Source organism: Podarcis gaigeae (genome assembly GCF_964106915.1).
Source record: "Podarcis gaigeae genome assembly, chromosome: 2".
In the NCBI taxonomy this organism is placed as follows: domain Eukaryota; kingdom Metazoa; phylum Chordata; class Lepidosauria; order Squamata; family Lacertidae; genus Podarcis; species Podarcis gaigeae.
The window spans coordinates 5,680,199-5,795,481 of NC_139679.1; the positions used below are offsets into that span (position 1 = coordinate 5,680,199).

Genomic DNA, 115,283 nt, shown 5'->3' on the forward strand with positions numbered 1-115,283 from the left:
GACATCCTAAGGAAAAGTGCGACATTCTGGTGAAGGACTTCTGGGAAATGATTTATAATGAGATGAAAAAAAGTTGAAATATACATTTGTTAAAAAACCAGAAGCCCTTCTATTGGGTATTGTGGGTACAGAAATTCATAAGAATGATAAAAAACTGTTTTTATATGCAATAACTGCAGCAAGGACACTGTTAGCCCAAAGATGGAAACAAGAAGAAATGCCAACTAAAGAAGAGTGGCAAGAGAAATTGATGAACTATGCCAAGATGGCAAGACTAACTGGGAAAATTCGGAACCAGCAGGACCAGACTTTCCTAAAGGAATGGAAGAAGATTTTGACATATCTGGAAAGCAATTGTAATCAATTGATACCACTTGTAGGGTTAAAAGAAGTTTTGTAAGGAGTAATTTATAAATTATTGTGAAGAGAACTAAGAACAGATGTATTGGAAATCTGAGTTTATAGCAATAACTATAGTAACAAAATGCATAATTAGAAGGAATTTAGAAAACCATCAGTCGAGGTTGAAGGAAGTTTCAGGCTGGGATAGCCAAAAAATTCGAAAGGATGTTTAAAGGATGTTATGCTGGAAAATATGTGTAAAAACTAATAAAAAAAAATATAAAAAAGAAGAAAAAGTGGGACATTCTGGGATCAAATCAGAAATCGGAATGGCTTCTTTAAATTCAGGACTGTCCCCGGAAAAAAGGGACACTTGGAGGGTCTGTACTTATTCTCTCCTTTGTTCCTTCTTCCCCATAGAAGGGCCCTTCACTCCTAAATAATAAATGTCACTGCACCGGGCAATGCGCAGAGCTGCTGCCTCCCTGCCTCAAGGACAGGGACACAAAACAAACTCGGAGGGAGTTGCCTCTTGCAACGTACGTGAGAGACCTAAGGCTAAGGACTTAAGGGGGAAATAACCCAAATCAATGCTCTGCAGCTGGCTATTGTGCGCTATTGTGCAATTCACTTAGCCACCGGCCCCACCCTTGGGGGCCATCAGTGAGCAGCAGTGATAAGTGACATTATTAATAAGAAGCTACTGGTCCCAGGGGCTTTCAGTATCTGAGGCTGCCTCTGAATTTCAGTGGTTGGGGGAACAAGAATAGGAGAGTACAGTTGGGCTCATGTCCTGTCTTTGGGCTTCCCAGCGGCAACTGGTTGGCCAGACTAGATGTGCCATTAGTCTAATCCATGGGTAGTCAAACTAAGGCCCGGGGGCCAGATCCAGCCCAATCGCCTTCTCAATCCAGTCCAGGAATCAGCGTGTTTTTATATGAGTAGAAAGTGCCCTTTTATTTAAAATGCATCTCTGGGTTATTTGTGGGGCATAGCAATGCGTTCATTTCCCCCCCCAAAAAATATAGTCTGGCCCCCCACAAGGTCTGAGGGACAGTGGACCGGCCCCCTACTGAAAAAGTTTGCTGACCCCATCCCTGGGCACCTTTTGGAGGAAAGGCAGGATAGACATGTAATTCAGTACATTGAACAAACAAATAAACCCAGAAGGACTCTCTTTCTGTCCTTATGATCTTTGGCAACTTGATGCCCAGCACACACCCAACAGCTCCAGCTTTCCTTAGCATGCAGCTGCTAGATGGGGGTCTTGTTGTCTGGGCAGCCTTGGACCTCCATATGCACTGCCTAGCCTTGCGCCCCAGAGAGGTCACTTTGGTGCTTGTTGTTTAGTCATTTAGTCGTGTCTGACTCTTTGTGACCCCATGGACCAGAGCACGCCAGGCACTCCTGTCTTCCACTGCCTCCCACAGTTTGGTCAGACTCATGTTTGTAGCTTTGAGAACACTGTCCAACCATCGTGTCCTCTGTCATCCCCTTCTCTTTGTGCCCTCCATCTTTCCCAACATCTTTTCCAGGGAGTCTTCTCTACTAACAGCAAAAACCACTAGGGAGGCAGCAGTTACAACTTGCCGGTCTCTGCAGCCACAGAAGGTACTGTGATTCTCCAACAGCTTGACTTCACTTCTGGAGATGCATTTCATTGTCTTTCAAGACTGTTGGATGCCAACAATTGTTGTTGTTCAATAACTGATAATAACTGAATAAGATTTTGTGAGACTGGGAAGCTGACCAGACTCCTGTTGTATGTACAGTGGTACCTCGGGTTAAGTACTTAATTTGTTCCGGAGGTCCGTTCTTAACTCAAAGCTGTTCTTAAGCTGAAGCACCACTTTAGCTAATGGGGCCTCCTGCTGCCACCAGAGCACGATTTCTGTTTTCATCCTGAAGCAAAGTTCTTAACCTGAAGCACTATTTCTGGGTTAGCGGAGTGTGTACCCTGAAGCGTATGTAACCTGAGGTACCACTGTACAGGCCCAGGGCAACTGTATGTTGGTACTTATGTGTTCTTTTTGACAGGGATGTTGAAAGCAAACTCTGTATAGCTTCTCCTTCTCAGGACGGTGGATGGGACCAGATGATTTCTCCCTCTGCCATATATAAGGGAATCTCTAGTTGAAAGAATCTAGCTGCATTTTAACGCCTAGGTAAATTATTGAGATCCTAGGCATACACCAACCCTCAACTCGCACAAAACAGCTCTTTAAGTTGGGTGACATTATTGTCAAATTACTCAGTTTAGTTAGTGAGTCTCAACAGCTCAGACAGTGAGCCACTTAAGCAAACATGAGTCCAGCAAACATGACACAAATTTGGATTCCTCTCTGCTGGAACATGGGAATGTAAAAACTATCTATTAGAAATGCAACAAAGGTTACCTGCCTCTCACCGGAAAGACACTTGGTCAGTTCACAAGCATTAAGCAAGGTGAGAAGTTCACTCCAGCCAGTTCCAAACATCAGTGGCGTTGGGACCATTGACTAAAAAGTGGCAACCAAATGCCCACTATAGCCTTCAAAACTCAGCTTGGTTCAGTCCCAGTTTGTGGACAAGTGTAAGAAGGCAACATTCTTAGATCACTGCTGGGAATAGGATGAGTGTGATTCCCCCTAGATTAGAGGCAGGATCCCATTCCGGGTCTTGGTCTTATTGTTTATCCCTGCCCATTCCTGGGCAGTTACATCATCATATTTACTCTGGAGCCATTTAAGACACAAACACATCTAAAACGGTATGTTTTGCTGAGCCAACTTGGTCCTTAGAAGTTGCAAGCTTGAAAACTACATGTCTCTCCCCCCCCCCCAGGCAAATGTGTTCAAAGCAATGTGCCATCATCTGCCATGTTGTCATATTAAACTTAATATGTGTATGGTCCTCTGCTGCTGCTGCTGGGGCTCATATCCTGTTTGCCATCCAAGCCCTACATGAGTTCCCAGTAAAGTCTGTTTGCTTCTCCTGTTATTAGAGCAATCTGCTTCCATGTCTGAGAGAAAGGTGACTTTCCAGGAGTGGAATTTGCCACGGGACAGATTGTTTGTAGGGTCAAAGAATCAGGGTTTGTTTGAGGGCATTGCCTGAAAATTGTTGGTGTGACAACAGAGATGGCTCTCTTGGGCTATCATTACACACATGGCCACAATATAGTGGTGCAGCTTGGCCCTTAATCACCAGGTCATCCAGAATTTCCTTGATAGTGAAGAGGGTTAGAATGTTTGTGTTTTCTCAGTCACTGACCCAAAGTCCGGTAAAGGTGTTTCAACTGCTTCACATAAAGGTAAAGGGACCCCTGACCATTGGGTCCAGTCATGGCCAACTCTGGGGTTGCAGCGCTCATCTCGCTTTACTGGCCGAGGGAGCCGGCGTACAGCTTCCGGGTCATGTGGCCAGCATGACTAAGCCGCTTCTGGCGAACCACAGCAGCGCACAGAAACGGTGTTTACCTTCCCGCCGGAGTGGTACCTATTGATCTACTTGCACTTTGACGTGCTTTCGAACTGCTAGGTTGGCAGGAGCAGGGACCGAGCAACGGGCGCACACCCCGTTGTAGGGATTCGAACCGCTGACCTTTTGATTGGAAAGCCCTAGGCTCTGTGATTTATACCACAGCACCACTCGCATCCCTAACTGCTTCACATACTGATCCCCAAAACAAAAAAGGGTGGGACACTTAGTTATTTTAAAATACTGATCTGATTCACCATTCCTAGCCACAATCTGACCATCATTCACCAGTGACCATGAGTCTGACTCAGCATAGAGTTTCTCATGGTATATGCGCACTTGGGAACCTCAGATCCTCCAAGTGTCCCTATTTTCCACGGACGTCCCTGATTTAGAGAAGCCGTCCCAGTTTCTGATTTGATCCTGGAATGTCCTGCTTTTCCTTAGGATGTCCCTATTTTCGCTGGAGAAATGTTGAAGGTATGGAGGTATCCAACCCCTGAGCTGTCTGAAGGCAATCTTGTATAGGGAAGGGTTTTTTTTTAATGTTGAATGTGGTGTAGTGGTTAAGAGCAGCAGTCACATAATCTGGGGAACCGGGTTCGCGTCTCCGCTCCTCCACATGCAGCTGCTGGGTGACCTTGGGCCAGTCACACTTCTGTGAAGTCTCTCAGCCCCACTCACCTCACAGAGTGTTTGTTGTGGGGGAGGAAGGGAAAGGAGACTGTTAGCCGCTTTGAGACTCCTGAAGGGGAGTGAAAGGCGGGATATCAAATCCAAACTCTTCTTCTTCTTATGATGATGTTTTTATATACGTTGCAAGCTTCCCAGAGTGCTGGGGCAACCAAATAAAATGTGTGGGGTATAAATAGTAAATTTTTCATTATGGAATGGGACATCCCTATCTTCACTGGAGAAATGTTGGAGGGTATGGAACCTAAAAATTGGTTGGATGTGGGATGAGGCACATCACTCAAACTATATTTTTATTTTTAACCAAAAACAGGCATGGGCGACGTCCCCACACTCCTGATCTGGATGAGTGCCTTTGCGATATACTGCAAACAGCTCATTCAGCCACCAGGAAGAGCAATTTTTGGTGGGAAAGTGGTGCTGGGACCAATTTGATTCAGGAGGTCGGCATCAGGTTGGGCCCCACCCTCTATGACAGGAACAAGACTGGTAAAAAAAAAAGTAAAGAATAATGTAACAAGTAGGTTAGCTTGCCACAGAAACTGGTATGCATTAACCAGAGCAGCAGCAGGACAAGTCAGGACTTGATCTAATTGAGATCACGTATCAGTTTCGCTTTGTGTCACTCTGCTGTTTCTCTGTGTTTCCTACAGGGGGCGTTGTTTCCTTTTTTCCCTTAGAGCTAAAATGAAATTTTGTATAAATTTCTCAACATTTAGAGAAACAATAGAGAAAACTGAATGTCTTTCTCAAACTTATTTTATTGAACCTACAAAGATTCTTTCTTGTCTGAAATACAGACTCAGATTTTGACAGATTATTAGCTGGGAACATCTGGAGCAAAGGGGAAGACCAACCATGACTTAAAAAAAATGTTTTTCATTGAACTGTGGGTGATATTCAACTAAGTCATATTCAGAGTACACCCACTGTTGAATGGACTTAAGCCCCCTGCTCTGCTTATAGCCAGCACTGGATATTATTGCCCTGTATAATTCTATCATTAAGGTGAGATCACACAGACTCACACATGCAGACTCACCAAGTATCTCAAAGCACATATCTCAAAGACTGTACTTGAGGTTTACATCAAAAATGATAATACAAATGCAGATGTTGAGATTTCTAGATTTAGGGGTGGTTTTGAAAGAAGAAAAAGAAACAAAACATACAAAAGAGTACTCAAGACAATACGTCCCAGGAAACAATGTACATTGACAAAAGTGTGATTTGTTGTTGTACAAAGCAAGGCAGATCATCAAAGCATTCTTGACGGAGCAGGTTACAATATTGTGGGGGAACGCCTGGCTTTAAGATATCCATTGCTTCCCCATCACCTTCCTTTTCCTTCCCTTCTCATCCCACCTAATCAAATTAAATCAAGCCCAAGCCTTCTGCATGTCTGGGTTGGTATTTGCTCTGTCTCTGCCTCATCGACATACAGAATGAACCTATATCATAAAAATGGTTTGTGTTCCCAGTTCCTCTACCTGCAACATACAAAACTAGTAGGTTTTCCAGCCAGCGAAACAGCCATACCCTCTGAAAACTACCAACCAGCTGATTCTGCCGTCTGCCTCTTTCTATTGTTGAGCTATTTTTAACCTGGAAGCCGGCAGCAAATGAATTATTAACTTGCTATAAAAAAACCCAGGCCCAAATTAGGACAGATTTCGGGATCTGTGTAAATGAATTCAAAGTTGAGCATTTGAATGACACTTGTTTGGGGAGCAAGACTATTTGGCAGGATGTTGTCCATTTCCTCCTACGTGTGACACTGAAACAAAACAAAAAAAAAAACATTGTTTGGTCATTAAACCAACACACTTAGTCACTGGTTGATTAAAAAAAAAAATCCTGACAACTCCTAGGACAGCTCAGTCAATAGAGCATGAGGCTCTTAATCTCAGGATCGTGGGTTTGAGCCCCATGGTGGGCAAAAAGATTCCTGAATTGCAGAACTAGATGACCCTCGTAGTCTCTTCTAATTCTACAATTCTATGATTCCAACTCTCTTTCCAAAACCTAACCTTCAAGCCTGCTCCACCTCTAGCCACATGAAAAAGCAAACACCAAGGACCCCCTTTAAATGATTTACACTTAGAACCATAGAACCTCTAGACCTGGAAGGGAACCCCAGAGGCATCTAGTCCAACCCCCTGTAATGCAGGGATCTCAACTTCGTTTGCCCCACGGTGCCTTGAACGCTCTTCTTTTGCCGTAACCCGCCTCTCCCCCAATTGTACCCTGAGCCCGAAAGGTGAGAAATCCTTCCGGGCCCCGGAATGTATCTTTAATCTGAGGAGGAGGGAGGGAAAGAAACTCTGACTCAGCCACCTTGGTCTCTATCACTGGCCACCAGGTTGGAGCCCGGCCTCTCCTGGTTGGCTGCGCGGAGTCCCGCCTCCGCTGGTCATTGGCGTCTCCTATTATCTATAAAGGTAGCCTCCCCCGCCCCGCCGGGCTTAGTTAGAGTCCTGCAGCCGGGGAGGGAGGCAGCGCGCGCCAGCAGCCGGGAGTCGCGCAGGGATTTTCTCCGTTCCCTTTTGCGCTGCAGAGACGTTGGCCGGTGCGCCCCGCTTCGCCCCTCGACGCCGTCATGAGGGAGAGGAGAGCGCCTCAGCCGGTGGTGGCCCGCTGCAAGCTGGTTCTCGTCGGGGATGTGCACTGCGGGAAGACTGCCATGTTGCAAGTGCTGGCCAAGGACTGCTACCCGGAGGTAAGTGGACCAGCCGGGATCGGGGCCTCTGCTTGCAGGAGGCGTCGGGGGTCGGGCCTGGGGCTGGCCTGGATCGCCGGGGTGGAGACGTCGCATCGCCCAAAGCGCCCCCTCTTTCTTCGGCCCGCGCCCTGCTTTTCACTTTCGGGAAGCTCCGACGCAGCGGCTCCCGATCCGGCGGAGACCGACTTAGCTTCGACGGCGTGACGGCGTCCCGCGCCTCCAGGGACTACGATGCGACGTTGCCTCCCCGGCTTTCCAGGCCCGCTTCGGGTTCTGCCTTGGGCACCGATTCTCTTTACTGTGGAGCTGAGCGCCGGAGAGGGCTTGCTGTTTCGGAAGGGGCGCGCGCGTTGCTGTCGTATCTCATCTGCTCGCACAGCAGGCAATATGGCCTCGGCGCTCCCCCCCCCTTTCTGTGAAATGGGCTTGATGCACATAGCTGCGCACTAACCGGCTTCTGCCCATCGGCGTCTGATGATGCGTGGATGGGGTGTCCGGACACCCACAACGTCGGGGGCTGACCCCACCGCTGTTGGTACTTGAAGGTACTGACCTCCCTGCCCTTCGCATCCTTGGATATTGGTGACGTTCTCCTGGCGGAGCTTGACACTGTAGCTGACAGTTCTTCCACCAAACAAGTTATAGCTAATGCCTTTGTGTATCTTGTCTCCATTGCTAGACATACGTGCCCACGGTTTTTGAGAACTATACGGCGTGCCTGGAGACGGAGGAGCAACGGGTGGAGCTCAGTCTGTGGGACACATCTGGTGAGGCTCCCTTTCCCCTTCTGGACTATGCCCCACTGCTAAGGACCAAGCTACACCCTTCGGCTATGCTGCAGTCTAGCAGCCTTTCTAGAGGGGTTAACTTGTGGCAATAATAAGAATAATTCAACTTGTATACCGCCCTTTTAATAAGATCCCAGAAAGGTGAACAATACAAGTGAATCAGTTCTGAGAACAGATATAGATGAGGAAGTGAGGATTTCTCAAGGGCTCAGTTTGGGGTGAGGCGTGGGGAGCATCCTGTCTAGTCGATGTTTCTGTCTCTTGGTCTACCTTAGCTTTGGGTATGGGAGAATACAGTGAAAATAGTGGGTGTGGATTAAATTCTGTTCTACCCACCTAGATCTAAGGGAAGGATCTTGCTAGCCTGAGTAAATGGCTTTGAATCATGTGTGTGTTAGTTAGAAGGGGTGGGGGGTTTCTTCATAATTCAGAGCTTTGGGGGTGGGGAGAACTGTGTTATGCACTGCAGTCCTGAGCTGAAAAAAGGGGACTTCTAGCATTGGTATGCAGAGCTGATGGCTCCTGCAAAGGAGGGAGGAGTAGGTGAGGCAAAGACTTTAGACCATCTTAGAGTTGGTATCCTGGCCAAAAAAGAACCAAGACCCCGTGTTTAGGAGATGCTGCCCTAAAAAGCAACTTGTTTGTGTGTGTGCACAGCTGGACAGCTGTGTGCAATATCTTAAATCTGCCCTTCTAGCTGTTAGCATGAGAGGCTCCAGTCCCTCAGGGCTGAAGTAAAAATGCAGTAATCCTCTTTCCTGCCACCCCCACTCGGCTTCCCCAACACTCCCGTTTGTTCCCACATCTTCTGCAGCCTCCGAAAGCTGCTGAAAGGTCTGTGATCTTCCAGCTTTGCCTATTATTTCATTCCCCCCCCTCCTGTGGAATGCAGAGGGGAGGAGATTTGTCCATTGTGTGCATGTTAAGGAGGAGGGATCCCAGGGCAGAGGGGGCTTGGGGTGGACTTTGGTCGTGAAATTGGGAGGAAATGGACACTAACAATAAGGGGCTCTCAAAGGGTATTGTGCGCGTGGAGAGGGGTGCAGTGGAGTTGCCCTAGCAACCGGGGATGGGGAATGGCTGCAGCATCCCCTCTTTTGAAGGGGGCTGGAGGTGGTGGGGGTCCCTGGCTACTCGGATCCCCCTTGTTGCCATGGTGATTGTGCTGGTGCAGGGAGCCAGGGGCTGCTTGCTATTCTGGGCACGCAGCGTCTGGGCTGCAGAAGCATTTTGGATGCTGCTGCTGCTACTGCTTCGAAGAGGGGGGGTGGTGTGCGATCCTATTCCTCTTCTTCCACCCCTTTGCGTCTACGCAGCAGTTCCCCACCTCCAGTTCTTGCATCCGTAACATCACTTGCACATATGCAACCTTTTTTTTAATCTATTCTCACTGATGAGTGGGGTTGCTAAGCAACCCGTTCCTTCCTGTATGTTGCATCCCCCCCCAAAAAAAAATCCCTGGGAAAAACGGGAGCCCTGCACCCCCCCCTCCTGCCCTCAATACGGCTTGTGCAGAAGGATAGTGGAGAGATGGCCTTGGTTATATAAACCCTGGTGAAGCTATTCCTTGAGAAGGCTGAATATTAAAATGGGTGTGAGTGAGCATGCAGAGCCCTGCAATGTGGAGGGGAGGGTGGGTGGGTTCTTTTTACTTGCACCAAAAAGGCTTATTTGAATCTGGCTTTGATTTGGTGGAGGTGGGAGAGAGTGTCCTGAGCTGGTTCATGACCTTCCTCTCTGCACAGGATCCCCATACTATGACAATGTGCGCCCCCTGTGCTACAGCGACTCAGATGCGGTCCTGCTCTGCTTTGATGTCAGCCGCCCTGAGACCATGGACAGTGCACTGAAGAAGGTGAGAGAGATGTGTGCTCATCCCCATTCCCTGCCTCCCCCTTACGGCCTGAGGGTCGGATTGGGGGTACCTGCTGGCATGGAGTTTAATGCTCCACAAGCCAGACTTATATGCCTCCTGGGAAGAGAGGCATCCCTAAGGGGGTCATTGGTCCCTGACCTACATGGGAAGCATCCATGCTTCCTCTCAGGTCTTGTGAAATCTATGAGCATCCAGGCATAGTTATACAGGGGGCGGGGGGAGAGAACCTCTAATGCAGGTCCCCCAGTGTAGATTCATAGAACTGTAGAGTTGGAAGGGATGATGAGGGCAGGGCCTTGCAGAGTCAGGCAGAGGCCCAGGCCAGGTAAATAATGTGCCCCCTCTTTTTTTACCCTGGGGATAACTGAAGTCTTACAAATAAGTATATAAATAATTTTCACAAAAGTTATACTGACAAATAATTTTATTTCAAGGCTTGAACTGTATCTGCATATAAAGACAAAACAGAAAATTTAGATATACAATAGTGAATATGCTGACCGAGGCCCCCTTTGGAATTGGGGGCCCATATGGCCCCCCCACTGTCTGGGCCTGCATGAGGGTCATCTAGCCCAACCCCCTGCAATGCAGGAATCTTTTTGCCCAATTTGGTCTCGAACCCATGACCCCGAGGTTAAGAGCCTTATGCTCTACCAGCTGAGCTATCCCAGCTGTACTTGTATCTGGATCTCAGAGACCCTTTTGTCAAAGTATCTTACACAGGGGGAATTGGCTCCATGTTAATATTTCTTCCGTTTTAACTTTACATGCAGATATACACAATACTGAGAGCTATTTACACCTGGGCATACACAAGCACAATATAAATGAGGTGCCCAACTTTATTACGGAGTCTGGCCATTCTGCAAAACTCATCCCACCCCTCCCCAACCACTGTTTGAAGAAGAATGGCCTTCAAGACTACAGATGGTCTTGGAGATCCAGGTTGTCTGGGAGAATTATGGGACAATAGTTTGAAAGGCCATAAAACACAGCATGGGAAGCTGCCTCACCCAGTGTTGTCTATTTTGACTTGGCATCCGCTCTCAAGCCCTACCTAGGGCTGCCGTGGATCGAACCTGAAACCTTCTGCATGCAAAGTAGGACTGCTGAGCCCAGGGCCCTGCCTAATATCTTGTGTCCCCAGAGTTGAAAGTGACTTGCCACATCATCTAGTTATTCTCTCCTTTCAGCCACTTAAACAAATGCATGTCTGCCTCCAGCACCCACAATTTCTACATCCCATATGGACAATTGGAAATGGATAGTGCTGCTGTTTCCCTTACTTAACTTTTCCTCCCTGGTCTTCAATAAATACTCCAGCAAGGTATCCCTAAAGTCCTGGTCTCTTATCAGCCTAACATATAAATAACAGTTTCCAACTTGAATTTCTTGCCACTTTTGAGCCGTTATATTTAGAAACATCTCTGTTCACCATCCCTTCATGTTTGTACATACTTGCTGCTTTAAATCAATGTGGAAAGTATTCTAAGCTGGCACTCCTTGGGTAGTAAGGCAGCCAATGAGTCCTGTAGTTGAGTCCCATTACTTGTGAGCCATATTGGTAGCATCTAATGGATTCTTTGGTGGGTTAAAACACATTAAAAGCACAAATCCGGAGAAGTCAATTGCAAAAGGAGTATAGAATGGCTATTAAGGGGGAAATGCTATTAAGGGGGAAATGTGAGCTGATCCACTTGTTCAGGAAGCTGCAGAGTGTTCGCTGCCTGACCGCTAATCCCAAAGTTAGTGTTACTTTCATCTGTTAGAAATTGCATTTTTTTCATAGCCTGTCCTGCTCAAAGAAAGAGAGGAGGTCTTTAAAGTCTTTTGAAAGAGGTTTGGCCTAAGATATTACTATATTAACACCAAACCAACTGATCTATAAAGGATATTAGCTATTTAGGACGGTGATCCTGGTTTTTTGGGTTCTGGGGCTGCTTCTCTATTCTTATTTCCACAAAGGCTCTGTAATTCTTGTCATGCATAACTGTTCCAACTGTTGGATGGTGAGGGGGCTATAGAGATTGCTTCCAGGTGTTTATGGGAGTGTGGGGGGGGGGAGAGAGAACACGTATTTGAATTTTCCTACAGAACTCTTGACACTCTGTTTTTTTAAAAAAATCCCATGCCCACTGCAGAAATTAAGCAATGGCAACACCAAGTTAGACTTCTCCCAGTTAGCAAAACAGCTTGTTAAGTGAGCCCCAGAGGACAGGACAGCTTGTGTCACGGTGATGTGGCAATATCTCTACCTGGGACACGTTTTGAGTCTTGGAATGCTAGAGGGTTCAATTCCTCTTTGGTATGTTTTTCTAGTGGAAGACAGAAATCCTGGACTACTGTCCTAGCACCCGTGTGTTGCTGATTGGCTGCAAGATCGACCTGCGCACCGACCTCAGCACCTTGATGGAACTGTCCCACCAAAAGCAAGCCCCTGTCTCTTATGAACAGGTAAGGTCTGCATTTATAACCTGTAACGTACTCCACACCTACACACCCACCCCAGTATGAATCCCTTCCTTGAGCAGTAGATGCCTTCATTTTTTTAGTCTTCTGTGCTTAGGGTTTTACTTGCACCTGTAGATATGATGGCACACATGATTAAATTCAAGCTCAAATTCCTTCCTCAAATTGTTATTTTTTGTGTTTTGTTTTAAGTTATCCCTCAAGGAATTTGAGCTTGAATGTGCTTCCTTGCAAACTGAAATTAGCTTTGTATACAACTTAAAAAGGCATTCTGAACATACCCTCACAAAATGATTCCAACTAAGAATGATATTTTCAATCTGTAGATAAGTATAGATATATATCTATGCAGTCTTAGAAGTCCTAGGTTGGGTAAAATAACACTGCAATTGCATATACCAACTACAAACATTTCTTTTAAATCCACTGGGTATATAACCTAAAAGCCTCTCTGCAAAGGCTTACTCCAACTATAATAAAGCGGCCTTGCTGAAATACAAATATGCTGAGGAATTTGAAATTTAATAGAACTTCGATATCTTGTATGTTGGGGGTATGGCCCTTTTGTTGGAACTTTCTTAGAACAAGCCACCGTGGGAACATCCCTCCTTGAGATGGATATTGGCAGCTTCATGGCACCTGGGCTGTGTTTTGGCTGCACTGGCTATAGGACTGTTTCAAATCCAATGCCCAACTGCTCAAGTGCGATGCATTTCAGAAGGCTACATTCTGGCATCTGCATCATGGCTTTACTGTTTGTGGTTTGTTTTGGGGAAAGCAAACCATGATCCTAGTTTCAAATGACAATCCAGACTTTGGCTTGTTTCCCAGTGGGGCAGGAGCGGAGTGAGAACTTTTCATCAACATGCGCCAGTGCGCTGCATGTTCATAGTAAACCACACTGCTCCATCTAACAATGGCTTAATAATTTTATTTAGCACATTTCTATACCACCCTTCCTTGCAGGACAGTTTGCAGTATAAAAACACAAAAATATATAGCAAACAAAATCAATGATGTGCCAACCATCTCGACATGTGTGTCCTAATTTGGAGCAGTAGCTCCGCTCCCTGGCTTGGGTCCTCATGCTCTTCTTTTTTCCTTTCCCTTTTCAGGGTTGTGCTGTAGCCAAGCAGCTAGGAGCAGAAACCTACCTGGAGTGTTCGGCCTTCACATCGGAGAAAAGTATCCACAGCATCTTCCGGACAGCAGCCTCCATCTGCCTGAGCAAGCCTGGCCCCCAGCCCCCCAAGAGCCCAGCCCGAAGTTTCCCCAAGAGACTCCTCCGCTTTCCCAGCCGATCTGAGCTCATCTCTTCCACTTTCAAGAAGGAGAAAGCAAAAAGCTGCTCTGTCATGTGAAGGGGCCGCCTACTTCCGGGGAGCAGGGGGTGGCGGTGGAACCATTGCGGACACTGGGCCCTCCAGCTGGCCCTTCTGGGGTGGGGAAGGGAGAGGGCTGCCTGGCTCCCAGGGGCCAGGCCTGGAGACTCCAGAAGGATCCCATTCCCAACTTCCTCGCCGGCTTGAGCAAGCCTGCCGCCCCTTCCGCATTGCAATGCTTCCCTCCATGCAGCTGCAGTGTGCGCTTCTTCCAGACAGACGTGAAGCGGGGAGGGGGAGTTTGGCTGGACTGCAAAGGTGAAGGCTGGCCCAAGACCAACCTTGCTCCGGAAAGCCTTGGGCCTTGGCATAGCAACATCGTGGACAGCAGTGGCTCTGGTGGTCGTTCCACATAGATTTGGAAGGTTCTAAAGAATCGCCCCCTTTCTGATGCACAGTTAATATCTTTGTTTGGCCCAGATCACCTCTTCCCATCAACTGCTTGTCTCCATTGCCTGTGTGAAGCAGGCCGAGTGCAGATCACTTCTCCCTTCTCTCTCCCCCCCCCCCCAAAAAAGCCTGCCGAATATTGTGTCCTTCCTTTTACCCTCCTCCCGCTAGCAGAGAGGTGTCCGGGTACCCTCTCCTTCGCCTCTGCAATTGTAGGTGGAGGGGGGTGGAGGGCAGGAGGAGGGAGTGGTTGTTTTATAGACATTGTCTCTTTGTGTATGGGAAGGAAAGGAAATGGGGCAAATCTGTTAAATGTTCAGTGTTATTAAAAGAAAAAGCTTATTTATTAATGAAAATATAATGCAGATTAACATCCACATTTGAGGGGTTTCTTATTTGTTAGTATCATTCTTGGATTTTCCTGGTCATGGAGGGAACTGGGAGAGATTGACTTGCAGATACCAAGTCCAAACCAAAGTGAGCCTTTTAGGGAATCCTTTTCCTCATTGGCATGTCTTATGGTGCCTCTGTCCATTGCAATAGATTCTGGGGCATGTTCTCAAGTGAGCAGTCAGTTGGCCAAATCCGCCTCATTGGTGCTATGCTTCAGTGCACTCTAGAACATACCCAATGCTCTGTCACAATGTGTGTTTCAGCTTATTTCTAGGACATGTTGTCTGCTGCTACAGATCTTCTGATTAGGGAATGATACAGTTCCTGCAGCAGATTTGATTGTCTTAACTGACCAGTACAATGGACAAGTCCCCATGCAATTTCTTCATACCAAAGCCTAGCAGTACTTCTAGAGTGGAGGGGAATACAATGAATACAGCTAGAATAATATTGATTGAGGGGCATAACCTTTTGCAATCTCTCTAGCTGAAGTTAATGCAAGATGATGCTAGCACTATCCAATTAAGCTGGGATGCTGGAGGTCGTGGCTCCCTTTTAAGCATCACCTATGGAAGCGCACTTCAGTACAAAGTGGTTGCAGGTAACAATGATGTTAAATTGTATATAGCCTCCCTTCCTAGTGGTTATCTAAGTCCACACCTGGTTGTGTTCCACAGTTAACCCGCACTACAAGAAGCCTTAGCTTGAGCTGGGCTGGAATTCTGCATCCTTTCACCATGTCTAAATTGGGTTAGTGGAATATAGTATGGAAGTTTTAATCCTGTAGTTTCAAGTGGAATGGAGTGCTTTAGGTAACAGAAGCTTCTCACACGAGGCTGTCTGTACTCTTCTCTTTACCCAAAAGAGCTCACTGAGGCCTCATGACTACCTGACCTCTGCTGCTCGAAGTTAACTTGAGAATGTCTGTGGCCAGCTATTCTGCAGACAGTGGCACACCTATATAAGTTGTGATCTTGCTGTTACTGCCTGGCTGTGCTTGTGCTGCAACTGCAGCTCTCAGGAAATGGGCAGGAGTCCTACCAGAGTCTCCTGAATTCCAGCTTTGCTCATAAGGATTGAAGAGTCCTAGCCCTCCTTAGGATGTCCTACCCAATGTTTGTTAAAAGGGCTCTGCATATCTACAATTAGAGTACATTTGAATAGCTTGACACTTGCAGAGATCTGTTTCACCTGCTGATCATTATTTACTTAGTTTTTACATGTTTTATCCTGTTTGGAGCAATCTTTAAGCATTTTGCTTTCCAAGTGGTTGGTTCATGAATATGCTGTAGCAACCCAATTCTGTTACAGGGATAAAAATTATTGAAATCCAAAGCCCTAAGTAATCCCTTGGGTAGACCTGGCAGAGATCCTTCCTTCAGAGAGAGGGAGAAATGGTGGCAGAAGGAAGGATAGACATCCCACCCCAGCTCTCTTGGCCCAGGGTTCTTCCACATATCTTAGTTTTACTATGCAAGGCTGTAGCCAAGCAAGATCTCATGCTGTGCTTGGACTTTACCCTCTCAGCAAATAGAGGCCTGCTGTCACATCCGGCATACTAATTCTCTTAGTTGCAACAGCAGGAGGGAACTATGTCATGGGAAAGAGGAGTCACACCTTCCACAGGTGTGCCCTTTCTTATCTGCTGAGGTGAAAGTTCCCTGGTTTTCATTTTTGCTTTTAACAGTAATGATGGTTTTTGGTTCAATTGAAAGGACCAGCTGGTCGGTAATGGGAAAGACTGTGACCACAGGGAGTCACTGTTGGTTTGTACAGACAATACTCAGAATGCTGGACTAGCTAGGCCTTGGAGCTGATCCAGCAGGATGAGAAAACAGGCTGACCTGGGGTATGGCAAAGTTAGCTAGTCCACCACAAGTGTGTACTCAGAAGCTCAGGCTGCAACAACTGAACCTCATCCCATAAAACAGCACTCTGGGAGCCTCCCTATGCCCTGTCCCAACCACGGCATCAAGCTCTGAGTTGAGTGACTTCCTCAGGCCTCCCAAGATTCTGATATCCCTGCCTGTTCCGCTGGATGGCACTATGTAATGTGGATGTAATGGAATAAGTTTTATATGCTGGCATCACTGCCATACATTAGACTATAAGCTTTAAGCTGTGTACTGTCAACTTCACTGCAGGACCTGCATCCAACTGCCATACTTATTTCATTGACCACAGAAAACGAGGGAACCAGCTGGGCTCCACAGTGCTAGAGAAGGGATTTAGGAGCAACTGTGTAGATGACGCCTCTCCATCTTGCAATTCTGCAACAAGACTAGGGCCTTGACAGGTGTGTCAAGTCATGTCAACTGGAATCTCAGAAATGTAAAGTTGGAAGGAGTCCCAAGGGTCATCTGGTCCAACCCCATCTCAGCTAAAGCATCCATGACTGATGGTCATCCAGCCTCTGTTTGAAAACCTCCAATAAAGGAGCGTCCACCACCTTCCGAAGAAGACCATTCCACTGTCAAACAGCTTTTTGCTGTCACAAAGTTCTTCCTGGTATTTAGTCAGAATCTCTTTTTGTGTGTGTGTAACTTTAATCCATTGTTTTGGGTCCTACCTTCCAGAGAAGGAGAAACAAGTTTGCTCCAGCTTCCATGTGACAGCACTTTAGATATTTGAAAATGGCTATCTCTACCAGGCTAAACAGCCCCAGCTCCCTCACCCATTCCTCATAAGACTTTGTTTCCAAATCCCTTATCATCTTGGTCACCCTCCTTCGCACATGTCAATAATCTTAAAACTGCCCAGAACTGGACACAGCACTCCAGGTGTGGTCTGTCCAAGGCAGAATAGAGCAGTACTATTACTTCCATTGAACACACTCATCCCAAGCATTCAGGAATATTAAACGATCCCTCTAACACCACAAGAGGGAATAACAGCCACTGCAAATCCAAACCTCACCAGGAAATGATACATACATAATGGTGGGGTGACCTGTAGTCCTCACTTATTACCAGATCATTCCCAGCCCCTCCTCCAGTAGCATCTCTAGAAATGTATAGGCCTGGTGGGGGGAGAATCTTAGGGGGGAAATGTGGAATTCCCCCCCCCAGGCCTGCACATCTCTAACCACCACCAAGACTACCTGCATCAGCTCAGGAAGGAAGGCTGTTGAGCAGCAGAGCAGGCTTTACACCAACCAGATCCCTGTTCAGTCTCTGATCCGGTGTCAAGAAAAAACACCCAATTCCAGATTCCAGACACAAGGCTTCCTAGTTAGATAGAATTCCTATGAACGATGGCAACCTGCACCCAGTGATGGGCTTTGGGCTCTCAAATTTATGCTAAAATTGGTGCCCTCCCACCTCTCTCGTGCTCTGTTCTACAGCATTGTTGTGGCACACTGGTCACACTACCCTAAAACTGCCTCTGCACCCCCAGTGTTGGTGCTGCTTCAAGTATCGGGACAGAGGGACGGTGAGCAAACTGGGTCAGATCAAGCCTGCCCAGCCCATCCACACAGGTGATACATGCCAGGTGAGCCACCTCATCTACAATCAAACCGTGGGTGAGAGTTGTTTGCATTTTGGACTGACTTGGCTTCTAACAACACCAGGTGAGAGATGGCAGGTTGTCAGGTGAGGAATGGCCCTGAAGAGGCAACCGCCTTAATACATTGGATACTCCTGCCCTTCACTGACCATCTGCCATCCCCCAGCGCCATAACACCCGTGCCTCTTAGAGGCCCCCAGGTTCTGCCTCCACTCAAACACAACCTCCACAAGCAGAAATGCTTTCTAATGCCAGCCCTTCAACAAGCTGAGAAGCCAGCAAACCTCCAAGAATGAAATTAATCATGGTGGCACACAAGAGTTTGTGGTGTGCCATGTTTTTATTGCTATTTTTTTGCTCTGCTTTATGCTGACAGGCACCTTGTGAATCCTTAAGAGTTTAAAGGGGGAAATATGGGAAAACTTCCAATAAACAAAAAATAAAATAAATTTGAACCCGCCAGTGCCCGTAACTTTGATACAGGCTGGGTGCGCCCTCTAATGCCTGCTGCACCAACCTGCAGCTACAAATCAAATTGATCTCACAACCAAAGGTGGCACCTCGGGTTGGCTGGCTATTTCAAACCTTTTAACCTATCATTCCGTATAGTTAAAGCTATAAAGGTCTGTATAGTTAAAGCTATGGTTTTCCCAGTAGTGATGTATGGAAGTGAGAGCTGGACCATAAAGAAGGCTGATCACCGAATAATTTATGCTTTTGAATTCTGGTGCTGGAGGAGACTCTTGAGAGTCCCATGGACTGCAAGAAGATCAAACCTCTCCATTCTTAAGGAAATCAGCCCTGAGTGCTCACTGGAAGGACAGACCGTGAAGCTGAGGCTCCAGAACTTTGGCCACCTCATGAGAAGAGAAGACTCCCTGGAGAAGACCCTGATGTTGGGAAAGACGGAGGGCACAAGGAGAAGGGAACGACAGAGGACGAGATGGTGGGACAGTGTTCTCGAAGCTACAAACATGAGTTTGACCAAACTACGGGAGGCAGTGGAAGACAGGAGTGCCTGGCGTGCTCTGGTCCAGGGGGTCACGAAGACTCGGACACGACTAAATGACTAAACCACAACAACCTATCATTCAAGTCAATTTCAAACATAATTACGAATTCACAATAAAAATCAAATCAGCAAGTAGTCAAAGCGGTGATTCAGGTTTGTTTGGCTTTTGCACTGGCTGGTGGGGTGTTTTATTTGAGGGGGGGTAGTTGTGGTTTTGCGGGGGGGAGGAGGCAGGGTTGGCCCATTTTGGCACCTGGGGGAACCACAAAAGGAAAGCCCTTCCTTCCCACCAGGGGGAAAGGGATGAGCGAAGATCCGCATCAGGAACAACGGTGTGAACGCAGGGCGGCGGTGCCTCTGCGGGGGCCGCTCCAGCGAGTTCCTTCGCCGGAAACCCGTCTCCATCCCCTCGCGTGAAGGCAAGCCTGAGCGAAGTCCCACGGACCCGGCAGAACAACATTTCCCAGTAGCCACCATGGGGGGAAGGCGGCGTTAATCTTCCGTCAAGATGCCGAAACGCCCTCTGGGAATTGTAGTTTTCTTACTTACGTCCCGTTTAGAACGCACAGGCTTCGTACCCCGAGAAGCTTATTTGCAGGGCGAACAGAGCGCCTTCCGAGTGCGGTGCATGCTGGGATTTTTTTTCCCCTCCCTGCCTCGCGGTTTCTATGGGAAATGTAGTTCTAAGCCCGGGCACTGAGGCGGGAGGGATAGCCCGAGTGGACTTGCTTTCCCATGATGCTCCGCGGCAAACCCGCTGTTGTGACCGGAATCAGCTTTAGTAAGATGGCGGCGATGTTGGCGGCGCAGTGAGTTGCTGGTAACGTCAGGAAGGGCTACAGGTGAGGCGCACCCGCTTGTTCCCCGGCCACCGTCGGTGTTTCCAGCGACTGCAAGTAGGGAAGGCTATCCAAGAAGAAGGGCTGGAGGCAGAAGGGCTGCCGGCTTCCTCACGCCGTCGCTTCCCTCGCCTTGGTTTGTTTCCAGACGCTCAGCCCTGACGGGGATGGTGCCAGAATAAACACAGAGGTTTGTGCACCAGGGTTCGTGGGAGGAAGAGGCGTTGTTGTTGTTTGTTTGTTTAATTTGTATCCTACTTTTCCTCCCCATTTTATCCTCACAACAACCCTGTGAGGTAGGCTAGGCCGAGAGTGTGTGACTTGGCCCCAGGTCATCCAGTGAGTTTCATCACCAAGTGGGGATTTGAACTCTGGCCTCCTAGGACCCAGTCTGGCACTCTAACCCAGGCACAGGCAGACTCTGGCCCTCCAGATGTTTGGGACTACAGTTCCCATCATCCCTAGCTAATAGGACCAGTGGTCAGGGATGATGGGAATTGTAGTCCCAAACATCTGGAGGGCCGGAGTTTAACTGTGCCTGCTCTAACCACTACCCCAGATGGGCTCCCATGCATAGAGGGGCATTTCTAGCCTGACTACCCTCTACAACACCAAACCCCCTCCAGCCCAAAGATCAAGTACTGTATCTCCTTCCAGCTTTATGGAGTGAGCTGGGTGAAAGAATTTGAGAAGAGTGAAGTCTTGATTGTTCTGTTGAGGTTTTTGCCGAAATAACTGTGATTGTCGTTGTGCATAACATGCCACTTTTTCCAACATAAAATTTTATTTTATGGTCTATTTTTATGTTAAAATATGTTTTCTTTGTTACATTTTATTATATCCCACTTTTCTTCCAAAGAGCTCATAGTAGTATTTCCCCCCTTTCCCAGCTTTTATCTTCACAACCACTCTGTGCATGACTGAGGGGAGATATGATCCCGGGTCTCCCTTTTCTCTGTCAGACACTTTTGCTCCTATACCATACCTGCAGTCATAGAACCAGCATGTGGGTCATCAGCTGTAAGAACTGCATGTTCATGTGAACATGCAGCATGCACCTGATCATGAATTTTTATCATGCCTACATGCAGAAGAACTACTTGTTGTTGGACATGATGATTTTTGTGTGTGTGCGTGCATTCTTTTTTCCACTACCAGTCTACAGTATATGAATTCGGAACAAATTCTCATTGGTACACTTTAATTTATTTCAGTCTATGTGACATTTATAAATTTGTCCTGATCAATTTTTGGGCTTCCCCTCTAAAAACAGGCCAGCTGTGTTAAAACTTGTAGCAATAGCCTGTTTAATCAGTATTTATTTATTCTAAGAGGACCATGCTGAGAATGGAGTAGAAGGCAATATGCCAAGACTGCCACCTTCTCAAAATAGCCTGCCAGCAAATCCTCTTTCAGAGATGCCATCCCCTCCATGGATTCCTTTTTCGTGTCCAAATCAGTAACTGGGAGGGGTTCAGGTTGCATTTCTCTTGGGAATGAGGGGCTCCAACTGTTGGTCCCTCACCAACTTCCACACCTTGAAAACTTTCTCAGGATTTAAAGAATGACATGATATGGTGTATAATGCGAGGAGTGAGATTTCAGGTTCTTAATTAAGCTATATCCACAGACAGTTGGGGCAATTCCATACTGAAGCAGGTCTCCAATCCCCCTTCCTTTTCCCAATAACTTCTGTATATTAATACCATCGACAAAACTTTTTAAATCCAGATGGCTGGGGAAACTGTTGAAAAGAGAGAGAGAGATTCTTCACCCCTCAAGGAAGAGCGGAGACGCTCACGTTCAGCTGAACGAGAGCGAGACAGGAAAAGCTCCCCCATCACAAAGGACAGGAAAAGGCACCGTTCCCGTGAGAGGAGGAGAGGCAGTCGATCAAGATCCCGATCCAGGTCCAAATCGACTGAGAGGTAAGGCCAGATTATAGGTCAATTTGGTTTGCTGCAAGCATGGTGAAGGTTAGTCAGCCTTGAGTGTCTTAAGTAAGCAGGGAGTGCTGTTAGCTTCAGCTGTTTTTATTTGGCTATTAGTAGGATTCAACAATCCAGCACTGAACTAGATTTTGGACTCAAACCAACGATTTACCGAGGTAGCATCCAATTTCTCAGAGCAGTTCCTTTCAAATGCTTTGGGGGTGCACTTAGTAACAGAGTCACAATCCATTCCCAACTGGAATGGTGCTTACGTAAGTTCAAGGACACCCAGTGCATGTCCTTTGTGGACATACTGTTCTGCATCCCTTGTTACACTGGGGCTAGGTAGTCGGTATTGTTGGTTTTGAAATAAAAAATGGGTACAAAGTTTTCCTATACTACACTGATAGAGCTTGGTTTCCAAGACCTGCAAACATGCATGCTAAATAGATTACAGTGTATCACTTTACTTTATATAACGCATCTGCTTTCTTTGGGGAAGGGAGCTTTGTGAAACTATGCAAGTTATTGATGCCCAACCAATGAAAGTGTTGCTCTGTCCTAATTCTCTCCTGAATTTGAGCTGTGGCTAATCTTTTTTTTCTCTTTTCATTTTTAAGAAAGAAAATGGAGGTTCTTATGATGCTGAATTCAGTGCTCTGTGCCAAATTCAGCGCTTCAGAGGCACTGTTGCAGAGTTACATCCACTCAGTCTTGAGTACATTTATCGTCAATTTCTATGCCTTTCTAGGTCTGCTGTACAGATAAACCACAGCTGTACTCTTGATACAAAGGCTGAGTTGATGAGTGTGAGCAAACCATAAAGGGACTATATAGGAGGATGCTAATTTAATTTGGTGGGATTGAACAGTTCCTACAGTTGGTTGGTTGATTTCTATTGATTCAGGTTTCTACTGTCTGATGGAAGAGGTGGCTTGATCTGTGTGCATTGAAATCATTCGCATGTAAACCATTTGTTTGTAGAGAGCGGCGATATAAAGAGCGGGAGCGAGACAAAGAGCGGGAGCGCAGCAAGAAGGACCGGGATCGTGAGAAAGATGGGCACCGGAGGGACAAGGACCGTAAACGGTCCAGGTAAAACACTGTTTCCTAGACAATGAATGCAGTTACTTCTGAGGTGTTGCAGCTATTGTGGAATATAGCATTGTTTCATGGGTAGCTGGAGTGGAAACATGATGAAAAAGATACCTACAATTTCACCATTTTAGCTTTATGTTTGAATTTAAAGAGAAGTTTCATCTAAATTCTTGGGTTAACAGGTTACTATTACGGGAATTGGGCTCAAGGTACAATGCCTAGGTTGTTGTTGAAAGGGCAGTAGCATCTACAGTTACCATGAGTGACTCGTGCTGAGGATGTGTTCAATAGATTTATTTAGGTTTGGGTATATTTAAATATTTATAATCCATACTTTCATATAGTAGATCAGAATGGTGAGTAACATACAAAATATAACAAAATCAGCAAAGTAGTCCATAAAAATATGATTAAAAACAGCAGTGAAACATCAGCAGATACTAGTTGGTTAAAAAGAGAAATTCATATTTCAAAGGCCTGTCTAAATCATTGAAGACATGTAAAAGAAGGGAGGGAAAGTTCCTGCTGAACCTCTACTAATAGAGAGTTCCACAGGGCAGGGCTTGCCACACTAAAGGAATGGTCCGTCCCTGAGGCCAGCTGAACCTGAGGGACTGAACCTAGATCCACCCAGGGAAATACGGTAACCGCAACTCCTGACTGTTCTATCCCTCTGGCACAGGAGCTCCTCTCCAAGTCGGAACAAAGACTCCAAATCCAGGAAGAACAGAGATTCTCGCAGAGATGATGATGATGATTCATTGTCAAAGAAGGAGAAGGTAACTGCATGTGCCTTCTAGATGTCCAGTGCTTGTCAGAACATGTACAGTTAGGGTGGGTTTGAATTCCCCACAGCACCCTGATTCTTTTAATTTGAGACCTCTTTTTATTAAAAATTACAAGTCCATGTATATTTTTCAAAGTGTGTTTCTAGGATGGCATAGATAAGAACCTTTCGTTGGTTGAAAGGCCTTATACTATAAATCTCTGTTATGTTTCAGTTCTCTACTTCTTTATACAGTATTTCTGGAAAGTGCTTACTGTGAGATGAAAGGGCAGCTCTTCTCAATTAATCAGGCTACTTAAAAACAGTTTTTTACATTCTCTTTCAACTTTGCTACATTGGAACTTTATAGCATAGCACTTTTTCCGTACAGCCAAAAGTATAGCTTCAGTGACAGCAATTCCTACTTTTTGGGCTTCTCTCTCCCACCCCACTCACCTCCACCCCTGATTTTAACGTTCACTTATTTTGTTCACAGGCCCAGCCACTTTCTCTGGAGGAGCTTCTGGCCAAGAAGAAAGCTGAGGAAGAGGCTGAAGCCAAGGTAAGAGTATGGGGCATGCCTCCACTTTCTTTTTCCCCACCTACCAATTCCATTTTTGCCTGGGTGAGACCAGCAGGTGGGTGTATTGGATTACAGTAAGCTGTGTGTATCTAAAGCTGTGCTTTGCTTCCTGGCATCTTCAGCAATTCTTGATGCGGGAAGTACACAGGGTTTCCTTGCACGCTCATCATCTTGCTCTGATTTCTTGCAGCCGAAGTTCCTTTCCAAGGCAGAACGAGAGGCCGAGGCCTTGAAGCGACGGCAGCAGGAGGTGGAGGAGCGGCAGCGGCTCATAGAAGAGGAGAGGAAAAAGAGAAAACATTTCCAAGAAATGGGGAGGAAGATGCTAGGTAAGGATTACCTCCCAGGAGATCGTCAGGTACAGTGGTACCTCGGAAGTTGAACAGAATCCGTTCCAGAAGTCTGTTCGACTTCCAAGACGTTCGGAAACCAAGGCATGGCTTCCGATTGACTGCAGGAAGCTCCTGCAGCCAATCGGAAGCCGCGTCAGACATTCGGGTTCCAAGGAACATTCACAAACTGGAACACTTACTTCCGGGTCTGTGGCGTCCAGGAGCCAAAACGTTCGACTCGCAAGGCATTCAGGATCCAAGGTACAACTGTATTCAGCTTCAGGGGTGTGATGTGATTCAGGGGTGTGCTGCTCTGAGCATGTGTCCTGATGCCACGTTTCCTTACATTCTGCCATTTACTACAGAAGACCCCCAGGAGAGGGAGCGGCGTGAGCGGAGAGAGCGCATGGAACGAGAGACCAATGGCAATGAAGATGAGGAAGGGCGGCAAAAAATCCGGGAGGAGAAAGATAAGAGTAAGGAACTTCATGCCATCAAGGTAATGCTAGGCCATTTCATTTTCTCTCTGTAAGAAGTATGGGGAGATGAATGGGTTTGAGCTAGGGGACTGGGATAGGAGAGTGCCTTTGATGTGCATCCAAGTGGCTGAAGTTGAATTCATTGATCAATTTAATGCAATCATACCAGTTTTTTGAGTGAATCATCACAGTTTTCTATGTCCTGAAAAATATATTATTGGTGTGGGTTGATTGTCACAGTAGACCCACTCACAAAATCAACCTGACAGTGCCAACGTACTTTCATTCTCCCCAAAAGCCAGCTTTAGAAAATGGTCCGTAAAATTGTTTGATCACTTTTCATCACTCATATCTTGTCCTTTACATGACTTCATAACCCTAAGGCTAGGGTACTGTAATGACTTTTCTTTGGGGGTTCCTGAGTTTTTGAAATGTACACCTGTAGAAGAAAGCAACAGCCCAGTTCTTAACAGGAACACGTCTTCAGACACAGCTGTTTGGAGTTTTCAGCACTGGAATAAAAGGCTTTTTTCCCCCTTTGCTGCGGCAAAACTGGGCTGTGGCAAATTTATTCTTCCTGCTTTTTCCTGGGTCTTTGTTCCCAAAGTCCAATGATGATACACATGTTTTCTGGGCTGGGAATGAAAAGGATGATCTGGATATGAGCCCAAGTGAGCAAAAAGCTGATTTGGGAACCAATGCAGAGTCTGAACTGTTAGCCAGGGTGTCCCTAGTTCAAAGTGCACTTCTGTCACTACAGGGCCTTAGGGAAACTCTTGTCTTGTCAGCCTCAGGGACTTACCAGAAATATGAGGAATAATAATACTGACCCACCTTACAGGGCTGTTATATATGAAGCGTCTGGAAAACTTAGTAAGTGCAGCATACGTGTTTTTGTAACTTTGATCCAACCGATGTGTGTATTGGATTATAGCATGCTCTAAGGTATATTTTGCTCCTTAGCGTGTTCAGCAACAATCCTTGTCTCTTCACGGTCAGACTGAATTCTTGCAAAGGGATAGCATGCTCTAAGGTATATTTTGCTCCTTAGCGTGTTCAGCAACAATCCTTGTCTCTTCACGGTCAGACTGAATTCTTGCAAAGGGAGGCACCTAGAGTTTCCTTGCAAACTTCCTTTGTGTTTCATTGGGAAATGTTGCCTTGTTTTTCCTTTGGAAAAGTCTGAGAGGGTATGAACTGAATAAATACCATGTCCCCTTAGGAGCGGTACTTGGGTGGGGTCAAGAAGCGGAGACGCACTCGGCATCTGAATGACCGCAAATTTGTCTTTGAGTGGGATGCTTCCGAAGACACTTCCATTGACTACAATCCCCTGTGAGTATTGCTGTGGGAGGCGGGTTCCATATGGCAGTGTTTTTCAACCTTTTTGGGGCAAAGGCACACTTGTTTCATGAAAAAAATCACGAGGCACACCACCATTAGAAAATGTTAAAAAATTTAACTCTGTGCCTATATTGACTATATATAAAGTAATTCTCTTGAATAGGAATCAAATAAACACAAATAAAGTATTTTATAATTACTTATTATGAAATAGTAAGTAAACAGAAATATGAAAAATTATAAAATACTTTATTTTTAAATCTTTCAAATTTTTCAATTTCCCCCACGGCACACCAGGCAACATCTCGCGGCACACTAGTGTGCCGCAGAACAGTGGTTGAAAAACACTGCCGTATGGGATGCTACTTCAGAATAGAGAGACTGGTGTCCGCAGAGCCACATATCTATCCTTGCTCCTGGGAAGGATCTGAAAATCCCATTTCCTCCTTAGCCGGTATAGCTGACACAAATGAACCAGGAATATTCCCAGCCCTGTGAGAGGAAGATGACTAAAGGTCTGGGATTTGGGATTTGTAAAAAAACTACATCCTTGTACCCTAAAAATACAAATTCTCACATGGCCGTGAGTTGTGGAAATTAAGTGGGCTTGTGGAAAAAATTGAGATGGGGTTCTGGGAGTTCCTAACCAGATTCTAACCACCTACAGTTTGGAGTGTATACAGTACCATTTGACATTCTGTTCAACAGGTACAAGGAGCGACATCAGGTTCAGCTGCTGGGACGTGGCTTCATTGCTGGCATTGACTTGAAACAGCAGAAGCGGGAGCAGTCGCGTTTTTATGGAGACCTGATGGAGAAGCGGCGCACGCTGGAGGAGAAAGAGCAAGAGGAGTAAGTTACATCCAGGGAGGGAGGGAGGGAGGCAGGTGCTGGTGTTGCAAAGTTTATGATGACATTTCTTCAGCTGATGAAGGAACAGTAAACTTTTGTGGTTTGGCTGGATGTTGGTATTCAGGTGGATATGGGAAGACATTCTATGCTTTCATCCCATGTACAGTGGAACCTCAGGTTAAGTACTTAATTCGTTCTGGAGGTCCGTACTTCACCTGAAACTGTTCTTAACCTGAAGCACCACTTTAGCTAATTGGGCCTCCTGCTGCCGCCGCGCCGCTGGAACCTGATTTCTGTTCTCATCCTGAAGCAAAGTTCTTACCTGAAGCACTATTTCTGGGTTAGCAGAGTGTGTAACCTGAAGCGGATGTAACCCAAGGTACCACTGTACAAGGATTGGTGTGTTTTTTTGTTCTGTTTTTTCAATTCAACAAACCAAAACTCTCTGACAGGGAAAGTCACACTCTAAGAGTTCATTGTGAGGAGTGTAAATCATGAAAAGTGTTCAAATTATATGCATACACAATTAATAGATAAAATCCATTGTTGGGTTTTTTAGCCACACATGCCATTCAGCATCTACAGAAGTAATGAATTGGTTACTTGAGCCAGTTTGTGCTCACCAGTTTTCTTTTCTGGCTAGAGTTTTGTGCCTTTAGCAGTGGGGCTTGCAAAACCTCGCCACAGTGGCAAAAAGTGGCGGCAGTCTGCAAGTTCTCCTGGCGGTAGTAGGAGCGGTGGCAGAAGCTGCGGCAGCCTGCCTCAGTGAGGCCTTGTAGGCCGCCACTACTGCTGCTGCCACTGCAAGACCTTGCAGGCAACCATTACTGCTACTGCCATGACAAGGCCTTGCAGGCTGCCACCACTTCTGCCCCCTGGCCTTTGCTGATTCTACTTCTGCCACTGCTGCTGCCTAGCGGGCATGCTGGCAGTCTGGCACTCCCAGATTATTTGTATTCCCTATGACTCATTGCCATACTGTGGGTTGTCCTGAATACCACCATTTGGTAAGGTAAAGGTAAAGGTACCCCTGCCCGTACGGGCCAGTCGTGTCCGACTCTGGGGTTGCGGGCCCATCTCGCTTAAGAGGCCGGGGGCCAGCGCTGTCCGAAGACACTTCCGGGTCACGTAGCTAGCGTGACAAGCTGCATCTGGCGAGCCAGCGCAGCACACGGAAACGCCGTTTACCTTCCCCCTAGTAAGCGGTCCCTATATATCTACTTGCACCCGGGGGTGCTTTCGAACTGCTAGGTTGGCAGGCACTGGGACCGAGCAACGGGAGCGCACCCGCCGCGGGGATTCGAACCGCCGACCTGACGATCGGCAAGTCCTAGGCGCTGAGGTTTTACCCAAAACACCACCCGCGTCCCCTACCATTTGGGAGCCAAGCCCAAAACTAAAAATCCTGTTTGGATGCATTTTGCTTTGACCGCTGATTAAAGTGACCATGAGGTGATTGATAATATTGTCATTTATCAGTTTTAGACCCCTAAGTGGCAGCAGTTGCCAGGACATTGTCATTTTCACCTTTGCGTAGTTCCATGCTTATTTCAGACATTGTGGTAGATTGTGATGTTTTGCTGGTGATAACATTGCAATGTTTAGCTGGGGATACATTGCGAAGTTGAAAACCAGATATCGCCTAATCCTTGGACATACTGTGGTTCATTGCCAGGTAAAATATTATGAAACAGTTATCGTGATGTGAACGTCTAATCGGTTTTGGACGATATCTCAATATATCGCCCCAGTCCTATTGCTGGCATCGTTAATAGGTTGCAGTAAGCAAAGTTTTGTGCAAACGTGGGCAAATAAGAGCTGCCCTCTTCCAGTTTGCTGGGGTTTTTCTTTGCTTTTGTCTTCTACCATTTTGGCCTTCCTATTCTGATGCTGTTGGGATCTTCCTTCTTCGTAGGGCACGTCTGCGCAAGCTGCGTAAAAAGGAGGCCAAGCAACGCTGGGATGACAGGCATTGGTCTCAAAAGAAACTGGATGAGATGACAGACAGGGACTGGCGTATCTTCCGGGAGGACTACAGCATCACCACCAAAGGAGGCAAGATCCCCAACCCTATTCGTTCCTGGAAAGACTCTTCGCTGCCCCCTCACATCTTGGAGGTCATTGACAAATGCGGCTACAAGGTGAGATGCAAGTCACTTCATAAAGATGGATTGGCCCTTCTGTTAACCATTGAAACTTCAGTTTATTTTGAGAGACTGTAAAAGTGTATATTTTAAATGCTGTTTTAAAATAAAAAGTTTATATTTTAAAATGATCATTTTTTAAAAAAAATGATTATTTAGTTTATGGGGGTGGGTGTTGTTGAACAGGGACTGAGCATCATGGCATCTGGAGATCAGCTTTGTTCTTGAAAGGACATACTGTTTTGGATGTTGGGGAGGACTAAGAGTCAGGATTCCTGGTTCTGTTGCTGACTGCTTGAATTCCCTTTGATTCCTCCCAAGAAGTCTAGTGCTTTCCTGAAGGTTTTATGCCCCGTTTTCCACAGGAACCAACTCCTATTCAGCGCCAAGCCATTCCTATTGGTCTGCAGAACCGTGACATCATTGGCGTGGCAGAAACTGGCAGTGGTAAAACAGCTGCCTTCCTTATCCCATTGCTGGTGTGGATCACAACACTTCCCAAGATTGACAGGTGAGGGAGGGAGTGATGGGTGCTGCGGCAGGTTAGGCCACTTTTCCGGGGGGGGGGGGGATGAAATGGACATATGAGGGTCCTGGTTTGGGTCTGGGTCAATGCTCACATGCAAATGATTCTTCAGCCACCACGGTTTGCACTGGTGCTCTCAACAGCTAGGCATTCTTCTGCGAGGGAGTGATATTTATCTAATATCACACATCAAGTACAGTGGTACCTTGGTTCTTGAACTTAATCCTTTCTGGGAGTCCGTTCAACTCCCAAAAACGTTTGAAAACCAAGGTGTGGCTTCCAATTGGCTGCAGGAGCTTCCTGCACTCAGTTGGATGTTTGGCTTCCAAAAAAAATCCACAAACCAGAACACTTACTTCTGGGTTTGTGGCGTTTGCCAATTTGTTCGGGAACCAAGGTACCTCTGTAATCTGTTTGGGAAGCCTTTGCAACCCCCCTAATATTTCAGTAAATTTTGGTGGCAAAGCTCAGACTTGTGCTTGTCACTGCTCACCCCTGTTTTTGTGTGTATGTGAGAATGAGTGAGAGGTGGGGAGATGAGGATTTTTCTCCCATGGTAAAGCCATTGCTTCCAGGTGTGCAGCTTTGAGTGAGCAGGACCACAGTCATGGCCTGATAACAAACATAAGAATTGCTTTGCTCACATTGACAAAAAAAGGTCCAGCTTTGTCCAGCAATGCTGTTTCCATCAGTGGCTACCCAGAGACTTCTGGGAAGCTCACAAACTAACCATGCTGGAGATAAGCCAAATCACCATGGATAGAAGGCTCCCCGCCCCCGCCCCCCACTCCTGTGTACACTGCAGGGACCTCCTTGCAGCTTTTGTTGTGCTCAGGCTAAATGGCTGGTGTCAACTTATGAACATAGAAAACTGCCTTGTTCGGAGTCAAACCATTGGTCCATCTACCTCAGCATTGTCTACACTGACTGGCAGTGGCTCTCCAGGGTTTCGGGCAGGTTCCTCTCCCAGCCCTACCTGGAGATGCCAGGGATCGAACCTGGGACCTTCTGCATGCAAGGCATGTGCTGTACCACCAAGCCGGGGGTAGGCAACCTAAGGCCCATGGGCCACAAGCAGCCCACAAGGGTTGTTTAACCAGCCCATGAGCCACCCCCGAACTGAGCCGCCCACTCAGCAAGTCCCCACATGCTGCCCTAAACTAGCACGGTGCAGCGCAGGGACTCGCTTCCGCGGTGGTGAAAATTGTGTCTGTACATGTGCAGATGCCGAAAATCATGTCTGCACAGACGCAGGCACCAGAAACCTTGCTGACCCCTGCACTAAGCGATGACCCTTCCCCAGAAACTGTGGCTTCTAGGTGAGCTTGAAATAATCTGGTTCAGTTGGAACCCATTTACTTCACTGGGTTGACACTTGGGGGGAGGGGGCTTGTTTCCCCTTCTCCAAAAAAAATCACATGGCGCCCACCCTTACTTAATTTTGTTTCAGTGGTAGTCACAAATGTATACATTTCTCACAGTCCAATCTATCAGGCAGAAATCTGGGGCATTCTTTGGTTGGGATCCTGCCTTTGCTGCGAAGTCTCGTAGGCCAGAGAGGGATGGGTTCACCCTGTCTGCTTCAGCTCAGCATGTGTTTTTTGTTCCCTGCAGGATTGAGGAGTCGGATCAGGGGCCCTATGCTGTCATCCTGGCTCCCACCCGTGAGCTGGCCCAGCAGATTGAGGAAGAGACCATCAAATTTGGAAAGCCCCTGGGCATCCGCACAGTGGCTGTTATTGGTGGCATCTCGCGTGAGGATCAAGGCTTCCGCCTGCGCATGGGTTGTGAGGTGAGAGGGGCACCCTTCTGCTTTAAAGGTTAGGGTGGGTGGTCTGTAAGGGCCGCAGCCAATGCTGCAGCTCTGCTGACACAACCAATTTCTCTTTTAAAAAAAAAAAAATATTAACAGGCCAATCACATCATATTCAAATCACATTAGTTCCAAATTATACAGCCAAATTTAAAAAAAAATTGGGGGGATACCCATATATCAAGCTCCACACGAGTCCAAAATTCCGGCTAAGACCAGACTTCACTTATTTTACTGCATTAATTGTCAGTCCTATCCAGTTCAGTCCAGATAGTTCTTTATATATATTTTCTTCATCTTGTTGTTGTCATACATTCCTTTCTTTGCGATCTCTGATGATTCTCATAAGCAGACTGAAAACTGGTTTTTCTGTGTGGGTTTAGTCCAGGACAGCCCTGTTCGACACCTCCGTAAACAAAATTAATCTTCATTGTCCTTTATTTTTCCAGGCTAGCCGAATAAATCAAATAGATCAGGGCGCTCTGTCAGGTCAAACTTCAGTTTTGTTAGCACGTGCTAATCGGAATCGGCGTCAGAGAGAGCTGACCTCACCGAGGGCTCGTGCCAAGTGTTCTGCACCCCCATCTCTCGGATCAGGGGGTGCATTATGAACACCGCTGGCCAGGCAGCACCCCACCACATCCTGGTGGGGAGGGAAGGCTGCCTACTTCCCATAGCAGCCCCTAAACTACCTCATGTGGGTCAGAGAGATGTTATTGTTGGCCATCTTCCAATGCGCCCCCTGGTGGGCCCCCGACACAACCAATTTCTCATCCTGCAATGGAGCTGCTTCTTCCTCTACTGTACCCCCCTGCACACCCTCAAAATCAGCTCCAGAGGGTAGGGGGAGATGTTAGATTTTAGGGGCACACAGTGAGAGGAGAGGAAATGGAAATCCTGTTGTACCAGCAGAACACTCTTGGCATATTGTTGGCTACAACCCTAAATGTTCACTTTGTGCATTAGCACAGTGCTCCTGTGAGTGATAAATGATGACACCCAATCATAGCTTAATATTCTCTTAACTTCATGGCCTGGCTCACCTTCCTTGCCTGGATAGTACATTGGGAAATGTTGCACTGTTTCTTGAGTTCATCAGGGAAGGATGGGGAAAAGCTGTATGGACACAGGTTGCAAGGGTCATTTCCACCTCCATGTATCTGCTCTCTCTCGCTGAATGCCACAGATTGTGATTGCTACACCGGGCCGTCTGATCGACGTTTTGGAGAACCGTTACCTGGTGCTGAGCCGCTGCACCTATGTAGTACTGGATGAGGCTGACCGCATGATTGACATGGGCTTCGAGCCTGATGTGCAAAAGATCCTGGAGCACATACCTGTCACTAACCAGAAACCAGATACGGACGAGGCTGAAGACCCTGAAAAGATGTTGGCCAACTTCGAGTTGGGCAAGCACAAATACCGGCAGGTTAGTGGGGTTTGGATGCCTTGCTGTCACATCTGGTGTATTAACTTGTAGAAAGTAAAGCAAAGGGGTTCAAGGCCACCATTGAGTTCCACCCTTTGACCCAAACACCCTTCCTTTAATCTGACCTGGTTAGCAATGTTTTTAAATTCACATGAGAAATAAGGCACTTTTTTTTGAAGGGATGGAGGGTGTGGTTGGTGGCTGCTTGTGGGCAGGAAGATGCTTTTATCTGAAAGCTGTTTCTTAGGAAACCATGTTCATTCCAGAGGGTGGTAGCCCACTAAACAGCACAAAGACTTTTAGTTGTGCAATGGAGCTTCCCTGTCTGCTCTTCTCTCCCCATATGCCCCTGTGTGCCCTGTAAATTTGTTCTGGGGGTTACCTCTATCCTCCAGAGCTGATTTACAGGGTGTGTGGGACGCGGGTGGCAGTGTGGGTTAAACCACAGAGCCTAGGACTTGTTGATCGAAAGGTCGGCGGTTCGAATCCCCGCAGCGGGGTGAGCTCCTGTCTTTCGGTCCCAGCTCCTGCCCACCTAGCAGTTCGAAAGCACCCCTAAGTGCAAGTAGATAAATAGGGACCCCTTTCTAGCGGGAAGGTAAACGGCATTTCCGTGTGCGGCGCTGGTGCTGGCTCACCAGATGCAGCTTTGTCACGCTGGCCACGTGACCCAGAAGTGTCTTCGGACAGTGCCGGCTCCCGGCCTCTTGAGCGAGATGAGCGCGCAACCCCAGAGTCAGCCACGACTGGCCCATACGGGCAGGGGTACCTTTACCTTAGGGAGAGGAGAGGGCCCTGAGACCTCTGGGTATAGGGCTGTATATTATTATTATTATTATTATTATTATTATTATTATTATTTATTAATAATAGTCCTTGTGCTAATGGAACTGATCACTTGGGTTCCACCCAGAGTTCAGTTTCATAGGCACAAAAGGTGAGGCCGTGAAGAGGATGGTTGATGTTGGTGGCCATTCCCTTTTCCGTGGAACATACTGAGTGCTTGAAAGTGTGCTTTGAGAGGGAGTGAGGCAGAACAAGGAGAACATTTAAGCTTGGGCACCATTCACAGTAAAAAAAACCAACTTACCAGCCAGAAGTGGTAAAATGGTAGGATTAGATGCCCTTTGCAAGGTGAAGGGATCATTGATTTCCTTTATTTCTAGCTAAAATACCGCAAATGGGAGTGTGGAGACTTGTTTTAGCTATGATTGAAGGTAACTTTCTTAATAAAAGCGCTCTCTTTGTACATATTCCCTGCAATGTGATATTTGTGAAAATGCATCCCTCCCCTTTTCTGCTTAAATTGGAGGAGTTCCATTATGTGGGAGGAGAGGCAGACTGCCTTGCACTCATGCTCTCTCTTTTCTCCCCCCCCCCCCCCGCAGACTGTGATGTTCACAGCCACCATGCCCCCTGCTGTGGAGCGCCTGGCCCGCAGTTACCTGCGCCGCCCAGCAGTGGTCTACATTGGTTCTGCTGGCAAGCCTCATGAGCGTGTGGAGCAGAAGGTCTTCCTCATGTCAGAGTCGGAGAAGAGGTAATCGCTGGTGTGGGAGGTTGCGTCAAGGGGCTTGGTTTGTCTAGGTCAAACGAGGTCACGGAAGCCTTTGAGGTTTGGGCCCTCAGGTGTGGTAGGCATAGAAGATAGAACTGTGTTTGTTTTGATTGGCACAGGGCTCTGTGCTTAAAAAGAAAACTCTTTGCAGAGGCAATTCACATCCATTTTATGCTTTTATCTTCGCTCCTTCCAAATTGTGGCATAAGCACATTTCTGGCTATGAAGTAAAGCCTCAACCCAAACATGGGGCTTCTGCCGTAATGTAATTTCCAGAGATGGGCTACGTGGAATGTGCCAGCATTCCTCATGACTTGAACCATGAAACAGTTCCCAGATTCCTCAAGCAGAGTGGGTGGAGGTCCAAAGGAACCATGAACCCTCTTGTCGGGAAACTGAAAATACCAATGACTTGAAACGTGTGGAGAGAAACATGGTCTTGCATTTACTGTGGGGTGGGATCAGTGGGTCAGGATAACGACCAGTGCATCCTTTCCTTGGTGGGAGTGCAGAAAAGAGAACGTGGCATGTGGCTTAGAGTTGCAGAGGGACCCCAGAATATCATTCACTCCAGCCCACCCCCCATATGCTTACTGTCAGCATCGCCCTTGAGCCAGTACCACCAACTGGACTCATGCACTTCAGCCCCGACTGGGCTAGATGAGCTGGGTAGCACTTCCAGAGACCACCTTCTGCACAGGAACAGGTCAAAGTGCTGTGGACTCACAGCTTAGAGTTGTGAGCACCGGATTCACTCCAATAAGAAGACAGTCGTTGCACAGCAGAGTATAGCAGAGTATATAAATGACTCAGAGAGCAGCTCTGTAGAATATCTTCTTTATTCTATCTACAACTACTATACAACTATATACAGAGCTTAATGGGTTCTCTAAGCATAAAGAATGCTACACTACACTGAGTGTCTGCAGCTGCTCTTAGCAGCAACCTTATCTCTACACATGATCTCTAACACTCGGTCTCTCTCTCTCCAACACACACACACACACTCACTGACTGACTGACTGACTGACTGACTTGGTGCTGGAGTAGAATAAGTAGAGAGCAGAACACACCTCCTCCTCTCTGGAGAGTCAGCAGAGATCATCAGGAGATTCTTGGATATGGGAGGGGTGAAATCTCCTCACTTACTTGAATCTGGGTGCACCTTTTAGTTACGTGTTACAAGTTCCAGCCCTCCTTTCTGCCAAGGAGCTCAAGACTGTACACATGGCTATCCCTGCTCAGTGTTATTAGTGCTGTTTCTGGATGTCATGGTACTGAACTGTTCCAAATGATAATACAGAGATGAGGCATGTCTTTGGCACGGACAGTTAGAGATGTGTGCCAGAGGGCAGGGGTACAAGGTAATATTTCTGCTGAACCAATTGCATCTTCAGACCCCACCATTGTGCCTCACCTGTTTGCTTCTCCTCTCCTTTCCCCTGTACAGGAAGAAACTGCTGAACATTTTGGAGCAGGGCTTTGACCCACCCATCATCATCTTTGTGAACCAGAAGAAGGGCTGTGATGTGCTGGCTAAATCCCTGGAGAAGATGGGGGTAAGTGGCAATCTCAAGAACTGTAAGTTCAAGAACTGCAGGTCCTGTGTCAAAGTATTTGAGGCCCATGTGAGGTTAGCTAGCCCATTTTTTAGGCTCTCAGAATTGGCGTCCTTGTGTCCTTTGTCAAACTTTGGGAAGATACGTAGTTGTTTTCTCTCACACTATCAGCAAATTATCAGAATAATGTGTTGAGCTGTTGAGCTTATGGCAGCTGGTAAGACATTTTCTGGCTGACTGCTGAGCCCTGAATTGGCAGAGTTCAGTGCTCATTCTTGGTCTAGCAGTTGCCATTCCCCCCCACCCCGCAAGCCCCTTGCAAGGTAATCAACATCTCTTGGCATTCACTAGGAATGTCTGGGAATGATGGAGCACTCTGCCCCGGTGTCTCCTTTTGAAACACTTGGCTGTCTTTGTCTCTGGAGGAATTGTTGCTTGTTCATTGCCTTCTTGTTACTGTCCTCTTTGCCCAAACAAACATCTGGCTTAATGTAACCGGTTGCTCTCCCATCTCTGCAGTACAATGCCTGTACCCTTCATGGCGGCAAAGGTCAGGAGCAGCGAGAGTTTGCCCTCTCCAACTTGAAGGCTGGTGCCAAGGATATTCTGGTGGCCACAGATGTGGCTGGACGTGGTATCGACATCCATGATGTGTCCATGGTGGTGAACTACGACATGGCCAAGAACATTGAAGGTGAGCTGTCCAGTGCTCTCTGCCTTTCTATAGAGATCTTCTGGGCACTTCCTGGGTCCTAGAACAGAAACCTCTGTGCCTGTGAGGCATGGCTTCACCAATTTGGGCCACCTAACTGGAGAGGCGGGGTGGACGTGGTTGGCATGCTGTGCTGCTGAAGTCACAAAATTGATGTAGGTCCTTCTAATTTCACGTTTGGGAGTTGGCAGTGTGTAGTCACAAAGTGCACAAGTTGGAAAGTCTGGGTCAAATCTTGTCTCTGCTGCTTTGGGCAAGCCCTTCTGCCTCAGCCTCCAATGCAATATGGAGTTATTAGTGATGGCCTACCTTTTTCTAGGACTGTTGTAAGGATTAATGCGATGTATGAAGTGCTTTGAACACTGAATTTCTATACTAATACTTCATCTTCATTTTCATCTTTAATGACTTATCTGTAACTGTTAAGGGGTGATAGATTCAGGCAGGTAGTCGTGTTGATCTGATGCAGTAGAAATGTATTTTTTTAAAAATTAAAATTGTCCAGTAGCACCTTAGAGACCAGCTAAGTTTGTTCTTGGTATGAGCTGTCGTATACATATTTTCAGTTAAGGAGTGGTCAGTCTCTGTCCTTGACCCTGTAGTATGAGCCATCATTTAGATTTTCCATCCAGCACCAAAGGTTAGCCACATTTTAACACCTTCCTTCCTCCTTGCTTACAGATTATATTCACCGCATTGGCCGAACAGGGCGAGCTGGCAAGAGCGGTGTAGCCATCTCTTTTGTCACCAAGGAGGACTCTGCTGTCTTCTATGACCTTAAGCAGGCTATCCTTGAGAGTCCGGTGTCTTCATGCCCTCCAGAACTGGCCAACCACCCAGATGCACAGCACAAGCCGGGAACCATCCTTACCAAGAAGCGGCGGGAAGAGACTATCTTTGCCTGAGTCCTGTAGGGTTGCTATTCAAGAGGCCCATCTGTGATTGCAGCCAGGGGACACTCTGGGCCACTGCCTGGAGCCTGGAGCAGGCTGAGAGCCTCCTGGCGAAATGGCTCTTTCTGGCCCACTTGCCTAGACCTTAAAGAGGCAGTGGCTTTTAATGTGCTTCCCCCTCCCCTTCAAACGTAGTAGGTACACCCCTCGAGCCATTGATGTGACACCCAGCAAAGAATTCAGGACCAAACAATGAAGACTTCAATCTAAAAAGTTAAACTGTCTCCTTGGGAATCCTGAGCTAGACAATTCTCCCTCCTTCCTTTTTCCTGGAGCCTTGCTTTACATTTGAGTTGGGAGGCTGAGCTAGGCTAGGCCTGCAGACTCACCTTGCTGATTTGTGCCACTTGGTGGCTTTAAGCCTGCCACCTGCTCTACTCCATGATCAAGCGAGACTCTGAGGTTTTGTCCCGACTTTTTTTGGGAGGGGGAGTGATACAGCTTGTGGCACTCAGGCTGGGATGCTGCAGGGCCCTCCTTTCCTTCTCTGGTGAGAGCATCACCCTGTTTCCAGTACCATGTATCAGGGTGGTATTTCATGAGGAAGGGTGGGGTGAATTTCTTAAGAAAACTTGATTTATTCAGAGGTTAGTACTGGCTACTTTCAGGAGAAGGGGACAGATGATGTACAGAAAGACACTCATATTTTTCAATGATGTTTCTGTGCTTCTATAAATCCATGTGAAATGTTACTCAGGTCTGTCTCTTCCTTTACTCCTCCCTTTTCACAGATGCAAGTTCAAACTGTGTCTCCTCTGTAGAACTTGCATTCCTCTGTGTCCTGCTTCTGTGCCTTTTAAATGTAGCAATTGCCCTTACAAGCTATTTTTGAGACTATGAGCCAGAAGCAAGATAACCAGTTTTGCACTAGTGATATAGTAAATCTTGTGTGTGTGAGGGCAGTAGCAGCATTTGGAACAAAGCAGTGTTTGAAGCATGACAGCTGGAGGTCTAGAATAAAAGGGCAACTTATTTTTGTTAAAAACAAAATGTGTAGAAAGTGTTTGTTCTTTATGTCCCTAACCCAAAAAGTTGATGGCATGTTGGACTTAAAACAAACAAAATATTTCTAGCTCAATATCCTCTACACTGCTCTCCAGGGGTTTCAAACAGAAGCCTTTTCTTGTCCTATCTGAAGATGCCTGGGATAAAACCTGGCATATCTTGATGTCACTGCTGAATGTCTCAGCAAAAGTATGCACAAGTAGATGTTTGAAGAGAAGTGGGACCTTATGTGTGTTGCCATAAAAGTGAACCATTTGCAGACACCATGAGGCACATGTATTTTTGCAAGTGAGTAGCTCTATGTCTGGTGAGCTGCAGCCCTACACTCCTGTTGCAACCCAGTGGTGGTCATTTTTGGCAAGAGTGCCCCAAATGAAATTCAACATACAGTGGTATCTCTGGTTGCGAACGGGATCCGTTCCAGAGCCTCGTTCACAACCTGAGCAGAATGCAACCCGCGTGTGCGCGGGTCGCGATTCACCGCTTCTGCACATGCACATGACGTCATTTTGAGCATCTGCGTGAGCAGTGAAACCTGGAAGTAACCCATTCTGGTACTTCCGGGTTGCCGTGGGACACAACCTGAAAAGATTTAACCCGAAGCGTCTTTAACCCGAGATATGACTGTAATGTGACTGGACAGCACCCCATTCAATTTGTGTAGCCCTCCATGCTTTGGGGTGACTTTGCCTTTATTTGCTGGCCTGCTCCGGATAAGGCAAGAACTGTATGTTGAAAAGCTCTCTTACTCTGCTGCAACTGGAAAAGTGATGCAATATTGCATAATCTGAAATGTAAATTAAGTGCCCAGGGCAAAGAGTATGGATTTTCCACCAATAAATTTGCATTTCCACCAGGAATTGTGATAATGCAGAGATGAAGACATTTATGGTAGAAAGCTGCAGTGCTGAGTTCACTAACTACGGAGTCTGGTTCATTGAAAGCAGGAAGGCCTGTCTTACGGATGCTTAGGACTGTACCACATGGACTTTGAGGACAGCGTGTTATTGGACCATCTTTGTTCTCTGGGACTGGGTAGCCACTTCCACAGCTTCATTTGCATATCTGCAGACTGAATTCTTCAAATGTGCTCTTTAAAAGAGTCCCCACAGCAGGTGCTGGAGTGCAGAATCCTGAGTGTGTGCACGGGGGGCTTGCAGGGGTGGGTAGGAGAGAAGGTACTTCATGTGATAGTTTATTGTGAGGGGAACTAAATGCTTACACAAATTCCCCTTTTGCTCCTGGTATACATCTCTGAAAACCAGGACACACATACATTAGATGCAAAAGTGACATGCAGCCATTCACATACCTTGTTTTGCTTGTTTAACCCAGTAGGAGTATTAACACCTGAAATGCGAAAGGACTCTTGATATGCAGACTCAAACCTTCCTTTTGGCTGTGCTTCAGGTAGTGCTGACGGAGGGCAGGGTGTATGCTGCTGAATTGGTAGGCTCCAATTTAAGGCTCGGTGGGAAATGCACATTGAATTATCAGCACACGTGTCAAATGTCAACGGCCTCCCTCACCTGCCCAGCTTTTTCACAAGTGACAATCACTTAATGTGTGTGTGTGTGGCCTTGTCAAGTCCATCTACAGCCAACTGAACTTCTTTGGGCTGCAGCTAAGCTCTTGAGATTTTCCATTTGATTTATGTGTTTTTCTATACCACATTAACTGCCATAGATTCCCTTAAGGAATCCTTAGGAACGATGGTTTTGTGTGGCACAGCAGAGAGCCTTAGTTCCAGGGAGAGGAACACTTTTTGTCCTGAGAGCCACATGCACTTCTGTGCAGGCTTCCTGGGCAGCGTGTTGGTGGTGGGTGATGGGGCAGAAGTAAAAAATGTGTGGAGCAACAGATGCAACTTTTCCCCTTGTATGGCAGGCTATGTTCCTGCTCCACAAAAACCAACAGGTGTGTCTCTATTCAGGCAAGAGAGTGGCATCGTTGCAATTCAAAGACACATTCCAGTCTGGCAATGTCCAGCCTGGCAAAAGCATCTCGGGCTGGGTGCCTAGGGAGAGTCCTGAGGCCTGTGAAAGGCTTGCATTTGCCTCCTGGGCCTGAGGTTTCCCCCAACCCTCTCCTGTCCTAGGCTCTGCCTCAAAGAACTAAACGATGCAGCAAAGAACTGTTAAGCCTCTTTGAAGGTTTTTGCAAGAAGTATCGCGTTTGTGAGTCAACACTGAACACACCTAACCCAGTTCACAGCAGGCCCTACCCACATTGCCTTTAAGAGTGCATAAACCATACAAAACATATTAATTTCTGCTCACTGATTACCCACTGAGCATCAATGTTCTTTACCCGTCATATTCCATTTAAAAAAAGACAAACCAGCCTTGTTTTATAAACAGCAAACGCTTGTTGTTTCAAACCGCTTACAAGTTGTCAGGGAAATAAGTGCTCTCTACAAAAGAATAGTAACAAAGCTCTTGGCATGGCCGACTGACCGGCAATTGCAGGGACAGAACCCGGATATCCCTGGCCCCTGGAGCCGCCTCAGTTCCTCCGGCCAGCCCAGGGCGTAGGACACACACTCAACAACTCCTGATGGTAGCATGCAGTATTTACAGGCTGATTTCTGATAGGTGTGTACGTGGTTTTAAAGGCAGGGAGCTGCCATCCACTGCCCAGTGAAGTGCTGGAGGAGGCTGGAGCAAGGGGCGGCAGGAGGACTGAAGGCAGGTCAGCTGGGCCTTTGGGGTAGGAAGGGGGCTTGTGCATGAGATAGGAAGCAGGAAATGGTGGGGTGGGGTTGGCTCTAGCCCTATGCCTCCCTCCTCAAAACAGAATCTGTGAGTGATGCAGGTGGGCATCACTGCCAAGCAGCAACGCTGGCTGGTACTCGCCCACCCCGCCCAGACAGACTATGGAAGATCAAGGCCTCATGCAATTATAGCAGAGAACTCCAGGGAGGCTGAAGAAGAAGAATAAAAAAATTATCACATTGTGGCTTTACAACTGATTGTTATCCCACCAGCTCCTCGACAGAGGAGGGGTGGATGTGCACTGAAAGGAGAAGGAGAGTCTCTGTGAGGGGAAGAGGGGGTCCAATGCAAGCAGACGCCTGGACTGTGGCTCTAAGGGGATGCATTGCTCGTTCGTTACAGGTTTCTCTTCTCTGCCAGGGAAAAAGTTGAATATTATATCCCCTGGTCTCCGGAGGCTGCAACTTTTTCAACAACAGAAGGGTGGAAAGGAGTGCTTCATCTTTTCTCCATTGCCTGTTCCCTACTCAAAATTGTACTCTCCTCCCACCGAAAACATGCTTCCTCCACCTGCCCCCCCTCCACCCATCTCCTGTGGATCTGGAACCCCCATCACTGGAAAAGCAGCTGGGAGAGCATTTTTAGTGCAGCCAATTTGCAAATGATTGCGCAAACCTGCTGCTCTCTATCCAAAATCATACCATCCCAAATCTGCTTTAAATATATATATCTGAAGTGCAGTAGGATTGCAACTTGCACACATTTAACTTGGACGATCGCAGCTTTATGCGTTTGGCAGCTGGCCAGCTGATATCGTACAAATTAAGCGCACAAAAGGCAGAAAATGCTTTTAAGCTCTCAGACTTTCTCATTGGGTTCTGAGAAGGTCTTGTGAGATCCTGGACAGCCCCACAAGATCTCGCACAGTCTCCTGAAGGTAAAATTGCTTGCGTGATGGCGTTTCCAGGGGGTTGTTTTGACAAGACACAATTTCGGCTTTATGTGCTACCCCCTGGAAATTAACCCGTGTGCAAGACATGATTCTACTATATCAGGACCTTATTACACATGTTTGTGTAAAATGTGCAGTTTACCTCTCAGGTTCCTAGGAATAAGAAGGGCTACCACTTCACAGAAGAGAAGAAGAAGAAGAGGAGGAGGAGGAGGAGGAGTTTGGATTTGATATCCCGCCTTTCAGACTAAGGAGTCTCAAAGCGGCTAACAATCTCCTTTCCCTTCCTCCCCCACAACAAACACTCTGTGAGGTGAGTGGGGCTGAGAGACTTCAGAGAAGTGTGACTGGCCCAAGGTCACCCAGCAGCTGCATGGGGAGGAGCGGGGACACAAATCCAGTTCCCCAGATTACGAGACTACCGCTCTTAACCGCTACACCACACTGGCTCTGTGGAAGAAGGAGGAAGGAATTTGGGGCAGTTCTTACGGTTACTTTGGAGCACGACTTTGCTCATAGTGGCATCAAATCTCATGGTGCTCACAGGAGCAATGTCAGGCAAAGGCCACGTAGGGCTCCCCTATTGGTCTTAGCCATGCCTGTGAGTGATGATGCTGAAAAAACAAGCACCCCCACTTATCAGGAGAATATCTCCAGGTGGAAAAGCCGCTGTGGGGTGGCCTCTATGACCGCATGTGGATGCTGTCTGACATTTCACAACCCATCATTCACCTCTTGGATTATGCCACATTTTTCCACTGCCATGAATGGAAGGGGAGGAAAAGATGGAAGAACTGTTTCTAGACTGCTACTTTAAGCTACAGGTAAGGGAATCACATTGTTGAATACATATATCTCCCTGCATACAGAAACTAAACATGAAGAAGAAGCATCATAATCTAGCCTTCTCCACACTAATTTTCTATATGAGGGAAATTCCTTTCCGATATGTTTAACTATGCAATTCTTCTACCCCTGCAACTTGAAGTGGTTCAGCCCAGGGGACAGTTAGACCCGCCCCCCACTGCTGCATATGGCTGTGTGTGATGCATCAAAGCACCTGCACAGTCGCCTATGCCACAAAGCTCACGTCATGACTTCACCCACTGCAACTGCAAATCTGAAAATCTACTCGCAGACCACACCCATTCCCACAGGGGACATTCACGTTCCTCAGCAACCCCAATCATATTACTTCTGAACTGGCCTACAGCAAAGCATGAGAACGATGCCCGAGTCCTTTCAGCAAAAGCCCACAATCTTGTCTTTCCGCTTGTAATCCATCTACTCCGTCTTACCAGGAAAACTGATCCTGGTTTTGCTCCCTGCTAAGCCTCCTTTGTCCTAACAGTAGCCCTGCTCACTTGGAGTCAGAAAAAGAGAATCGCAGCCCTTTCTCCACCCCCTTTTGTGTGCACACACACGCAATTGCCTCTCTCCTAGAGATGCCTGAAGCCCAAATCCCTCCCCAAAAAACAATGGACCTGGGATGAGAAGCTACCAATGGAATTTACCCTGCAAGGACGTTATTGTGGCCCTCATTAACCCAAAGCAGAGGTGAGCGAGAGATTCCACCCATCCTGGGTGTAGGAATCAGGCAGCTGTGGCTGTGTCTGGGGTTCCATGGATAGCACCTGTATACCAGGGCAGGACCTGTATACTGTGGGGCTGAGCTGGGAGGGGAGGAAGAGAGGAAGGCTTGATACCAGGCAATTGACGTGACTCGGGAGGAGAAGGAGGCCCTATCCCGTTTCCCTGGCTGCCTGGCCCAGGGAGGGTTGGGAGGTGCCCGGCCAGGAGGCCTCAGTAGCTGTCCTTAGCCCAGGGCCGGTTGCGCTGCCAGTTCCTCTCGTTGTGGTTGTGCTCTGTCTCGCGCTCCAGGAGGCGGTCCTGGGAGTCGTGGCCGTTGGTGCTGTGGAGGCCGCTGTTGTGGTTGCGGTGAGGCTGGTACAGGTCAGTGTAGGCATCTGAGTATTCTTCCTCCAGGTGCCGGGAGCTGCGCTGAGAGGCTGCCGTCCAAGTCTTGCGGGAGGCATCGCTCGCCTCGTCCGACTGCATCAGGCTGTCATGCTCCACCGGGGAGCGTTCGTTGCCGCGCTCGCCCAGCGAGGCCTGGTTCTGGAGTGGGGAACCATAAAGCAGGTCACAAAAATCACCCAAGGACACAGCGCCATCTGGGGGCGCATAGTGCGTCTGGGCAGGGCCCATGAGACAGTTACAGTCACTCACACTTAAATCCCATTGAAACATTTCAAACTAAAAATGGCAAGCTTGAGCCAACATACCAGGAAGCAGTTCCCGCTGGGTATGGAATTGTGTTGCATCTCGCACAGCTAGTTCCAGTGGCACTTAAGGGTGACTTATTTTATTTGGCCTGCTATAAGGTTGAGGCTTCTGCACTAACCCCCCCCCCCCCCTCAGCAATTTTTCCCATCAGAATCAACAGTCAGAGATTATGGGACTTGCAGTCCCAACAGCCAGAGGACCACAGCTGCCCGCCCCTGCCCCAATTGTTAGGTTATTTGTACCTGCAGGCCTGGAATGGCAGTTGAAGGTGTGGCGAGGTTTTGGCCGCCGGCAGCATGCGCAGGGTGGTGAGTTGCGCGCCAGTATACTTCCAGGTAGTCTGCCAAGTGTTCGCAAGCATCCTCCAGCTGGTTCTCATCCAGGATCACATCAAATAGTTCCTTGGGGGAAAGGGAGGAGGCGCAAGGGTGAGAAGAGGGAGAGAAAGGGATCAGTTCCTCAGAGACCCAGGCACAGAGGGCAGAGAAGTAGGCAGGGTAGAAAATGAGGCTTGTAGTGTTGGGTGGAGAATGTAAGCAAGTACCGGGCGGCCTGGCATGGTGTATAGCAAGGGCACAGAAGTGCCACCTTCAGCTCCAACCTTTAAATGTTCTCCCCCAAATTTGAGGATGGTGGACTGCAATCTTAAGATTGTCTGTTAAATGAGGCGGGAGCACTTCTTAATTTCTAGACGAAAAAGCTCTGCAAAGGAATCTCTGCCACAGGAAGGATGTTCCTGAATTCTAAACACATAAGGCCAGATTCAGGTTGCTCAGGGGTGTGGGAAAGGCGCTCTGCACATGTTCAAAGGCACGTTTTCCCATATGAGACGACTTCACACCAGTTTCTTAAAAGACAGAGTGTGGCCATTGATGGCGAAAGCACTTGCCTGGGGTTCCTTCTGCCGGGTTCTGCAGAACCAGGAGGTGCCGAGGGGAGGAAGTCAAGTTACAGGAGGCACAGAAGGAAAGTGAAGAGCCAGACAGAGCCCAGGGCAAGACAGAGGCATGTCACACAGAGAGAGACAGACAGACAGACAGACAGACTCACCGGAGGACACTGCACAAGCTTGTCAGCTGCCATCATCTGCACGTTGAGATGCTTCACTTGTGACTTCCCTCTGGACTTGATAAGCCTCTGCAGCACCTTCCAGAAAAAAATAAAATTAGAAGAGGACACAGCTACAGAGCTGGAAGGCTCCCAGCAGGCCACCTAAAGTGGGAGGGAGGGTGCATTGGCTGAGATGACTGAGCTGTGAAGCAGAATTTACTATGAAACTATCACATGGTCTCTCTCTCAGCCTCCTCCCTCCACCTCTGCAGCTCCTAAAACTTATGAAGCCACCGACTGGCAGAACCATGGGGCTAGAAGAGGCAGCAGGGAAGCCCAGGCTTTGAGAGGGCCCCACTGCAGATAAATAGTACCTCCTCTTTACAGCGTTGCTTCGGAGAAGGGGGAGTGCAGGAAGCTGCCTTATATTGAGCCAGACCACTGGTCCATCTAGCTCAGTACACTGACAGGCAGCAGATCTCCAGCGTTTCAGACAGGGAGATGCGTGGAATTGAACCAGGAACCTTCTGCATGCAGAGCAGCTGCTCTCCCACTGAGCTATGATAATCCCATAATCCTAAATGGTTTATGGGAGTACCATTAATCCCACACACTCTCATGGGAAGACTGCATGCTACATGGGTCACCTGACACTGACATTTTCAATGGGAAAGTTCCCGCTGTTGCCACGGCCACCCAACAACTGAACCTCATATGGGGGGAAAAAGCAAACACCAGAAAATCCAAGTACACATTTCCCATGTACTATTGCTGCCGTCCCTCACAGCACGAAGCTCGACCTGGGCAACCAGCTTGGTTAAAGAGAAGACCTTCTGTGTATAGTAAAGGTAAAAGGGTTGTGCGCCGGTGTGGAAAGTGAGCCAACCTTGTGTTTTTCTTTGGCCCAGCAGCTGGAATTAGAGTGGCCAGGTCTTCACTCAGAGACCTCCCCTGTATCTTCGAATATCCAGAGTAAGAGAGCAGCAACTTTCTCTCCTCACCTGCCACCAGGAGTGGACTTTGGTAATATGGCGTCCTGTGTGAGAAGAAAGTGTGGTGCCCCCACCTCAAGTTTCTTATTTTCACAATTATTCCTTTTGGTACTTTGAGTAGGTACCAATATTATAAATATAGGTATATTAATGATGATGATGATAACTTTGCACCCCTCAGTTCAACACTCTGTGGGGGGGAACCAGCCACACAGCCTTAAATCAAGTGCTGCTGCCACTTCACTGCCCAGTTCCCCCACTGGCACCTGTTGGGCAGCACACCTGGATTCCTTCTCAACAACATGCAGAGTCAGAGTTGGGTTTCAAGGTAACTGGGTGCTGTGGTGATGAATCTCTGGGTTGCAATCTGGCTGCTGTCCTAGCGGAAACGAAACCCTGAGCTGAAATGCTAACTTTGCAAATTGGGGATTTCAGGGAGGGGATATATATAACTCTTTTGGTAAGGTTTTAAAACAGGACTGTGGGACCTGTCGCCCTCCAAACATTGCTGGACTTCAGCTCCCATCAGCTCCAGCCAGCATGCCCAATAGTCAGGGATGGGGGGAGCTTAATATTTGACATCTGGGGGGCCCTAAGCTCCTATCCCTGTTCTGAACATGGTCCTGCCCATTCAGGAAAACGTGGGGTGGGCATAAATTAAACTAAGCAGAAACCAGCTTACCTAGTGAGCTGGGGAACAGCCTAGAGACGGGAGGAATCCATCTCCCACTGCAAAACTAGGGGATAGCAGAAAACACAGCTAAGAGAGCTGAAAGGGGCTTCAGAAAAACAGAGAATGATTCAGAGGAATCCCATTTGTCTCCGAGGAGCCTTTTCCTCCCCTGCTTACCTTTGGGGAAGAGACCTTGACGTAGACGATGATTGGGGCCAGCGAAGTTTTGGCCAGTTGTGCTGGGTGGTTGATGGTGTCGGCATCCAACACAACCAGTTGCAGCGACTTGGCCAGTTCAAAAATTCGCTCGATCTCGCTCTGGACTTCAGCTGCGAAGGAAGCAGAAGGGCAGTTGTCTCGATGCCCCTTTGAATAGGCAGGAAAGAAGCCTCTGTCTGCCTCCTGCCTCAGGCATCTCTCTGGCATCCACACACACTTGCCTCCCTTGAGTCTCACCTCCACAGCTCCTCACCACCTTTGAAACTGCAGTTTTTACTGTAGGTTGGAAGAACTACTTGTGGTACGCTTCCTTCTTGTTTCTAAAAGGATTTATAATTGCCTGTTCAGGTCTCTAGACCCTAAGTGTCTGGGATGTAGCATTGGTGAAAGTTTCAGTTAGGATAGCAGGATGGCAGGCTAGGTTCAGAGGACACAGCTCTGTCCTCTCATCATTTGGGCATTGTCACAGCAGTATCTACTGCCTCAGCCAGCTTCCTCACTCTGCCCAATGGCAGGGCCCTTCTCTGGGCGCAGCGCAGGGACAGGAGCTTGTGGCCCTCCAGATGATGGGAGTCAATCACATGTAATCCTAGCTGGGAGTAAGTCCCATTAAACTCAGCAGGACAGTGCTTCTGAGTAGACAAGAATAGGACTGTCCTGTAAGGGACAGGGGGCTACACTCCAGTACTTCCTTATTTCAAATCCTCCAATCTGCCAAGGACTAATAGGTGACATTGGGAAGGTTTGCTACTTTCTCCCAGCCTTTATCTGCACTTCTATTGACCTATCCTACAGGGGTTTTGCAAGGATTACAAGGTAACACATCTGAAGTGTTTGGGGCATTTGAAAGCACTATATAAATGCATGGTTCATTCATTATTATATTGTCCCACTATTGCTTCTAGTCAAGCAAATTGTGCAGTGTTTTTTTATGCCATACAATGCCCTGCAAAACCTGTTTTCCAGAAATGAAAATGAGATAAATAACTATCCCACTTAGAAACCAGTTTCTAAAAGAATAATTGTCCCTTTTCAGACTTGGTGGGTCTTTGAGATTATTATTACCCTTCCCCGTAAGCTTGGGAAGTGAGCAGGAACCCATTCTGAAAATGCTGTGAGAGGTATATAAATAACAGCAGTGTGTTGTCTCCTGCAGGAAGCGATGAAATGCAAGGCACCGGGTACATTCAGGGAGAACGAGGAGGCTGCTTCAGGTGAACTGACAGGATCCAGTTTTATAGTACAATGTCAACGTAAGGAGGGGGAAAACACCTTTAATTCTGCTAATGTTACTCATTTTTACAGGGTGACACTGAGATGCAGCCACATGACGCTTTCGCACTGTGTCTGCATTCTGCGCAAGCACATTCCCACATGAGCAACTATAACTGCACAGATATCGTGCAAAAAAACAGTATTAGGGCACTTCACAGATAATCTAGCTCAGTGCCGTCTGCATTGACTGGCAATGGTTCTCCAGGGTTTCAGACAAGCAGATACCATATTTTTCACTCTATAGGAAACACTTTTCCCCCTCCAAAAATGAGGGGGAAATGTGTGTGCGTCCTATGGAGCGAATGCAGGCTCCTTGGCTTCAGCGATAGCATCACGAAGCCTCCGAAGCGCAGAGGGAGAGCTCCCCCCGCGCTCCGGAGGCTTAGCATTGCTTTCGCTGAAGCCACCTGAAGCCCCTGGAGCGCAGGGAACTCCCACTGTGCTCCGGGGGCTTCAGGCAGCTATCCGCAAGCCTTTGGAGCGCAGCAGGAGTTCCCGCTGTGCTCCGAAGGCTTGCGGATAGCCGTCTGAAGCCTGGAGAGCGAGAGGGGTTGGTGCACACCGATCGCTCTTGCTCTCTAGGCTTCGCTTCGCTGGAGAGGCGCTGCACAGTTTTCCCTCTCTGCACAGCGCCCCTTCAGCGAAGCGGGAGGAAAAATGTAAGGGGCTCCATTTCTCCTGCCGCTTCGCTGAAGGGGCGCTGAGCAGAGAGGGGGAGAATTTTTTTTCCTGTTCTCCCCCTCCTATGGTCCGGTGCATCCTATAGAGCGAAAAATACAGTAATTCTTAGCCCCACCTGGAGATGCCAGGGGTTGATGCCTGGAGCCTTCTGTGTGCAAAGCAGAGGGTCCACCACTGAGCTGCAGCCTGTTCCCAGTAGGGATGCATAGAAGGTCTGGTCTCTGCCCAGGAGATTTTTAAACTGTGTTTCCCCTGTTGTGCTCAGACGAGCAATGAGAGCATGAGAGCAACATATACACAAACCAAAATGATCTCTCCCCCCCCCCCAAAAAAAGTTTTAAAGTTAATAGTTTCTGCAGGCATTTCTGAATCCTTGTGGATTGCGGCCTTTCAAAGCAGGACCCTGAAATCTACTGATGGGTGAGCAGAAAGAAAGAGCAGGAGGTGGCTGTGAAGGAAACAGTGCTGTGAATTCTGCTTAGAAACTTGCGCAATTTGCATCCAAGAGCGTCGCTTGAGACCTACCCACACCAAGAGGAAAATCTAGACGACCTTTCTCCCTGGCACACTCATTTTCTATAAGCAGGGAATCTGGGATGCAAGACCAAGGAATGCCATGGCTATGCCAGACCAGCTGCTCGCCTGCCAACTCCCGTTGCCCTTGTGGGCCCTGCTGGGACTCACCGATACTGGACCGGGTTGTGGATCGCTCAATGATGGCCCGCTTGCCTGGGTTGTTCAGCACTGAGCGCTTGGCCAGTGACAAGTCGGCTGTGACCCGTGTGATGGAGATTCTGAAAGACAGGATGACAGGCGACAAGACCATTACCCAACACTTGCTAGCGGCACAGGAACCAGGCAACAGGTGGGGGTCGAAATTGCTCTTTCTATTGCACTATTTCAGAATAGTGCCTTACCTGCCATCGAATCTGTGCTTGAGAAAGTCAAAGAGAGCTTTCTGCATCATGTCTGTCACCTGAAAGGAAAGGACAGAGGGCAAGAGGGCAGCGGTGCTGGTCAAATGACTACCACAGCCAGGAATTTTTGTGTGACATGGGAGCTATTTTATGCTGGTACCCGCAGCACTTTTAGGAATATACGAGTACTGGCAGCTCGTCTTCCCCCCGCCCCTACCAAAAATGCACTGGCTACAGCCATATTTCAGAATGTGGGTTTGGGGCAGAGTTTTGTCCCTTCCACGTTCCCATACCTCATATCCTTTCAGGGATGGCCCCACCAGCACCACCGGCCTCATGGAGGGCACGACATCGTAAGGTGGGATGTGCTCTGTCTGTAAAAAGGAGGGTGTGTCACAAAACGGCTTTTCCCTTCCTCTGCAGCCCAGAAAGTAGGAGAAAGGAGAGCAGTAATGACAAAGTGGGGGCTCTCTCCATTTCAACCGGAAACGCATATACGCAATCCCAATGGGTGGTGAGGTATCAGATACCACCCCTATATCCCTTTTGCTTTGCTACAATATCATATCAGTATCAACAAGCTATGAACTCCTTTCAACAGGAAATGGCCTCACCTGCTCAGCCCCAGCCCCTCTTCTCTGCCCTACACTGCCACCTCCTACTGCGCCCACAGCAGCCACCCAAACCGCTACATGTGGGCATTTTTCTGGGTGGCAGGGAGTAAAACACTGAAAGGGGAGAGCAAGCTAGTTTCTTAACAAAAAATGGGAAGAATAGAACCTGTACTTCCCCCTTTTAAATGAAAGCCGGCAATCAAGGAATTATGGCTAAACTAGGGACAGCAATTGTCCCCTCCTTCCTGTGGACACCCGGCCCACCAGCCTTCCCCTCCTCTCACATTTTTATGCTAAGCATGGGGAGGAAGCCCAATCAAAACAGGTTAAAAAGCCTGCTGCCATTGCATCCTGGTCTACATGGGGCAAAATGCCCCCCAGCACACATTCAGGTCGCCCTGTAAGGGGGGAAGACCCCCATCACTGCAGGCTGCTCCAGCCAAAGGCAGCTCCACCTCGGATGCCATTCTAGCATGAAATCCACTCTGTTCAAAGTTAAGTTGCATACACAGGTATGTGCAAAGCATATTGGAAGCACATTCCGTGGGAGGCCCTCAAAGAATTCTGGGCACTGTAGTTTGTTGAGGATTGCTGGGAATTGTAACTCAGAGGTGAACTACAGTGCCCAGAATTCTCTGAGGGGGGAAATGTGTTTCGAATGTGGTTTAGAGGCATACTGGAAATGCAGCCTTGGAGAGGACGGCCTCATAGTTCACCCCGTCCTCCGCTTGTAGGACTGGCTAGCAGGGAAAAGACACAGCACAGAAGAGGGTCATCCCAGCATCGAGTCCTTACCTGCTTTTGCTTCTGTTTGGCTTGTTGGGGGGAAAAGAAAATACGGGGTTGTCAATAGTGAAGTATCAGCAAATGAACAAGACTACAAGGTAGACAAGGGGACCTGCAGTTTAAGAGCTTTAATCCCTTGAGAGTTGGAATTGGGGTGGGGGGGTGGCTGCCTTCCTGTTACCCCTTCTCCCCCGGCCTCACTCTCGCAAGGCATCTCTGGCCTCACTGTTGTGGCACCCCCTGCAGCACGGCACCAATTGTGGCGCCAGTTGTGCAACCCTAAAACAACCTCTGATTTGCCAAATCATGTGACAGGGCAGGGACAAAGTAAGCCTAGGCCAGGCATGGCCAAACTTGTCCCTCCAGCTGTTTTGGGACTACAACTCCCATCATCCCTAGCCAACAGGACCAGTGGTCAGGGATGATGGGAACTGTAGTCCCAAAAGAGCTGGAGGGCCAAGTTTGGCCATCACTGGCCTAGGCCAATTTGTCTTAAAGGGATACATTTGAAGTCAGCAGTGGCTTATGCGTGTATGACATTAAAAGCATTTAACATTTGGTGCTCAGGGCATCGCACCCAAATTTTGTGCTAAGGAAAGTGAAATCCAGACATCTCCCACTCCACCCTATTAAAAGATAGCATCAATGCAAGCTAGGGGAATCATCACACCATATAAGCCCAATTCAAAGCTAAATGTCTGCATGAAGAGGAATTTTATTTTTTTTTAATTATTAAATTTGTATACTACCCTTCATCCACAGATCTCAGGGCAGTTCACAACATAAAAATAAAATATAAAAGTAGAAAATACATGATAAAAATCAGAACAAGAACCAACCAACCAGTAAGTCTCCCTCTTTGCCTGGCACCTAAAAAGCTGGTAGTGATGTCGCCTGGTGCATCTTCTCTCTAGGGAGAACATTCTACGGACAGGGATCCACTACTGAGAAGGACCACTCTCCTGTTTCTGCCCTCTACACTTCCCTCTGAGGGAGGAGGCACACAAATAAGGGCCTAGCCAGAAGTCGGCAAAGATTTTAGCCACGGGCTGGTCCACCGTCCCTCAAACCTTGTGGTGGGCTGTAGAAGTGGCACCGGGGGGGGGAGCTGGAAGAAGAGGCGAGGGGGGCAAGTAGTCCTCCTCCCAACCCCCCAACCGCAGCCGCTGCGCTTATCTTCCCAAGGGCTGCCACCACCATTGCCCCTACTTCTCGTGGGTAGGGAGAAGGAGCTTGTCTGCTCAGCTCTCTGGCCCACAGGAGCACCAGGGCAGCGTCGGAGGGGAGATGAGCGGCACGAAAGGGCTGGCTCTGGAGAGGAGCTGCTTAAAATGGCGCTCAGCCAGCTCAGCCCAGCTCCCTTCCTCCTCTAGGCAGGGCAGGGAGAACCCAGGAGGAGGGAGGGAGGAGACGCCGCCGTCGTGGTGTGTGTGAAGGAGAGGGGGCGGGATGGAATGGCGCGGGGGGGGGAATGGTGCAGCCCGAACAAACAGAATCCCCATGCCGATCCACGGATAGTCCGTGGGCCGGATCCTGAAGGCAATTAGGCCTGATCTGGCCCCTGGGCCTTAGTTTGCCGATCCCTGGCCTAGGCTGACAAATGCAAGGTCTGGGTGGGTTCAGGCAGAGAGAGGCAGTTCTTCCCTTTTGGCCCTGCCTGTCTAACCCCCCCTCCAGCAAGATCTTTTTGGTCTCTCTCTGTTTCTCAAGTGAAACTAGCAAGGGGGAGAAAGAGCTGGCATAGGTGAAATGCCTCTTCTACTACAATTCCTTCAAAGAGTGTCTTTGAGCATATGCAAGGAGCCTTCCCCTTGCCGCACGTGAAATTCCCAAGACAATAAAAAATATTTTTGGCTCCAGCAGGTGGTGCAATTTGACACTAGCATCTGGCTTCAGAGCAGTTTATTTTGTCAGAAATTTTTCACCTGGCGAGTACCTTCACTTTTTGGTGCCTGCTAAAAACATTCATGTTTAGGCAAGTCTACCCAAATATGTAGAATGCTGATATGTGTTTTAATCTGCTTTTAGCTTATTGCTGATTTAAATTATTTTCTGAATGTTTCAAATGCCTGTTTCGAACTGTTTATATTGATGATTTTATTGCTTTCTTCTTTTTGTAAATTTCTTTGAGGGTTTTTTCCCCTTACAAACAAGCAGTATATCAAATTTAAGAAATAAATAAACCAAACCAAACCAGAATTGTTCCAAACAAAAGTGGGGGTGGGTAGTTTTGCTTTGCTTTTCTGTCAGCAAAAACATGCTAAGATTTCACCAGTCATTTTCAAGTGTATCACTGCAGCCGTAAGGGCTAGGATCTTGCTTCTGTAGTTTAATAAAATCTAAGGTTCTCAGGCGGTTGCATTCAGGGCTCCCACAGAAACACAGCAGACACCCAAACCTGTTTAAGGTTTTACCTAGTGATGGGGGAGGCGATCGCCTGTTGCTGATGGCGGGATTACCAGACTGCCTAATTGAGGGAGAAAAGAGAAAGTCAGTGTGGCAACTGGAGAGAAATGTGGAGCTCAAGCTTGTGTGGATGTGCTTTTTCCGAATAGGAAAGCAAAGTCTGGAAGATTCAGCAGCTGCCTAAAGAAAGCACACCCTCCCACAGTCCAGTTTTCTCAATGGAACAAGGACCAGTGCTGTATAGGGAAGGTGGCTCACAGGACCTAAGTTAGCATCTCACGTAGCTCTTCACTGATGCTGAAATAGCATCAGTGTCCCTGAACATGTATATTAAAAACCATGCACAGTATCACACAGCGGTTTGAGTTTAGCTACCAAAGAACTTAGATGGGGGTGGGGGGGAGGTACACAGTACTACTGCCAGTTTTACAACCTGCCTCCCACCACAGAAAACCATCACACCCCTTTCTCTTGCTGGGGGGGGGGGCTGACTGAGCCAGAGTTATGTGCCATCCCACCCACTGAAGGCCCTTTTACCTGGCTTTCTGCTCCTGCTTCAGCCGAATGGCCTCCAGCCGCTGTGGGCTGGGGATGAAAGCGATGTCTCCCCCCTCCTTCACTAGCCGCCCGATCCACCAGTCATTGCTGTATTTCTGCAGAAACATCATGGTAGAGGGTCATGAATTACTTAAGGCTTCACAGATCTGTAGGGTCAAAAACCCTTTAAAGACACCTTCCTACCATATACAGTGGTACCTCGGGTTAAGAACTTAACTCGTTTCGGAGGTCTGTTCTTAACCTGAAACTGTTCTTAACCTGAAGCACCACTTTAGCTAATGGAGCCTCCTGCTGCCGCCACGCCGCCAAAGCACAATTTCTGTTCTCATCCTGAAGCAAAGTTCTTAACCCGAGGTAATATTTCTGGGTTAGCAGAGTCTGTAACCTGAAGCATATGTAACCTGAAGCATATGTAACCCGAGGTAGCGGTATAGAAAAAGAGGGATGGAATGCGAAGTATCTCTCACTTGTTAAACTATTAATGTAAACAACTGATATATTTTTTACTATTTTTGAATCCTCAAGATGAGTAACAATATGTTAATTTTAAAAAACAAAAAACCAAGCCAACATCTATAAATCTTGCAGTAGCTAAAGATCTGACCCTTCAATACCAGAAGGCTATGACCAGATTTCACGTCACATATCAGACAGAAGAACCACTGGCTGTAGCAATCAGAGAATCGGCAGGATTTACCGTATTTTTCGCTCTGTAAGATGCACCAGACCACAAGACGCACCTAGTTTTTGGAGGAGGAAAACAAGAAAAAAAATATATTCTGAATCCCAGAAGCCAGAACAGCAAGAGGGATCGAAAGCAGCGATCCTTCTTGCTGTTCTGGCTTCTGGGATAGCTGTGCAACCTGCATTCGCTCCATAAGACGTACACACATTTCCCCTTACTTTTTAGGAGGGAAAAAGTGAGTCTTATAGAGCAAAAAATATGGTAATAGATGAGAAGCTAGCACTGTAGAGGACGTGAGGAGCAGATGGAGCTCATTCACCTGGAAAGGCATCCCATCTAGGAGAAGGAAAACTGAAATTAAACCTTTGCTGCCTTGGGGGATATCTCTGGAAGAAGAAAAATAGTACTCTCCACAAATCCAGAGTGAAGTTTGCTTTCTGTTTGGATATCACTGGGGGGGGGGGGATCCTTGTCATCTGTGCAGCCCAGGACCACCATACACCACAATATACACCAGGAAGGTCACTTCAGTGCTATTAATTTCGCCCCCCAGAGGCTCACTCCATTGTCTCCCAAGTCAGATAGATGCCAACAAAAACAGCACTAAATTCAATAATATCCAATCTGGTCCATCTGGTCCAGCATCCTGTTTTCCACAGTGGCCATGTCAACTCTGATTTTGGTGCTAGTACACAATCATCAAGACTAGTAGCCATTATGCTCCACGAATTTGTCAAATTCCTTTTTAAAGCTGTCCAATTTGACAGCCATCACTACATCCTTTGGCAGCAAATTCCATTGTTTATGCGCTGTGTGAATAGTACTGGTTTTGTCTGCCCTGAATCTCCCCCGATTCAGCACGTGGCATCGTACCTCCAGGAAAAAGAGGTACTACAATTGCAAGCTGTTGCTGAAAACTCTTCTCCCTATCCCCATCTCCACCCAGGCCCCACCTCTTTGATGTGCAAGAAGTCTTTGGCTTCAAAGTTGATGGCAGAGTCACGAACAGGACATTCCTCATCCAGAGTCCCACAGTAGCTGACATTGGTACGAACAGCAAATGCGACTGGCTTGTTCTGAGGAGGAAAAGAAATCAGAGAGGGAGCCTGTCAGCGCCAGGTCAGATGGGACCTCGTCACTTCCCTCTCAAGAACAAATGTGCAGGATCTGTCACTCTCGGGATTATGCCCAGTTCCAAAGGGTTTCGAGGGCAGTTGATGGGCCAAGGACCATAGAGCCCTCCACTGAGGAAGCCAGACAAGGAAAAGATCCCCTTAATGTGGTTTGTAGTTCTCTAGAAAATTCTCTAGACTCCACAAGGTTTGACTTGGCTGTTGGAGTCATCTGAGGAAAGGACTGATGCTCACTCAGTTTGCATATTTCCACACACCTGCTCCCACTCTCGCTGGTTAGAGAGCCCACTGATGGCCTCTCTTCTTGTAGGTGTTTAAAACACTTTATATGCAATCCTTGCAACAGCCCTATAAAGTAGATTCACACCTTGCAGGTAAGGGGAACTTAAGGAGAGGGGGTTGTCTCGTGAGTGTGGGGTGTGAAACACAGAGCAGTCACATACAGCATTCCTAGAGTGGACATGAAAAGGGGGGTGTCTGGACCAGCCAGTTGGAACTTCCTGTTTCCTCCTGGGCTGGGACAAACTTCCTCTACATGTGACCAGAGGGGGCGTGACTTCACCTGTGCAGGTAACAAAATAGCACAGGGGAGGCAGCCATCTCTCTCTCTCTCTGACTCCATTCCTCAAAGAAGCAACATCTCCTTAGCCTGAGATGCTCTCTTGGCTTCCAGCCAAGAGAGGACAAAGGAACTATCTCCTTATGGGATAGATTCCACATGTATATATCTTGTAACTTAAGTCTGCCTTCTGGGATCCATCTGTGAACAGAACGTGTGAGTAAACTCTTTTATATTTTTGTACAAGACTGTGTCATGTCTATTCTTTTTAAGAGGGAACAAAGGGGAATTACCAGGAAACTTATTTTAGAGGCTTATACAAGCCTGGCAAACCTATCCGCTGTGTAAGTTTAAAAGGGGAATGTTACTCTTCTAAATTGTAGAACTTGTTAACACAAGTTGGGAAGGATATAATAAAACAATATATTCTCTCCTGCCTCCCGGAACATTCCCACAGTGAGTTCAAGGCTTGAACCGAGAGCAACCTATATTGCCATGATATCATATATGTATCACAACTAATGTAATATGGATTATATAGAAAAGTGATTTATGAGGCCAAATCCAGTATTACATTTAACAGTCTTCAGACTCCCATGCTTCCTTTGCGCAAGTGACAAAAAGAGTTGTGGGAAGCAAATTTGAGCAAGAGAATGGCAGGAGTAGGAAGGCCAAAGCAACCCCTCCCTCCCCCACTCCTCAGATCAAACCCACAGCCTCACACAGTGCTTTTTATTTATTAAAAAAATACACAACAACCACGATCAGGAAACTATTGTCTGAATCTGCTTTGTAATATCTAGTTTGGCCCTTAGTGTAGTCATTAGCTGCAGCAACAGAACACCCAGGGCAACCCAAATGTGCTCCCTACCATACTGGATTGTAGCCCGTTTCTCTTTTATTCACTAATAAATGCCACCCCATTGGCTTGTGTGTGTTGTGTATGATGTCTTTGGAACACACGGGTGAGGATTACATCAATTGTAATCTACAGAAAGGAGAAGAAACCGCAGTCATGGAAACCAGTGAGAAGAAGGCCAAAAATTGCTCGCTCTCCTGCTCTCTGCAGTCTTCAGAAGCCAAAATGAAGGGCAGATGTGGGGCCACCAAGAAGTTGTTGAAGAGCAGCCCACCCCCGTCATCATGGATCATTTTGAGGTCACTGTTTGGGGGAGGACTGAGGCGCCGTTATCCTGAAGGCAGATTGGAAATAGTCCTTTCCAGAATGTTCATGAGAAAGCAGTATGATGTTTACATAAAACATAAAGATTATTTTCTGCTCCTTACAGTCCACTCCTCCTGGACCAGGGCAGGGCTGGGGAATCTGTGGCTCCTCAGATGTTGTCTTGGACTCCCACTCCCATCAGCCCCAGCCGGCATGGCCAGTGGCTGGAGACGATGGGACTTGTGGTACCAAAATATATGGGAGGCCACAGGTTGCCTCCCTCCGTGCATTCAGAGCCGCTGGGGAAGCTGTTTCATGGACAAAGAGGTCCTCACCCCACATCTGCTTAGCTGAAACCAAGGCTGGCGTACCCTCCCCTGCCAGTACCTTGGCTTTCTCGAGTTGTTGCTGAGCCTGGTTCTCCACTTCGCGCTTCACCCCCTCGCGCTCCTCCTCGAGCGACACGTCGGAGTCCAGCGATGGGCGGCTGGTGTACGAATCAGCGGAGCCCTGAGGAGAAGGTTCAAAGCTCAAGTGAGGTGAGGCATTTGGCCATACTGGAAGTCAGGATGCAGCCTGATTTGAGGAGGCCTGCCAGAGCTTCTCTCTGAGATGGCCGCTGAAAGGAGAGGTACCTCTCCGCACAGTTTCACACTGAATTCTGAAAATCTGTGCATTTGGACTCCATGCACTTTTAGGCTGAGAGCCTTGCAAGTTGCTAAGCTTGGCAGGGGTGGATCTGATGTGTGCCTGGATGGGATACCAGATGGGAAACCACAGGCATATGTCCTCCAATTCCATGATGGAAGAAAGAGAGGATTAAAAAACGTATTAACCTCCCCCCAGCCCCGTGATGTTTGAGGTTTCCCTGGCAGGGTCAATACAGTGGGCCAGAAGCTACAGTGCTAAACCATAGCGCCTTAAGGCACTCTTCTGTTCAAGGTGTAATATAGCCTATAGTCCAGCCTTCGCCAACATGATGCCTAGCAGATGTTTTGGACTAGGACTCCATCAGCCCCAGCCAGCGCAGCCGTGACCCCATCAGCTCCAGGATCAAATAGTGGGGCTGATGGGAGTCATAGTCCAAAAGATCTGGAAAGTAGCAGCTTGGTGGAGGCTGGTACAATTGGGAACTGCTTTACAACGCCAATGGTGGAGATGTTAAATCAGAATTCTTAAAGCTTGTTCCTCAGCTAACATTTCCTCAGAAGTATATAAGACTGCAGCCTTAATATTCAAATTAGATACCCTCCAACAGCTCTCCGGAAAAAGAGGACACTCTTGTATAATTACAGCACCCTTGTCTTTGAACTAAAAATCACTGCCAGAAGGCTACCCGCTTCTCCACAACCCAACACACACACACTATTATAAACTGCTGAAGGCTCTTAGCTGTATGCTATATTTATTTCCTGTGCAATCACCTGCTTTGTGCTGGTTTTGGATGAAAGCTTATTAGTAAAGCCAAAAAGAAAAAAAGAAATCTCCTTTTTTTAAACAGCAACCTAAACAATATTTTATAGCATTTATTTTCACAAGATATATAGTCAGACTTATGGAACAGCTGAAACTCAGATGCATTCAAGGAAATGTTCGCAGCATGGCTGAGGTGCAAAGGAAACTTGGGCACTGTGCAAGAACCCGAACATGGCTTGTGGGGAATTTCTTTAGATCCCCAAATCTCCCCAAAGGCAAAATGCAGGCAGCCAAGGTACCATGGACAAGTAAATAGGGAAAGCTGGAGCATATAAGGGGAAGTGGTAGAGCATCTGCTTTGTGGGTTCAATCCCATCATCTCCCAGTAGGGATGGCAGACAACCCTGGTGACATCTTAAAGAGCCACTGCCAGTCAGTGCAGTACTGAGTTGGTGGAATAGGGGTCTTTCTCAGCATAAGGCTGTTTCCTATGTCCCAAAGTCAGAGCAAGTTCTGTTCTAGTATAGAACAGCTCAGTGGTCCGGGTGGCAGCTGTGTTGTTTACTTTGCACCAGGACTGCTCCTATACGTTCACAAGAACTGCTGTGATAGCTCAGTCAGTAGAGCATGAGACTTAATCTCAGGATCGTGGGTCTGAGCCCCAGGTGGAGCCAAAGATTCCTTCATTGCAGAGGGTTGGACCAGATGACCCTCAGAGGTCCCGTCCAACTCAATAGGTGAACCTTTTCCCACCATGCACCTTGATCCCAGGAAACCACCAGCTCTACTGTCCTTAAAGGTACAGGAGCAGGGCCCACCACAAAAAGATGGCAAAAGTCCCTCATCCCTCAGGCCCTTCTCTCCTCAGTCACATATTCATTAAGCCAGCTTTTGCCAACCTAGCACCCTCCAGACAGGTGAAGCCTGCTCCCCCCCCCCCAATCTGCAATACGAGGACAATAATACTGGCATCCCCTACAGGGCTGTTATTGTAAGAATTTCTCAGAAAAGCCCTTAGGAACCAGACACATGCTACATAAATGCTAAATTATATAATTGGTGCTGTTGGTATTTATTGGTTTGCCTAAAATCTTATTCCTATGGCAGCCAAGCTCTCCTTTCCCATTTCTCCACTGCACTTCATACCATATATTTTATCTTCCTTCCTTCAAATCCCTCCTCAAATCCTACTTTCCCCTTAGGAAACCCAGATGAGTCCCCATTTCTAGCTTCAATCACATCAGTTGCCTTTGCCCACATCCCTTCCTTGCTCCCACTTCTCTCTGCCTTGTCTTATCTTCTCCTTGGCTGGTTTTCACCGGCAAATTCCTTGAGGGAAGGGGCCTGCCTATATCAGCTTAACAAATTCTGTGCACACAATACTGAACAAGAAAAGGCTGCCAGAGGTGCTGCTGCCCCACCATCCCGCCAAACAGCTTACAATCTAAGCAAGGTGGGAATTCAGAGAAGGAAAACAGAGGGGCTTCAGGTAAAGAAGGGATGAGGATGCAACCTGGGCGGCCACTGACAACCTGACTGCATTGTCTTTAAAGGTGGAGATGGGGTTTCTAACAAATGACACACCGACAGCAATGTCACTAGGGAAGCATCTGGGAATGCCATCCTATTAGAAGTCCAAAACAGCCACCACCATTATTAATGCCCAGTATACCTGAAGGAGCATCTCCACCCCCATCATTCTGCCCGGACACTGAGGTCCAGCACTGAGGGCTTTCTGGCAGTTCCCTCACTGCAAGAAGCAAAGCTACAGGGAACCAGACAGAGGGCCTTCTCGGTAGTGGCACCCGCCCTGTGGAACACCCTCCCACCAGATGTCAAAGAGATAAACAACTACCTGACATTTAGAAGACATCTGAAGGCAGCCCTGTTTAGGGAAGTTTTTAATGTGTGACATTTTAATGTATTTTTAATCTTTGTTGGAAGCTGCCCAGAGTGGCTGGGGAAACCCAGCCAGATGGGCGGGGTACAAATAATAAATTATTATTAATGCTGCATATTTGAAATGTCCCAACACTTTGTGTACATTATGCCAGCAATCCTCCACAACAGCCCTGTAAGGTGGGCTATAAGTGGAGCATCAGCTCTGGGTATAAAAAGATGGATCAGTTGGCAACTCTGAAAGATCCCAAGAAGGTCTCATCAGCACAGTTCAAAGGGCTACATCGGTGTAGGAAACCTGTGGCCGTCCAATTGCTGTTGGACAAGGTTCCCCATCACCTGACTAGACCAAACCTCTCTCAAGTCCCCACCGCCCTCTGCTACATTAAATGTGGTGTGTGTGAGAGAGATGTACTTCTATAACAGTTGCACCGGATAGGGAGAGTTGTGACAAAAGCAGGGAAGCTTCTAGACACAAGATCTACCCACCCAGGAAGAATGGCAGATGAAAGTGATGGACTACAGGGAACTGGCGGAAATGACTGGCAGAATCCGAGACCAGGGAGAAGAGTCGGTAGAAGAAGACCGGAAGAAATTTAAAGACTACTTACAGAAACACTGTAAAATTAAGAAATGTTAGAGGGATGCTGGAATGATGTTATGTGGTTTTAGCAGTAATGTTTTTAAGGGGTAAGTTAAAATGGATTGTTAACATGTGAAAATGTAAAGCCATAATATATTATGATAAAATATTAAGATAAAAGCAAAAAGGGTAAGGCCTTGCTGAAATAACTTTTGAACTAGAATACAAAAAAGGGAGGTGTGAGGAGGTCAAGGAAACAAGCAGATGAAAGATAAGGTATGGAAAGATTGATTTGGTTTTTCTTTTTTTTAATTGTATCTCTTTTTTTACTGTTTTTTCTTTTTTCTTTGTCTTTATTTCTGTAATCATTTGAAACCTTAATAAATATTATTTTTTAAAAAAGACAAAAGCAGGGAAGCTTCTAATAAGTGAAGCTCCATTTCCCAAAATTCTCCTTTTTGCTCAGCAATGTAAGAGATGCAGGAATTCCCCCTCCCTTAAAAAAAATGGGAATCTGAAAGTCCTGGCTGCTTCCCCCATTAACTTTAAAAGAAAAGAGGTAGTTCATCAGTGGGGTTTGCACTTTTAATCCCCCTTCCGCTTCAGTTTTCACAGATTAATAGTAGGCATGTCTACTCAGAAGCAAACCCTGTGGAATTCAATGGGGCTTACTCCCAGGAAAGTGAAACTAGGGCTGCAACCTAAGCTGCAAGGAAAACATAGCAGCAGCCTATGCCTGGTTTTGGCGCCAACTGCTTCCAGAAGGATACCTTACACCAGGGGTAGGCAACCTAAGGCCCGTGGGCCAGATCCGGCCCAATCACCTTCTCAATCTGGCCTATGGACGGTCTGGGAATCAGCATGTTTTTACATGAGCAGAATGTGTGCTTTTATTTAAAATGCACCTCTAGATTATTTGTGGGGCATAAGAATTTGTTCTTTTTTCTTCTTCCAAATATAGTCTGGCCCCCCACAAGGTCTGAGGGACAGTGGACCGGCCCACAGCTGAAAAAGGTTGCTGACCCCTGCCTTACACACATAAAATGTGTATTTATTATTTTGGTATTTTACAATATTGTAAAATACGCAACTAGACAGCATCTTAAAAAGTAGAGACATCACCTTGCCGACAAAGGTCCGTATAGTAAAAGCTATGGTTTTCCCAGTAGTGATGTATGGAAGTGAGAGCTGGACCATAAAGAAGGCAGATCGCCGAAGAATTGATGCTTTTGAATTATAGTGCTGGAGGAGACTCTTGAGAGTCCCATGGACTGCAAGAAGAACAAACCGATCCATTCTTAAGGAAATCAGCCCTGAGTGCTCACTGGAAGGACAAATCGTGAAGCTGAGGCTCCAATACTTTGGCCAGCTCATGAGAAGAGAAGACTCCCTGGAGAAGACCCTGATGTTGGGAAAGATGGAGGGCACAAGGAGAAGGGGACGACAGAGGACGAGATGGTTGGATGGTGTTCTCGAAGCTACCAGCATGAGTTTGACCAAACTGCGGGAGGCAGTGGAAGACAGGAGGGCCTGGCATGCTCTGGTCCAGGGGGTCACGAAGAGTCCGACATGACTAAACGACTAAACAACAACAAAAATATGCAATGGGTCAGTGTGTCTGGCTGGTCTGGCTGGTGGTTCCAGCCCACCCAGGGATGGCTGTGGGCAGGAATAGATGACTCTTGGATATCCTTCCAACTTTACAATTCCATAGTTCTATGAACACCTAAGTGTGATTCCAGTGGGAGGAGGAGGATGGGCACCCCCTCACCTCACCTCTCCCGAAAGCCATCTTCTCTGCCCTCCCTTCCCACGCCCAACAGCGTGGCACCAAAAATGCCAGGGAAAAAACCGCCATGCTCAACCAGCGCAGGGGCAGAACAGCAGCCTCCGATCTTCCCTCGTCTCGACTGCGGGGAAGGTGGCGTCCATCCCCGGGGAAGGAGCGACAGAGAGAGGCGGAGAGGGAGAAGGGAATTGGGAGCGAGCACCACGGCAACGCGCAACGCCACGGGGAGGTGGCAGCACGAGGGCCTGTGTGAACGCGGGAGAAGAAGCGAAGCGAGGGCGATGGAGGAGGAGTGGGGCACCGTTTTAAAAACACGCCGCGCTGGCTGGCTCAGAGCTGCGGCTGCGCGCCCAGCCCCTTTGGTAAGGATGCGCACGAATCGCCCACGCGTGTCTCTGCCTGTAGATTCCACAGGGAGCTGCCACCACCAGGCGTGTGTCCCCCGTCGCGCGTCCCCCGTCGCGCGTCCACACGGCCCAAGAGGCACGTGGCAGAAGCCGCGCGCAAGAGGGGCCCGCGACGGAGCTTAGATCTCGCGTGGAAGTGGGGGTCTCTGGTGCAAACGGGAAAGGAGCCTTTGCGTCTAGGCGCCCCCGCCTCCGGCCCCCGTGTTCAGCCTTCAGACCCTCTCCTCTTCTGCCCGCCCCACACGTGTACGACGCGTGCGTTTCTGCTGGCTGGAGCTCGGCGGCCCACGGCTCTTCCGCAACGCGGGAGTCTGGAAAGGCGCGCGTGGGTGAGAGAGAAGATGCTTCTTCGCGCATCCTCGATACCCTTCCTGTTCCTGAGCTTCGCGTTGCAGTGAACCGCCTGCGATGTAGATAAACTGGGGAGGGGAATCGGGCCTGCGAAGCACAGGGGGATCCAAAAGGGCTTCGTTTCCCAGGGTTAATTGACAAAAGGAGACACGCATCTGCCTTGAAATCTTTCCCCAAAAAGCCAAAGGGGGGGAGGGGAGGTTGAAAAGGCATTTGACATTTTGCACATGCGTGTTGGCGCTCTTCTTCCACCCCAGTCCCTACTTTGGAATGGGTTTTCATTTGCTTGCGAATAACGGTGTGGTTAGTGATGCATGGAAGTGAGAGCTGGACCATAAAGAAGGCTGATGGCCGAAGAATTGATGCTTTCGAATTCTGGTGCTGGACGAGACTCTTGAGAGTCCCATGGACTGCAAGAAGATCAAACCTCTCCATTCTGAAGGAAATCAGCCCTGAGTGCTCACTGGAAGGACAGATCCTGAAGCTGAGACTTCAATACTTTGGCCACCTCATGAGAAGAGAAGACTCCCTGGAAAAGACCCTGATGTTGGGAAAGACGGAGGGCACAAGGAGAAGGGGACGACAGAGGACGAGATGGTGAGACAGTGTTCTTGAAGCTACCAGCATGAGTTTGACTAAACTGCGGGAGGCAGTGGAAGACAGGAGTGCCTGGCGTGCTCTGGTCCAGGGGGTCACAAAGAGTCGGACACGACTAAACGACTAAACAACAACAGCAACAAAACGGTGTGGTGCAAGGACAAAAGGCTGACTTGCAACTCCAGTTGTGCCAAGTTCAGATTTCACCTCTGCTGTGAATTCACTCGGTGGCCTAAGGCAAGCCGCTTCCTCTCGGCTTGACGTCATGGGGATAGTAATCCTGGCCTACCTTACAAAGTTGTTGTGCATTGGGAAGTGAAGCATTTTAAAACACTCTGAAGTGCTCTATGCAGCTAAGCAGGAAACGCAGCACCAGACTTAGGAAACAATGTTAAATTAACATGAGAGCGTGTTGATGAAGGGAAGAAATGGAAATCAGTAATTTATGTGGGTTTTCTGAAGTACATTCAGGTCAACTACATTTTGGATTATGTTTCTTGTGTACAGTTGGCCAGTTTAAAAGGGGGACGGGGAGAGAGAAAGAGAGAGATAACACAAGGTTTTTGAGGGCCTCTTTCATATTCTTGCTTCCTATGAGTAACTTTCTTTTTTTAAAAAAAAATATTTATTAAGAGTTTAAAGATTACAGAATAAAAAGAAAAAGAATTAAACAATACAATACAGAAACAAAAAAACAAAAAGACTACATATACATAACAAAACAAAATAAAAACAATTAAAAACACCCTATGAGTAACTTTCAGAACTGGTGACTGAGTTTGCTTTTTTCATCCTCCCTCTCCCTCCCCTTTTTCTTTTGTGTCGTGTGTTTCAGATATTCAGAATATACACTGTTATTTTTTATTGCTCTAGGGACCTTTTCAGCTGAAGATCAGGGTCAAAATGCTTTAAATAAATAAATTAACACCAAATTAAATGCAAAAGCTTTGACAGCTTCAATCTGCAGAACTGGCATTGTTCTGCACTTGTAAGAAATCCATCTTGGAGTGTGGCAGCACCTGCAACTTGGAACTCCCTGCCTAAGGACACCAGGCAAGTGCCTTCACTTTTCAGCACCTGCTTAAAACGTATTTTGTTTAGGCAAGCCTATCCAGACATGTAAAAGTTACATGTGTTTTATTTCTTTTTCATTACTGTTGGATCTAATCATCTTTTGAATGTTTTAAAATACCTGTGTGTCAGGGACGCAGCGGGAACTCAAATTGCCATGCTTTATTTTATATTTTTGTAAACTGCTTCAACATTTTCTTACAGTAAGGCAGTATATAATTTTGTTAAATAAAATAAAATAAATGAAATGTCAAATGCATACTATATTGATATGTCACCCTCTGCTAGTACAGTATAATAAATGCATTTTGATTTCTCAATACAGGTTCAAATTCAAGCATCTACAGCATATTTACGACTGTCAGACTGGTGCCAGACACTGCTCATTTCAAAAACTCATGAGCAAACCCCCAGTAATCTAGCACTTATTAAACCATTATTGTTCTTTTCTTACCTTTAAGAAGACTGGTTTATGTTATGGATTTCCCTGCCTTTTTTATTACATGTCCCAAGACAATATTATTATACTGTATTCAAAAATAGTTTTAGGCCTAAACCCTGACTCAAATTAGAGGATTCAGAGTGTTTCACAGGGCTCACTTTATCACTAGATGGAATCTTTTATCACGGCAAGGAATGAGGCCTAGCATTGCATCTGGGCCATCAACAGAGAGAAATACCCTTTTCCCTTCCCAGTTATACCTTGGAACTCGTACCTTTGCCGTTCACTGGCACAAGTCAAGCAAGGCAAGGCAAGGGTGTGGCAAACTCTGTAGTCCTCCAGAAATCGCTGGGCCTCAGTTCCCATCAGCCCCAACCAGCGCGGCCAGGGGTCAGGGATGAAGGGAATTGTAGTCCAACACCATCTCTCCACTGTTGGTCCAAAGCCACGTGATGCAGCAACCTCACAGTGAAGCTAAGCAAACCTGGAGCCTGACATGTACAGTGGGCCAGTGTGTCTGGATGTTAACCAGAAGGTTGGTGGTTCAAGGCCACCCAGAGATCTAGGAACCCCACTTATGCCATCTTGAGAGCCACTCTGGGAGAAAGGTGGAACATAAGTGCAATGAATAAAATGAAGCAGGGAGTGGGCCACTTTCCAAAGTTGAGGCAGGAAAAGGTAAACAGCATTTGAATGTCCAGAGGAGAGATCTGGGCAAGATTTGTTCAAAGACAAGGATGCGATGGGGCCCATAGCTGACTAGTGGGGAGCAGGGATGCATATGGCAGGTTGTTGTGATGCTGCTGGGATACACTGCTAAGCAAGAGGAGCTCCAGAAGCGAGTGAGGGAACAGAGCGCATAGCAAATTTGCATCAGCTAGCTCGGTTAACAAAAGCAGGCCATGGCAGCAGGAACAAAAGCTGTAAATGCACCCTTTCAGATTTAACAAAGAGAGCAGGAAGTCCAAAGTGGTCAGATGCTACTGCTAGCGAAAAGGGGTTATTACAACCTGCTCTTCTTCTTGCGTTTCATCCACCCTGACACAGAACATTTTGGGCTACAGGAAGACTCCCAAGCCGTGGTCTGTGTACCCACACTGAAGCCCATAAGAGATTATCACGAGCTGAAGGAGTCTCAGATTCAAAGCCCCATTTTGCAGTGGCATCAGATCAGTGATAATAGGACACTGTAATTGCTGTTCCAAGCATCCAGAATGTGATTTTCAGCCTCCAGTAAGGGGGGGGGGGCTTCAAACTAGGACTGCCTGAGCAGGAAATGCACAATTGTGTGCAAATGGATACGATGGAGCCCTCAGAGCTTTTGTTCTGCTTCGCTAAATTAAAGCAGCTTCAGGTATACCTGAAGGAGTGTCTCCACCCTCATCGCTTAGCCCAGACACTGAGGTCCTTCTTCAAGGGTCTTCTGCTGGTTCCCTCACTGCAAGAAGTGAAGTTACAGGGAACCAGACAGAGGGGCTTCTCGGCAGTAGTGCCCTCCCTGTGGAACGCCCTCCCTTCAGATGTCAAGGAGATAAACAATTACACACCTTTTAGAAGGTGTTTTATTATGTTCTTAGATATGCTGTAAGCCACGCAGAGTGGCTGTGGAAACCCAGCCAGATGGGTGGGGTATAAATAACAAAATTATTATTATTATCATAATCATCCCCACTTTTGAGTTGCAGAAACAGTGGTGAGGGGCCGCTTAAGCTGTTCCCCATGTTCCCCTTTACTCCTGGGGGGCATGATTTTGAGCAGGAAAATGACTGGAGATGAAAGGGTTAATCAGCCCCTCCTGCTGCTGCTGTTCTCCCCCCACAAAACTGCAGCTTCCCCAAACCTCAATTCATTTATTTAAAAACTCAGGAAATTGTCACATACATCTGCATGTGCCATGTGCCTGGACAGCTAAAAACCAACAGTTTGGACAGGTATTCAAGAAATACTTTGTGGGCTTCTAGTGTGTCGATGTTTCCTTTGGGACTTTTGCCTGTGTGCTTTATAATGCTTGCTCAACCTAACCGTGCATAAATGCAGCATGATGAAGAGGCTGTTAAGTCTCCAATGCTCTCTCTCCTCCAATGCTCTCTCCTCCAAAGAAAATGAACCTTGTAAAGCCGAGTCCTCCAAATGTTGCTGGACTACAACTCCCATCAACCCCTGCCAGCACAGACAGAGATGATGGGAACTGTAGTCCAAAGCAACCCAGAGGGCCACAAATTCCCTATCCTTGTGCAAAGGTTGCTTTATGGAACTCTGACTGCCCGGGAAATGAGAGGGAGTGGGGGATGTGAAACAAGCCATGAAAAACATCTATTATGTTTCGATTCACATTCAGTAAGACTCACTGAAATTAATAACCATGAAAAAGTTGGGTCCATTAATTTCTAGTACAGTACTCTGAGGAAAACTTAGTTGAACACAACCCAAGGCGTAGAGAATCAAGCCTCCATTCTACTGATATCTGAACCTCTACATTGGCCAGGGAAAGGACAGGATGGAATACCAGAAGGAGAGGAGTGACTCTAGAGCAGCGGCTCTCAACCTGTGGGTCCCCAGATGTTGTTGGACTACAACTCCCATCATCCCTGAGCTCTGGCCTTGCTACCTAGGGGTGATGGGAGTTGTAGTCCAACAACATCTGGGGACCCAAAGGTTAAGAACCACTGCTCTAGAGTCTAGAAACAGCAGGGTGATATTTTGTGCTTCATCAATCACAGCTAAAGTGAAACAAAACAGTTGTGCTGGATCCTAGTCAGAATTCTTGCCCGTTGCCCTGGATGCCAGTCATCCCAATGTCGGGTCAAATGCATCCAAAGCGTATATTTTAATCAGTGGCGAGAGAAAGGCACATTGCATGTGGCTAAGAAACGCGTCTCCTTCATTCACCACTGCCTTAAGATCCCCTACCCTGGAGTCCTTGCCCAAAGTAATCCTTAGAGCGGAGGCTCTGAAATTGTGATCCATGGATCTCTGGTGACCTGCAAGGTCCATTCAGGCAGTCCACAAAAATATCACAAATCTCTCTACTGGCCTCGACCAGGGCCAGAGCCTTTTCAGCCCTGGCCCCAGTCTGGTGGAACGCTCTGTCCCAAGAGACCAGGGCCCTGCGGGATTTGACATCTTTCCGCAGGGCCTGCAAGACAGAGCTGTTCCGCCAGGCCTTTGATCCAGGTCCAGTCTGACCCCCTTCTTTCTATGGGACCCTGTATGTAAGTGGCCTCCATGGCTCTTTCTATTGGCCCATATGGGACCAGCACAGGTGGGCGGGCCTGATGAACTTTTAATTCCTTACCCCTATGGTTATGATTCGTGGGTTCCCACTTAATTTTATTTTGATTTTAAATGTGATCCGAATTGTATTTTAAACTAATCCTTTGATTTTGTTTTTTCAATGTATTTTATATATTTGGTGTTAGCTGCCCTGAGCCCAGTCTTGGTCGGGGAGGGTGGGGTATGCATAATTATTTTTATTTTTATTATGTTTGTTCACAATGGATTTTGCCCCTTAAAACTGACCCATAAAAGTGGCCCTCCTCAACAATCTGGCGTAAGCCAAACAATTTGTATAAAGTAGCACTGGTTCTGAAGCAGAGGCTGAATGGGGAGAAAGTTTATGAAGTGATCCAACAGTTTTGAGAACTGCTGCCTAAGAGAGCAAGGGGTGGGCAGCTTGTGCCCCCCTCAAGCTGGTGCTGCTGGGCTCCAGCTTCCAGTAGCCCCAGCCAGCATGGCCCAGTGGTCAGGGATGATGGGAGTTGTAGTCCTAAGACTTGGAGGGGCTTCCCCAAAAGATGAGCGCCTATGTACTCACATGGCATTCTCCAGACAGGCTGAAAGGAACTGGACTTGGAGGCACAAAATGGAAAATCCTTAAAATGTCACCCTCCCTGCTATGGCGGAAGAGAGAGAGAGGCTCTTTCTGGCCCAATCTGTGTTGTCACAGCTGCAACCACAGTCCCCCCCTGAGAGGAGGATGAATCTCGGCCAAAGAGCTTAAGATCCAAGCTGTCAGCGAGCAACAGTCCCTCGCTCCCTCTCCTCTCCTCTCCTCTCCTCTCCCCAACGAAAAGCTCCACCACTTCACCCAGCTCCTTTCTCAGTCTGCCTCTCCTTTTTGCAGGGGGCGAAAGACCCACCCACCCTGGGAGATCAGTACGAAGGGAGAGGGGTTTCACTGTCAACTTGCTACTCCTACACCCAGGAAGGGCACGAAAAGGCGAGAAGGAAGAGGACCAGTGCAGTGCCTTCCAGATATTGCCAGACTGCAACACCCATCGTGGGGATTATGGGAGTTGGAGTCCAACAACATCCAGAAAGTGCCACAATGACAATCCCTGGTACTCTGCCTCTCAAATACCAGAGCCTTAAACAACCCAGGCCCCCAAAATATCTGAAAGATTTCCTCTTTCCCTACAGACCCTCCCAGGTGTTAAGGTCTGCAGAGGGAACCGTCTTGGTAGTTCTCCCTCCCTTGGGAATTGGGGGGGGGGGGTGTCTGTGGCTTGGGATAACGTATTCTCTGTGACAGCCCCTAGGTCAGGGGTCAGCAACCCTTTTCAGCCGTGGGCCGGTCCACCGTCCTTCAGACCATGTGGTGGGCCAGACTATATTTTGAAAAAAAATACAGTGGTACCTCAGGTTAAGTACTTAATTCGCTCCGGAGGTCCATTCTTAACCTGAAACTGTTCTTAACCTGAAGCACCACTTTAGCTAATGGGGCCTCCTGCTGCTGCCGCGCCACTGGGGCACGATTTCTGTTCTCATCTTGAAGCAAAGTTCTTAACCTGAAGCACTATTTCTGGGTTAGCGGAGTCTGTAACCTGAAGTGTATGTAATCTGAAGCGTATGTAACCCGAGGTACCACTGTATGAACAAATTCCTATGTCCCACAAATAACCCAGAGATGCATTTTACCGTAAATAAAAACACACATTCTACTCATGTAAAAACACCAAGGCAGGCCCCACAAATAATCCAGAGATGCATTTTAAATACAAGGACACATTATACTCATGTAAAAACACGCTGATTCCCGGACCATCTGCAGGCCAGATTTAGAAGGTGATTGGGCTGCATCTGGCGCACGGGCCTTAGGTTGCCTACCCCCGGGCCCTAGGTTGTGGCATTCCCTCCCCAGCCCCAGTCTGACTTCCTCACTTTACAGCTTTCAGCGAATGCTGAGTCTGCCCCTCTTCACCCTGGCCTGCGACATCAGAAATGTGTGTTTTCACACACCTGATCCTTGTGACGGTAATTTGTTTTTAATTCTGAATTTTAAACTTGAACAATAAATTTGATGATGATGAGCTAAATAAGAAACCAGCCCATCTTTTGCTCCCTTTCCAGACCGTTGAATCAGATTACCATGACAAGGATTGGAGGATTCAGAATAGCCTGAAGACCAAAGCTGGCTATTGTCTGGACCCTACTTTCTCCTCTCCCTTTGCTGCCAATTCAGCTCCAGTTCAGCCTTGCTGTCCACCCCATTCCTACCTTGCCCTTTGAAAACCAGAGTTAGCATGTTGTGTAGTCATTAAGAGCACCAGTCTGGAACGGGAGATAAGTAAAGGTAAAGGGACCCCTGACCATTAGGTCCAGTCGTGGCCGACTCTGGGGTTGCGGCGCTCATCTCGCTTTATTGGCAGAGGGAGCTGGCGCACAGCTTCCGGGTCATGTGGCCAGCATGACTAAGCCGCTTCTGGCGAACCAGAGCAGCGCACGGAAACACCATTTACCTACCCGCCGGAGTGGTACCTATTTATCTACTTTCACTTTGATGTGCTTTCGAACTGCTAGGTTGGCAGGAGCAGGGACTGAACAACGGGAGCTCACCCCATCGCGGGGATTCTAACCGCTGACCTTCTGATCAGCAAGTCCTAGGCTCAGTGGTTTAACCTACAGCGCCACCCGTGCTCAAATCACTACTCAGCCACATTGAGATCCCCAGGAAACCTTGGGTTCAGTCACTCTCTCTTAGCCTAACTCACCTCACAGGGTGAGAACCATGTATGCCAACCTGAGCTTGAGAAAGTCAGATTACAGGAACACAGGAAGCAGCATTATACAGAGTCTCTTGGGCAGGGGCTCTCCAGGGTTTCAGACAGGAAACAGTCCTCTCAGTCCTCTCTGGAGATGCCAGGGACTGAACCCACGACCTTTTGCACGCAAAACAGATGCTCTGCCACTGAGCCAAATTTGGTCCCCCGCCCCTGCAAAAATAAATGTAAATAATCCAGCTCCCATAAACCAAGAAATAAGATTGGAGATGGTATGAACCAGGAGCGAGGATTTCTGGGCACAACTTGATTCTGGTTCCCAGGAATTCGGAATGCGAATGGAAAGTGCGAAGGCCTCTAATAACTCGCATCCCTAGGCTACCATCCGCAATTCTGCACCTTCACTCTCCTCCCCTCCCTCTGCATATGGAGTGTGATCAACAGACACTGAGAAGAAAAAAATACTTTGCAACAGTCTTTAAAAAGTGCTTTTATGACTTAGGTAAGAGGTGCTAGAAATGGAGGCGGGAGGAGAGGTGAACATCTCGCACTTACAGCATGCAGCGTCTCTCTTCTCCCCCCCCCCCCCAGCTCAGGCAGACACTAGGAAATGCCAGCCCCCTCCCCCCTCCAAAGCCCAGTTCCGTCATGTCAGCTGATCATCTACCTCCTCCTGCCGACACCCACCCACACATTTCAAAGCGCAGCAGCTGTGCCTGCTGTGGATGCCTAACCCCAACCAGGTGGGCAGGAAGCCCAAGGACTGGGCATGATAAAAATTGTGCTGGCATCACACAGGGGAGCCCCCACACCTGACTTATAATTGATGGGCTCCTACAGAGGTTGACAAAGAGGCTTGTTCCAGACCTGCAGAACTAGCCTACTGGGTGGAGATTTTCCTAGCCATGTGTCCTCTTCCCTTGTCATCTATCTAGATTATAGCCCCTGTTTGCTTACACATGTTAGGTGAAGGGCCATTGTCCAGTGGCTAGAGCATCTCTTTTGCATGCAAAAGACTCCAGGTCCCATCCTCAGCATCTCCAGCTAAGAGGAAGATCCCCGCCTGAATTCCTGGAGAGTCTCGCTGCTAGTTAGCGCAGCCAGTAATGAGCTAGGTCGACCCAATGGTCTGGCTCTGTACAAAGCAGGCTCCTTTATGCCCACATCCTCCAGCCAAAGCCCTCCACAAACTCTCCATCCAGGATTTCCGCAACTCCTCTTTCGAGCTCTAATGCCTGGGTGACAACAGCCAGGAAAAGTGCAGAAGAGAAACACCTCCTCCTCTTTCAGGAAGGAGTTATTTTTGGGATCCCACTTGAAGGGAGATGTGAGACTTTCTCCACCCCTTACCCAAGCCATGTAGGAGGACCTCCAACCAAGGATCTCCCGCAAAACAGGTGCATGGTCTGAGGGACTCTGCACTCGCTCCCGCCGCTCCTGGCTCAGGAAAGAACAAGCCCTTCCCAAGAACCAGCTGCTGACAAGGAACACCATGCCAGGGTCCGGCCAATGCCTCTCAATGTGCATCTCTAGGCATGGTTGGGAGAGAGTGAAACCCTGTGCTTGCTAGGGTAGGCAAGACTGAGCTAGATGAAGCAATGGCCTCACTAGGGATGCAAGGAAGCTTCCCATGTTCCTACGTGCTGGATTCACCCACCAGCAGGGGGAGCTGTTAGGGGAAAGAACACCACTTCCCTAGAATGCCAGGGCACCATCCTACTGCCCGCTTGCACCCGGACATATTTAGAGCACCCCATCTATCCAGAACCATTTTCCTACACTCCTTGGAGAGGACCAAGCCTCCAAGTGCCTTCCAGCCCTGAGCCAAACAGAAGCCAAGGAAAGCAACCTACCACCACCACCCCATAACTAAGGGGTACCCTTAACATGCCTTGGTCCTCCTCCACCAAAGGCGCCCAGTTAAACCCTCGTGGCATCTGTGATTATGCCCTGAGCTCAGTCGCCTACTCCACTGTCTCCCCACTCCCAGCCACAACCCCCCAGCGTCCTCATGGGTCCTCTGCCCCAACTTTCTAACACCTAGTCAATAGCCCCGGAGCTCACCCCACCTTACCCCCTGCCATCCAGCCCTGCACCCAGCGAACCAGGACGATGCCAGGTTCTTGTAAGTGGGCGGTTCCCCTGCTGAAAATAGCCCCTGGCTTCTGCCAGACTCACCACCTCGGAGTCTTCGAATCCATGGAGACAGGAGTCGTCATACATGGGGGATGAAAGAATCGTTCAGGAACCAAGACAGAGGTGGTGGTGGTGGCAGCAGGGTGAGGGGGGGTGAAAAGGGGCAGCTCTTCCAATCGGAGGGATGCCCAGCGCTGTGCCCCCTGCCCCAAGCTGGGTTGGGGGCAGCGGATGGCACGCAATGGCAGAGCTGCTGTCTGCTCCCCGAGAAAGATTCCCCACCCTGGATGCGCTCGCTCGCTCGCTCGCTCTCTCCGCTCAGCAACGACGGCAAAAACAATAGCGCCCACCCACCAGCCCTCCCCTGGGGGCAGGCATTGAGACAGGCAAGCACGGAAGGAAGTGGGGAGGTGGGGGGCGGGCAGAGAGAAAGACAGAGAGAGAAGAGAGAAGTGGGGCAGGCAGCAGCTCCTGAACTGTCCGGATGCGTCTGCACCCACCTGGGGCAAGACCAAAGCGGGGGGCCAAGGGGCGCGGTGCAGAGAGCAGAAGGGGACCATCAGGACGGGGAGAGGGAAGACACGACCGGAGGGCATGTGATGTGGGTTTTTGGGGGGCAGGGGTCGTTCTCAGTGCATTCTTAGTGCCCACCAAGCTCTGCCCTTTATTCTGCCTCCAGAGACAGGGAGGGCAGAGAAGGATGCCTTGCTGGATATTCAGCCAAACAAAAGGGAGTGGCGGGTGGGGAGACACAGCCTTCCTGCTTGGGCCAGGAGAAGTCCGGGCACCGAGGCCGGGCAAGCGAAGGAATGTGGGCAGTGAAAGGGTGAGAAGTCCAGGCCACCACCACGACACGCCGTGCCCCCCACCCGGTTCCTTGAGTGCCCCTGTTTTCCTACCCCGGCTGCCTTAACTGCCTGCAGGTCACTGGGTAACCAGGGCCAACTGGGAGCCTCTCCGCGCGACCCCTGGCAATGCCACCCTCTGCCACCCTCCAGCTTCCCTGATGCAGCGCCTCTCCCTAAGGCATCAAGGCTCTACGCTCCGGATTGCCCACCCAGACGGTCTCACAGCTCCATCCCTAAAGGGCAGATGGGGACGTTCGCCTCCCCCCCCCCCAACTTCGGGGCAGGTGCTGCTGCTGCCCGCTGATCTGGACTCGGTCCTCCGGCTCTGCCGGAAATGGGGCCCGGTGGGGTTCCCCCTGCCATTCCCCCAAGCTGCGTCTCCAGATGCCTCTCCAAGCCCGGTGCCAGGGGTGCAGGCGCCAGCTGGACCCCCACCCCGTCCCACGGAAGTTGGGCAGTCCCTGCAGAAAGAAGCCCCTCCGCCCTTTGCCAACGAGGACGCAGCACCAATCCTGAGATCCCAGCCGCGAATCTAGGAAGCGCAACGGGACTGAAGGCGCGGGAAAGAGGGAGGCGAGGAGCCCGGCGAAGGGGCGGGAGAGGCGCGCAGCCGCCCGCCCCTTCTCCCTGGCGGGCTCCCTGGATCCTCGCGGAGTTGCTGTATGGCGCGCGTGGGGGTGGGGAGGGATGTCTGGGGCGCGCGAGGAAGCTGCCGCTTGGCGCGGGAGAGGCGCGCGAGACGAGCGGGGCGGGCCTGGCGCCGGGGCTGCCACGGGGCGGGGGGCGGCGGCTGCGCGCTGCCTGGTCGGTTACCTCGTTGAGCAGGAAGGTTGCGCTGGAGTCAGAAAAAGACATAGACGGCGGGGGAGGGAGCCGGCCGGCCGGCGGGCGGGCCCGGGGTGCGCTGCCCGCTGGGGAGAAGGAAGGAGGAGGGAGGGAGGCGCCCCCCGGCCCCGCTGCGCCGCTTCCGAAGCGCCTGCCCGGCTCTGGCTGCCTGCGCTCGTCCGCTCGCCCGCGCTTTCCTCCTCCTGCCGACGAGCGCGGTGCGCGCCGCCGCGCCTCCCGCCCTCCTCCCGCCGCGCTCCCCGCGCCCTTCCCAGACTGGGCTCGGGGACGTGCCAGGCGCTATATAATCACGGTGGGGGGGGGGCGAGGATGCGCCCTGCCAAGCAAGAGCCTCTCCGATGGCGCCTTCCCCGCGCGCGCAGCTGGGGGCTTTCGGCGGGCCCCCCTCTCCTCCTCTCGCCCGGGTGGGGCGCTTCTGGGCTGAGCAAGAAGGGGGCCGAGCTGGCGTGCAGGATGCGCCTCGCTCCAGCCGTCGACAAGCTCCAGATGCTCATCCAGCAGATATCTCCAGCTTCCCGGGGTTTTAAGGCCATCGCTCCCGCTCCCCCGCCCGTCGATGGCACTGCAAATCCGAGAAGCTGGAGATGGGGGAAGCCGCTCACCCGCCGCCGTTCTCCCCTGCCCCTATACCACGCCTTTCCCCGGGGCTTCAGCCGGCCCTGGCACGGCAGAGGCTCATCCCTGGGGGAAAGGGAACAGTGGAAAGGACCCCAGAGCAAGAGCAGAGTGCCTTTCCGCGGAGTGGCTGCAAATAATTGCCACATATCAGCCCCCGCCGGAGAGTTGTGTCTGAAGGCCCTCCGGCCCTAGCATCGCTTGTGTTACAACTTAAGCTTTGCCATTTCCCGCGGACGCCACCCCCGACCGTTCAAAAGCAAAGCACATTATTCTCTCTCGGCTGCTCGAGATCCTTCCCGCCCCGTTTCCAGGGATTTCAATGTGGCTGCATCCAGCCCCTTGCCCCAGCTCCTTGGGGCGCCCCCTGGTGGAGATAAGAGGATAATCGGGGTTCGGCTTCCCTTGCTAGAGAATATTTGGTGCGGGTGGGTGTTTAAAACAGGATTAATAAAGCAGATCCCTATTTTAATCTCAGTTTGAAGCTTTTGTCATCAGGGAATACAGGCCTCGGCCAGCAAGACTCGTGTGCAAATGCCGGTCATAACTAAATAAAACCCCATCTTTGTTTACAGTATGAAAGAACAGCTGGATTTGAGAAGGGAGGAAGAGGAAAGATCAGCTATGCCACTGGACCCTCTTACTGAGGGTGGGCGATGGGACACCTAGCTCAACCTAGGCAGGACCACCACTCTTAACTTGGGGTGGGAAGGAAGCCCAGGGGGTGAGGAGGGAAAGGAGGGCAAAACAAACTTTGGTGCCACCCTGGTCAGTGCAATGGAAAATTGTTCAGAATAAGCCTGTGAAAATAACATTTTAGAATGGAGCCTTTGTAGTTCCAGCCCTGCAGGGGGCACTATGGATTGAGGGTCAATAGTTTTAGATTTTGTGGAGGGGAAGCTTCTGACTTTGCTGTGTATAGGATGAAAACTGCAGAGAGCACAGATGGAGGAGGAATATTTTAGTTACCACAGGGGTTAAAGCAGAAAATATTCAGCTGCTGGACTCTTCTGTATGGGGGGGCAGTGCTCCTGCCTTGGTGGTCTTCACTCAGCAGGGGCACTATAGGGCACAGGCCTTGAGTTCAGGGCAAGGGGGAAAGGGAAAGGGGGCAGCGGATGGCACAGCAGAGCTCAAACACACCCATGAATCGCTGCAGCGGCTGGTGCCATCTGACTACCTGGGAAAACCTAACTCTTCTTGACAGCTCTGGCGAGCCTCTCAACCCACATCTCCTGCATCTGACTCCACTTTCTTGTGCTGCGGTTCTGCCACCCAGGCGGCCCACTCACCAGGCTGCTCCCTCACCCCCTTCTCACCCGCTCCTCTTTTCCCAGCCCGCCCCCCAAGAGACAAGGATGGCGCCACTTTACCTCGTTGAGCAGGAAGACACTGGAGTTGGAGAGAGACATGCAGAGTGTCTGCTTTGCTGGACTGTAGCTGACTCTGCGTGGCTCACACACCTCCTCTACCTTCCTCTCATGAACCCAGCCCAGCTCACGGGGCAGACAGGAAGCCCTGCCCACAGGGACTCTCTCGTGGGATGGAGAGCCAGCAGCCTGCAAGCTCAGGGGCACGAGCAAATTGTGCAACGGTGCACGAGCATTACAAGTCCATCCGTCCCCCCCCCGTGCACACTGATGTCTTGTGGCGCCGTATGCAAGCATCCCATTGGCTCCCAAGCTCTTGTGGGACACTGTGGGTGTGGATGGGTGTGGGAGTGCGCATCACAAAGCCAGCTTTGGGAACCATCATCTTTTAGCACCAAGCACAAACAGCGCACCAGCTGCAGCAATGCATTTAAACATGACGCTGGCTTCAGGCATCATCTCACAGCTTCTTGTGGGTCCCAACAGGAGCAGTTTCGGTGGCAGCCCATGACTATCACGCGCCTATAGTGCAAATGGCTTTTGTGACAAAGATTCTCACAGGGTGGCGGCAGTCGCTTGGCAGGATCTCAGCGCCATGGGTCTCTGGGCTGTCAAAAGTGGCTACTGAGAAATGATGCAGTCTAATGATGACTTCTGGATCAATTGTTGAAACTGGTAAGTGAGCCCAATATGACTGCAGTGGAGACAGACCAGAGGAGGCATGACTGATGGGAGGAGCGCAGAGAGAAGAAACGCCATGGTGCATCTGCAGCAGCACAATTGGACGCCTTCACCTAGCTGCCCTAGCTGCAACAAAACATGTCTCTCTTGTATTGGTCTCCCTTCCAACAGTTTGACTTTACTCCCAAAGGAGCACTCCTCCACTGTCTCCCAAGATGCCAACAAGTGCCCAATAAAAGCCTAAACCAGGGCTTCCCAAACTTGGATCATCCTTAGCTAGCAGGACCAGTGGTCAGGGATTATGGGAACTGTAGTCCAAAAATAACTGGAGACCCAAGTTTGGGAAACCCTGGCCTAAACCTTCCTGAGAGATCTCTCTAAATTGTAAAACTGCTATAAGATGGTACGTCATCAGCAAGCCACCCAACTCAGCAGCACCCACGTTGGTCGACATTAGTTCCCCTCACCTTGCTGGAATTTCTCTTCCAGCTGTGGCTTTTACCCATCATTGGTGCAGTTTCTAGACCACGGATGGGCTCTCAAATCATCCTCAACTGGACTGATATTTATATTAAGTACATGTTCAGCATATTGGGAACCCGTCAGATAGAAGGTGAGAGCAAGAGGAGGCTCGCTTGCTCTCTCCACTGCCATTCCTTCCAGGACTTCAGGCCAGCTCCACTGAAGGCTTGCGGCCAAGGGCAGCTTCCGGACTGTTGCTGCTTTGGGCTGGTATTCAATCACACACGGGTTGTAGTGGATTGGGTGGTCTTCCACAACAAACTTGCTTCCCCCAAAAGATCAGAATTTGCAATCTGGAAAGTGAAGGTGGGAAATGCATTCTCTAACATCCCTGCAAACAAATCAGAGAGCATGCTCAGTGAACATCTGGTCATCTGGATGAGCCCAGAGTACTTATTCCCGGATACCAGCTGTTCCTTGTAACCACCCAACAGAAGATCCAAGTTGCCTTTTATGTGAAAGATGAGCAAAAGGCCTTTGGAAATATTGTGGAGAGCGTGAGGGGGAGTGCTCCTTTCACTCCTGCATCCTTTCAAGGCAACTGCTCTTCTGTGCTTTGCTGGTGAGCCAGAAGCAACTGCATGCTGGTCTGCAACTGAGACTCCCCCTTTCCCTACAGCACACGAGACCAGAAATACTGAGGGCCCCCCCCCCCGTGGCGTAGCGTGGGTTGTCAGCACCCGGGGCAAGGCAAGTAATTTGCGCCCCCTAACCCGTGGATTTTAGTAGGGGCAGAGAACTGCGAGTGCAAGCGCGCGCCCCCAGATGTTGCGCCCGGTGTGGCCAGCCCCCCCTGCACCCCCACGCTACGCCACTGCCCCCCCTCACCATATTCAACAAGCTTTATTCTGGCTGATTTTGGCCTAAGTAAAGACCCCCGCCCCATTTGGCAGATTGAGCTATTTATTTTCCCAGTGAAATGGTTTTTGAACCACTGAGGGATTGCTGGGAAGCCCTGCAGCTCTTTCATGGGATGGCACCTTACCGAGAAAACCCACGGATTCAGTAGTGCAGGCTTCCCCAACCTAGTGCCCTCCAAATGTTTTGGAATAAAACTCCCATCACTTCCCAGCTGGCACTGGAGGGCATCTAGAGGGCACTTGGTGGGTGAAGGTGGTGGTGCTCCAGGCATGAAGAACTCCACCCCAGCAGCAGAAAACTCAGGCCATCTCAGGTGCCTGAGAAAGCCCCCTCCATCTCCTCCTAAGGGACCCTTCCTCTTCTGCCCCAGTGTGACAGCATTGGAGGACTTGGGCTCAGTTATACCCTGAAGGCGTAAAAGGATAAGGAGCCTGGATCTAAATTATTTGCCCCCACACACACACACACACTGTGAGTCACTCCGCTTAGAAGAGTGGGGGAGGCAGAGCTGGAAGTGTGTGTTGTGTGTGTGTGGAGAATCCTTCCATTTGGCTGCCTCAGAGCAGCTTCATAAATAAGAAAACACAAAGCCAGGCAGGGCGGGGGAGGGGGCCCTCAGAGTGGCCTGCTAATGGATGCTCTCCTATGCCAAGTCAGGCCCTGGGGATGCAAGAAGCATCTTCACTTTCCAGGAGAAGGAGAAGAGGGGAAGGGAATGCGGAGAGGCGGGGGGGCTTCACTCCCTCCCATTGCATTTGGGGGAGGGAGGACAGATCCTGAGATCGCTTTTGTCAGGGATCCATATCGAACCGCGTACACAACCGGTGGCCCCCCAGCCCTGTTTGTGGACAACCTATACTGGCAGCCCCATTAGGGCTTGGGGTACTTGGCCAAATGGGCCCTACCAAAAATAACCTCTCTGCTGAGAAACACTCAGCCATTCTTTTTAATGTCCTAGTGCTGCCAGATCTTAAGCCAGAGATTGTGCTTATGCAGGAGGGCCATTTAGGGAGAGTATTTCCCCGCTTTTATTCCAAATTATAGGACTGTTCCTCCTAAGCAGCTGTGTCAGTATCGCCGGTCTTTCAGGACCTGCCCAACACATTTTGCTGCCTGGTACAAGATGGCGCCTTCCTGTTCTATATTATATAGAACAGGGGTAGGCAACCTAAGGCCTGGGGGCCGGATGTGGCCCAGTTGCCTTCTTAATCCAGCCTGCGGATGGTTCAGGAATCAGCGTGTTTTTACATGAATAGAATGTGTCCTTTTACAGTGGTACCTCGGGTTAAGTACTTAATTCATTCCGGAGGTCCGTTCTTAACCTGAAACTGTCCTTAACCTGAAGCACCAGTTTAGCTAATGGGGCCTCCTGCTGCTGCCGTGCCGCCAGGGCACGATTTCTGTTCTCATCCTGAAGTTCTTAACCTGAAGCACTATTTCTGGATTAGTGGAGTCTGTAACCTGAAGTGTATGTAACCTGAAGCGTATGTAACCCGAGGTACCACTGTATTTAAAATTCATCTCTGGGTTATTTGTGGGGCATAGGAATTTGTTCATCTTTTTTTCCAAAATATAGTCCAGCCCCCCACAGGGTCTGAGGGACGGTGGACCGGCCCACGGCTGAAAAAGGTTGCTGACCCCTGTTATAGAATCAGGCTGGACTGACAGATGAATGTTACTTCTACACAAGCAGTGGCGCATCACACTTGGGGACAGCAGGCTGGCCTAGGGGGAGCAGCAGGGAAGCCTAGCATACGGGACTCAAGGGAATGAGAGAGGGGCATTCCCAGTTCTACTTGGAGATGCCAGAAATTGAGCCTAGGACCTCCTGCAGGCCTACCAGATGCTGCCCCACTAAGCGACAGCCTTTCTCCAGGGTAAATTGTTGTTCTGTGAAGGTGGCCCCTTCTGGATTCAAAGGACACAGTGGTGACATGGACCACTAGAACAAGGAATTCCCAGTTGTGGGATATTGGGGCAGGGGCAGATTGTAGGCCTGTAGGATCTACTTTCCCCCCTCAATAGAGCCCTGGTGGTTCAAGAGGGCAGACGCGAGGCACTTTCAGACTGCTGTTTTGCGGGGTCTTGAACAACTCACCTGCTTCCTCAAAGGAACAGGCTTTTTGTGATCAGGGAAATGATATGGGGCAATGCCCTGGAAAGTTTGGAATGGCACTTATTGCAACAGAATGTCATCTAACCTCCCCCCAAACACTTAACCCCAAAATTAAGTTTTTGGTACCAGGACTGGAGCTTAAACACAAATCCTTTTACCTTTTATACCAATCTTCTCCTGCTTCCCACCAAGGTTTCTTGACTGCACCAGCCTAATTTAGGTGAGGGGAAAGGCTTTTTGTTCCTGCTAACAGTTAAGACATTAGGAGTCTAAAACCCTTGTTGATCTACTTCAAATTACCCAGCAGAACCCGTACACCTTCTTCTCATTCTGGGTTGTATTACAGAACAAAGCAAGGTTAATTTCCCCTGGCATCCTGGGATTTAGGGGCCCAAAAGACTTAAACCTGATGGGCTGGAGAGCTCTTGCCAGTTAGAATAAGGGGCTAACAGTGCAATCTTATGTATACCTGCACAAAAGCAGAAACACACAAAAAACGCATAAGCAAATCCCATTGATTTCAATGGGACTTACTCCCAGTAAGTGGCGTAGGGATGCAGCTTAGATGGACTGGTGTTCTGACTCAGTCCAAGGCAACTTCTGATGCGTGGTGCAAGGGAGGAAATATCGCTTTAACGTTTCACCAAATGTGCTAAAACAACCCGCAAGAACTCCACCGGTGCTCAGAAGGCACACTGTAACTAAACATTGCAACATGCTCCCCCACCATCACCATCAAATGGCGGCATTTGGATTGTTAACTCGGAGGTTCAGCCTGGGCTCCACACGCACCTCCCTCCTTTGTCTCCAGCTGGGCTGAGCGCAACTGCCCACCTTGTCACCCTGCCAGCTGGTATTTCAGAAGGCTCAGCAGCTCCGGATGCTGTCCTCTGACACAGCATTTGCTAGATATAAAAATAGCAAGACAGATCCAGGCAGCGCTATCTGGCCGGCATGCTTCCTGCTGACTCTCAGAAGCTTTGATGGATGCCACAAAAGTCCTCCGTGGCTCAGCCATGTGCTTAACAAAGTCAACGCTGGCCCCTTCCTGGCTGATATTCCAGAGGCCTCACCGTGGTCTCCTTCAGTGTCACCACCACAATGGAGTCTTCGTGGAGGAGCATATTTTGGGGGCGTTTGACTCCAAACAGCTTTAGCAAGTTAAAAAGAGATGAGTGGAGCTAAGACGTTGCTTCTGCTTTTGCAAACTCAGGGATGAGGATTCTCTAACCTTGGCAGAAGTTGCTGGATTACAGTTCCCATGATCCCTGGCTCCAGAGCCATGCTAGCTGATGGGAGTCCAAGCACAGCATCTGGAGGGTCCCCCACCCACGTCCTAGCATACTGGATATGGAGGGCAGCTGGGAATTAAAGAGTGCATGTAAGAACAGTAGGTGATGGGAGGACACCACAGAGTTTTATGCCCCTGGAGACTCCAGCAACTTCTGACGTTTCTTCATTATACTGCAGAACAAGGTTAGGAAGAAACTAGAGGCGTGGGGTTTTGTGGGGGGGGGAGAGTTGCTGCCAGTTTGGATCATGGCCCAATATTTCCCGTGATCCAAAAAGCAAGAACTACTGCAAATTCACAATGTCTACCTATTTATTTTTATTTGTTGTTGTTATTTAGTCCAGAGCACGCCAACTGCCTCCCACAGTTTAGTCAGACTCATGTTTGTAGCTTCGAGAACACTGTCCAACCATCTCGTCCTCTGTCGTCCCCTTCTCCTTGTGCCCTCAATCTTTCCCAACATCAGGGTCTTTTCCAGAGAGTCTTCTCTTCTCATGAGGTGGCCAAAGTCTTGGAGTCTCAGCTTCAGGATCTGTCCCTCCAGTGAGCACTCAGGGCTTATTTCCTCAAGAATGGATACGTTTGATCTTCTTGCAGTCCATGGGACTCTCAAGAGTCTCCTCCAGCACCAGAATTCAAAAGCATCAATTCTTTGGCGATCAGCCTTCTTTATGGTCAAGCTCTCACTTCCATACATCGCTAGTGGGAAAACCATGGCTTTAACTATACGGACCTTTGTTGGCAAGGTGATGTCTCTGCTTTTTAAGATGCTGTCTAGGTTTGCCATCGCCTTTCTCCCAAGGAGCAGGCGATTTATTTTTATAGAAAACGTTATACTGCTTTATGTACAAGGTATCCAAAGTGGTCCACAACCTTATAAAAACAAAGCAAAGCATAGCAATAAAAATAATTAAAAACTGCATTACCATTCTAGTTATAAAAGCAAGTGAATTCCAGGGTAAACAAGGCGGGCAGTGTGGTTTAGTGGTCAGAGTGTCAGACTGAGACCTAGAGACTAGGGTTCAAATCCACACTTGGCCATGAAGCTTGGGCCAGTCACTACCTCTCAGCCTAACCCACCTCACAGGGTTGTTGTGGGGACTCAGTGAGGGGAGAACCATGTATGTCTCCTTGAGTTCCTTAGAGAAAAAGGTGGGCTGTAAATGTGATAAACAGCTAAAAAAATGTGATGAAAGCACCTCCTGCAACTCCCAACAGAAGATGCTTTAGGAAAGAAAGGCGGGGGGAATCTGCTGAGAAGATGGGTTCTAGTCTGGATACTAGCATCTAAGTGGAGTAGACACAGGAATATCTGCACTAAAGATTTACTTACCCAGTTGCAATCCTAGACTCACTTGAAAGCAAATCCTGTGGAATTCAAGGAGGCTAATTTTTGAGTAGAAGAGCTATATAGGCTTGCACTGTGCATCTGGTTTTAATAGGCAACCTCTCTCTGCAAGGAACCATTGGAACTGTTTTGTGAGGGGCTTAGCTAGCAGAACATAGGAAACAACCATGTAACATCTACCTCAATACCATCCACACTGACTGGCAGCAGCGCTCCAGGGGTTTTCTCCTTGCCACACTTGGAAATGCCGGGGACTGAAGGCACAAGCTCTGCCACTAAACTACAGTCCTGACCAACAATGACCACTTGCAAAGTTGGCAGCCCTGGTTTAAACCCCTAGCTCAGCTTCAACAGGCCAATAACAGAGCTTCCTCACATCCCAAAATAAATCCCTTCTTTTGCTTTCCTTCCACTTTCAGTAGGCCACTGACTAATTGGACATCTGGGGTGAAATATATTTAATTAGACACCTTTCGCACTGTAGAGTTGTAAGGCCCATGCCATAAACAGACAATCAAGCCAATGGCAGGTCTGTCTAACTCTTGCCCCAAGGCACCAAAGCCCAGTGTAGAAATGACAAGCCGTGTGTGTGTGTGTGATCATTCTCCTTCTAGTCTCCCTAATATTTCATTGCATTCCAGTGTCTCCTGAATTCTCTCTGTTGTGGTGGGGGGGGGGGGGGAGTGGAGAGAGAGAGTGGGGAGGAGTGGGGAGGAGCAGCTCCCCAAGCCAAGACAGTCTCAAAAATTAGGACATCTTGCAAAACAGCTTCGGCAGCATATGAATTATTGAGGACTGTAGAGAAAAAGAAGTCTGCCAGGTGGTTTGGGAAGGAATGCAGGCGGAAGCAGGCTAGGGGGTTGCACAGCAGGGCGGGGGGGGGGGAGAGAGAATCTGGGCAGAATAGGATGGGTGGGGCGCGATAGGATGCAGCTGGCTGAGAAGAGCCCTAATGTGCAGGGCACTCTGCGGCCCGACCACATCAGTCTCTCTTGGTGGCAGAATTCCAGAGACTCTATATAAAAATTTTTATATATAATTTTTTATTAATTTACATCAAAAGAAAAAAAAAATATTAGTTTCACATCAAAATTTCACAACATATTCCTTTTCAGGACTTCCTCCAGCTTATCCGTAAATCATCCGTAGTTATAATTTAAATTACGCATTTCTTAATTTTATATTGACATTATTTATATATTTCTTTCTATACCCTTTAGACAATATTTCTTAGTCTTTCACAGTGCTTCTTTAAATCCCATTAGCGCTATCTGGAAAGATCAGATACTTACGTATCAGGAAAGATCAGATACTTAAGAGACCAAAAGTTCATCAAGGACTGGGGGAAATTTGTGGAATATCTGGAACATATAAGTGAGGGACAGAGACTCTAAGATAATCTGGAAAAGTTCTGTGATCTCTGCCCCGCTCCGCCCTGCTGCCACTAATCCAGGTCTCTGAAACCACCCAGTCTGAGGTGTGTAGAGACGGTTGTGAGAAAAGGCCCTCCCATTTGGAAGCATTTTTTTTCTATTTTTGATCTGAAGTTCATATACCTGTTCACTTGTTTTAATTTGCTTCTATGGATGCAGTCGGTTTAATTGACGTTATAGAGGCGATTTGTTTTGTGTGTGTTTTTATTGTGCAGTGAAATTGTTTTGCGGTGCTTCCTAAGCAGCAATTCCTAAATGAAATTATGGGAACTGCTATCAGGAAGACCCTTGTAGAAGAAACAGAATTACCTTTCCCACCTCCTCCCACCCTTTGCTAGATAAAACTAGATGTAGGTGCGGAGCAGCAATTAAAAATAAAAATCGATTTTTGCCAACGTCAGCAAAATAGCTTGAGCTAGCCCTGGCTCCAGACTGTCTGTTCTAGAGAAAGGACGGGTGGGAGCTGGTTGAGAGTGTCATAAGACGGGTATTTTGGGTAGTGGTGGAGAGAGCAAGAAGTATTTGGGAAGTACTGTAGCTGGAAAGCGGACCTGAAAAGCCAAAGTCAAGAGCAGATTAGCCCTGTGGACTAGTGGTCACACAGACTATGGCAGAAGTGACCACAGGGAGGGAAAAGAGACCCGTCTCACAGCATTTGGCTTCTCCAGCTCATTTGCCGTCAGCTTACAGAGACAGCCAATGTTGTGGTCATTGAACTACAACTCCCATCAGGCCCCACTGTGCCCTGGGCTTGTGCCAAATGCAGCAGGACGCCTGCATCTTCCCCTCTATTCTCACAGTATCATCTTGTAACACAGCAACAGCAGCTGCGAGGGGGGATGGTGATGTCATCGCACGGCGAGTTTCCCTGCAGTCAGTTGAATGAAACATGGAGCTGGGAAAGCCAGAGCAGGGTGACATCACAGTGACTTTTTGGGATATCGAGATGCCACAGAGAGACTGTAGGGGGCGCTGTGACTTTTAATGGCATGCCAGGCCTGCTCAATCCATCCAGGTGAGTTCTGTAATGTACCGTATTTTTTGCTCTATAAGACTCACTTTTTCCCTCCTAAAAAGTAAGGGGAAATGTGTGTGCGTCTTATGGAGCGAATGCAGGCTGCACAGCTATCCCAGAAGCCAGAACAGCAAGAGGGATTCCTGCTTTCACTGCGCAGTGATCCCTCTTGCTGTTCTGGCTTCTGAGATTCAGAATATTTTTTTCTTGTTTTCCTCCTCCAAAAACTAGGTGCGCCTTGTGGTCTGGTGCGTCTTATAGAGCAAAAAATACGGTAGGTTGCTTCTGGACAACCAGTTTACTGAGCATTCATTCTCACTTGCTTGTGGGTAGGGCAGAGGACGTTGAGTCAAAGCATGTGTGAGCCCACACCCTCCCGCAAATCTTTGCTGCCATTTTTCCTTATCGCAAAAAGTCAGATCTGCTGGGGAAGTGGATTTGTTGTGCATGACACCCCCCCCATCAACTCTAACCCTGCACCCTGAGTTTGTCGGCATGTGGGTGAATCTCGCCAGAAAAGAGCCACAATCTGCACACCCCCACAGATACCAAGGAAGGCTATTTGTTCCATCTAGCCGAGTGCAGCCAGTTGGCAAGTAGCAGCTTTGCAGGGTCGTGGCAGAGAAAGACTTTTCTCATCACCGGCTCCTTTGGACTTCCATGCAAAGCATGTGCTTTGCCACTGAGCTGAGGCCTTGCTGAGAAGCAGAAGCAGCTGGCCCTCAAGAAATGGAGGGAGACGAGCCGCTTGTTGGCTCGCAAGCCCAGAGGCGAATTCCAGAAGACTGGCCATGTTAGGGCCAATTTGTACAACCACTCCGCATGTTAGATCCAGATGGTCTGCTTCCTTCCTGGGCTGTGTATCCAGTCAGGATGGGATGGGAGAGAATTTCATTTCAGTTTGCAATTTAAAGGCGAATCTACTGGCTTTTCACTTTCAGAAACAATTTGCAAGCAGACACACAGCCTTCCTTTGAGATTCACATGACTGTGAATATTACAATGCAGTTCTCTGGTACAAAAACATGTCTGCTAAGGTTAAAATGTGCACAGATGCATCTATTTGTGGACATAACCTATAAGATGCATTATATTAGGGAACAGTGCTTTGTAAAAATGTGCACATTTGGCAAAATTGCATACAAAAATGTGTCCATAGAAGAAAAACCTGTACAAAAATTGCCGCCGACTTTTCACGAGGACTTTAAAAACAAACCACCACCAACTAACATGGAAAAGTGAAGAACTGAACTTAGAAATTGGAAAAATGAGAAGCGGATAGGGACAGAATCACCCACTTGGGCTTCAGCATTCACTCAAATGACACGTTCTTCACCTGCGCAGCGAAGAAAGAGCAACGGCCTTTAACATGTTGTGGCAACAGGCAAGAGGCCACAGCAGCACCCAGAGACTAGCTGGCTCCTTGCTCCATGAGCGCAAAGTCACCCTACTGCCATTGCTGTCCCCAGGGCATCAGAGCGCCAGGCTTCAACTGGCTTGTGCCTCAGGACAGCTAGAACTAATGGGGTGTCTGCTGCCTCAGACAGAGTATCGGACTAGGACTGGGGAGACCTGGGTTCAAATCTCTGCCCAGCCATGAAGTTCCTTGAGTGAATTCCTTTTTCTCTCAAAACAACCTACTTCACAAGAACCGTCACAATGATAAAATTGGATCACACATACCATGGGAAGCCAGCCTTGAGGGAAGGGGAGAAGGCGTCCGTGAAAAACAGATATTAATCACCAACAAGTGGTTTTTCACACTTTGTGTCAGGTGAACTCTGGTGTTCCTCAGGACTTTCGTAGAGGCTTCTTTGTCATCATCACTGCAAGGGCTGACACAACTTCCACTGTCGCTGTCCCTAGAATCTGTAGCTGCAGAGGAGAACTGAGAGTATTGTATCTAGGTTTCCTGTTTAAAGGAGGGTGGTCACTTATGCTTCACCCAAATTAAATAACTAAATAACTAACTAAACCTGCTTCCTTGGAGGTTTTTAAGCGGAGGTTCGATGGTCACCTGACAGGTATGATCTAGTTGAGATTCCTGCATTGTAGGGGGTTGGAATAGATGACTCTCAGGACCCCAACTCTACAATTCTATGATTCTGTGAAATAAAGGCAACACACTGCTGAAACTTGCAGATGCTAAGTGTTCTGGTCAGATGTAAATTTAGAAATAATTACTGTAGTTTAAATAGGAAGACCATGTTGTTTAGTCGTTTAGTTGTGTCCGACTCTTCGTCACCCCATGGACTAGAGCACGCCAGGCACTCCTGTCTTCCACTGCCTCCCGCAGTCTGGTCAAACTCATGTTGGTAGCTTCCAGAACACTGTCCCACCATCTCGTCCTCTGTCGTCCCCTTCTCCTTGTGCCCTCCATCTTTCCCAACATCAGGGTCTTTTCCAGGGAGTCTTCTCTTCTCCTGAGGTGGCCAAAGTCTTGGAGCCTCAGCTTCAGGATCTGTCCTTCCAGTCAGCACTCAGGGCTGATTTCCTTAAGAATGGATACATTTGATCTTCTTGCAGTCCATGGGACTCTCAAGAGTCTCCTCCAGCACCATAATTCAAAAGCATCAATTCTTTGGCGATCAGCCTTCTTTATGGTCCAGCTCTCCCTTCCATACATCACTACTGGGAAAACCATGGCTTTAGCTATACGGACCTTTGTTGGCAGGTGATGTATCTCCCCATAGGGGTGTTGGGGGTGGGAGGCTGTGACCTGGGTGACCCCCCTGGGTGAAGCTGCTCAGGCTTCTGCCTAAGCACTCACTGCTTCATGGCCCCCTTCCCTGCTCCCTCCTGCTTCTTGACCAGACATGCCTTCAAACAGAGAACTGTCCCCGGTAAAGTAGGATGTGTGGCCACCCTGATTAATAGTGGCCTTGCATTCAACCCCTGTGTGATTGTATCATGGGGTTGGGGGGCCGGCCAGTGTTTCAAATTGACTCTGATATCCAATAGCAACCTAAGGCACAGACATTAGCAGATGAAACAGCAGATAATACCGTATTTTTTGCACCATAACACTCACTTTTTTCCTCCTAGAAAGTAACGGGAAATGTCTGTGCGTGTTATGGAGCGAATGCCTGCGGGTGGCGGGGGGGGGGGATCTGCTGCAGTCGTGAGCAGAGGATCCATGGTTCCCCTTCCTTCCCTCCTCCGTGGTTACAAAGCATGGATCCACATGGATCCTAGGATTTTTGCATTGGGCTACTCCAAACTCACTGTCAGATCACATGTCTGTGGCCACAGCATGAACCACAAAAATCATATATCCACTATTTCGTTTAGAATATTTTTGTTCTTGTTTTCCTCCTCTAAAAACTACGTGCGTGTTATGGTCTGGTGCATGTTATAGAGCGAAAAATACGGTAAGTTGTGTGCTGGGAAAAGCTTCCCCTTCTGATTCCTGCAGTTCAGAACCTCTGCTAAAGAGACTGGGGGAGCAAAAATCAGTTGGCAATTTGCTGTGCAGACTAGATCTGGACTCAGATAAATGGTGGAGGATCTGCTAGAACCTCTCCAAGGACTGTTTCCCAGGGGCTCAAGCAAGGTCTGACACCCCATTAAAAGAGAGTTTAGCCAATGAATTGCACACCTGGGTTTTTACTGTTGATTCAGTTAATTAAACTCTTGATTAAATTTGCATAGGGGTAAAAACAATGGCTCTCACAGCACCAAACTTACTTTCCTCCTCCTCCAAAGCAATAATGGGGGGGGGGGGAGCAGCAGAGGGGCAGCCTCCACCCACTTACAAGGTTCAACATGGAGCTTAGGTGGCTGCCACCAGAAGACACCAGCCTTGACCCTCCTGAGGTGTGTTAGAATAGAGGCCTCATAGCCAACCCCCACTTTGAGCCATATAGGAGGGGAGTGGATGAGGGGTAGGTGGTTTTTGGGGTGGGTTGCCACCTCCTCCTCCTCCTCTACCCCACTATGTCTGAGAGAGTTCCTCCCCCCCCCCACACTGTTTGTTATATTTTTATCCTGCTTTTCAGCCAAAAATTGGCTCCCCAAGCAACTCGCAGCAATTATCCAACACAATATGCAGCTGAGGGAGGTTCTCAGCTGGAGCCGAATGCAGGAACAATGGAGGGGCACCTGGCTGCTCCTCCCCCCCCCCCCCCCGATGGCTGCAGAGCAGTTGTTGAAGTGTGTGCAGGGGGGAGAATTTGGCCCCAGATCTCCCCCTTCCGCCTTATTGTTTTTTTTCTCTGAAGGGAAGTAGGTGGAGGAAACTGCCCTTCTCTCCATTTTTCCATGCCACAATTTGCAACCGTTCACAGCAGAGGGAGCCAATGTTGTGCTCTGCATATGTTGTTAGACTCCAAGGCAAAATGGCCAATCACCAGGGATGGAGGCAGCTAGAGTACAAGCCATCTGCAGGGCACCACGTTGACTATCCCTGGTCTTATAGGGATGCTGAGGAGAGGTTGGAGGCACCAGCTGGGGAACCCCAAAAGGAATCCCCAGGAGAAGAAGGCTCAGAGCCAGGGGGCTGGTGATGGGGCGAGAATGAGTGGTCAGAGGGAGAGGAGGCAGCAGACTGGGAGGAGGAGGAGGTGTCAGAAGCTGAAGAGCTAATAGGACTTAGTGAGCAAGAAGAGACTGTGGCAGAGAGCAGTCCAGAATCAGAGACAGGAGATGGAGATGAGGCAGGCTGCGGAAGATTCTAGGGAGTCTCCTCACCCTCCAGCTCCCCTCTCCCCTGGTCTCCCCAAACATGAAGAGGGTGGAACAATGAGATATGAGGCAATGGAGTTTTAGGTTGCTGGGGAAAGACCCTGGAGGGGAGGATCCTTAGAGCATGGTGGGAAGGTGGGGACCTTCAGGCCTCCTTGCAACAGCCTCATTGGGGCAAGACCTACTGGGAAGGGTTGCTGTGATCACTAGGCCTGCACTGTTTCGGTTTCTTTCAACAAAGACACTGGTCTTCTTTATTGCTGACCTACACCTGACTCTAGGGTGGCGCTGTGGGTAAAACCTCGGTGCCTAGGACTCGCTGATCGTATGGTCGGCGGTTCGAATCCCCGCGGCGGGGTGAGCTCCCGTCATTCGGTCCCAGCTCCTGCCCTCCTAGCAGTTCGAAAGCACCCTTAAGTGCAAGTAGATAAATAGGTACCGCTTTATAGTGGGAAGGTAAACGGCGTCGGCTCACGGCCTCTTGAGCAAGATGAGCGCGCAACCCTAGAGTCAGACACGACTGGCCCGTACGGGCAGGGGTACCTTTACCTTTACCGTACACCTGACTCTGGTTCCTGACCAGGTGGCTGGTGCTTTATGCATATGTAACACCCACCTGCTTGGTTTGTAAAAACAATATAACAATATTTTCCTGTATATACAGAATTACCACCCACCCACCCTGCCTTTTGTTGTTGTTGTTTTTAGGACAGTCACCCATTTCACTGATTGACATCAGGCCACTTAGCACGCTAACAGAAGGAACTAGTGAAACCTGCAACAAAATTATTATTATTATTATTATTTGAATTTATATCTAACCCTTCCTTCTGAAGGAGCCCAAGGTGGCTGGCACAACAACAACAACAACAGTTGCAATACCACCCAGAAGTGAAGTGTCCCTACAGTTCAACAAAGCCAAACACCCTTTCTGTGATTATACTGGTTGATTATTGATTATTTAATTTAAATATGGCTTAATACATTAGAAATATCTCTAAGTGGTGTACAAAAAAGAAGCAACAACAGAGAACTGAAACAAAACATTACAAAAAAACACAGTTGCATGTAAAAATGTTACATTAATACAAAGTTATATATATATATATATATATATATATATATGCTTTCGTAGATTTTCACGGGTACAGGAATGCAGGTTTTGGTGTCCTCGGGTGTCTTCCCGTGTAAAAGTTGGGGTGTCTAGGCGACGTTTCGACGAGGTCTCACTCGTCATCTTCAGGCTGGTGCTTTCGGCTTCTTGTTACTGGAACAGAGCGGGATCTCAATGTTTGAGTTCCTATAAATACTGTAGAGGGGGTGTGGTGTCTAGCCTCCAATGTTCTGGGCAGAGAGGAAGTTCCCAGGCTAGTGTGCCTTTTCTTCTTTTGTTCCTTAATTACTTGAGAGATACCTTGAGTGATTTCTTGAGTGATATCCTGAGTACCACTTAGGTGGGTCATTAGGTGTGGATTAGTTGCTAAAGTCTTTGTGTCTTGACCTCTTGAACTTTGTGAAGAGTTTTCCTGAGAAGATGGCTGTATTGCACTTAGTTGTGCTTTGGCTTGGCTTCGTGTATAGGGGCGAGCTGTGGTTTTGTGGCTTGTGTCAGCCAGATCTGTGTAGGGATTGCAGGGGGGTGCGGCATCCGGAGGTGCCACCATGGATTGGCTACTGGATGGTGTCAGTAATTCATCTGTGGAGAGGGTCTGGGTTTGGGTCTGGTGTGGTTGATTGGTGTTGGCGTTCTGTGTGCCTCTGGATCTGGTGTCAGTTTTTGTGGGGAGGGCTAATTTCCAGATGTCTGGCAAGCGGGATGTGTCGTCACGCTTGTTCATGTTGTGAGGGTGTTTCTCTATCTCGATGGCTTCCATGATTATTCTCTTGTGGTGATGTTCCGTGTTAAAGAGCAATTTGGAATAATCATGGAAGCCATCGAGATAGAGAAACACCCTCACAACATGAACAAGCGTGACGACACATCCCGCTTGCCAGACATCTGGAAATTAGCCCTCCCCACAAAAACTGACACCAGATCCAGAGGCACACAGAACGCCAACACCAATCAACCACACCAGACCCAAACCCAGACCCTCTCCACAGATGAATTACTGACACCATCCAGTAGCCAATCCATGGTGGCACCTCCGGATGCCGCACCCCCCTGCAATCCCTACACAGATCTGGCTGACACAAGCCACAAAACCACAGCTCGCCCCTATACACGAAGCCAAGCCAAAGCACAACTAAGTGCAATACAGCCATCTTCTCAGGAAAACTCTTCACAAAGTTCAAGAGGTCAAGACACAAAGACTTTAGCAACTAATCCACACCTAATGACCCACCTAAGTGGTACTCAGGATATCACTCAAGAAATCACTCAAGGTATCTCTCAAGTAATTAAGGAACAAAAGAAGAAAAGGCACACTAGCCTGGGAACTTCCTCTCTGCCCAGAACATTGGAGGCTAGACACCACACCCCCTCTACAGTATTTATAGGAACTCAAACATTGAGATCCCGCTCTGTTCCAGTAACAAGAAGCCGAAAGCACCAGCCTGAAGATGACGAGTGAGACCTCGTCGAAACGTCGCCTAGACACCCCAACTTTTACACGGGAAGACACCCGAGGACACCAAAACCTGCATATATATATATATATATATATATACGTTTCTCTTCTGACATACCCTCCTTCTCAGCCACCATGTTCTCACCCAGGGTCCAAACCTTCAACGAACCCACAGAAGTCTCACAATAAGAAGAGCTGCTGGAAACAGCGGCGATCACCCTGGTCTCTCATTCTAGACTCACTTTTTATCGACAGGGCCAAGGTGGAGGGCAGTTCCTCAGGCTGCCCACAGCTGAACTCTGCACACCCAGTTCCAGGGGCAGCAGGTTTGTTGAGCTTCCCAGGGGGTCCAAACCATGGGGAAAGGGGGTCTCTCCACTCCCAGCTCTATCTTCACCCTCTGTCCTCTCCTACTCCAGCTCCAGGTGTACAAATACCCAAGAGAGGGGACTCCATTGGGAGCCAAACCACACAGGGTACACAAATGCACATATAACTGCAACATGACGGCCCCTTTTCAGAATGAAAAGCCTCTTAGGAGAGAGTGGAGAAACGGCAGGATAGATGTTTGGCAAAAGTTGTGCATACACAAACCAGCAGCAGGAATACTCTGGGAGTGGACAGGAGCAGACTCTCCAAGTGTCCTTATTTTCCAAGGACAGTCCTGGATTTACAGAAGCTGCCCCAGTTTCTGATTTGATCCCATAATGTCCCGTTTTTCCATAGGAAGTCCCTATTTTCATTCGAGAAATGTTGGAGGGTATGGAGTTATGGAATCCCCGAGCCAAGGAGATAAGTAACTATGCAACCTTTAGAAGACATCTGAAGCCAGCCCTGTAGAGGGAAGTTTTGTTGATGTTTAATGTTTTATTGTTTTTATATATGTTGGAAGCCGCCTAGAGTGGCTGGGCCAACCCAGTCAGATGGGTGGGGTATAAATAGAATAAGAATAGAATAGGATGTCCCTATTTTGACTGTGGTGTAAACCACTGAGCCTTGGGCTTGCCGATCAGAAGGTCGGCAGTTCTAATCCCCGCGGCGGGGTGAGCTCCCGTTGCTCGCTCCCAGCTCCTGCCAACCTAGCAGTTCGAAAGCACGTCAAAGTGCAAGTAGATAAATAGGTACCACTCCGGCGGGAAGATAAACGGAGTTTCTGTGTGTTGCTCTGGCTTTGCCAGAAGCAGCTTAGTCATGCCGGCCACATGACCCGGAAAAACTGGCTGCGGACAAACGTTGGCTCCCTCGGCCAGTAAAGCGAGATGAGCGCCAAAACCCCACAGTCGTTCGCAACTGGACTTAACAGTCAGCGGTCCTTCACCTTGACCTTTTTATTTTCGTGGAAGAAATGTTGGAGCTTATGTGGGACTGTGTGTGCATTATCAGTGGCATTTTGGGAAGTTTAAATGGTGACCAGATCCAGCCAATCAGCCCTACTCAGACCACAGGTGGGGCTGGGGATGTAAAGAGGAACCCAGGACAGGCAGCAGCAGCAAGACTCCTGCCGAGTGATGCTTGCAGTAGCCCCACAACCACTTTCTCTTAATACAATGCTACTTCTGGGCTCTGAATTATGCTTGTGCTGAGCAACCGGGTTTGTTAAAGCCCTGTAGGATCTCTGGAATGTTCGGGGGAGGATTCCCCAGCTGGAGTTCATCAGCCAGGAAAAGGAGGGCGGAGGGCGCCCCCGTGTGGGAAAAATGCGTCACTTCATCCAGAACACCAAGCTCTCTTGCCGTCTCTCAGACCCACAGGCTGCAACTGCAGTATGCACACCCGAACCTGTATGCATAGGCCCGCAAGCTCTTTTAAAACACAGAAAACAGGGCGTTTCTTTCCTCACGTAACCGATGCGCTCTATCCATTGCTGACACTGTTCCAGGGCTCAAGCCGTTTCCAGCCCCGCCTCCCGGGCTTTTAGGAAGCACTGAGTCAATGCACAACTCTTCCACGAGGAGGCGCTGCTGCCTTAGAAGTGTGAAAAGGCGGTTGCTGCTTTTATCCCAACCGGGCAAATTGTCCCCTAAGATCTAACAGCAAAAGCCTTTGCTGCCTTTGGATAGCAGGGTTGCTGTCATGGCTCACCTCAGATCACCTGACCTGAGGCAGGAGGGAGGTGGCGGCAGGTGCATCCAGACAGGACAGCTAAGGAACAATATAGGTAAAGGTAAAGGGACCCCTGACCATTAGGTCCTGTCGTGGCCGACTCTGGGGTTGCAGCGCTCATCTCGCTTTACTGGCCGAGGGAGCCAGCGTACAGCTTTTGGGTCATGTGGCCAGCATGACTAAGCCGCTTCTGGCGAACCAGAGCAGCGCACGGAAACGCCATTTACCTTCCCGCTGGAGCGGTACCTATTTATCTACTTGCACTTTGATGTGCTTTCAAACTGCTAGGTTGGCAGGAGCTGGGACCGAGTAACGGGAGCTCACCCCGTTGCGGGGATTCGAACCGCCAACCTTCTGATCAGCAAGTCCTAGGCTCTGTGGTTTAACCCACAGCGCCACCCGCGTCCCACAAGGAACAATATAGAATCACAGAATTGTAGAGTTGGAAGGGACTCCAGGGGTCATCGAGTCCAACCCCCTGCAATCTGTTCTGGATCATACAGAACAGATGGCCATCCAACCTCTGCTTAAAAACCTGCAAGGAAGGAGAGTGCGCCACCTCTCGTGGGAATCTCTTCTGCTGTCGAACAGAAAGTTCTTCTTGACGCTTAGTCAGAATCTGTAACTATAAAGCAGAATACACCTGTCTCTTACAGTTTGCTATGGGGAAATCCCATGGAAGCCATAATGGGCAAGAGGCCAATTGCTCTCGAAAGACAAGACAGCATGCCCTGCTCTGATGCTCTGAATATTGCTGTGCAGCAGTAAGCTGGTGAAGGTTTTGTTTTGCGGCATGGAAATTAACATTGTTGTTGTTGTTTAGTCGTTTAGTCGTGTCCGACTCTTCGTGACCCCCTGGACCAGAGCACGCCAGGCACTCCTGTCTTCCACTGCCTCCTGCAGTTTGGTCAGACTCATGCTGGTAGCTTCCAGAACACTGTCCCACCATCTCGTCCTCCGTCGTCCCCTTCTCCTTGTGCCCTCCGTCTTTCCCAACATCAGGGTCTTTTCCAGGGAGTCTTCTCTTCTCATGAGGTGGCCAAAGTATTGGAGCCTCAGCTTCAGGATCTGTCCTTCCAGTGAGCACTCAGGGCTGATTTCCTTCAGAATGGAGAGGTTTGATCTTCTTGCAGTCCATGGGACTCTCAAGAGTCTCCTCCGGCACCATAATTCAAAAGCATCCATTCTTCGGCAACCAGCCTTCTTTATGGTCCAGCTCTCACTTCCATACATCACCACCGGGAAAACCATGGCTTTAACTATACGGACCTTTGTTGGCAAGGTGATGTCTCTGCTTTTTAAGATGCTGTCTAGGTTTGTCATTGCTTTTCTCCCAAGAAACAGGCTTCTTTTAACATTACTAGCTGCTAATGTGTTCCCAGTGGGTGCAATGGTGCCCTTGAGAGCTTTCCCTCTTCACTCTCTAAATTTCTAAGCTCACCAGACCACCTCCCCTTTGGTCATCAGGGGGTAAGGATCGTGTCCTTTCTTTCTCTTGAAATGTACATCAAGCCAAAGAAGGAAGTTGAAAGAGTGATGCTCTCTCCCACTTCCTTTTTCAGCTCTAGATGCTTGATAAGACACAGATTAAGCACACATCTGGTTCCAACTGTATCAAACGGAGAAGCGAAATTTGTGTGCACGTGCTTTGTCTTTTTGGGGGGCAGGAGGAGAGTATTGATCCAGGGGGGAAATTAACCAAAGAGGGTGGTGCCCACAAGTCGGAGGAGGTCAGTAGACCCTGTACAAATGACTGCACACCTAGTTGGAAGAGGCACAGGAGTGGGGAGGGACAATCTTTAAAAAAGTTGGCAACCCTATATGCTGTGAGTGGAAACTTCCACAGCTTCAGATAGGACAGTCATGCACACCATATTACACAGGGTCAGGAAGGCCTCTCTTGAGCCACTGCTCTGATGTGGTTGACATAATAATAATAATAATAATAATAATAATAATAATAATAATAATAATAATTTATTATTTATACCCTGCCCATCTGCCTGGGTTTCCCCAGCCACTCTGGGCGGCTTCCAACAAAATATTAAAATAAAATAGTCTGTTAAATATTAAAAGCTTCCCTAAATAGGGCTGCCTTCAGATGTTTTCTAAAAGTCTGGTAGTTGTTGTTCTCTTTGACATCTGGTGGGAGGGCGTTCCACAGGGTGGGTGCCACAACCGAGAAGGCCCTCTACCTGGTTCCCTGTAACTTGGCTTCTCGCAGGGAGGGAACCACCAGAAGACCCTCGGAGCTAGACCTCAAGTGTCTGGGCAGAACGATGGGGGTGGAGACACTCCTTCAGGTATACTGGACTGAGGCCGTTTAGGGCTTCAAACACTTTGAATTGTGCTCGGAAACGTATTGGGAGCCAGCGTAGGTCTTTCAAGACCAGTGTTATGTGTTCTTGGTGGCTGCTCCCAGTCACCAGTCTAGCTGCCACATTCTGGATTGGTTGTAGTTTCTGGATCACCCAGTGGCGTAGCGTGGGTTGTCAGCACCCGGGGCAAGGCAAGTAATTTGCGCCCCCTAACCCGGGGCAAGGGGGACGCAGGTGGCGCTGTGGGTTAAAGCCTCAGCGCCTAGGACTTGCCGATCGAAAGGTCGGCGGTTCGAATCCCTGCGGCGGGGTGCGCTCCCGCTGCTCGGTCCCAGCGCCTGCCAACCTAGCAGTTCGAAAGCACCTCCGGGTGCAAGTAGATAAATAGGGACCGCTTACCAGCGGGAAGGTAAACGGCGTTTCCGTGTGCGGCTCTGGCTCGCCAGAGCAGCGATGTCACGCTGGCCACGTGACCCGGAAGTGTCTTCGGACAGCGCTGGCCCCTGGCCTCTTAAGTGAGATGGGCGCACAACCCCAGAGTCTGTCAAGACTGGCCCGTATGGGCAGGGGTACCTTTACCTTTACCTTTAACCCGGGGCAAGGCAAGTAATTTACGCCCCCTAAACCCTAACCTGCCGCCACTGCCAGCTTCTTCTTGCTGCTGCCTGGGCTGGTCAGGTGTGGTTCTCTCCCGCTCTTAGCGCTGCGCTGGGCGGCCGCTGCACTGTCCCTCCCTCAGATAGTCCCTCGCTCTCTCTCCGCACCGCACACCTGGCACCCACCCCCGCCACAGTGGGCGGCGACCCAGCGGCTCGGATCGGATTCGCACAGCCAGCACTGCAGTGAGAGAGAGTGAGTGAGCCAGGTAGGGGCAGAGAGCTGCGAGTGCGAGCATGCCCCCCCTGATGTAGCGCCCGGTGCGGCCGGCCCCCCCTGCACCCCCACGCTATGCCACTGGGGTCACCTTCAAAGGTAGCCCCACGTAGAGCGCATTGCAGTAGTCCGAGCAGCTGATAACCAGAGCGTGCACCACTCTGGCGAGACAGTCCGCAGGCAGGTAGGGGACTTTTAGGGTTTTCCTCGCTCACACACCAGGGTTTCTTCAAGCTCATTGTGCAACTTCGCAGCCGCGTCTGCCATTTGATGACTTAATGTGATTAATAGTCACATTCTGTCACAGAGGAAGGGAAGACACTAGAAGGAGCAAGAGGCAATGGGTCACCGAGATGGCATTAATTCATGAATCACAGAATCGTAGAATTACAATGTTGGGTAGGGTCATCTGGTCCACCCCCCTTGCAATGCAGGAACCACCTTATTAACTTGCACACAGACAGGGTGCCCAGCTACAAAAGAGAGCAGGGCTCTTGCATCTTCTGATATCTGTGCAGAAGAGGGAATATCAGCAGGTGCATTCCCCTTTTCCATACAACAACGAAAGTGCAAGAGCCCTGCCCTCTCCTGCACCCGATCACCCTATGCTCAGAGGAATCCTTACACTTATCAGACAGAGAGCCCATTCTTACATTCAAATATTCTTGGGCCTATGGTGTGCAGTACTAGATTTCCCCCCAAAGCCTCTCTAATATCGATCCAGAAGGCTACAAATTAGGGGTACCTTTAGATGCTGCTGGAGCACAAATCTCATCACCCCTGACCATTGTCTATGCTGGTGGGGGCTGGTGGGAGTTGGAGCCTGAGAACCACTGAGAACCACATTGCCTATGGCAGCTCTAAATATTGTGAGAAGTTGCAACACAGCACTGGGCAAATTGCTCCATCAGTGCAAGGATTTCTGCTTCTGCCTGAGGGAACTACCTGCCCTCCCCTCCTCCCCTATGCTGTTCTGGGGGCTCTCCCGACTCCCCCTCCCACACACAGGCATTTTTGGGAGTGCAGGGGACAGCATATCCTACAGCACAGTACGACCTTAAAACAGGCATGGCTGCAAATGAGCATTGATGTTGTCTGGCCATAAATTGCTGGTGACAAGCACTAATGCCCAGGCACCACAGGAATGAGGCTTTAGCTCATCAGGAAAATCACATTTGTGTAAAAGCCTCCATGTTCCACCCCTGGCACTTCAGTCCCAGTGGTCTGACTCAGTATAAAGGCATCTTCATAGATGTTCCCAGTTTTCCTTGCACCTGTCAGCCCCTGGATCACTTTCACACAGGAGTTGATTGCATTGCTCACCTGCTTAATGTGCTGTGGAGAGGTAGGCGTTCTACCAAGAGTAACACCAAGGTAGCCTGGCAACGGTTCCTGGGCAATTTCATACCACAGTAACATATTTCCATACCTTTGATCTCATCTGCACAACTTGAGATGAAATCCCAAGAGCAGCGTTTTGTTGTGGTTCTCGGAACTATGGCACATACACACCAAAACTGTTTCTTTCCTTGTGGCTCAGTTCCTTCCTCCTGCTAGATGGGTGCTTGCATTGCTTGAAGGGCACCCGCTCTAGCATTGTGGGCACAGCAGAGATGGGGGTGCGCGAGGCTCTTTGAGCCCATGGATCACATTCCCTCTTGGGCAGCTTTCCAGAGGCTGTAATAGCAGCCTCTGGAAACACCAACCAGATGTGACTCTTGTCATAAGAACCCGAGAAGAGAGCTGTGCTGGATCAGGCCAATGGTCCATCTACTCCAACATCTTGTTCTCACAGTCGACAACCACTGCAAGCAGGACCAGAGCACATCTTCTCTACCAGACTGACACTCTAACCACTACTCCATCCCTCCTGGCTTTCAGTTGAGCTCAATTCTTTGCTCTGTCTTGTGAGATGCATCAGGAACTGTCCCAGGTCCTAGCCTTAGCTTTCCCAAAGATGTAGAGGAAGGTGAATGCGAAAGAGCAAGCACATCTCCAGGACTATTTTTCAGAACAGGAATCTTGATGTCATCAGAAGAAGTGGCAGGGCCATTGATGGATCCTCTTTGCCCTGGAAAGTGAATGAGGTGATAATGTGGCTTTGAAGTTTGTTTCTGACTGAGCAGCAGAGAGCAGGCATGGCCAAACTTGGCCCTCCACCTGTTTTGGTAATACAACTCCCATCATCCCTAGCTAACAGGACCAGTGGTCAGGGATGATGGGAACTGTAGTCCCAAAACAGCTGATGGGCCAAGTTTGGCCATGCCTGGCATAGAGGAAGGCAGAAAGTTTAAGCCAAAATACCCATTTGCTGGATTGTAGGCATTTAATAATAATAATAACAATAAATTTTATTTATATCCCGCCCTCCCCAGCTGAAGCTGGGCTCAGGGTGGCTAACAACAATCAAAATAGTTCAACATTCTAAAAACATTCATTATAAAATTAATTAAAATCAAATTAAGATCAAATTAATGGCAACCATCAAGCAAAATTCTGTGCAGATTGCCAGAGGAGGGGGGTCAGGCTGCGCCCTGACCAAAGGCCTGGTGGAACAGCTCTGTCTTGCAGGTCCTGCGGAAGGATGTCAGGTCCCGCAAGGCCCTAGTCTCTTGTGACAGAGCGTTCCACCAGATTGGAGCCGCGGCCGAGAAAGCCCTGGCTCTAGTTGAGGCCAGCCTAACCTCTCTGTGGCCTGGGATCTTTAGGATGTTTTTATTTGCAGACCGTAAATTTCTCTGTGGGACATACCAGGAGAGGCGGTCCCGTAGGTACGAGGGTCCTAGGCCGTATAGGGCTTTAAAGGTTAAAACCAGCACCTTAAACCTGATCCTGTACTCCACCGGGAGCCAGTGCAGCTGGTATAGTACCGGATGAATGTGATCTCGCAGCGAAGACCCCGTAAGGAGTCTCGCCGCGGCATTCTGCACCCGCTGGAGTTTCTGGGTCAGTCTCAAGGGCAGCCCCACGTAGAGCGAGTTACAATAATCCAGTCTGGAGGTGACCGTCGCGTGGATCACAGTGGCTAGGTCAGGGCGAGAGAGATAAGGAGCCAACTGCTTAGCTTGGCGGAGATGGAAAAATGCCGCCTTTGTTATAGCTGTAATCTGCGCCTCCGTAGAGAGGGAGGTATCGAAGATTACACCCAAACTCTTAACGGACGGTGCTGGCACTAATTGCACCCCCGCAAGAGATGGGAGTTGCCCCCTCAATCCCATATCGTCCCGCCCCAACCAGAGGACCTCTGTCTTCGAAGGATTTAACTTCAACCGGCTCCCACGTAACCATCCAGCCACAGCTTCCAAACATCTGGTCAGTGTATCTGGGGGCCGAGTCAGGATGGCCGTCCATCAACAGATAGCTTTCTAATTGAAAGCTAGAGGTTGCATTTGGCAGACCAAGTGTCTTTTGTTAAATGCTGGGGTGGGGAGCCTGTGGCCCTTCCAGGGGTTGCTAGACCTCAGCCCCCATCAACCTTGACCACTGGTCAGCCTGTCTGATAGGAATTCCATGAACACCTGGAGGGACACAGTTCCCCCACCCCTTCTCAAATGTATTTCGTGAGTTGAATCTATGCAGTCAGTAGTAAACACCCCTGGATTTAATGGAGCTTATTCCCCAGCAGTGTGAAGACAGGCTCTGGCAGACTGAGCAGATGAGACCAGTCATGGGTCCAACTTGTCAAGAAGGCAGATTGTGCACATGCTGTGAGGGGCAAATGGGGCTCATCCACCTGGGAAGGTAGCCCATCAGGGAGAAGGAGAACTCTGATCCTAAACCTCCACTGCCTTGCAGGAGATCTTCAGGAGAAGAAAAGGCGAAGGAGCACACCCTACACAAATCGAGTGGAGTCCCTCAGATGATTGGATGGTGCCTTGGACGTCTCCTTCCTGCAACTCCTGCAGCCAAGCTGGGGCCAAATGTCTTGCTCTGCTTTCCTTTGGACCACCGCAGCCCAGGACCTCCATACACACTTGCCCAGGATTGTGCCCCAGGGAGGTCCCTATGGAACTGCGAATACCACGGCTTGTCTTCATCCTCGGAAGTGCTCTCCATTGCCTCTCAAGACAGACAGAAGCTAACAACACCCAGGAAACCATGTATAGGATTGCAGTCATGATGATCCTATTAAATGGGTATTGTGCTATCTACTGCTCCTCTTTGGTGTGTGTGTCGTTTGTCTATGCATGTAATCATAATGGATCGACACAGCTGCCTACACTTTTGGACTCTCGCTGGGGACTTGGCTATTGACTCTTCTCAGCGGGTTGGGGTGGCAAAGCGGGACTGTCAAGAGGAGCACACTTGTGCTACTAGGCCACTGCATCTGTTTAGCCTGGACTCCATACACAAATGCTGCCTCTTTGAATCTTCTCTATTGGTCCAGTTTTTACCAGAAGCACCGAGCTGCCCCAGTCCCCAGGCCTTGGGTGTTGGCCGTGTTCACACTTCTGAGCAATCAAACTGCTCCTACACATTTCGTGAAACTTCAGCAGTTGACCGTTGTCTGCAGAGGGGCTGGATCGGGATCACAGGAACATAGGATGCTGCCTTACACCGATTCAGACCATTGGCTCATCTAGCCTGCCATCGCTCTTCAGGGTTTCACGCAGGGGTCTCCCCCCTCCCTCCAACTAGAGTTGCTGGCAACCTGGGACCTTCTACACTAATAACATCTGCTCTACCACCAGGCACACTCTTATAGCCAAAAGCAACAGTGGTTTTAAAAACGGCAGCCTGAGTTTAGAGGCTCTGGGGGTTTTGCTATCATTGGGCTTATCTGATTGTGCAACTTAACTGGCAAAACTTGAGAAGCTTTTCAGAAGGACCTGGAAGCCGGTCTGAAAAAAATGTGTTTGAGGAATGTCTAAGCCAGAGTACACAGGTAAAGGGATTGTTTTCAAATCTAGTGTAAACATCTAAGTCCTTGTTGTACTGGCTGTACACAATGGTTATTCAATGGTGAGGAAGTTTCCTTGTGACTTTTAGCAAACTCAGCCACGGAGTCCTGCCTCCTTGATGCCTGCTCAGCCCTGTTTGTCATTTACCGAAATATACCCACAATGGCTGGGAAGAAAGCATATATAAATCATTAGCTTATTTGTTTTTATGGCATCCAGTAATGTGATGACTGCACATGTTAATTTTGGGATCAAGCTTTCCTGTGTGTGATTGTTCCCACAGTGCATGGCTATGCTCAGTGGAAAGAATTTCACTTGGCAATGAACAATACCTCCATTTTACAGGCAACTTAATAGGCGGGCTCAGGGCTGGAGTTTCTGACTCAACACAATGTTCGTGCAAAGGTTCCCCGGCAATCAGGTTGCCAACTGATCAGAAAATAATCCTGACAGGCCTACTCCTCTGCCTGAAAAAGAAAAGACAGCTCAATGGGAAGAAAGAAAAAGGTGAAGCTAATGTTTGTGCATCGAGCTGTTTTTTGCAAACACAGCTGCAGTGCCCAGGGGGAAAGTTGGCAACATTACATGGCAAAGGGCATGGTGTAGTGGTTAGAGTGCTGGACTGTGACCTGGGAAACCAGGGTTTGAATCCCCACTCAGCCAGGAATGTCACTGGGTGATCTTGGGCCAGTCACTGTATCTCAGCCTATCCTACCTCACAGGGTTGGTATGGGGGTAAAATGAGGAGCGGAGAACCTTGAGGTCCTTTGAGGAAAAATGGGATAAAAATGCAATAAACGAATAAGTAAAATGTAGCTAAGCCTTACCTGGGCTGGACCACTTCTGGTATTTGATGTGCAAATGTACAAATCCACTTACAAACATGCAGGCACTCCCACACAACCAAACATTCACATAGACACACTTGCAAACACCCTCAGCAGGATTCAGCAGTTAACTACTGTAAAGCATTTGGTTAGATCAGGGGTCTGCAACCCGCGGCTCCGGAGCCGCATGTGGCTCTTTTACACCTTTGCCGCGGCTCCGGGGCGGATACTAGCGAGGGGAGGAGGCACACTGTGCGCCCCGACACTCCCCACTGTGGCGGGCGCTGTACTGGCTGTGACGTCGCATGGGGGCGGTGCGTGCGTTAGTCACACACCGTCCTGATGTCACCTTCCCGCCCGCTACATTGTAAGGGGCATGTACGCTGGTCACTGCATTGAAAGGGGGAATGTACGCTGGTCACTGTTTTGAAGGGGAGTGAAGAACACACACACACACACACACACAAAAAAAAAGGTAACTTGTTAATTTAACGTTTATTTCTATGAGGAGGAGTAACTCTGAGGGGTCAAACAAAGAAATAATAAAAAAGTGACAAAAAGGTTATTTTTATAATGACGAGTTTTGCAGCTCCCAGTTTTTTTTTCTTCGGAAACGGGTCCAAGTGGCTCTTTTTGTCTTAAAGGTTGCAGACCCCTGGGCTAGAGCAATAGGTGCACCTGCCATTGGTGATGGGCCATATTGAACATCCAAGATAATACAATATATTGACAGTTATTAAATGAATGCTAAATAATGCGGTGTTCTCTTGCTCAGAGGCTTAGTGAGGGCAACAGACCAGACTGGTTGGCATGTTTCCATTGGCCATGTGCATGCAGTCTAGCCCATAAAAAGACATCCAGCCATTGTTTGGAGAAGTCGGGAGAGACTCTGTACAGTAACAGCTAGCAGGTTTTTTCACCCAAAGGCTTTCCATGCAAGAGCAGTCTATCTGAGCAGCAAGAGCATGGAATTTCAGCAGCAGTATGGCTACACTCCACAGCCCCTCTTCCTGGTCCCTGAACCATTCATCCTGATTCTTCGTTTACACCCCTGGATTAGACCTCTTTTACCTTCACTCCCATCACCTCCTGAACCCACACGAGGATTAGATATAATCCTGCCGTAGTCCATTCAAATGTCAACCAAAGACTTCTCCCCATCGTAATCACCCCCATGGACTGCTTTCCCATGGAGTGATAGATGCAAATGTGCAAAAGGCAATGGAGAACATGAGAGGCTTTGTTGCCCCTGAGGGTTTCCAGGGGGACTATTATGATTATTGATTGAATTTGTCTACTGCCCTTCATTCATAGATCTCAGAGTGATCCGCATCCGATTGGTTCTCTGCATTTCCATTCTTTCTCCCCCTGTGCTGGGGGGCCTTCAGCCCTTCTTGAAACAAGATGTCCTCCACCAACTTTCACCCCCCCCTCCACCGGTTGCCACAGCAACTTTGTTGACAGCGTAATTTGGATCAATGGAATCCCAAGCTGAGCAGGCAAGGGGCCGGTTGCTAGGCGACAAGAAGCCCTGGATGCCTGTGGATCCTTGGTGCTGGCTCTTCCCTGTCCTCCAAGTTGGGGAGGTTTGTTTTGGGAGCAGGGTCAGCCCCTTCAGGCCTGGTGACTCTGCAGGAGAAGCCAGGAAGCCTTTTCGCAAGTACTTGGGCTGGTGGGCACCACAAGGGACTGAATTATTAGTCAATCCCGATGGAGGGCACTGTGGTGAACACAGAAACTCTTCACTTTCCACAGTATGCTTTGCCCTCATGCATTTTGCTTCCTTTGGCCGAACAGGTTTTGTGTATTTGCATATTTTTGAGAAGGTACAAAAATATGCTTTCTGTAGGCAAAAGTGGTACATGCACCAGGAGCACAATCCCTTTTCCAAACTGTCTACAGCTCTCTCTTTAGAAGAAAAATAAAGATAATCTGTCTGCTGTTTAGGCAGTCTGGGAAGTCGTTTGCCTGGGAGCCACAAGTGTATGTGCTTTCTTCTGAAGATACAGTTAATACGCTTTATATACTAAATGATGCTGTGTATCCTTCTCACCTGAAAGGAGCACTTATGGTGCAAGCTTCCAGGCTGCCTTTTCCCTTATAGAGAAACCTTGTTTTCCATTTCAGCTTTCTAACTGAGATGGTTCTGCACTCCATGCTTAGCTCACTGGGCCATTGGGCAGATTTTATTTTATTTTTAATTCCCTGCATACTTTGGTTCTCATTCTCACGTGCCGACATCTCCCTTCCGTTCCTCCGTAGAGCCAGTCCAGCACTATTTCCGTGGGCTTCTCGCCGCATGAATTTCCAAGGACTTGCGCATAAGAGGAGTAAACTACACAAGCAGTCACTTTTGGGTGGGGGTGAGAGGAGAGACCATGAATCCTCCTTTCAGTAAAATGCAGGAAAGCGTCTGGCGTGGGAGGAGTGGAGAAGAGAAAGTTTCTTCAAAATCTTAAAATGATTCATCTTTCAAGATTCCAATCAGGGTTGGATTCTCTCTCCCACTCTCCTCCCTCCCCCACCCTCATCCCCTGAAGTCCCCGATGGTTTAAGCCTGGAGAGTTCCGGGTTGGCTCCATCTCTGATTGAAACCCTTGGGGACATGGATTTGCAAAGGGCTATTGTTCAGGCGGCCCGTTTCCTGCTTCAGCTGCTGCTGTTTTAAAGCTTGGCACAAACGCACTGCAAACAAGAGTTGGGAAGAAGTCACTTCTGACCTCTGCTCCTCTACACAGAAGCCATTCAGGGCAGTCAGAAGCCCCCTTAGATCAGATCGCTCAGGGTGGGAACGCAGCGCAGGCCAGCCCAGGGTCAAAGCTGCATTCCATGACTTTTGGTCTCCCTCTAATTCTCTCTAATGGAATGAGAGACTAGCCAGAAGGCTGTGACCTCCGCTCATTGGGGGGGGGGGGGAGAATTCAGAGTTGCCCTCTGCCATCAGAAATTTGCAGAAAGCAAGTCCAAGCTGGGTACTGCCTAAATCATGGCAGCTCTCCTAATGCCAACCCTTCCAGGAACCTCAAACGAAAGGCTTTATGGTGTAAAGGCTCGCTGGATCAGATGAAAGGTCCCTCTCGCCCAGCATTCTGTTCCCACAGCAGCCAAGCCAGATTTGCCTCTGGGAAGCTTATGACCACAAGGACAGCACTCCTTCCCCTTCTGTGTGTCCCCAGCACCCAACATTCACATACGCTCCCTGTTTCTCTTTACCAGGCACAGTCTGTCTTTTCTGGTACATGTCCCAAGGAAGTCACACGCCTTTGTGGGAAGCCCTTTTCAAAATGTTTGCAGCATCTTCAGGCGTGTCCTAGCAGCCCATTCACCACCACCACTCACAGCATGTTGCTGATGTGCTTGAACTGCAGTTATCCCATCATAAGTACAACCAGACACATTGTTAGATGAAACAAACCATTTCAGACCTTGTGAAATGAGGCTTTCTTGGTTGACCCAGCATTTGATGGCTGAAAGATACGGTTTCTGGCAACCTGAAATCACTGGCTGAGAATACATTTAACTGTTTTTAAAATGTTTCTAAGTGTATTTACACACACTTATTACTGATGTGTTTTCCACCCTGGGCTCCTTTGGGAGGAATCGGAATGAATAAATTGAATAATATATATTCTGAAGCAGGCATAGGCAAACTCCGGCCTGCCAGATGTTTGGGACTACAATTCCCATCATCCCTGACCACTGGTCCTGTTAGCTAGGGATGATGGGAATTGTAGTCCCAAACATTTGGAGGGCCAGAGTTTGCCTATGCCTGTTCTAAAGGTTTGGGATTTGTTTTTAAAGGGGGTATTTAACACACATTGTAAGTCAGGCTATAGCAAGGTAAATAAATATGTTATTCAAAAAAGGGCATCTTACAGAATGAAGTGAGGTGTGCCTTATGTTACTTTGGGTGTGGACAGTTTACAAATGTCCGAGTTTTTGCATAGGAAATGTTGGAGATTTTCCTTGTGTGATGGGACCTTATCTTCTTCTCCTATGTACATTTACGGGGGGGGGGGGCTCACAACCCACCACACTTCTTGGTGCATCACAGAATCACATTGGGGGACCTATTTTTTAAAAGGGGGGAGCGTTTAGGGCTGCCACCTTTATCCCAACCTTATCAACCTACTGCATGTGCACAATCCTGTTCCATATCTAGTACAGGGATGGCTAACTTCTTTTGCACACCAGATTGTTGTCTGCATTTGAATTGATCCATTGTTCACTGCCTCAGAATTAAAAGTTCCTAGGAAGAGGGAAAGGCCATGGAACTGGTTTATGTCTGTAGTGCAGATAGAAGCCCAGGACTTTGCTTCAGCTGTCCATTATTCTCTCATTCTGGAGCACCACTGCATTGTAGAACTGTAAGGGGAAGCACGGAGGATGTTTCCACAGATAAACAGCAATGCTTACATGTGATGTGACACATTCATTTAACTCCAGATTCCAGAATTGAGTCTCAGTGTGGAGAATTCCATGTCGGAAGACCTAAATTACAAGGAAGAAAAACAGATGGCTGGAGGCCAGGACCTAAGTGCTGCTAAGGGAGTGGGGGGGGGGGAGCATTAAAAATAAGTTGTGGTGTCTGTTGTCTGGTGCTGTAGTGTTCTGAAATGTTCCATCAAGTTGCAATGTTCTGGGGTAATAGGGACAGTCCCTTTAAAAACATGGTGATTCTGGCAAACCTTTCTGTTCCTGTCTTGCCTGATGAATCACTCTGTGACCTTGGGTAACTCTCCCACCCCGTTTTCCCAGCCTCAGTCTCCCTTCCTTGACACAGGAGAATTGGTTCAGCTTGCTTTATCATGGCAGACTGTGGTGTTCAGTTTATGAACGCTAAGCCCTCTGAGATGTGTTGGCCAGTTCTTCTTATCGCTGCTCTGGAATCTCCCAGCAAAAAGAAAGAAACGGAAAGCGGGGGGGGGGGGGGGAGCTGTTGTAATAATTAACCTCACCAAGCTCTGCAAACTGAGCTGGCAAATTGCACTTGGCGGTGATTTCCCGGCTCAGGAGTGGGACGCAGGCCTCTCTACAGAGGAGGGGAGAGATGCAGTAGCTGCTTAATGCAACAGAGCTACGCCACTGTTTGGAATAGGAGGCGATGGAAGATGGGGAGCGAGCCTGTGCCGCTATGCATGGCAAGGAAAGATTCCAAAGAAAGACAGTCCCTTAGGTGGCAGATCCTGGTTGCTTGTGCTAGGCAGGGGTCAGCAAACTTACTGCGCCTCGGGCCAGTGTCTCCAGTGCCAATCTCGCAGCGGGCCAGAGGGTGGGGATGCGTGTGCCCGTACGAGTACGCACACGCTATTTCTGGTGAGCTTCCGGGTCGGAGGAGCACTGGAAATAACTTGTGTGCATGTGCACAGGCCTCCTCCAACCCAGATGTGCACCGGAAATAACACTTGCGCATGCACAAATAATGCTTGCGCATGTGCACAAGCTATTTCCAGGGCTCCTCCGACCCGGAAGTGGGCAGCCACACCGCGTGACGCAGTGCAGCGCTGGTGAGAGCGGGCGGCGCGGGGTTACCATGCGCTGGATAAATGAGTCCCTTGGGCCTTATACGGCCCACGGGCCTTAGTTTCAGGACCCCTGTGCCTGTGGGAAACCCACAAGGAGCACATGCGTGCAACAGCACACTTGTGATTAAGGTAAAGGGACCCCTGACCATTAGGTCCAGTCGTGACCGACTCTGGGGTTGCTGCGCTCATCTTGCTTTATTGGCCGAGGGAGCCGGCATACAGCTTCCGGGTCATGTGGCCAGCACAGGGCGAACCAGAGCAGCGCATGGAAACACTGTTTATCTTCCTGCCAGAGCGATACCTATTTATCTACTTGCACTTTGACATGCTTTCGAACTGCTAGGTTGGCAGGAGCTGGGACCGAGCAATGGGAGCTCACCCCGTTGTGGGGATTCGAAACGCCAACCTTCTGATCGGCAAGTCCTAGGCTCTGTGGTTTAACCCACAGCGCCACCTGCGTCCCCCACACTTGTGATTACTAGCTACTATTATACAGAGACATAGTGCAACTGCAGGCGACTGACCCCAGTATCCTTTTCCCTGCACCAGGGAAACATACCCAAACTATACATGACGGTCACTTTCTCTTTTGAAAAACAGCTGCTCTTTGTGTGTGTACACATGAGAGAGAAGAGAGAGCTTTGGATCAAGGAAGCAAAGTGGAGAGGTTTAACCCTTTCTCCCCTTTCCCCCACATCCGTTCCCTGATGCAAACCCTCCCACCCCACAAGAGCAGCTATTAGCTGAAATGGTGAAAACAGATGCCACATTTTAGCTCAAATTAAGCTCTGTAAAAAGCTTGATTTGAGCCAGGGCTCAGCTTCTGAACATACTATTAGTGCCAGTTCCCACCCCAGAAATATGCAAACAATTCAATCATACTTGATGAACAAATGAACCAGAATTACCAGCCATCATAGGAGGTTGCCTGCTGCATCTCTGCATGAGTTACTATTTGGGGTATGTTTCTTTTTAGTCTTTGCAGATCTAAGAGTGTTGTGTTTCCCTTTTCAATTCAGAAAAGATTTTGTGCCTCAGCTATCCAAAGTTTAGGAAACACTGGCCTAGAATCCTCCAATCCACACCTTGCAAGTTTGCTAAACCCGCAGGATAGCACCATAGAATCGACTGAAAAAGGAGCAGTATTTCTGTTTTGTTGTTTGCACCCTGACATCCCAGTCACAAATATTTTTACTAAGAAAAAGTTCCACTAAGTTCAATGGGAGAAATCTTGGTGGTAGGCCTGATCTCTGCATGTTTAGGGTGCAATGAGTGCAGTGAGATTGAGTGTTTGTGGGGGACAAGGAGGAGGCTCAGTTAATTTCATTGTACACAGGTTGTACATTGACAATAAAGGTATTATTATTATTATTATTATTATTATTAGATGGAATTAAGTTCCAGTCAGTTCAGTGAAACTACCGTGATTCCCTGGTGACTGAGCAAAGGCTTGCAGCCTTACCTATGTCATTCTGGTGCACTGCATTCTGTATTGGCTCTTAAATTCCCCATTGTGCTTCATCCACTGGCAGAGGAATGGGGGGGGCGGGGAAGCTAAACCCCCCCTGCACCATCAGAGAGGGGGGTACCAACACAGCCACACCCCCAAACATGCGCCGCACTCCCCACACTGTGCCGGGCCCCACGCCCTCGGGACGCATGCCATGCCCTGTGGGCGATGTGTCACGCCCCTGGGATGCATGCCACCCCCCTGCTCTCCGCCCCCCCCCCCCGCCCATGCCGGAGCATGTAGCTTCGCCACTGGCTTCATCTACAGTAGGGGCAGGGAGCAAAGGGCCGCAATCCCCTGGGCAGCCTTCTGAGGGCCACATGTCAGTGGGGTGGTGGAGCCAGAGACAAAAGTAGATGGAGCAACAAATGTCAATTTCCCCCTTGTACAGTAGGCTAGTTTCTACTTAGACAAACATGTTGCTGTCCTCCACTCTGGCAAGCAACAGATATCCAGATTCAAGGATGTTTTCCAGCAGGCCATGGCAGCCTAAGGAGCTCCGAGGGCCAGCTAGAGAGGTTGCATTTGGCCCTCAGGTCTGATTTTCTTCTCTCCTTCTCAGTGCGTGTATCTTTGCCACCCAGCCCAAGACCAGTGGGGCATAATGCTCAAAAAGCATTTGATGCCACATGCAATCATCTAATGTCAGGATTTGAAAAATCATTTGCAGCAGGCTTGGATTATTCCAGGATCAGGATCAGGCTGACCCTATTTGGCCTTTGCAGAGCACTCTTCCCGCCATGGTGATTGCTCCCAAAAACTTGCACAGAATTAGAGTGGAAAGCATCTCTTACTTAACACCCCCCACCTGCTAGTCCTGAGCTTTAAGGGCTCCTTCATCCCCAACCTGTGTAGCTTTGGGGATCTTCCAGATTCCCTGAACAATCACAAACACAAATAATCACAAGCAGGGCTTTGGGGCAGTTGTTCTTTAAAGCTGAGGAAATTCCATTATCTTCCCCACTTTCCACTGGAAAGGAAAACTCAGGCACCAAGAGACCAATCCAAGTGAGAGGGCAATCAGAAATTTACAGTTCAATTGGTTACATCTACTCAGATGTAAGCCCCACTGAGTTCTTTGGGGTCTACTCCCTAGTAAATGGATATAGCGTAGCAGCCTTACATTACTTCCAGGTGAAAGTTTATTGTGGAATTGTTGCTGTTCACACATGCAAGGTTTTTGCACCGTCCATATGACTGTTCTTACCACCAAAATGGCGACACAAAGTCTCTCTTTCTCTTTTTTTACATTTAATCCATATCTCCTGTAGAAAAGCTGTTCAGTACAAATAACCCATTATATACCTGCAGTGACTACTGGAGCAGAAGCTTGCCAGCAGATGGGGGGCAGGGGGCTGTTTGTCACATGCGTGGTAAATGTTTTAGTAGGTTGTCCCCATTGCCACACTCCTGCTTCTATCTGCTCCTCACCTGAGTACAACTTGGCAATTTTGTTTCCCATGACCCAATTTTATTTTATTTTACATTTTCAAGTTCAGTTTCCCCACCTACTTCCACCGATGACCACATGCTGAAGGCACGTCAAAATTTTCAACAGCCCAGTTTGGAGGAGCTGTTTTCCCAAGATCTCAGTGCATGTGAGGGAGTCCCTTGAGGATTGCAATCACAACACATACATCAGGTCTTTAAAAATAATAATACAAGGTCTTGCACAAGACCTATGCATCAGAATTTCTGTATAGCTAAACACAAGCT

At 48.6% G+C, this 115,283-nt stretch overlaps 3 protein-coding genes across 7 annotated transcripts; 2 read left to right on the top strand and 1 right to left on the bottom strand.

The window, feature by feature from the left end:
* Positions 1 to 6,788: 6,788 nt before the first annotated feature.
* RND1 (Rho family GTPase 1) lies at positions 6,789 to 14,498 on the top strand. Its single transcript, XM_083729528.1, has 5 exons — positions 6,789 to 7,213; positions 7,896 to 7,983; positions 9,750 to 9,859; positions 12,200 to 12,334; positions 13,465 to 14,498. The coding sequence occupies exons 1-5, from the start codon at positions 7,094 to 7,096 to the stop codon at positions 13,708 to 13,710; spliced, it is 699 nt and encodes a 232-aa protein (XP_083585654.1). The 5' UTR covers positions 6,789 to 7,093; the 3' UTR covers positions 13,711 to 14,498.
* Positions 14,499 to 19,630: 5,132 nt separating this feature from the next.
* DDX23 (DEAD-box helicase 23) lies at positions 19,631 to 38,643 on the top strand. Of its 3 annotated transcripts, none has more exons than XM_083729382.1 (17): positions 19,631 to 20,062; positions 21,604 to 21,800; positions 22,788 to 22,898; positions 23,584 to 23,680; positions 24,164 to 24,229; positions 24,441 to 24,579; positions 24,948 to 25,081; positions 26,284 to 26,396; positions 27,114 to 27,257; positions 29,173 to 29,398; positions 29,767 to 29,912; positions 31,542 to 31,719; positions 32,927 to 33,169; positions 34,558 to 34,709; positions 36,178 to 36,286; positions 36,806 to 36,980; positions 37,680 to 38,643. In XM_083729382.1, the coding sequence occupies exons 2-17, from the start codon at positions 21,604 to 21,606 to the stop codon at positions 37,901 to 37,903; spliced, it is 2,454 nt and encodes an 817-aa protein (XP_083585508.1). In that variant the 5' UTR covers positions 19,631 to 20,062; the 3' UTR covers positions 37,904 to 38,643. The 3 variants fall into 3 exon arrangements, with proteins under 3 accessions (XP_083585508.1, XP_083585510.1, XP_083585509.1); XM_083729384.1 differs by having other exon boundaries at positions 19,762 to 19,875; XM_083729383.1 differs by having other exon boundaries at positions 19,791 to 19,929.
* Positions 38,644 to 42,872: 4,229 nt separating this feature from the next.
* On the bottom strand, positions 42,873 to 79,168 carry CACNB3 (calcium voltage-gated channel auxiliary subunit beta 3). 3 transcript variants are annotated; one of them, XM_083729462.1, is made up of 13 exons: positions 78,994 to 79,168; positions 59,009 to 59,131; positions 56,718 to 56,840; positions 55,059 to 55,174; positions 54,530 to 54,582; positions 52,125 to 52,144; positions 51,009 to 51,089; positions 50,716 to 50,774; positions 50,483 to 50,592; positions 47,801 to 47,952; positions 45,959 to 46,054; positions 45,151 to 45,309; positions 42,873 to 44,740 (listed from the first exon to the last, which is right to left on the bottom strand). In XM_083729462.1, the coding sequence occupies exons 1-13, from the start codon at positions 79,030 to 79,032 to the stop codon at positions 44,426 to 44,428; spliced, it is 1,446 nt and encodes a 481-aa protein (XP_083585588.1). In that variant the 5' UTR covers positions 79,033 to 79,168; the 3' UTR covers positions 42,873 to 44,425. The 3 variants fall into 3 exon arrangements, with proteins under 3 accessions (XP_083585588.1, XP_083585587.1, XP_083585586.1); XM_083729461.1 differs by lacking the exon at positions 78,994 to 79,168 and adding an exon at positions 76,973 to 77,180 and having other exon boundaries at positions 42,874 to 44,740; XM_083729460.1 differs by lacking the exon at positions 78,994 to 79,168 and adding an exon at positions 75,354 to 76,725 and having other exon boundaries at positions 42,874 to 44,740.
* Positions 79,169 to 115,283: the final 36,115 nt, after the last annotated feature.

Bases quoted from the DNA above. Each gene is read 5' to 3' on its own strand.
- DDX23 (XM_083729382.1), top strand. From the start codon at position 21,604: ATGGCTGGGGAAACTGTTGAAAAGAGAGAGAGAGATTCTTCACCCCTC. The intron at 24,580-24,947 runs GTAAGGATTACC...CATTTACTACAG, and splicing joins AATGGGGAGGAAGATGCTAG to AAGACCCCCAGGAGAGGGAG. The intron at 36,981-37,679 runs GTGAGCTGTCCA...CCTTGCTTACAG, and splicing joins CATGGCCAAGAACATTGAAG to ATTATATTCACCGCATTGGC.
- CACNB3 (XM_083729460.1), bottom strand. From the start codon at position 75,398: ATGTATGACGACTCCTGTCTCCATGGATTCGAAGACTCCGAGGTG. The intron at 59,132-75,353 runs GTGAGTCTGGCA...CCTTCTCCTCAG, and splicing joins GATTCGAAGACTCCGAGGTG to GGCTCCGCTGATTCGTACAC. The intron at 55,175-56,717 runs GTGGGGCCTGGG...ATGTTTCTGCAG, and splicing joins ACTTCTTGCACATCAAAGAG to AAATACAGCAATGACTGGTG.
- RND1 (XM_083729528.1), top strand. From the start codon at position 7,094: ATGAGGGAGAGGAGAGCGCCTCAGCCGGTGGTGGCCCGCTGCAAGCTG. The intron at 9,860-12,199 runs GTGAGAGAGATG...ATGTTTTTCTAG, and splicing joins TGGACAGTGCACTGAAGAAG to TGGAAGACAGAAATCCTGGA. The intron at 12,335-13,464 runs GTAAGGTCTGCA...TTCCCTTTTCAG, and splicing joins CCCCTGTCTCTTATGAACAG to GGTTGTGCTGTAGCCAAGCA.